General features: G+C 47.2%; 2 protein-coding genes and 1 long non-coding RNA gene across 4 annotated transcripts; 2 read left to right on the forward strand and 1 right to left on the reverse strand.

Moving 5' to 3' along the window:
* Positions 1–9,041: 9,041 nt before the first annotated feature.
* On the reverse strand, positions 9,042–113,598 carry LOC144145135 (uncharacterized). The gene is made up of 3 exons (XR_013317434.1): positions 113,468–113,598; positions 94,168–94,267; positions 9,042–9,161 (listed from the first exon to the last, which is right to left on the reverse strand). It is a non-coding gene; the product is annotated as an uncharacterized LOC144145135 (long non-coding RNA).
* Positions 27,725–72,160, forward strand: LOC144146996 (glutathione S-transferase 1-1-like). 2 transcript variants are annotated; one of them, XM_077678996.1, is made up of 6 exons: positions 27,725–27,866; positions 42,176–42,354; positions 47,923–47,981; positions 54,834–54,975; positions 69,780–69,947; positions 70,368–72,160. In XM_077678996.1, the coding sequence occupies exons 2-6, from the start codon at positions 42,214–42,216 to the stop codon at positions 70,536–70,538; spliced, it is 681 nt and encodes a 226-aa protein (XP_077535122.1). In that variant the 5' UTR covers positions 27,725–27,866; positions 42,176–42,213; the 3' UTR covers positions 70,539–72,160. The 2 variants fall into 2 exon arrangements, with proteins under 2 accessions (XP_077535122.1, XP_077535123.1); XM_077678997.1 differs by lacking the exon at positions 27,725–27,866 and adding an exon at positions 37,784–37,858.
* Positions 113,599–120,482: 6,884 nt separating the features above from the next.
* LOC144146997 (glutathione S-transferase 1-like) lies at positions 120,483–127,458 on the forward strand. The gene is made up of 5 exons (XM_077678998.1): positions 120,483–120,707; positions 124,503–124,561; positions 125,082–125,223; positions 126,095–126,268; positions 127,219–127,458. The coding sequence occupies exons 1-5, from the start codon at positions 120,567–120,569 to the stop codon at positions 127,354–127,356; spliced, it is 654 nt and encodes a 217-aa protein (XP_077535124.1). The 5' UTR covers positions 120,483–120,566; the 3' UTR covers positions 127,357–127,458.
* The last annotated feature ends 16,721 nt before the right edge of the window (positions 127,459–144,179 follow it).

A 144,179-nucleotide genomic window follows, 5' to 3' on the forward strand; every position in this document is an offset into this window, starting at 1 on the left:
ATCTCAAGCAGCTCTGAGAAAACCGAGAGCACTGCACCAGAAAGGGTGGTGGTGGCGTTATGTGCAAACCATGTATTAAAAGGACTCTGCCACATTTCCGGAAAACACTTTCACTCTTTCTTCCGCGACTGGAACCACTTCGAAAGCTATAGTTATCGCAAGCCCAGAGCTGCACTGCGTGATTCGCTCGTCGCAGTAGATACGCCTTCCGTTTCTGCTTTCATTTTATGGCTTTCTTTCTGAGGTGGTCATCGAATGCCTCCGTGACTGGAACCACTTCGAAAGCTATGGTTATCGCCAGCCCAGAGCTACACTGCGTGATTTGCTCGTCGCAGTAGATACGCCTTCCGTTTCTGCTTTCATTTTATGGCTTTCTTTCTGAGGTGGTCATCGAATGCGCTCATTGCTAAAGCTGAATTAAAGCGGGCCAATAATTACTACGCCGCTGTAATGACGTGATTCCAGCGGTGGAAGAACGCCAAGACCGGGAAAGAGAGAAAAATCTTTTGAGCAAGTTTCAAAGTTATCTAACAGGCACAGAGAAGTAATTTCTAGCTTAAGTACTTTGCGAGCCCCTAATCAAAGTACTGGATGTGTTGGTTTACCACGTTCTGAAAGCGTTTTAAGATTTCAAAAAAAAAAGTTGAAAGAAATACTGCAGGGTCTCTTTATTTGAGCGTCGCATCCTTTTAAGCTGGGACAGCTACCCAACGTGAACGCAAGGGCGGCTTTAATTCACGTTTTTCAGCAAAAAAATACGACAAAAAGCGTAACAAATACATTGTAAACCCGAAAAAGAAGTTTCGTATCCCAAATTAGCGTTACTCTGTTAAGCGGAGACAAATTACAAGCGCCAGACACCGGCTGCGCCCTAGGAACATATTATCTGACTGCGAAGTAGAACGCCGCCTACATTCGGTGCAGTGTTTATGAGCCCCACCTGCAGGCAGAGAAAAATGCAGTGTGTCCAGACGGGGCTTGTATTACGGACGCGTAGATAACAATGTAGGACGAGGAAGAAAAAGACAATTTCAATGCCCTAAGGAGGCGATAAGCTCGAGTAAATGGAGCTGTTCTACTTGTACGTGTGTGGCTCTGCAATAGAACATAAAATTAGCCAGATTGATCTCCATAAAAATGGCGAACTACGCGCCTTGATCTGAGACGCCTAATTTACCGGAGCGTTATTCAGCCCGGCGAACACGCGGCGTAACATCTTGGGGCCCTTGCTTTTGACTCACTTATTTACATTTCAACCATTGCTCTTTCAAAACACAACAAACGTATTGTTGTCCTGCAAGACCACGTGTATATACGGCACCGCAGCTGGCGCAGATTTTACACAGCACCCCTGTAGCCCGCCCTGCCAGCCCTGCTGGCTTTCCTTTGCCTGTTCAGGTCACGGTTGGTAAAATAACTATGCACGACTAGGTAGTTCTTTCCATTTTCTAAGTTCTACTACTAATACGAACGATTGTCGACTACTGTTCATGCGTTCAGAGGTTTCGGTCACTCTAAACAGATCACCTGATGTTAAGGCGCGGTCACAGACAAATTATGTGTAATTTCTTTTTGCAGGAATTGCGAAAGTGCTTCACATCGAAGCGGTGCTGAACGGGGGATTGTTTTTAAGCCATTTACACCACACAGCGCTGAGAAAAGAACACTGTACAACAGACGGCAGTAAAGTGTCGTCTACTCGGAGAAAATAACGAAAAAGACATTAGGAGCACCAACACATCATAAAAAAGGGTTAGCGGTACCTCTGTCAACCTACATTTAATAGTGTAGACAGTCGCAACAGCTGTAGTACCCAAAACGTGTTCTCAACGAACACCATGCAAAAGCGCCCAAGGGTTGAGTGCTGGCAATAAAAGTCGAAGCCAGTTTTGCGAACTGAGAACGACAAACCGCTTTTGGCTGCGGCGAGGCAATGCAGTGCTTAGATTACCCGTTTCGGGCGACTGGGCGTCGTGTCGAGGATTAATATCTACGTTCCTCGTTCTGTTGTCGAACTGGAACGCCAGTGGTCTTTCGCCGTTTTCCTAACGCCGACATAACGTGTTATTTCTGGAGATTTGCGACTCTCCTTACAGGGCGGCGCATTCCCAGCTCCTTCCGAGTACTACAGCCTCTATAACGTTTTGTTCAGGCTTATTTAACGTTTTTTTTTTTCAGGCCTAGAACTACATATTGTGATCTTGGCAGATCGACATATTACCGAAGAAAAAGGTCTTGTTTTCAGTTGCATCTGCTTTGTAGGCATTTCAAGCAGCTGAATGAAGCGTGTAGCAAACCGAAGCATGCGCTTCGTGAGCTTTTTCATTTTTTGTGTACTATTCTTTTGTGTTTTGCTTTCGTGGTTAAGTTTAGAACAAACTTATTTCGTATTCTTGCACTGTTAAGTCAGCTTCTTGTGGTAAATTTGATGAGCATAATAAAAAAGTAAGCAAAGAGAACTGCTGTGTTATGTTGTTCAGTTGCTTTTAGGAAGTCACCTAATTGCTTCCCAAAGTTGATGGAGAGAGAGAGAGAGAAGGCTCTTTAATGTAACCTGGTGAGGTCAGCCCTGCTAGGGACAAGGCTTGCTACACCAGATGGTGGGTGACTAAGTGGTGAATATTAGACATTAGGGTTACAGCAGGAAGAAGACAAACAAGAAGTTTTGAAAAAAAAGGAAAGTAAAAACAAGAGAAATCTGCCAGCAGAGTCTGGACATAAAAATACAATTGAAAAGAGAATCGTTAATGTAAACACTGAAACAAAACGAAAAGTAAACGACGCGAAAAAAAAAGAGTAACGCCAACCCAAGAAAAATAAATAGATGAACGCCAGTGACACCAACACAAGCAAAGTAAAGAGATGAACTCCACAGTGCGAAAGAGTAGATATCACGACACACTTGCTATGTCTGCTATCTAGAGAAACTTGTCTAGTTCAGTGTCTCGTAGGAACTGGAGTAGAACTTTTGTACCTAAGGTACTGTCAGCAGTATTGGCCGGGGGCCCAAGAAAATGACGAAGTTCCAGACTGCCTCCATGGCATACACGAGAGAGGGAGGTCGCTGCAGTTTTCCGCGCAGCAGCGAATCAAGGGCAGACACACAGCAAGTGATCGACAGTCTCACGCACAGCGCAAGTCCGGCACAGAGGGGAATCGTCCCAACCTATCTTGAACTTAAAACTCCGAGTAAATGCTACATAGTCGGTGCAACACTCCTTCACACCGCTTGTTGATGCCGCGTGGAAAGCGGAACTTGCAGTGCGGGTCAATAGCCTGCAGTGGTAAATAAATACCTGCGGTGAGGGTCCTGCCACTCCGACATTTGTGCATTTCATCAATTTTCGAGGATAAGGGCGTTGCTGTCCTCTCGGGAGAAGGGAAGCTGGGTCGTACTGCTCATAAAGTGGCCTGCGCTGGCGGCTGCATCAGATCTAATATTGCCTTGTATGCCCGAGTGACCAGGCAGCCACTGAAGATAGATGTCATGACCCTCGCGCACTGCCATTGTGTGAATTTCGCCAATTTCACATACAAGCTGACTGTGGTTGTTGTGAAGATTTCGGAGGGCTTGTAAGGCGCTGCGAGAGTCGAGGAATATTACCCATTGCTGGGCATGATGTCCGCTGATGTAGTGAAGAGCAGCTCTTACAGCTGCCAGTTCGGTAGCAGTCGAGGATGTTTCGTGGCTAAGTTTTCTTTGGATAGTGCACCGGGCAGCTGGGATCCACACGCCGATGGCGGATGAGCCCGGGCGAACCGAGCCATCCGCATAAACATGTGTGTAGCCTTTGTAGGTACTGTAGATATACTCGAGTGTGAAGAACTTGTGCGCGGCCGCCGTCATGGCAGACTTTTTGCTGATTCCGGGTATTGTTGTGCAAATTTTCCATGGCGCCAGTATCCACGGTGCTACTATCGACTTTTGAGGTCTTTGAAAATTCGCTGGAAGCAGGTGTCTAACATGATGTGCTGAGATGTCTGCCAAAGGATGCGTGTGACATCGAGTCAAATGGCGCAAAGACGTTCAAAGGACCTCTTGGCGTTGTAGCACTGTGGCGGAAAGCACCGAGCTTCGCACAGAGTTCTGCCTAATGTGCATTTAGGCAGACCGAGGCAGGTGCGCATTGCTTTTTCCAGCACTGAGTCTAGGACCTTCAGGCTTGTAGGCGATAGCTGGTGTACGGCCGGCAGGCGGTAACGCAGGAGGCCGACAAAAAGGGATTTATATAGCAAAAAATGGAGGATACAGGGCAGCCCCACGAATTTCCACCGAGCATACGCAGAATGCGCACACACAGAAGCCGCTCCTTCAGTCGCCGAATATGTGGGGCCCATGACATTGAGCGGTCAAACGTCACTCCGAGAAACTTGTGGGACTTGACAGAAGGTATTGTAGTACCTTGTATACGGTGAGTGTATAACGAGAAACATCGCGCCGCGTGAATGCCATAGCAGCACACCTCTCAGGGGAAAAAATGAGCCCACAGCATCTGAGATGTTTTCTCATCTTCACAATTGCCTTCTGGAGTGCGGCGCGAATGTTTCAACGGTTCCTGCCTGAAGCCCAGATGCAGATGTCGTCTGCGTAGAGTGAAATGTTAACGTCTTTGGGCAGGACTGTTGGGAGGCGTATGAGACATGCTAAAAAGCGTCGGGCTCAAGACGCCGCCCTGAGGAACTCCTTGTGTGACGGGATGTTTGGCCGTTTCGCCATCACTGGTGGCCATGTAGACGTACCGGTCTTGCAAGCAGTCACATAGCCACTGGAACATGCGTCCTCGAAGCCCTATGCATGTCATCTCTCTTCGGATGGCTTCGTGTGCGACGCTGTCGAATGCTGCTTTGATGTCAAAGACAGCTATAGTGATGTCTCCGGCTGATTCTTGCTGGGTAATATCTGACACCAAGAAAAAAATGTTGTCTACGCTACTACGTCCTCTCCTGAATCCAGACATTTGCAATAGATAAATGTCTCGATTCTCCAGGTCCCAAACAAGCCGTTCCAGCACCATCTTCTCCATTACCTTGCCAATACAACTTAGTAGTGCAATTGGCCGATAAGAGTCTATATCCGTTGCCGGTTTGCCTCGTTTCAGGATCGCCACGATCCGGCCAATCTTCCAGCAGGCCTCAAGACGCCCGATCTGCCAGGATTGGTTGTAGAGGGAGAGCAACTGCTGGAGAGCCTTGGGGCCCAAATGGCGTAAAGCCAAACACGTGATTCTTCATTCATTGTGCCTTGCAGCTTGATTTCTGTTTTATACGTGTCATTGTAAAGAAAATTATTTATGCGTGCGCATAAATATATTTTTGTATAATGGGATGTATAAAGCAGAAATCAGGCCGCGAGGCAACTCATAGAATAAGCACTGGCTATAACGACTGGCCGGAAAGCCTTAAATGTGCATGAATATAGCATGGGGTCCACGCATAGGCATTATCATGGGAATATGCTTTGCCACAAGCATGGTCCAACATTGGTCTTCCAGAGCTTGGCCGTTTGTTTGCCTGTAACCTTTCCCAAAAGCCAGCCAATAATGTCGGCCGAGGTATTGGCAAGCCCGGACACACTTGCCACTGATGATTTGTCATGCTTGTAGTTAGCACTTTCTGCTGCTTGGGCTTGTGCCTCAAAGAAACACCTGAAGGGAGGCAACGGTAAAATCAGGAGGCAACGGTGAAAGAGAAAGAATTATACAAAATATTATTTGTCACATTCCATAGCCAAGCGTGCTACCAGAAATCCCAACATCCGGCGAGACCTGCCCATGGCCATTTCCGAGGTGCTGACGCATTGTATCTCCTCCCATAGAAGTTTAGCAGCTTTGTCTGGGAGGTTAACCGGTTTAGTCAAGAAAGCAGCCTATTTTTTTACGCTACCAATTGAAGGTTTGACGCCTAAAACGTAATGCCGGACCATTTACTGAATAGAAGTTTCTTGCGCATTGTCATGAGTGATGTTGTCTTTTGCATTTTTTTTACGTTTGTGCCTCTTTGAGGAAATTTTGTTTTGTTGCACTGTACGTGAATTTTCGTGTGAGGTATTTTCATTTAACACGAAGGTTAGACGGATAAGGGGTCAGCCAAAAAAATGTGACTTATTTTGACATCGTCTTGCCCACTGCGTACCCTGACGCTTGTCGGTCAATGACTTATCAGTGGGCGTCGGATGGGAAGCTGCGAATTTTTCAGAGGGATATCCCGTGCTTCTAAACACGTACTCGTCACTGTCATTTATTGATTGCAGCCTCATCTCACTGTTGTGTTTACGTTTACTCCAATCTCGTTCTACGCAGTGGCCCAAGTGGTCCAAAGGCCAAGAGCCCAACGCAGAGGTGAAGGAGGCCTACGATAAGGCCCTAACCGCGGCTCTGACCTTTCTCGGCGGAAATAAGAGTCTTTGCGGAGACAATGTCGCCCTACCTGACACTAGACTCGATCGCTCGACTGGAGTGCCCATTGAGTTGAGTAGTCGGACGGCCGAGTGCGTTCGAATGTAGGGCACTGGAGCCGCTTCGAGGGATATGTTTTGAACGCATGCGGAGCTTGAGCTTTCGACGCATAGCCCGCCTACAACGACGTTATTCCGCTATTCCCAGAACGTAAATTTTATTTAATGTTATTGAGGCCGTACTCTGAACTCTGCATCAGCGGTGAAACGCTACAACGATGCGGAAAATAACTGAGAATATAATGGGGGTTTCACTCCATATTTGTGTTGTGTAAGTGAAGAGCACTACTTTTCACTGAGATATGTGGCTCAGTTCGGTGCTGCTTCTCGCTCTCGTATCTCCGGGTCGCTCTGCCCACTTCACTGCTTCACCGCTGTGCTCCCCGGGCTCTCTCTGCCATTCGCGTTGTTGTGGGCTTGGTGGGCATTGTTTCGCTGAGACAGGCCACTTCGCACTTTTCGCTGCGTTGCAGTGGTATTGAACTTGGTCCGCACTGAACTGCACCTCCGGCCACGCTTGGCTGCATCGCCCGAGGATGCAGACGCGAGAGATAGAACCCCCTTAGAGCAGCTAGCGCCGTCTAGTGAATCACCCGTGAGGGAGCGCCCAGCAGTGTCTCCTGGCGCGTCGCGGCCAATGGGAATTGTCTTTCCTTCTAGCGCGGCTCTCTCGCACAGTGAACCGATTTCGCCCGTCATTAAACATCTGAGGGACTACAACTTGAGCGGAATTTCAAAGTCCGCATAGTGATTTGCCAAACGATACCTGGCTGCCACAAGGCAGCTTCACACGGGTGAAGGGGCGGGGCCGGTGGAGGGGGGCGGAGATGTCGATGCGTGTTGTAATTGAGCCCCTAGATAAAAACTTTCAGCAGTATGTCACGTACTTCTTGTTTATTTATTTATTTATTTATTTATTTATTTATTTATTTATTGTAACCTCAGGGCATACAGCATTGGAGAAGGGAGTGTGTGTTTGGAGACAAATTAAATCATACACATGACAACCGAACCAAACTTTGTGCATACATTCTGCACTAAAAACAGCATATAAAACACAGTGCTTACAAAATAAAATAGGTATTAAAAAATAAACAAACAAAAAAGTACCGAGGCAATAATACCATAGCTGCAACCTAATGCGGCACTCAAAAACACGGTGATGCATTGAAACTAAATGGCATAAAATTACACACTAACACAAGTGAACACTAACACGAACAACACCAAAACAAAAAGGAGGGGATTGAGAAAATCAACGCATAAAATTTTCCAATCCTTTCGGAAAGCGTTCGCATCGAGGAATGATGATTAATGACGCAAGCAGGTGGGGGAATAAGAACGTAAAAATTGTGGTTCGAAATACTGCCTGCGTGGCTCTGAGATTCGTTGCCAATTTCTGGTTAATACAGGCGAAAAACTGAGCACTAGAACAACGTTAGAATCTCGCAGCCTGGCGCGCAAACTTTCCTGTCTGAAATAAAGAGAACTGCGGGTTTATATCTTATTTCCCTTATCATGAAAGCGCAGGTTATGCCAAGTATGCTACATCAAGTATTGGTTCAGAAGCTTCCCCAAACCAGTAAAAAGTCAAGAAAAGCTTTTTGTAGACCCTATTTCACAACTGAAATTAAACCTAGCGGAGGATGCAATTATAACGTTGTCTCCTGATTTCACTCTGCCTAAGGAATCGCCAGTTTCTGTGGGTTCTGCCAATCACGTTCGTTTCGACAAATTGAAAAAACATCGAATCAACTTTCTCTGCTACACCCACATCCGCTACACCAGTGTTGGAGCGTGCATTGGTATAGATAGCTAGCAAATGATAGTCGCCCGTGTTTCGTGTTACGCCGCGGAGTGAACACAGCTACCGCTGACAACAATATAAGCGAGACTTCATGAGTTGAACGAAATCGCTTTGGCAACGGTTCGTTGCCGCGTCGTGTACTCGTCCGTCTTTGTGACAATTGGAAACCTCTCACCAACTTTTTAATAACAATTATTCATTTGACCTATCTTTAATAAATAAGTTCTTTAAGGGATATCACAACATTACTCGTTTGACTCCCTTCTTTCAGTATCCCCTGTCCCCGGGGGAGTCGGCTCCAGCGGCCCCTTTGTTGTAGCGTACACGACCGCGACAACACATTTAGTGACGCTTTGAAAATAGGCCAATCCATGTTCCCACGCTAGGATATAGCAACTTAGTTCATATCACGTAACGCGGGAGTATGAAAAACCTACACGGAGAAAGGTCTGAGAAAGCATGCCGCCTATTCCCAACTCGCTAAGCCGGAAGGAGACAAACGTCTTATCACAGCTAAACAATACAACCGTATATTATTTCTCTCTTCCGCTCTTAAGGTGGTTCGGAAGAGCCTTGGTTCCACCTGCGGCGTACACTGAGAGTGCATGTGATCAACGGCGCCATTCCCGTAGCTCGTATCTTTGCGCAAGCTTTGCTCCCGTTATGCATTCCCTCGTGGGAACGCCTTCGTTCCAAAAAGGATGGAGATTTTATGAGAAACAACCTTTATTGAAAAGGCACGTTGTGCTGGAGGACTACCGGAGAAAGCTGCGATTCTTTGTTCGAGTGTACTTCTTGCTCCATGTGATGAAATTGGGTTTGTATTGTCGATGAGTTCTGTCTTGCGAGTGCTTGTCCACGAGTTGTATCTTGGCTAGATCATTCCCTTGCGTGGGTCGTCTAATAAAAGAGAGTTAGGATATATTTTAGGGAGTGAAAACGGATACCTAGGGACTCTAAAAAAGGTACGAAAAAAAATAACGTTATTATAAAAACGTGTCACTGCAACCATTCAGACTTGGCACTGTTGCGCCTCAGCTCAGCCGAGGCCGCTGGACACGACGTCGCCTTTCAGCCACGGAATATTCAGCCACGGAATATTCATTAATGAGGAGAGCAATGTACAAAAACTCACAAGCGGAGTATTATTGTAGTGTTGGTTAAAGCAGCCCAGGTGGTTTAGTAATCGCCTGGCTAAATGTGGGGCATCAACGTACGCCAGCTGTTTCTTGTGGCTGTTAAGGCGAATTCGTGCTGTGGGGCACGGGCGGAAGCCTTACACAGCGGACGATGTTATGAATACTTTTAATTATTTCCTAAGAAAAAAAACCAAACAGGTGTAATTGAAAAACTTTCCCGTTCACAAGATTTTCGAACACTTACAGCTCATATGGAGTCCCCAATTAGTCTACAGTTACCAAGGTGCCGAAATAAGTAAATTTTATGCACGTATTAACTCTTACTCAGTAGTTACGTAAGCAGAAGTCGTTGGGGTTAAATAAAATGCTTACGGCTTTTTTCCAGTGACATCTCACACGAATAACGTAAGTTAGCGGGCGGACATCGTACCCAGATATTTTCATTTTTATTGGTGTTCTCGCTCGAAATAATGTTCGCCTTCCCGGTAAAGTTATCTTCGTCATTGTATGAGACACATAACTGCTGGCGACACTTGACGCAGTGACGGCAATTTATGTTGGGATATTGAAGTTTTTTAAAGCGAAGCTTTCTCTGTCCCACTTGTGGCGGTGGTGGAGAAAACGTACTCCAGAAAAGCCAACTTTCTTCAATGGCTTTCCACAAAGCGCACATCAATAACACACCGCATAAACAACAGAATGTCTTTACATGTATAACGGGTTTGATAGTGGTAAGCGAATGCAGTTTAGCGTCATACGTTTGAGTGACGATGATGATGATGATGAAATTATTCTCTCACAGGCGCACAGATAGCACGTTGATCACGCCACACGTTTAGCCAATGGGACGCCCAAATCAATGAGAACGCTCAGCTAACCGAATAAGCACATTCACATGTCCCAATCATAAACTACTAGATACAGAATCATAATATCAGATTCGGTTAGCTTATCGTTGTCTTAGATTTGGGATTCGGCTGATTGCATTGTGTACCTTGAATGTGTACCGGAGAAAGCATTGCGTTTCAACCATCTTTCTGTCAGAAAGCAGCGTTAGATATTTTACTGGGCCACTGGCCCACAGCCGACACTCCTCGAGCCATCGTCCTAATGGTTTCTTTTTGATTACCTCATTCTCTGCAGATCCTCGTCGGATTCGTGGTGGAGAAGAGCATGTCGGTTCCACGTTGACGGAGTGGGGTGTCGTATCATCATTAGCATCAGCGGTTACCCCGACTGATTAGATATTAACTTCAGCTAGCCGGTGTTTTATTTCCGATAAACATTGGTTGCGTTTGTGCTCTTCCCAGAAACAATGCCAAATAACTTACTGGGGCTGAGCACATTATTTCTACTGACCTCAAACGGGGCAGTTCCTGCGATTGTCCCAATTCTTCGCACTACGGAATGTGGCCACGCGAAGAAAAAACTTTGGTTGATTCCTCTGTCATAAGAATGGGTAAAACACAAAAGTTAAATGTTAAGCGACTTCTGCAGCTGAGCATAATTTGCTGGTCGGCGGCTGTCTTATGGGTGGACGTGGCGAGCGACGTCCTGCTGGCGGGTCGCTTCAGAAAAGGTGTGCTGGCATCGGTTCCGTGACGAACATGGCGTCAGTGAAATATTGGTGTATCCCGGCATAAAACACTTTCGTGTTAAAATACAAAAGCCGAATACGAACAACCGTAAGTATAAGGTACTCTTCAGTACTAAAGGTTGCTTTCCCGTAAGAAGACCCTGTGTGCAGGGGTGCACCCTTTACAGGCCACTTGCTTTGTTGTGCTGGCGTCACTTCCATGACGGATAGGACGTAAGTGAATTCTTCGTGAATCCCGGAATAAAACACTTTCGTGTGAACAGAGACAGAGAGAGAATAAACGCATATTGGAACGAGCAGGAAGAAAATTGAGCGACGGATGATCTTCAAAGCTCTAGTTTTTTTGTGCCCGTTTGTTTCTGTTGTACTTGGAGCAGCCGAAGCTGGAAACTGTTCTTAACAGCAAAGTTGTTGTTACTAGCCGTAATTCCCGCATTTCAATAAACTCCCCGAGCACACACCCACTTAGGGAGATTGGCCAAGATTGGCCAAACAGAAAAACTCCAGCGTTCGCCGTAATTATGGAAACACTTGCTCGGAACAAGAAAGACACGTCATAACGTACGCCCCTCGTTCGTTCGTCCTCGTGTCGTCGTCCGCATGCGCTCGGTACCGTAGAAAAGCCCTCGCGCATGGCAACCTCGAAAAGACACCCTGCTCGGGAGAGGTCAACTCGGCCGCCGCATTCTCTACAAGGCATTATGGATAATTAGAGACGTGGCTATGTGCGTGCCACTCCTTGTCGAGACGACTTGCAGATCCCGCCCCCGCTGCGTCGCGTCGATGAAGATCTGGTAAAAGCCTATAATGGTGAGGATGACTTTGCATTCACTACAGGCCACGAAGAATATGACGACATTTTAGATGCATATGACGGCGATTAGTAGCACCGCAACTATTTGTGTTTACTTTTCTCTCACCGCTCTTCGACTCCGTTTTTAACCAGATGTTGCCTTTCTTTCTCTGCCGAAAGTACAACTAACGTGTATTCTTAATTAAAAGACTACGTATACTGTCGGTTTAAACGCATAAGCCATGCCAGCAGTTTAGTAGTTTGTAACTGCCTTGCCTGTAATAATTTGTGTTAAAGAATTCCTACACCGGTTATCCAGCCGGTCGAGAAGTGGTGGAATCCAGTGACAGACGGAGAGGGACCTGTAATTGCACGGATCAGGGAGTGGTTTATAATTTCTAAATCATAGAGATATCGAGGAGTACGTTTGCAAATATGAAAGCCATAGAATGCGCCCGTGGGTCATTGCTCTTGCTAGCACTTGGCATGAGGCTTGTTGGGCACCGAAATATTTGTTGTATATTCGAGTGATGAGATGCATCGTGGCATGCCAAGTTGTACGGAGATGCCTTATTTAACTGCGGGGGCTGTTACAGCTTCCAAGTTGCAGACCAAGCAGGCCTAAATTTTCATTTTTAGACGTGATGTCAGTATACTTGATGCAGAGAGTGGTGGTCTGGGATGTACCGTGTCTCGCCTGCCATTGATGCTGAGTTCTGGTTTACGAGGGAAGATTTCCAGGTTAAATGTACATAAAGACTGAGCCAAGCTAAGAATTGGATCAATTTTGTGGACAGCGTGGATGTTCCTGCACCAAACGTCCGTCAATTCTTTAGTTTAAGTGGTGATTACACACTGCACACCAGTTCCTGCCGCCATCGTGAGTTTGCATTAAGCAACAGAAACTTTCCCTGCTAAAGTGAGAAGTATCAGCATTGGTTGGGTGCCACGTTTCGTCATTTCTGTCACTGCCAATTGGTTTGGGAAAAACTACTGCTACCGAAAAGCTTCATGTCAGCCAGATATGAATCTAGAAGTTTTTCCGTGTGGTATTTTTTTCTTTCTGCACTCAATATCAATTCCTCGTCGTTTTACGTTGGGTTGTTTACGCGTGGCACCACCGTAGGCTACAGATATTTATTTCTTAACATGTGGAAGTCCAGGCCATGCCCTCACAAAATCGTGTGATATTACGGATGACAGTTGAAACGAGGCGTTTCTGCGGCTGCCATTATTGACTACCTGGTGGTACCCATAAACGTGCGGCTTTGGCTTCACAATAATCTAGCACAAATTCTAACGAAACATACACACGTCATTGCTACTTTATGGGTTTCGTATTCAAAAAGATATGTTCAATTCCAATGGGCGATGACTTAATCTTTCCCGTGACATAGTGAGGGCAATTCTTTTGAGAAAAGCCCCTTTCGAAGTATAAATTACTTTACAGGCTACGGTGCCACCAGTTGTTCCTTGCAGTTGTGATCCTGGTACTAGCCGCCTGGAGGTTTTAACTCTTTACATTTACCGCCCTAAGTTAAGGTACCCGCTGTAAAATTCCCAATAACATCACAAAAACCACGACACAAGAAGAGAAATGGGCATATCCAGGGTGCCGTTTTTTGGACTCTCCTCTTCTTGTGCCGGGTTTCGACGCCGCTTTAGGCGCAATGCTCCAACTCGATTAACTATTCTAGCTTGCGTTCTAGCTGCTGCAGAAGTTTGCAGCGAAAGCCCATGCGCTCAGTCAAACGACCGAGATCTGCCTTTAGACGAAAACAATCATACGTGTGTGGATGTAGTCGTTGACAGATACCCCGGCTTGCTTGTCATAAAGCACATCACAACGACCCCAAAGATACCACTACAACTACCACAAAACCGGCGCTGCAGTAACGAAAAATTAAAGCCGTTCCACTCAATGTGAAAGCTGTCAGAATTTCAGAGCAGTGATTCGCTATAATAGGCTGTAGCGCCGTTATCAGCTCACTGCAACCACCCAATCCAATTCAAATTTCCCCGCCATCGCAGTGCTTGCGTGCCCCATGCCTGAAACTGCGCCAGCGAGAGTTCTTTTTGTACTTCTTTTCCTCCCGCACTTGCCGGCGTTGCACTGCCACTTTTTTTCACTTACTATCGTAAAAACAAACCCAACGAGCGTTCCTACTAAATGAATGCGGGCACTGCCGGTTAATTACGTATATTTTGCCTCAAATGTGCCTACAGTTTTGTCTGCGCTAAACAACGGAGAGATGTATGAGAAGCGCCAGCGGTTCACGAGTTTCGAACGCTTATGACTATATAAACCGCTTAACTTTTGAAGCCTCTTGGTTACGCCACGACGACAGCGGCTACGGCGGAGCGCCGTGTGGCTCTTCTTGGGTCCAGCGAGTGAGCTACGTCGTCAGGGCGAGCCCCTAAAGTGCCCTGCACTTAAACTTGAGCCTCATGCCAGGATCTTGGGTCTGATCACGTTGCTCTTGTCTTTTTCTCTCGAACATTACGGGTTAATCACTGCCAGGGTTCGTTGTGGTGCATGCCTGTAACGTGTGAAACACGACATAATTACGGTAGTTCATGTACTTTCAACAGTTGGTTACTTCCGGATTCCCGTGACGTCGTACCATCGTCTACTTCAGACAATTTCATCCAAGCAAATTACGCGCTCATGCCACAGAATGCAGTGTGCCCTAGCAACCGCAGCGTCCGGAGCACCAAACGACGCGCACCCATAAACTGCAGCTGTACGCATGGCGTGCTCGATTAAAGATAAAGTTAAGAGGTCCCCAGATCGAAATCGCCCTCGGAAAGCGATTGCTTTTGTTTTATTGTTCCAATTATGTGCCAAATTTGGAGTTCGTCTACGTTATTAGGCCCGATAAAGCACATTTCATTTCGTTTCATTTAATATACCGTTACAGGCCCGGAGGCATTATATGAGGGAAGGGGGAGGGTCAGATAACAAGGTTTTCAAACGTACCATTGAACAGAACAGAAAAAACAATCTCGGAATAAATACACGAGAGCAAAAAAAAATACAGGCGACGGAAATCTTTAATTAAACTCGCGAGGAGCACGATCAAATGCAGAGCATTTCCGGGGGCGCACGACGTTAAGTAGTTTGCGTTACGTTAATGTTGTTGCACTTGTGGCAACTGCTGACGAGAGAGCGCTCGTCAGCAATAATTTGAATGAGTCGACGATATAAGGCGCGTCGTAGCGTCCCATTCTGTGTCGGCTTTGTGGCGCAGTGGATAGAGCACCATGTACATTGCGTTCCGCCCGCAGGGTCGAGGGATCGAAACCAGGTGCCGGATAGTATTTTTTTTATATAGTGTAGGGGGAGGGGTGCGGACTACGACTACGGACGTCAACGCGGGTGACATCGTGAGTTACTGAAATGCTCTGCATTTAAAATCCCCCCAAAATGTACAAACGTAACACTGAAGTCTAGGGAACAAAACTTTTGTACAAAAAGCAGTTGCAGCATCAATAGCACCATCAAGGGACATTAATTACCTGCGCTTTCACTCTGCTTGACCTGGTTTCCCTCTCCACCTCACCATCTGTGCAGCCGAGGACCCCGTACAGTCAGGATTAGTTTGAAGGTTATCGCTGGAGCACCGACCAAGCAAGACGACAGCGCCGTTCCGTGGCACTTTTTAAAGCAAAGCTTTTTACCTCTACCCCCCAAGGGTTCTTTCGCGACCGTTGGTGTCACCAGAAAACTCCAGCGAAAAAACAAAAGAATTTACTGGCACCACCGGGAACCGTACCTGGAACTAATAGACCAATAAAGTGAGAGCCCGTTGTCTTACCGATTCAGCTACGAGCCCACGCGAAGACTGGAGAGACAGGTGGTGTACTCACCAAGCACATCTACGGGTTTACCCCCTGCGTTCTCGCTGAATGCCACGTGAAAGCGTCACGCGACCACTCACGCCCGTCTAGCGGCCCTGTGCGAACCTTGCTCATGTGCTAAGAGTTACAAAAATTAAAGGAAGCTCACACTAATGCATGGCATCTCACTTCTAGTACGCCAATGTGCTAACGCCTGTGGCCTCCAGTGTTCACGTAAACAATCACAGCTCCTTGTCGGCCGCGCTCACGCCAAACCAAGGAATACATTCAAATACTCCTTGATGGCCAGGCCATCACTTCAAGCCCCAGCATCAAGATGCTGGGCCTACATCTCGAGGCTCGTCTCCTTGCAGCGCATCAAAAACAGCATTAATCAAATCATACACATGATCGGGCGAGTTGCCAGCAAGAAGCGAGGCCTAAAGGAATCCGGTTCCTTTCGAATTATTGAAGCTTTTGTCCTCTCGAGAGTTACTTACGTCAACACCCTGTCTTCTTCTCGACAAGGAAGACATAGAGATGCTTTATATAATGATTAGAAAGGCGGTCGAGCAGGCCATTGGTCTTCTCATGAGTGCGTCCACCCAGAGGCTGCTCTTCCACAACACGGTGGAAGAGCTGATAGAAGGCCATCTTTCTAACCAGAAGGTCCGACTCAGAACTGCGATGGGTAACAGCATGCTTCACCAGATTGGATGGGCAGCCCAGAATGTCACTACGTTTGACTTATTCCCAGACTCTTGGCGACTAAAACTAAAGATGCTATCTTTGCTTAGAAATATGAACCCCTCACTTGACGAGGGTCACCGAAAAGCACGGGCTCAAGCGCTAAACACCATTCTCGGTGGGGATCATGCAATTATCTGCACAGACGCCTCCAAACATCGAGGGCAGCAATACGCCATCATCGTGGCTACCTCCAGAACCAACCTCCATGCGTGTACCTCGCTTAGTACCCAATAAATGACGGCAGCAGAAGAGGCAGCCATCACCTTGGCTCTCGCTCAACCAGGGGTTCGGAGGGTAGTCATCGATTTCCAGCAAGCCTACTGGAATTACCAGTAGGGTTGGGTGTCCTGACCTACACTGCGCGTGCTAAAAAGCCACTTCCCAAACGGTTCCATTCAGCTCCTCTGGACACCCCCTCACGCTTCAATGGATCCAATACGCCCACCCAGCAAGCCTGCGCTTTTACCTCCCGTGCTATGGAGCTGCACGAGGACCGTCACCCGCTTGTCACGTTCAGGGAGATAACCCAGCATTATCGCCTTCTGAGACAGACCGTACCTTCGCCATCCCCTGACCTTTCCAGCGAACAACAAACTACCCTACGGCTCATACAATCCGGGCTCTTTCCCACAGCCTACGCGTCTTCACTTAATGTATCCGAATCACTACGACGCTGAATGTAAATTTTGCTCAGAAGTAGGAACACTCCCTCCCGTAATCGGGGTGTGCGACTTTAGCCCTGAGCACCCTCCTCTCTTTCCGTCAACTACCCAACAAGAGCAATGGGAGATGCTGCTGTCCAGGCCCTCTCTACCTACCCAGCTTCAGCGGGGGGACAGAACACAGGCCGCGCAGACTGCATATGGGCCTCACAGAAGAAGGAATCACTCCCCAGGGCTGAACTCCGGGCCGTTCAGAAATCTGAACAGAAGTATTTCTTCCTCCTCCTCCATTTCTGCCGCAAATCTCATCGCCTCCGTCCGCTGCGCAGAGACGGAGAAGACAGATCGTCTAACACCGGGTTGGAGCTTACTTTTATTTTATAAAAACAGTTTCCACTCTTGTGCTACACCAATACAACTCAACCAAACACCGTTCATGCTTCATGCATTGATTTAACCTTAACAAGAATATCTCTTTGAAGTCATAAATGGTGGGGTTAAGTGCATTTCACTTCTCTGTGGTTTTGCTATTTGTGGAGCGATGTGAGTGAATTTAAGTGACGTCGTATGGGTAATCGTTATGGGTTCCGTTTACAGCTTTGCTTTCCAACCACATTCACGGGGTGGATTGGCGCGATTTTTTTCACTGTTTTGTCTTTGTGCGTAGGTTTGCGTTTAAATAGCGATACACAGCCGTCATATCAGATTACAGGCGCTTCGATAGGACTAAAACGTTGTCATCAGCAATACTGCCTTCGCTATAAATTTAGCACGTTTGGCTCAGAGATACTGATCTGATGCATCTAATTTGTACTGATGTAGTCACGAGTAAGAACACCGCTCCATTTGTTATTCTTAAATGACAGTGTCTGTGCTCAAGCCATTTGATTTAATTTAGGCAGCCAACAATGCGCGTGTCAATTTAAACCATTAAGGAATGGTACTCTGCGGCTTTTCAGCATCCTTATTCTCCATTTACCTTGATGATGTGCCCTGTAAAGTGACCCATCTCCTTTATTGACACCAGAACGCTTTTTTCGTACTACTATTGGTTCCACTGTATGTCTACGTTTTGTAGAGGCAAAAAGGGACGTTTGGGTACCCCGGTACACTTTATACCTTAAGTGAAGATACTGGCAAGTGATAACATTAAAGCAACCTGCCCCAAATTGCACTTCAAGTTGTTCGTAAACGAGTTTTACGTAGGCTGTTTGCCTGTCTGGCTATACTGCAGATCTTTAGAGCACTGCAACGGAGCCAACTTAATATTTGCTGGCATGCAAGGAAGCCAGCCCTAAGTATACGTTATGCGGCGAAGGGGTTATTCAGCAATTTGCTGTAAACCTTGGCAGATAAAAAAAAAAACAGGGGAGGGGGGCTGGAGCCTCACAGAAGTTTTATGGAACCCCGAGGGTTGTTTGGGGACCAGTGAGCGAACGTTAGCTGGTAATAGCCAAATTGAAGTGTGCTAGGATAATAAATACCGCGTTTCTCCCATTTCGCTTCAATAATTTATTTTGTAGATTTTTTGTGGCACTTGGGAAGAGCCAAATTATATGTTGACATTACAGACTGTTGGATTTTTATGTCCATTCGTTTTTCTCTCGGCTCCTATCGTGAATATTAGGCGTACAGGTTCACAGTTGGTTTATTATGTACAACTAGAAAAGCAGCATGTATGATTGGTTGTGAACTGTCTATAAAAAGGTACCTGCCCATTTGCCAGCCTTTCAGTCTAGCCTTGAAGTAAGGTATTCAGCTGTAGCTATACACATACGATGTTTTACGTCAATACATTATATATCAGAACTATAAATGGTAAATATACCAGCCCCCAAAAGTAATTAGCAATGAAGGAACCCGTCGTAGACCATCTGACGCCATTTGTTACTTTCTAAATAAATTAATATATCAATCCTAATAAACTTCACAACAAGTGAATATAGCACAGCAAATCTACAGTTTAAAAAAATATGGACCACGAGATTAAAGCGAACTATATTAATTGCTTTCGAATAACAATCCGTGTGGCTCTCAATGCGTTCGTCACGTTAAAAATTGTTAGACCAGTTTGCCTTTTATTTTCGCAGCCTGGCACTTCTTCTCGTTGTCGGGTGACAACGGTGCATTTCGTTTAGCTTATTTCTCGGAAAGACAAAACAACAATGAAATCATGAACAAGGTCATTGTTGTCTGTTTCAACGCGATACGCCCACCCTAGCGACACGCGAGGTATTTCTCGGGGTCCACTCGCTCATCAAGTGGCGTTGGTGGAGGAAGTTTGTTTGCGCGATGATTATAACTCCAAAAGCAGCCGTCGTGGCAGATAACAGCCGCTACTCTCGTTCTAACTGAATAAACACACAGAGTGAGAAATGCAGGGATAAATTGGTCGCAGTTAGCACAGGTCAGGAGTAATTGGAGAATAATGGGAAAGGTCTTTACCTGCAGTGGGCGTACATAGGCTGGTGATGATGGTGGTGGTGATGATGATGATGTTAGGAATGCCTTGTGCTCGCTTGGAAACGATCTTTTGTTTTTACTGACCACCCACGTTCTCTGAATATGCTTATAAGCAGCACGTGCACTTGCTAGCACTCATAATGGATTAAAATCGAGCTAAGGTAAGGATCTCGCACGCGTATGCAATTTGCGCGACTGGCCCAATTACACGCCCTGCACCCCGTGAGCAACCCTCTCGGGAATATTCGCAATTTAATCTAGATGCTGCTGAAAAGGCAGTGCGGGCGACGTGGGTGGGAACTGGAATAAAGAGTTTCGCAAACGGCTTCATAAGACGACAATCTACGCATGCCTACACACTGCATCGAAGCGGTGGCTCTCGAACCCCTCATTAAACACTCCAATGAATTATAGCGGAAGCAGGAAAGTGTAATCAAATCTATGCCCCTCCCGGGCAGAAAAAAAATGCGCTTTAATGGCCCTGCCGCTGCTGGTACGGTAGCCGCTCTTCGGTGTCGCTGCAATACAAGTCGACCCCGGCGGGAGAACGTTCCGTCCGGGGGCGCTGTTCCACAAGGCCCGAGATTGAGCGTAACTCGGAAGACAGGAGCTATAGCGACGCCCACGTCACATGATAATATTTCGAGGTGGAGTCCAAAAGCTATAAAAGTGCGATTTATGCTACTTGCTGAATGCTGAGGGGGCGTAACCTGTCCAGGGCAGCGTGCTCCGAGAAGGCGGGACCAGGGCGTGGCGCATTTTTGTGTGGGTTCTTTCGGCGCACTGTTGCACTGGTGGCTACTACGGGCCAGCCAATTCAACTACTTCACTTCATTTTATTAATCCGTATTTCACTACGAAATTGATTTATTTCTTATTGCGGGCAGCCATACGACCTTTCTGTTTGATATTTGTCGTTCTAAGAAGCAGTTTTTGCCCATTTCTGCCATCGATGGCAGACAATGCAATCACGTGACTGAGGCCGACTAGCAAAAAAAGAAAGCGGGGGATGGAAACGCGCCACATAATGGCAGCTTGGTGTTACATTATCGAAACCCTCCGCCCGCTTTCTGATACCAAATTTTTTAGAGGGCACTTAGGTATGCTTACGGGCTTAGAAGGCGAAAGTCTGGCTATACTTATTAACAACGTCTTTAGTTATACATTGCAGTTACGTCTTTTTCCTCACTTTCATTTCTTTGTATTTTGGAACGAATTACTTCGACCGACTTCTTTCTTTCTATGCGGTGTTTGCGTCAGTTTCTTCTCTTTCATTACTCAATGAACTACGTCTGCAAGAAGACTCTGGCACACGCCAAAGCCTCCCTAGAGCCCGGGTTCTGCGCGGAGGTGTGCACCCGTCTTTCTCACGTGCCATCACGTCCAGATGTCACGCACTGTTCTACTCTTTCTTTTCCAATTCAGAGTTCTGTGCATTTTGAAAAAAAAATGTCCCATTGGCTCCCCAAAGCTCCCAATTGCGGGCAAATCGCCCGAGAGGGCATGTGTTACGAAGAAAGGAAAAGCAACAACCACAACTTTTCACATTTGTTTGCTTTATTTCGCTGTGCTCTTCCCCGCTCTTGTTCTACGAAGCTCGCCACGCTAGAGCAGCAGCTATCGTTGGCAAGCTTTGTCCAAAAGACCATAGGCACCCCCCCGCCTTCCCAGCTAGACCCCTGGAAGACCAACTAACGAGGAATTCCAGTGACCCCCTGGAATGAGGAGGCCTTAGCCTAAAGGGCAAATAAAAATTTTTCTCTCTCTCTCCGTTGCCCGCCTCCTTGAACCCCTGGCTGCCCGCCTAACCAACCTCGAGCACATCATTGCTGAACTAACACCAGCCACCCAGGAACAGGCCGAACGTATCGTACATTTGGAGAAAACCATGCCCGCTCCCCATAAAAAAGCCAAGGCGACTACTTCTCAGGTCACCCCACCATCCAGCCAGCCTGAGCCCCACATCTAACATGTCTACCAGGCCTCCAGCGTCCCACCCATCTCCCTCAGGACTGACTATTTGGCAGTGGAATTGTCGTACGTATAAAAACAAGCAGCCCTCCCTGACCCATCTAAGTCAACTTCACTCTCCCGATGTGATTGCTTTACAAGAAACGGAAACACCTCACGTATCACTTCGTAATTACATCACGTACACACATTCCCATCAACCTCGCACCGCCATACTCGTTCATAAATCACTCACTGCACAAGCACACACCCTTCCCATTAATTGGCAATATACCTTTATTGAACTCATCCCGCCTAAAAAAACTCTCACCAGTCTCTTTATTCTTAATATCTACAGTCCCCCGCAGCACTCCCTAGCTTCTATAAATTCCATCCTTCAGAAAGTTAAAGCTACGACGAAACATCACCGCCTAGTCCTTCTCGGCGACTTTAACGCCCCTCATACTGCATGGGGTTATCCCAAAACAAGTAAAAAAGGAGCGCAAATGCACGACGCCGCCCAACAAGCGCACCTCACGCTCTGGACCGACCCCTCATACCCCACCCGCATAGGCAACAGCGTGGCACGGGATTCCACCCCCGACCTCACATACACTCACAACATACCACGAGCCACTTGGACACGCCTCGACGAAACCTTAGGCAGTGATCATTATATCATTGAATTCACCATCAATCACACCCGCATTTCTCAAAAAATCGGCCATGCTAAACTCACAGACTGGAAATCTTTTCGTGACTCCCCTCTCCCCACCACAATTGAAGACATTGAAACCTGGACCCAAGATATCCTCAAAACTGTCGAAGCCCACACCCGTACCCTAACTATAACAGAAGATCACCCTTCTGTAGACATGCATCTTCTACATCTGTGGGATGCCCGCCGAGGGCTTATCCGCCGCTGGAAAAAACAAAAACACAACAAAAAACTCAAAACACGCATCGCCAACATCACACAACAGGCAGCCGACTACGCTCGCACCTTACACAAACAAAACTGGACACAATTTTGCAACCGCCTTCAAGGAACTCTCAGCATTAAGTCCACATGGAACATCCTCCGCTCCATGCTGGGTACTAAGCCCAGCAAAGCAGACACCGGTCACACCATCCGTCGCCTGATCCACAATCACCACCTCACTGAAACTCAGCTCCACGCGCAACTCCTCACACAATACGCAGACCACGCAACACAACCACCAAACATTCCACCTCGCAATTACCAAGGCAAAGACAATCCCGACCTTGACGCCCCCTTCACTCTCATTGAACTCACCTTCGCCATCAGCAACCTCACTCGTAACACCACACCAGGCAAAGACCGAATACACAACAAACTACTCCGTAACCTCAACCCCGAATGCACAGCCGCACTTCTCGACTACTTTAATCATTGCTGGACAACCAACTATCTGCCCCCTCAATGGAAACATGCCGAAATCACGCTCATACCGAAGCCCGGGAAGCCAGTCACCCTAGAAAATCTTCGTCCCATATCTTTAACATCTTGTGTAGGCAAGTTATACGAACACCTAGTTAATAATCGGCTGACAGCGTACCTCGAAAAAAACAGCTTACTTCCTCATACCATGTTTGGCTTCCGCGCACACCTATCCTCGCAAGACGTCCTGTTACAGCTAAAAGACGAAGTCCTTACACCGCTGAGCTCACAAACCAAACGCGCTATTCTAGCTCTGGACATTAAAGGCGCCTTTGACAATGTATCACATCAGGCTATACTCGAAGGACTCCAACTAACTAACTGCGGCACACGTACATACAATTACATACAAAATTTTCTTACCGATCGCACCGCCAACCTTAACCTCGGCCCCATCCGATCAGTCTGCTTTCGTGCCCGACCGCGTGGTACACCCCAGGGGTCAGTCATTTCCCCACTCCTCTTTAATCTTGGCCTGCTACAACTTCCGCCACTTCTACAACAAATTCCACACATACAACACGCACTTTATGCAGACGATCTGACTATTTGGACCACAGGGGGTTCGATTGGGGAACAGCAAGACGCCCTCCAAGAAGCCATTAACACGACCGACAACTACCTTACAGCCCGCGGCCTCAACTGTGCACCAGAAAAATCTGCCCTTCTCGTCCTCCAAAAACGCACGCAAGGCCGTAAACGACAGCCCCTCCCAGACCCACAATTGAGCCTACATGGCGCTCCAATCCTAACCACCCCTACAATTCGTGTTCTGGGACTTACTATCCAATCAGACGGCGCAGGCATTTCTACTATTCATAAATTACAAGGAACACTATTGCAAATCACGCACCTCATCAAACGCATTGCTAATCGTCGACAAGGACTGAAAGAAAATGACCTCGTGCGCCTAATTCAAGCCCTCCTAATTAGCCGCATCACATACGGAACTCCATATTTGGCTCTCAAAAATAGTGAAATACAAAAACTCGATATAATCATCCGGCAAGCCTATAAATTAGCACTAGGGCTACCACCGACAACTTCCACTGCCAAATTACTACAGATGGGACTTCATAATACCTGGGACGAACTTCGAGAGGCACATCATGTCAACCAGATCGAACGGCTCAAGCTTTCACACACTGGCTGTCACCTCCTCCGTCGCCTCGGCTACCCACTACCTGCCACCCATCACCCCCGCCAACGCATCCCTCTTGAAATACGCGATTGCATCTCCGTCGCCCCAATACCCAAGAATATGCACCCCCTTCATAACCAGGGTCGCCGACAAGCCCGGATTCGAATGCTTCGCAAGATGCTTCAAGTCAAGCCACGAGAAACCCGCTACGTTGACGCCGCCAAATATGCCGATAAACCAGCCTTCGCAATTTCAACAGTAGACCACCGAGGAATTGAATTGGCTTCCGCAACAGTAATTGGCAACGACTCCACAACTGCAGAAGAAATCGCAATAGCCCTCGCAGCCACTACATCTCAAGACATTATCACCATCGTCACAGATTCGCAAGCTGCCTGTCGCCATTACGCCGCCGGTCACATAGCTCCCTTAGCCCTCCGCATTCTACAGTCCATCCCTAACCCTCCTTACCTCTACATTCTCTGGACCCCGGGACATGAGTCTCTGGAGGGGAATGAGGCGGCTCATGCTGCCGCCCGCGCGCATATCTACCGGGCGTTCCCCTCCAACACTCCAGCATCACCGTCGGAAGTCCACCATTCTGTGCCTCAAAAATTCAACATCCTCGAACATTACCGCCTCGAACGCCGCATCTTTCCCCCACCCCACGACAAGTTGACTAAGGAAGAAGCCACCACGTACCGCCGCCTTCAAACCAACACCTACCCGCACGGCACCCTCCTCCACGCCATTCATCCCACCTCCTACTCCGCCACCTGCAAGTACTGTCCCCAACCCTGCACACTATACCATATGATTTGGGCGTGCTCCCACACACCATCCCTCCCCCCTACTCCCTCCCCCAACCATGAGCAGTGGGAAGGCATGCTAGCCAGCCCGGACCCCGGCGATCAGCTTCGGCTGGTTGAAAGGGCCCGCCTGGCAGCGACCGCCCAGGGACTTCTGGACTGAGAAGACCCCCCATTGCCACTACTACAAAGACTAATATTGAAATAAAGTTTATTCCTCCTCCTCCTCCTCCTCTCTCTCTCTCTCTACAGCGGTTGTTTTTTTTATAGAGTCCAATCCCCTCGCTCCCCTCTCTTCCTTCACCCTCTTTTCGCTCTCACTCACCCTCCTTCCTGCGACACGCTGTTACCTGTCCCTTCACATGCTTTGCATGCTCTGTGTCCCGCGAGACGACAAAGACGCGAGACAAAACCTGTTGAAGTGCGTAGAGATCGTCTCCGATAATAGACACATGCCATTGATTGTATACTGTACTGCCAGTAACGTTTTTGCCACACGCAACGCCTCAAGCGAAATTTTCTGTCGCGCTGACGATAGATGGAACGCACGGTCAATGAACGCCTCGTTCGAAAGTCTTGCGAGCAGACGATAACTGAAGCACACGCTGCGGCTGCAGACTGATTGACGCATGGTAGAACCTGCGGAACCCATGTCCGGCGAACCACCTAAACAAAGGCGAAAAACTTACCTGCAGGGACCGTATTCGCGCACATACCGGCAGACTGTCGCCTGGTGGCGGTCGCTGGTGATGTTGCTACCAACGCTTTCGTGGAAGGTGCCGGTCGGGTTAAATAGCAGCGCACCCAACCCATGCTCCACGGCGGTCATCTGGCGAAAGCTGCCTTGAAGCCGTCGCAAAGGGGTCGATCGCCAGAGGGGTCGATCGCAGCCAACGCACAGTACGTATGGAGAGACAAAAACGAGCTCGAAATTCCTCCTCCGCTAAAGAAAAAGATGTGTCGGGATAGAAATACAGTCGAACACGGATATATCGAACACGGGTATATCGAATTATTGTCTATATCGAACTCATAAATTATCCCCTTGAAAATTCTGTGTAAAAGTATAGGAATTCGTACGTTTATATCGAACCGTATTTTTGCCGACAGCGGGTATATCGAACGCCGCGGGAGCTGGTAGGTGCTCTTCGGCGGTTGCTGCACCCCCGATTGAGGTTGAGGAGGATGTGGAGGAATGCGCAGGCACGGCGAAGGTCGGGTACAGGATAATAGGCTTTTGATGAACCTCCGAGTAGGCACCGAGCTTAAGGTTGACCTGCTGGGAGCCATACATATGATGACAAGCGCTTGGAACGGCGTGAAGAAGGAGACCATGGCCAACTGCTTCCGGAGGGCAGGCTTTGTGACCGCCGAACTTTCCGAAGCTTGCGAAGACGGCGACGACGATGACGAGTGCATGGGCGACACGTTTCGTGAGTTGTCGTGCCTCTTCCCGGCTGCTGTTCCAGCCGGAGTGTCTGCCGACGGCTTCGTAAACACTGACACCAATGTTCAGGCTGTTTCGAGCCTCGGTGACGAGGATATTGTAGCTGCGGTCGTAGGAACCCAGGCCGATAGCTCGAGTGGTGAAGATCGTCCGGACGAGGAGGCGGCTACACGATCGTACTCCGCGGGTGAAGTGGCCGCTGCGTTCAGCTTGATTCGCTGTTGTTGCGGCGACATGGAAGGAACTGGGCTGTCGCACCTGGACGGCCTCGAGAAGATTGAGACCAACGTCTGTAATTTCATTTCCAGGACGAATTTTTTTTCACGGAAATAAAGCGTCCTGCTGCGTCGTGAGTGCGGAATGAGTTGTCATACTTGAATGCGCCCATCTGTAAGTGATCGTTCGCCATAGGTGAGGTCTCAGAGCACATATTTTTTATATCGAATTTTTCATATATCGAACTATTTTGCGATCCCCTTGGAGTTCGATATATCCGTGTTCGACTGTATGCCTGCTACGGTAACCGCGAACAATGAACCCCGCCGAAGCAGCCGCCATCACGAGCCTCACGAGTTCAACACGGCCGTGCATTACAAATCCCGACTTTCTTCCGAGTTCTCGTGTCAATCAAACACATCCAGCCCATTCGCGGGCGCGGTGCAGCGGCCGAAGCCCCACCCAAACATGGCGCCGACTTCGCCGGTGGCTTAGCGTCGCAGCCATGATGTCACTTGGATTTCACGCTCCAGTAACAAAGCTTGCAACCAAACAATGAATGAACGAAGTCCAAAGGCCACCGGCAGTTAAAGCTGCGGGGGTGTTCGGTCTGAACGAAGAGTTTGTTCTAGTCGGAACGATAGGAGCGGCCATGGCGACAAGATTTTCTTACGGCTGCCGTCTTCATACTCAGTGAGAACACAATCTATGACAGATAACACGACTTCAACATTCAAAACGCACCCGTCAATGTTAAAACACGCTCATGATACGCTGAAGTGGGACGATTACTGATGTACATGCAGTCCGCGCGTAAACAGAGTCAGCCACGTTCTAGAGCCGGGAGAAGGGCGCGGTCTTTCGCTACAGTGAACTCCTTCGCTTACATGGTTTGGGCTTGCGCTGAGCTGCACCGGAGCCACCCTCAAACCACGTAGCAAACACAATTCAGTGGAAGAACACAACACCAAGAAAATCGGAGCCGCCCTGCGTCGCTGTAGAGTGCGGAGCTTTGAAAAAAGTCTGGGGACAGGCCGGAGTTTCAAACGCAATAGCGGGGTTACCTGCTGTGCGCAACGGAGTGCATATGACAACTAGATTCTAGACGGCGCTGCACGCGCACGTTTGTTAGAGCGTTTGTACACGCCGTGCTTTTTTAAGGTGCGTGGCCTCAACTGGGCGCGCTAATAATACCTAGCGTGCTCCGCGCAATTCCGCCGGTTTCGCTCGAGGATTATCGGATGACTACTTTTTTCACTTGAGCAGCTGGAAACTCCGGAACGAGATAGCTCGGGCCTTCTCGAATAGCTCCCCGGGTGAACGACGACATCGTGTTGTAAGTACATTAGTGGCATGCGAAGGTATTCCGAAATATTGCATTTACCGCACGCATACCTTGCAGCCCGTTGAATTTTGGGCTATGATTAAGTTCACACATGCACGCGCGGATGTTTCCTGCACGTACAGCAATGTCTGTTTTGCCCGTGGATTGAATGAAAATGTCATTGAAAAGGATGAAAGAACATCGTACCAGCAGGATGCCACTTGGGAAACGATAGGGGTTTGCCAACCAGCTTGAACGTCAACAAAGTGTACTGTTGGGCGAGTTGGTAGTTCATTTTGAAAAATAGCTACAGCGCGGATAGAAACAAGGACACAATGCGGAAACCAAACTTCGCGAGAAATAATTGAAGCACACGAAATTGGGAGGCACGGCAGTAAATGTCTAAGTCGGGTGTCAATCGCGTTGTCCAAAAAAGAAATAGATTTCCTTTCGAACACGTGCTGTATTTCGGGCATGACTTAATGTGGTGTCTGTGTGTGTAGATTGTGCCGAATGCGTGGACACATGTTGATTTGGTGGTGTGATACCAGAGATTATACGTCTGTTTTCTGTTTTTTTTTATATATTTTACTGGTGTTGACATGAAGAGTACTTTTAAGGTGCAATGTTTCTCGTATTGAATTCCGTAGGGAGTCAGCGGTCGTCCAGTCGTCTTTCTGTGTCCTTGTTTCTATTCGCGCTGTAGCTACTTTTCAAAATTAAACGTCGAGCTTGTCGGAAAGAAAAACGTCAGAGATTTTTCCGTTTTATACCTTGATAAAAACCGGAATCCCGCACAGCGCATTTCATATCATGTTTCTTTTTCTGAAGGAGATAATTGCTCCGTTTCTCCATATCGGATGGTGAGAAATTGCGATTTTTTTTTGTTGTCGTTGTTACTGGGTGTTGTGGAGAGAGTCAAAAAGATCTTTTTTGCACGATCTCCGTCTGGTGGATAGTAGATCTTTCATAGTTAAAAACTTGGGATCGCCGACCAAAAAATTTAAAAAACATCCTCCTTCACTCAGGCTTTGGTCGCCGGTCACACGTTTTTAACCATGCATCCTGTTTGCACAACTTGAATATTGTTCATTGCTCTCAAGATTACCTTTAAAATGCAGAATAGGCATCATAATCACGCGCTGTCGCAGGTGGTGGAGCGTAGTGCCCGGTCGTAGTGAACACGAACTTGGCTACCCGCTCCCTACCCTTTTAGTTGGTTGATACACAAACAGCAGCACTCCATGCGCTTTGCGGTTTCGTTTTCTGCCCGCTACGCAGATAAACGCTGCGTCCGCTATAAAAAAATGTTGAATCTTTTCATGGCATTTTCTTGTCAGCTCCAGCGAGCACCCGTTAGATGTTTACTTGCTACCCAAGGCAACTGCGAGGTTGCGGGACGAACACGGATAAGCGCAGCTGCGGTAGATGGATTTACCGCTAGGCTACTCACACGGACAGGTGGCGACATCTGACGCGTAGCTCTTGAACTGCAAGCATGCAAGCGCTCTTCACTGGAATTCACCGCAAGCACGTGATTTTTTTTTCTCCGTGAAAAGACCGCATTTATTGCCAGCTACTCTATTGGCCCCCTGAATTTATGCATGTTATTTTGTTCACACGTCAGCAAAAATAACGCAATAACACGTTGCGCGGTGTTTTTCATAGTTGATATTGTTGACTTTCTAGGGTGTTGGTGCGAATGTGTTATAGATCGGTAATAAACGTGCCTGTTTTAAGCGGGTACTGATTCTGAATGCTGTTTCGGATTTCAAAACGTACGATGTCGTTCTCCTTGACTGTTGCGTCGCGACCGCACAACCAGTGTTACTACTTTAAGATCGGTTAACGATCTTCTCTGGTCTCCTGCGCTATGGTGAACAGGGCCCCAATAGATCTAGCGATGCCACGAGAAACAATTTGCTCTCTTCGTACTCATCCACAGACACCGCAAAACAAAATAGAATTCAGGTTCTGTGCACCGAAGCTACATTTTAGCTATGGTGCTCTTCTTCGTGGAAGCACCCTGACCAATTTAACCATGGTATCTTTAATCCGCCTCGAAATCCCCACCAATGGGCATTTTTTTTACGTAATGAACCGTCTGCGGCCGCCCATTAAAAAAAAAAAAAAAACATGTCGAGAACGAAATAGCCGTATGCAATAAACCAGCTGACAAATGTCGCTGCTGAGAAACCGATGCTCAAATGTGTGCCATTTTTGGGGAAAACCATACTTACGCAACAGCAACGATTTTTGGTGTGCATGCGGTGCATGCCATTGAACTAGCTTGAAAGAAGCTTCAACGCTTATTGGCTCACCGCCCCAACGGTTTCTCACGAATATCAACGTCAGGAATGATGAAACGCACAAAGGCAGAAAAGTCAATTCGCCTAATTCTTCACTATAGATTGTGAAACTCCTCAGAATCACCGTTATTCTGGCGCAAATAAAAATATATGTGAAAGCTCAAAAAATTGGTAACTCAGAAACTTGAGACACAACTACAACCGCATCTTGTCAGGGATTCCGGAGGGCGGCCGCCAATCGCATGAACACGTCCCTGAAAGAAACACACACAGCGCGCAAAAAAAAAAAAACAGGAGGAAAGACGGAGGGATGTACAACACAAGCGCTGGAGTCTCCCGAATGGGCCGGGAGACTCCTGCATTATTATGGCTTTTACGATCATACGACCGCAACGAAAATCTCTCGAATACGCACCCGTGTTTGGCCGAATGTTTCTCCTAGTCTGTCCACAGTGCGCCGGAGCTACCTGACAACCCAATCCAATCCTACACCAACTGACATTGTTGCAGCTTTTCAGTGAAGAGCTTAAAAAGTAGAGTCGGCCATGTGCGAAAGTTGAGTTTTCCACTAGTACCACAGAAATGCTGAATGCGAGGGGCAGTTCAGCAAGTGAAGAAAAATGTCACCCTGTTCCGAGCATCCATGTCAAACCCAACCCACAGCCGCGTTCTTTTGACGAAGTGTGGCGTAAACGAACATTGTTGCGCTCGACAGTATTCCCAGGATTTCTTGAAAAGTGCGGCGCCAGCCTCGTCGAAGATTTAGCAGCTGGTCGCTGGCTTACCAGTAGTTTTGAAGGAACAGTTCAGTTCCTGCTATGTTGTAACTAAATTAAAAATGTATGTAAATTATTCCGTTCGGTTGCTACACTTTCTTCTATCCCTTACACTCCCCCCGTCCCCAGCAGATCTCAGTAATGCCATCCATGTGAACCTGGCAGGTATGGAAGTCCATGTATAAAGAAACCCGTTAATTCCATCCCGAGTTGGCTCCGCCACGGATAATTCAAACTTCGCGCCCTTAACCTGACGCCTTAGCGTCAGGTTAGCGTCTGGGCACACGGCCAGAGTAGCGCGCCCTGTGCCTTCATACGAGGATGTTTAGAACGGAGAAGGCAAAATGTGGTAAAACTAATACAATTCCCCACACGGCGATGTCATGAAAGACACATTCTTTGCAAGTCGTGCGATGAGGGCGCGAGCGCATCGTTGTGTGTGCTGCGCGGACACATGTGGGCATCATATCACAGGTCAGAAGCGGCTAACATGTCGCTGCCAATCACCCCCAGGAGAACGAGCACGAAGCATAGTGCGGCCGTACGCTCAAAAGTCACGGCCGGATCAAATACCGTAGCCCGTCCTTGCCCCAGTTTTCAGGAAGGCGGAGAGAAAGTTTCCCTCTGTATTCATTTGTTAGAGCCAAAAGTGCTTACTGTCGCCTTTAGGGGAAAAAGGCCTGGCGGTTGCAATTACAGGCTTTTTCAAGCATCAACGTGTTGCCATGCTTTGTGGCTTCCAAGTTGCAGTGTCTCGTTATTCTTCACTTTCACTAGTTCGGACTTTCTTTGCTGCAAACTGAGACGCCGTTCCTTTTGGGTTCGAATAAACGAGTTTTTACTGTATTGGGTTAATGCAGTCTTTCTACTAACAAAACTTGGATTTTGCTTTCATAGCCCCTTTAAGACAAGCCACAAGTGACGATAGGTCTTCCATGCCAATGCGACTTACAGGATATCAGTCACCTTTTCAAGTTGTCCTATACCGGCAGCCTGTGTTATGAGGGCCTAAAGAAATGCGGGCATTGTACTAATTAAATAATGCAGTATTATCTACGTTGAACTTCACAGTTTCAAGCCTTTCCTTGTCGTTTGGCGGCACATTCTCAGGGGCAGACCCGCTTTTGGAAACTGTTCTGGCGGAGATCAGATGCCCCTCAATATTACAGGCAACTTCTGGCGGAGCACATGGTGTCCGAGAGTGAAGGATCAGTTTCCAGCCTCGTTTGCGCAGGCGCAGCCTGCCGCCGGGTCCAGCTTCGTATGTAGAGCTCTCGCTTCATTAGCGGATTCTTAACCCATAAACAGCTCAGGCCGTCCCGACGTCATTTTATAATTTCCACAAGCTTTGTTAAAAAGAGGTAAAGCTGACTTTTGAGACTACTACAAATTTTTTCCGAAGCTTGGCCTTCAAATTACGCAGCTTGATCTGAACAGTCAAACTTCTGAAAACGGCTTCCATTCCTTGAGAAATATATACTAAAGTTGTCATCTCCGGGAGAAGTACGCCGTGGTTGTAAATCTTTCCTTTTAGTGACAGAAATGTTGTTTTGTTCATTATTTTTGTATTCTCTTCATGTTCTCTAACGCATAATTATTCTACGCTTGCTCTCACTGTGGTCGTTTCGGTCAGCACTCACAACGCGCTCATCGAGGCCTCTACTAGAGCGCCATCTCCACGGAAAGGGGCCCTTTCTGCACGCCCTTTTAACATTATTTCGGTTTTTCCCATATGTATAACTTTATTTATAAGGCAATGCTGTCTGAGTACGGTACTTGAAGAATCTTTTGCAGCTCGTCTCCCGTAGCGCTCCACAAGACGATGTTGTCCGTGAATCCTAAGTGCCTCAAGTATTCTTTGTTTACTTGCATTTCTGACCTTTCTAGTGAAACTTCTTTACTACCACCTTTAAGCAAACTGGGTGTAATTTTGATGAGGTGGTGCCCCTTTTATGGAGCAGTTACTAAAATAAAATATCCTCCTTTTCTTCTGGGGCCTTATCATGCCCGTACATTCATTCTATATGTCCTTCAAGGGACCCACGAATGCCTCGTCTACTCTCTGCAAACAGAATAAAAGGCTTTTTTAGTAATATATTGACATATAAAGGAGCTTACTATACCATGCCCATTTCTCATTTGCCTGGTTTAGAAAGAAACACAGAGAGTTTGAGTTTGAGTTGATTTTGTTGAAATGGTACATAAACAGGCAAGAAAATGTTGGGCCAATAGCCGAAGCTAGTGGAGGCCCATATACAAATGCGTTTGCAGCAAAAAACATCAACACAAGATTTGCGCTAGTAAATTTAAAAAGAGTATATACACATCCGCACATACGTACACTTGAACTCTTTAATCTGGGCTGGAGAGGTGCGCTCTGCTAGCCTCAGTGTTTGCTTCGCAAGATGGGGATGATTACAATGCAGTGAGCTGAACGTGAGACATTGGGAAGCCAGCAGTTAGATAGACAAAACAACAGTTAAAAAATGACATGGCGTGAATGGGACTGGCGACTGACTGGCAAGTAGGGCGCGCACTTTGACAGCCGAAGCTGCACATGCGTCCGGCGCATTGGGCTTGTCTCACACGACAGTGGCTAACTGGCATAAGCGACATCGCCACTTACGTGACCCCGTTTGTCGAGCATACCCAAATTTTCACGAACGATTACTTTCAACTATAACATTAAAGCACGTGCAATCCGGTCTGAAACAGAGCAAATGTGGACAGCTGCCTCTTGACGGCATTCTTGCGCCATCTGTGAAAGGACACGGCAAACAAAAAGACGTTTCATCGCCCGCAGCAGCACTTAAGCATATTCCTGGCATCGCTGACGTCCCATATACACGATTATTAGGGAGAATTAAAATTGTGATTTAAAATGTTTAATTCCTTCTTGAATAAAACATTGTTTTCTGCCGGACAAGTGCAAAGGGCACTATTAAACACCAAATCTTTCGAATGGAACGAACTTGTATATTGTCTGCATGGCCCTTTAAACTCCCGCCTTCGGTTTCTTATGTGCTTCCACATAGTAGGCGCGCATGTCCGAGATCTCGCTTCTATTAATCAATGTTGGCTACTCAACCAACTCGATTCACTCTTTTCTGACACCACCTTTTTACTTCGGTTTTCAATGAGTCTCTTGGTTGTCTGAGGTAGTTTTTCCGTTTTTTTTTTTGTCCATATTCTCCCACTCCCACGTCTACTGCTAAATCTACGATCATGTTAGTCGGGTTTTCATTCGGTATACGTTCGCTTTCTTTCTATTTGGCCATGACCACAAATTTCTTCTGAAGCGTTTTTCCAAACTTCAGCGCACTTTGTCTTACTTATTTAGTAAGACAGATTTATTTTTCTTTTGCACTAGTTTCACGCTTTCTCACTTCTGAGCTGTACCCTAATTCTACAACTTACCAACCCACCATCCCTGCTATCGTCCTTGCCCAGCTCCTCGACAACTCGCAGAATGCTTAAATTTGCCTACAGAAGGAAGTCAATTTCCTTTTGGTATCCCCGTTTCGACATTTTAGTTCGTTTTTAACACCAGGGCTGTTTAAGCTTTTAGTCGCGCCGTAGGGAGTTACCAAAAAACACAAAGAAAAAATACCGAGCTCACGTGATCGTGCGCCTCGTGAGGAGCGCCTGGAGTTGGCGAGCTCGACCTTCGAGAACACTCTGGCCAGCGTTCGTGGCGGGATGTCTCGCCTGCTCTTCTACTTGCCAGTTCACGTGCGTTCGCGCCTGAAGTGAGAAGCACAGACGCCGAGTTCGCGCCGTAGACGCCGAGTTCGCGAAGCCAATTTTCACCGGTTCTAGCGCCTGCTAGCGCGGCCCACTTCGCGAGAGATGTGCATAGTGCATAGTACATAAGGGCAAAAGGGCGTAGCATCCACACCATCGCTTTATATTAATAACTAGGAGATTCTTGCTAGTGAACGCTCTTCATTCTTAGGCGCCCTATTCAACTGTAACGTAGAGTATACATCATCACATTGCTAACATAGAAAAATGGCTTATGGCATTCGCATTCTTATTAAAGCAACACCTTACTTCAGTCATTCAAAAAGCAAGTCACTATACTCCTCATTAATTCATTCGCAGATTACATACTGCATATCACGCTGGGGAAACACATAAGCCCCTCACCTTGCACGAATACCAACAATACAAAATCAAACTGTTGGAATAATCTCTAGTTCGCATACCGGAAATGCTTATTCAATGCTCCATGCAAATCATGTACTCGGTGTTTCCAACCGCGTCAATAAAAACCGAGGTATTTTTATGTGTGAAGCGCTTAATAATCAGATACCCAGTTTCTCTTTTTCGGCCACCACTCTTGTAATAACGCCACGAGATTTTACTTCAAAGAACAACTTCATTTGGCCGAGAGTGAAAAATAACTATGGCAAACAAACAGTGCATTTCTCGGCAACCTCTCTATAGAATTCTATGCCACCCTCAATTAAAGCTTCCAACAAATTAAACACACTCGAGAAAGAACTAAACTGCTCCCTCATTTCCCCACTTCATCCATATCCAAGAACGGTTCCAATCTTCTGCTATCACCGGTTTTCTAACGTGAATCTGTATAGTTACTGTCAACATGTACCATCACCTATGGACTGTTGTACATCTTTCATTTAGATATCCTGCTGGGTTATTTGTCCTCTGCCGCATTAATTCAATATAATCTACGTTATTGCGTACGGGAAGTCCCGCTACAGTCCCTGACGTTGGGAACTCTCTCGTATTGCTTGTATTCACTGGCGACGCGCACAAGCAGGCCACCGTGTGAGTGCGCCGCCACTGCAGGTTACGTCGGGCTCCGCGGGCTGTCCGTGCTAAGCACATTACTGTGTTGCACGTCACAAACTATACCTCACCAAACGCAAAGTACTGCCTCGAGTCCATTGTGAGTGCGATTAATAACATCTCTGGTGACGCCATCGTTGAGAATCGAGTTGAAACGGAGCAGACGACGCACGCCGGTGTTTTTTTTTTTTCTTTGGCATGCGGGCGCAGTGCCCAAGCTATGGTGGCTACCACCGTGTGGCTACCCAAGCCGCGCCATGTCCGTGGCGCATCGGCCATGATTTGATTGTGGGGTTTAACGCGCCGACGCAACGCAGGCGATGAGGCGCGCCGTAGTGGAGGGCTCCGGATTAATTTTGACCACCTGGGGATCTTTAACGTGCGCCGAAATCTCGTACACACGGGCGTTTTTGCTTTTAGCCTTCATCAGAAAAGCGGCCGCCGCGACCGGGAATGAACCCGCGACCTCGTGCTCAGCAGCGCAACGCCTTAGCCACTGAGCCAGCGCGGCGGGTGCATCGGCCATGTCTGTGTCCGTTTCCAGCGTTGCCAAGCGAAGGAATTGACAGCTAAACTTTTCAACGAATACCACCTATATAATAACCCATGTGTATAATTTTTAGAAAGAAATAAAATTGGTTGATTGATTGATTAATTCATTTATTTATTTATTTCAATCCAATTTCAAATCAATTTTTATTATGTGATGGATACATATTTACATATGGGTTGTAATGCAAACGGAGGTCCCAAGGCCTCCAAGGCGGGACCTCCGATGACGATACACAAAATATTACTTCATTGATTGATTGGATATTCCGCATGCATTTTTTTTTTTTTGCAAATTTCTTAGGGACGCCAGCACGAGAGGGAGGTGTTATATCCAGTGGGAGCACGTTTAGTAGACACGCTGTTGAGTGGGAACGGTTTCTCAGCTTGCTACTAGCGCCACACAGGTGTAGATACGCTCATGCAAGGATTGCCATAAACGAAATAATGTTTTCTTTACGACCGTCGCAGTAACCAGGCCCAATCGGGCTGAGGCGCTAACAGATGGTGCTTAGGAATCTACCTGATACGACTGATCAGAAAGAAGGTGTGTGTAGGCATAATTCATCCCCCATAATTCCTGTTACATGTGAAGCAATGTGATCGCACATATTTACTCGCAAACTTACACAAAGTTTCTCAAAATAGCTCGCAATAATTCAGAGAAACTTGTAGTACGTTGAAGCTTTTTTGTAGTTGCTTAGAATTATTGGAAATTCGAAATCACTGTGAACTAACGCCGCCAATGCGTAGTGGGGATGGGGTCGTCATAATTGTTATGAAGACGCAAATTTTCGTGTGCATGTGCGTACACGTACTAGTGCGTGCGTGTGCGTGCGTGCGTGTGCGTGTGTATGTGCGTGCATGTGTGCGCTCATGTGCATGTGTGTGTTCGTGTGCGTGTCCATTCGCGCGTGTGCGCTGCGTGCGTGTGTGTGCGTGCGTGTGCATGGGTGTGTGCGTGCGTGAGTGTGCGTGTGCGAGCGTGTGCGTGTGTCCATGTGTGTGCGTGCGTGTGCGTGTTTGCATGCGTGTGTGCGGGCTTCTGCGTGCGTGAGTACGTGTGCATACGTGTGCGCGTGTGCGTGCGTGAGTGCGTGTGTGTGTCCGTGAGCGTGCGTGCGTGTGTGTGTGTGTGTGTGTGTGCGTATGCGTGCGTGTGTTGGCACGCATTTCGACACTGGCACGCACCGAAATCGTGGTGTTGGAGGTAAAAAATTCTTCGTATAAGAACGTATCTCAGCGGCTGTACAGTCGGGCCCTGTTCGCGAACGGATATCCCGCGCACCAAGTCAAGGTTGTTGGGCGTCAACAGCTGTTTCGGATGCCAACTCATGCCGTGTTTCGTCGCAAACGTCGCTGCCAAAGCTTTTGCGATTTTTTACTGCTTTTTAGTGGGGCAGGATGAAGCCGGCACCGCCGGAAACCTGTATTATACAGATCACATTTGCGAACTCTCATAAAAATGTAGTAGTAGTGAAGTGCACATTTCTGCAGAACCTTTATTCTTTCGCACGACCGTGGTCTCGTCATTCAAGGGCCCCACATATAGGTACGTGGTACATTTTCTCAGCAGTTCGCAGCCTTAGTTTTTAGGCAACGAAAGTATACGGCTCGGAGATAAAATCGGTCAAATTATTTTTAAGCATTTCCAACAGATAAAGTTAAAGGGTCCATTGGCGCTGGTTATCAGGTTGGTGCGCTGTTTATTGACCTCTTTAAGCTTCCGGCTTTCTTTACCATAACGCTTTGAGGGAAAAGTAATGGCACTTCGTGTACCGTGTCGTGCTTGTGCCCTGATAGAAACCTATTTACCCGGCAGGCAGAAAGCAAACTGTGTGAATTTGTGCTACATATTCTGAACACAAAATAACTGATATAGGGGTAACGCAAAGATCATTTTTGACCCCTTTTATATTTGGTATTTTATCAATAATCTCCTACAATGTCACAACTTTCAAACTAGTCTATTTTATGCTGGCGATACCACTATATTGACAACTGATACGAAACTAGAACCGCTTGCAATGAAGCTTAACGCTGATGTGAATAGATTCGTTACTTGCTGCCGGGACATCTTAATCATTGATTCAGCGAAATCCACAGTTGTCATTTTAGATCTCAGCACCAAATAATCTAGAAAAACTCTGCCGTACGCCTAAATAAAAATCAAGTGCCTTTTTTGCATCGTACAACATTTTTAGGTGTTTAGTTCGATAAGTTTCAAAAACATCTTGCCTTGTTTACCAAAATTTGCATATGGAACGCGGGTATTTTCGTCTATATTTAAACTTTACAACTCAATCTCACTGAATTGTGCTTTCATTCGCAGTCGCAATAGTTTCTGCATATCGTCTTGCAGCAATACATACCTAACGCATCTGCCCAGCTTGCGGCATATCAAGAATTAAGCCACGAATCATTCCTTGTAGTCATTCTAATCGTAGTTTGCCACCGCTCCTTCGTGCAAGTTGGTTGTGTGTTATTACTGCTAAGGAATTTTCATTTCAAACCTGTACACGTTTCGCCTTACATAACAGCTCTTATTGCCAAATGCTAAAACTGTATTTACGGTATACACGCTGTGCTTTTAAAAATTTTAAAAAGAAGAACTACCCTACGCGTAATACTGGTGTTTGGAATGTCCCCCACAGACGCACCAATTACGGCTTCCAGATGTGGCGTCACCAGCTTCCTCAATTACTGAACACGTCAGGTGTTCAGTAACAAAGTTTAATAACATTTTTAAACAATTCCAGGTTCATAATCGTTTTCCTTTCTTCGTCATTCTTTTCTTTGTTTGCGCAAACTTACGCGCAGATTGAGTGTTGCTGACTGTTTATTTTTTGTATGATATAAAAGTGAATGTGCTGGTGTACTTCTGTGTATCTACATAGTACGCTTATTTGAACTGTTGTGTGAAATTTACTTAGTTGTGTGTAATTTGTATAGTTTTGCGAAATTTACACGCATTTATGTGACTCATGCGTTTGCTACTTTTTACTTAGTTGTGTGTTTTGCCACGTCTAGGGGGGCACTCTCCCAGTCAAGCCGAGCCACGGCTTTTTGATTGTGCCTCCAGCATCGGGAACTTTTGTAGTTGTTGATCTTGAAATAAAGATGATGATGATAATAATGATGCATTTTTCGTTGCTTACGAATGAAGGGGTTTCCCTCACTTGACGAAAGTGCGTCTAGCGCTGATTCTTCCTGGAATAGCTGACGTCTCCATGTTCAGCCAATTTAGTTTCGTTTTGTTTGCTTCGCCTTCTTTAGCGTTAAAGTGCAATCTGTGTTCCGCATTATATGCTTGACTGTAACTCATTTCAGAGTTTTACTAGAATCATTCTTTGGTATATGTACCATTTATTTGCTAATGGTAGTATTGTGGGACGTCACGCCGTGGTCTCCGACTTTGGGACCTCTTCCCGTATACAACACCGTACATTTTTTGTTCTGATTAATAGAACATCATCGAATTGAATTCAAATCAACTGAACAACCGTTCTGGCTGCTCAACATAATTTTTCAGGGAAAAAAGGGGTTCTTACAAATGACGCGTTTCACACAATCGAGTTCCTTGTTTCTTACCCAAATTCTTTTATTAGTTCACTAAATGAGTGTTCCCTTTCGTGTTGGTATACTATTAGCACATGGCTGGGTTGTCATGGAACTCGCTGATGCATTGTTTGGGTCCGGGCTAGCAGAACGCGCCAACAAGGAGATACACATGCTGTCTGTTCCAGTCCAATAAACCAGCTTTTGAAGGGATCGTTGCTCCTATATCGAACAGTGATCCACAACCTCTATAACGGTCTTTTGTATGACTATTCTAAACGACTGCTGTATACTACCTCAGACACCTAACCCTGTGTGGCCCCAGTCCTGTATAACCTCCTCAATATTACCCCCTCCTGTATATTTCTCAATTTAATTGCACACTTTTCATTCTGTATTGCTCTTACCCAGTAAAATTCCTATCCTATAAATATCCCATGTTTAAGGATCGTGGTTCATTGGAGTGACACACAGGGAGATTGGAATTTTCGCGTTTGGATATCCCAAAAAAGGTTTTCGTTTTTAAAGTATGTAATCTTACGAGTTTTGAGGCCCAGTCATAAGGAGAATGATGATGATAGAAATGCCAAATGTGGCTTCTGGTGGCACATGTCCCCCCCCCCCCCAAACATGCGACTGAATGCACATAGCTGTTAAATCACTGGGAATCCCCACGCGCGCTTCCACTGCTCGATTACTCAAATTAGGCATTCACAACACCGCATCAGCATTAATTGAAATACACCTCTCCAGCCAAAAATTGAGATTCGAACTCACACTTGCAGGAAGAAAACTCTTGATGAAACTTCAGCGGACGCCTCAAGGGCAGCTACAACTCCGAGCTCTTACGCAAGATATGAGGCAGCGCATACACATTAAGCCAATCCCCCGCAATATGCACCCAGAACTTCATGTGGGCAGAAGACAGGTCAGGGCCGAAGCTCTAGAAAAGATTTACGGTAAAGATGAAGGGACGGTTTACACCGACGCAGCAAGCAGTAACCATAAGGGAGCAATGGTGGCAGTAGTAACATCGAGAGACTAATGCCTCACCAGCGCAACCATCCCCAAAAGTAATCCTTAAGAAGCAGAAGAAGTGGCCATAGCGCTTGCCATAACCCAGACCAAGGCAACGACAATAATTTCTGACTCGCAGCAGGCCTGCAGAAGATTTACTTTTGGATCGGTGACCCCCGCAGCATACCGCATCCTGAGCACAAACCCCCCGAAACGGCACGTCACGATAGTCTGGGCGCCGGCACACTCCTCCCTCGCGGGCAACGAATTCGCCCACGCGACGGCCTGCGCACTCGCCCACCAGGCCCTGGAAGGAGAACCTGACCCCACCCCTGTTGGGACTTACCGTAACATTACCCAGCATTACCGGCTAGAACGGGGAGTGTATCCACCACCACACCCACAATTAAGTAAAAAACAAGGTTCGACACTTCGCTAACTTCAATGAAACGCGTTCCCTCACCCAGTCCGGCTCCATATGCAATTCCCCAATCAGCATCCACCTCAATCCAAGTTCTGTGGAAAATCAGGCTCCCTATACCACGTAGTCTGGGAATGTAGCCAAAACCCACACTTGCCACCACCTTTCCCTAGCTCCAACCTCGAGCAGTGGGATACAGCGCTGTCCAGCGCACACCTCGCCGACCAGATCATGCTGACGGAGAGGGCTGACCGTGCAAAGACGACGCTTGGACTTCTGGACTAAGAAGCTATCCCCACGCATATGACTGCTCAGTAAAAGTTTTGCTCTCTCTCTCTCTCTCTCTCTCTCTCTCTCTCTCTCTCTCTCTCTCTCTCTCTCTCTCTCTCTCTCTCTCTCTCTCTCTCTCTCTCTCTCTCCACTGACGAAAGGCGCGTGCAATGATGTGGAGCGCTATTGCATTTAGGGGTCAGCCATTGGAGGGGGCGGGGCACATAACTGCTCCAAACAGTTTGAGTTCAGCGAGGGTACTATCTTACTAAACTTTTTTGATATTTTCAGAATGAAGTTAAAGAATCCACTGTAGATTGTATTCCCTTTACAAACTTTACCCATGGTATGGGCTTGTGTAGGCGAGTAATTTTGGATTTCACTGGCATCCATTGTTGTAAACAACGCCCAAATTATACCGTACTTAGCTAATTTATTTATACCAGTTGGATCATAGTTGCAGAAAAACACTGAATTTCACAACCGCCTGACCGGGCAAATCTCAGGCGCATAGCGTTCAGGCTTCTCTCATAGCTTCCTTAAAATCGCGGTGCTACACTTACGTGCAACGCCCTGCGTATAACAAATCCCCTTTTTCTGCAGGCGCTGTCTGCTTCAACAATCGCCTTCAGGGGACAGATATGGTCGTCGAGCTGTACAACGCCGTTGGCAGCCCGCCCTGCACCTTCGTCAGGGTTGTGGCAAAGAAACTTGGCATCGAATTGACCTTGCGCAACATCGACTTGGCCGCTAAGGACCAGCTGAGCCCCGAATTTGGGAAGGTATATGCCTGTAGTGTGAAGTTCAGTCGTAAAGCACGACAGCAGTTACCACTCTTTCAATCTGTACGTCTGTTTGTATTTCTCTTCAAGGGAGACCAGTACCGATTTAGACAACAAGCTTACGTAGAAAACTCGTTTTTTTAGCTTACATTAGCTTAGTTCACTTACGCAGATACTCTAATTCAGAGAAGATAGTGTACTTGGGCGGGCCATGGAACGCTGAATGCCACAAAAACAGGGCAATCTGAGGGACCGAATGGCCACCGATGGATGGAACTCGAAGTATGCAGACAGATTAGTGGAGAAACAAAAAAAAGGGTTCGCAGAGAAAATAAAACCAGCTAGAAGTTGATGAAAGATTTGTTTTTAGATACAAGTGAAGTATGGCGCGAGGTGTTGCGTGAGGCGCTGCTGCTAGAGGCATCGTAAATTCTGGTGTGACTGAAGGTTTGTATAACGCCTTCGTAGCTATAACCCCGATTCCTCAACGTGTCGCATGCGCGCGTGCACTATAACTTTAAATTGCCACAGTAATTACGAAAAGGTGCCGTATATACCAACAGACACATGTCCCCTTTGATCTCTAATTCCTTGCGGACAGAGATTCATGCAGCCAGTTGCAACCAACAAATTATCCCCCCCTTCAGAAATAATATTGCGAAAACAATACTTGACTGAGCAGGCTGAAAAAAATTGAAGCAGTTTTACTCAACGTGAAAGCGGTCGGAAGTGCGGGGAAGTAATTTCTTATTGATTCCCTCGTGTTATTCTTGTCAGTACCTTGTGTTTATTTTCTTCCAATGTTCGTACATTTAGTAACGAACGCCGACTACTGAACATTACCTAATACAAGCGGCGTTGTTCCTACTCTCCCGCAAAGAGAAGCTGTGGCAACCTCCCGGGACTAGTGTAACTATCAGCCTGGAGTTGATAGTGAAAGTAGTCAAGAGAGGGTGCCGAAGTAGTTGAAAGGGCCTATGAAGAGACGCTGAATTGAGTTCTAATCAATTAGGGGTAGTTATTCGTTAATTAATTATGCTTTTCTTATTTTATATAATAGCGTACTTATTTGAGGCCTACGAACGGTAGCGTCCGTGGTAACGACGCAGCGCGACGACTCTGGGGCGCAGTGGGATAGACATTACAGCTTCGTAAAGCGAGGAACCCTGGTTCAATCCCGATCAGGAGAATCTGTTTTCGTTTTGAAGCCTTTATTTGGGTGTGTGACGCTGTCACCAAGAACGAGCTACGACGACAAGCCATGCCCCTAAAGTGTTCCGCGCGTAATACAATGCCCCGCATCGTAAGCCACATATGTGGCACGAACTGGCCGATGGTGCAATAAAAATGAATGTAAGGAAGTAAGAACTTTGAGTAACTTTTGGTCTCACTGCAACATCAAGCCCAGGGACTGCAGAACGGAAAGTAAGCCCGCATCCTAACCGCCCTTCAGCTCGATGGGTCTAGCTGACTGAAGCTAAATTTAGTGAATTCGTAGTGGCCTTCGACTAAGAACCGTCTGTTGGAGACATGTAAGAATGAAATCCGCTTCCTGGATTTGCAGCTTTCGTTCACAGGAGGCACACTATGTTGGCAGTACACTCCGAAAAGCACAGAAACAGCTTCTCCCCTTCAACAGTGCGCACTCAAAACTAGTAAAAAGGGGTGTGGCGATGACGTGTATTCAGGGAGCCTTGAAAAAATCGTGCATTCACAAAGTGGGGGCCAGTTTCCACGACCACATTTCGAGGGTAAGCCAGGCCCTGTTCCCTTCTTTTGTGATTCCGAGCGTGTGTGAAGCTCTTTTCCAGAGTATGAGGTGAAAAGAAAGTCCTGACGAACAAGAAAGGGCGAATGAGAAAAAGGCGCATGTCACACCGCATCTACACAGTGTCCCATAATGTAAAGAAAGTGGCGCAAAGGTACGGTGTGAATACCGTTTTCAGTGCCCCAGAAAAGCTATTAAAGTGCTGGATTAAAGAATACAGGAGGCGATGATTAAAGGCGAACGCTGCACTAGAAATTTATCAAGCGTGACAAGTACCCGCGCACGGGTGAGGGGAAGTTCGGCGTCACTGGTGGCACTCTCGTCGTGATCAGCGAGCGCAGCAAGATAACAGCGCCGCTGTGCGCCGCAGCAGCCGCTCCGGCTGCCTGAGCGGTGTTCCGTTTACTTTTTCGGCCGATAGTACATAGGACAAACTGGAAGGTGTTTCAATGAGAGGGAGAAGGAGCACAACTGGACAATTGTAAATAATGCTGGTGGCCGAGCCCTGCAAAACCTGCAAGTGTAGCCCCCTGCTCGATTGCACACAGTTTTTTGAGGAGAGAAAGCGCAAAGCTTGAGCGCGAAATTATTGAAGCTCATTTTATCAGACAGGCAGGGGATAACTGTGTTAGTACTCCGTCCATATCGCTGTCAGATAAAGCAGTAACCTTTATAGAAACGTGATGCACTTTGACGTCACTATGTTTTTAGTATTTTAGTTTTTTGAGTATACAAGCAGCGTCTTTTTTTTCAATAAAATCTAGTACGAAGTTCGGCACTGTGTTGTGTGTACGTGTTTCTTCTCCGACCCTGTTTTAGCACCGAGTAATTTTTAAACTTTTTACAGAATTCGGTGAAGTGGCTCCGTCGCAGCAAACTGGGTAATTCTAATTTCTTTCCAGCAACTTCATGAGAAGCCACCGCCCTAAATTTTCCTTGCCGCCATATTTGAATTATGGCATTTGAAGTCTTCTGCGGCTTGTTTAAAATTTTGTAGTTGTGGATTTACGGTCTGGGGTTTCAGCAAGCAAAAGTCTTCACCTACGAATGTCCATCGTCAACTGGAAACCATAAAGGAAGGTTTTACTCACATGACCTCTTTTCACTTTTTCAAGTTATCAAAACTACAAAAAATATTTTGCTTTAACCCAAGGAACAAAAACCTGACAAGCTTCGTTTCAATAGATCATTTCATTTATTCAAAAAAAAAAAAGCGCAGCTTGCACTAAGGGTGCAAGGCTGAAGATACAACGGAGCTGAGGGAATTCACCTAGTTTCTTCCGGTTTTGCTAAGTTTTGTTAGCTTTTCCGATGTTCTTGCTAGGCTAGGCTAAGTCTCGCGGGCTGAGGCCAAGTTTACCCGCCGTTTCTGTCGCTCCCCCGCACCGACAGCGAATTCCAGGAGATTGGATCGTAGCCGTCTCATATGTTTTCGAACAGCGACCCGGCGGAGTTCACGCTTTGCTGCTTGTTCCTGGGGAGTCACATCTACACTTATTCGGTCGACCCATGTTTTGCGGCAGTCTAAAATGTGCTCGCGGCGGAGTCACGAGGCGCTGTGGGTCGCCGACGCGACGACTGTCGCCGCGTCGGCGCAGTGACGTCATAGGTATAGGCGAAGCTTGGCTCCGCTTACGCAGCTGCGCGATGTTCTGCGAGGCTCGGCATGGCGTTCGTGCCGGGCGGCTCGCGTCGGAGTTTTTTTTTTTTTTAATGCAGAGGATTTCTTTAACTCACGATGTCACCCGGCGTTGTCGGCGTGCCTCGGCGTCCGCAACAACCGTTCCAGGTGCGCCCTCTCCCCCACTCCTCCTCTCCCGCATCACGCTGCCCTCCTCACTCTCAACAACAGGTCCGCACCCCTCCCCCTACACTATATAAAAAAATAATACTTACCGGCGCCTGGTTTCGATCCCACGACCCTGCGGGCGGAACGCAAGGTACATGGTGCTCTACCCACTGCGCCACAAAGCCGACACAGAATGGAAGGCTACGAACGCGCCTTATATCCTTGACTCATTCAAACTACGTCAAGAAGCTGCTGATACAACGCATTCACTACCACCAACTCCCCAAACACTAAACGTTAACGCAATACACCCACCCCCTATGCGACGCATTTACTCGAGTCCCCCTCGCGGGGAGATGGGCCCTTTTTTTCTTGGCATTTTTTGTGCTAATGCCACCGGACCAAGCTCTAGCTTCAACAGCTCCGCTTATAAAAACGCCTAACGCCCTCCACTGAATGTATTATGTGAAGGCAGTATGGGTGGTATACAACAGTGTGTAATTACAAGAAGCGTTGTGAAATTAGGAGAATAATAGACACCTAATTAAATTAATTGGTTGTAAGGTTTAACGCGCCGACACACCGCAGGCGATGAGGCGCGCCGTGGTAAAGAGCTCCGGATTAATTTTGACCACCGGGGGATCTTTAACGTGCGCCAAAATCTCGTACACACGGGCGTTTTTGCTTTTCGCCTCCATAAGAAAAGCGGCCGCCGCGGCCGGGAATCGAACCCGCGTCCTCGTGCTCAGCAGCACAACGCCTTAGCCACTGAGCCACCGCGGCGGGTACCAAATTAAAGCTACGAGCCAAGAGCGTAGATGACACAGAAGACTTAAACGTATACTAATACAATTAGCCGCAAACACGATACAAATATCAAAACAGCATTTCTACAACGCAATGCAATAGTGTCGGGGAAGGGGGGGGGGGGGGGGGGGGCACAACAAATTGGACAAATTGTGGTTGCAGGTGAATCGGTGTATTTGTAGGGCGGCCATGACAGCCCACGAGCAAATCTACGCGCTAGTCGATACACTCTGCTTCCTCTTCCTTTTCGCGGGTAATGTAGAAGCATGGCGCTCTGAACAATGGTTCACTCTTTCTTCTCGTATCAGCATGAATCCAACATATACAGCAAAGCCTGCTAGCCCTATCGACCCACGTAATTCAGAAACGAACATATTCACCCTCATCGCAATTTTTTCCGTTAAAAAAGGTCTAGCACGAGCAGTATATAGCGTGGGTCTACTCCTACGCCAGGTCCGGCCATCAACATCGCCTTTTTTGCCTCCTCGAGCTCCTTTCGCAAATCTCTGTGAAACCATCCTCCGGTCTCTAAAGCGACCACTGGCTGCAATGTTCCATACCACCTACTACCTCCTCCATCCGTAGCCTAAAGCCATTCTAGCCAATGAAAGCTGTAACAACAACAACAGAGCATACAAATCAGTACAAACTGCACGAAAATGTTTAAAAATTTAGCACACGGGATGCTCGGAGAAACATATTTATAATCTGGAATGAGTGACTCGTTGAAATTATGCACAGAGGAAAGCTAGCAGTATGCAACGCAAAGCAGACCACAGGGACACGGGAGAAGTGGTGTGACTCCCTGTTCGTATTCGGATGGTGAATGAACCATTAAACACCAGGGAATAAACACCAGTGAATTAACCATTCAGTGCTGAAAACACCTCCTGTAAAAGCACTCACGCTGCGCCTCCCGACAACCATTTACTCATGCCGTACAAACCCCTTGGATCCGTAGACCTTCCTTCGGCCCCCGTTCCAAGCTCCCTCGCATGGCCTCCTACCTTCCTTTTTGAATAAAAGATTTTACAACAACAATCGCAAAATATCCGGGGAGAAAAGATAAATATCCGTGCCGACTTGGATCCTATAACTTGCGTGAATGGTATGTACGTGGTGTAGCTATGAAGGGGTCAGAAAGGAATTGTCGGGAATCTTCGAACATTTTACGACTCATTTTCTTCTGGGTCTTCTCTTTTAGCTGAATCCGCAACGCACAGTGCCAACGATCAATGACAACGGCTTTATTCTGTGGGAAAGGTGAGTTCAAAGATTTTGTGTATCCAGCATTATTTATATTCACCCATTGTAGTCCTGCGTGGCAGAACATTCTCGTTAAAATGTGTCAAGCAAAGCAAATAACGTACGAGAATATTCGTGTAAACCGAGAAAACTATAACGTAATGCTGTGGTAAACCTGATCAGGTGAAATCGTTCAAAGAACAACCAACGAATGGGATGGAAAATCGCTTTGACGTTAGCCGGAAGCAATTCATCGCGAAGCCTCGACCAGTGGCAAGATCCTTGACAACACGCAAAGACTTCTTCGGGGGACGCAAACTACCTTCCGGGGAAAGGCTTAACCACTTGGTCTTGCCTAAGCCACATCGAAAACAACCCAATCGATTCGAATGGGAGAGGTTGTTGGCGTGTCGCAAAGGTACCCAAAAGACCGAATCCACAGTTAAGACAGAATATTATAGACGAGACGTGCACGAGGACGTGAAACGACTTCTTAGCTTTCGTGACATGAGGTTGAACCAGAACTGTTTTGCGCAATGCCAATAACTGGTGTATCATCAGTTTTTGCCCTGTCGGAATATTGCTCGTCGTATGTATACAACGATGCTAGGCTTGAGCCTTTTCTAGTCAGAACTGAGTGAATTCTGCGTTTTAAGTCTTACACTAGTAATGTGGATACGGACTACTGGAGCCACCTTCAATGAGGGCATGGAACGGTCCCGGTTCTAGAACTGTTGTTTGTCAGCATTTCTGTGTAATTTAAGTGTTTCTGTGCATTTTGAGTCATTCCTATGTAGTGTGATAGTGATCAAAGTGAGTGTCGAACGTGGAAGTGTAGTAGTGTTATTAGTGACTGCAAGTGAAGTGCGCGTCGGCCAACAGAACCGTACCACCAGGGACTGGTACCAGTCCACCAACTGCTCACCGGAAGTGTTTTCCCCCAAAACACTTCTTCCGATGAGGGCAACTGTGAGGAGGCGCTGCTCACCGGACAGGGGTCGGCAGGTAAAAGCGAAGACGACGAGGTGTGGGCGGAGGCCGAAGAAGGGCGCGGGAGAGAAAGAGGAAGAAAAAAGCCGGAGGATCGGGTCATGAGAGCGGGAGGAACGAGGTTCGAGGAGCGACCTGCCGGACGAGAACGTTCGGGGAACCTCCGTTACGAGCCCGAGACGTTCGGGGAACCTACGTTGCGAGCCGCATCTTCCCCGCGGACATCGAGGCAGCTTAGCCGAGACTGGCCACGGAGCACCCGGGCCGAAGCGCTCACAGTCGCAGCACCGGCATTGACAAGGGCACCGCGGCAGAGCCCCGAGGCTAGCGCACGGGACCCGACTTTGCGGCGGACAGCGCCAACGTCAAGGGGACAGCGCCTGCAGACATCACACCAGTCAAGTGTACCGCCACAGCTCCTTGCCACCAAGTACTGCCAGCCGTGAGCGGGAACTTTTTTTTAGTTAAGAACATTGTCTTGGCGGACATATATTCCTTGGATTAGATTAGCTCCTAGTTAATTTGTGTAGTTTTCTAATTTGTGTATTTTTCTAATTCTGTCCCGTGAATAGAGTCTGTCCTTGTCTGACGTCACGTGCCTCGCTTCTTCTTCGCCAGTGAAACTTTACCTCCTCATCCACACAACAACCCGCATCACAAAAATGGCCAGGTGTGAGGAGGCCCTGCTCACCGGACAGGGGTCCGCAGGTGGAAGGGAGGAAGACGAGGTGTGTGCGGAGGCGGAAGAAGGGGCGAGACAGAAGGAGGAGGAGGAAGAAGAGGTGGCGAGCGCTGGAGGCAGGAAGCAGGTGGTTCCAGAAGCTCTTGGCTGGGCGAGAACGCCTAGGGGGTCTTCGTCACGGAGCCGCACATTCCTCCTGGAAGCTCTCAGCTGGGCGTCAACGCCCAGGAGATCTTCAGACCGAGCAACACCTGGTCTCTTCCAGTCGAGTCTGCAGTGTCCACGGAACACCCGGGCCGAATACGACGTGTTGTTCATCGGGCACAGCACCGGCATCGACAAGGGCACCGAGCCCAGCGCACCGAGCCTTGCGCACCGAGTCAACTCACCAACTGTGACCTACACGTGAGCGCGAACAATTTGGAGTGGGACTTCTCGCAGGGGACTTTGCTACCATAGGACTGTTGTCCTTAGATTAGCTGGATTTCATTTATGCACGTTATTTTGTAATTTGTCCCGTCAATATAACTTGGTCCTTGTCCGTAGCCAAATCGTCTCTACTCTTGTCCGCCCGGTAAATTTTAACCTCCTCATTTACAAAAACAACCTGCATCACACCTTGTTACCAACAATTTTGCACAAAATGCGTGTAAGGAGCTTTGGCAATATAGGAGCTAAATCTCTTCTGAGTAGCGTTACAGATGAAACCATTATCACGTAGATGCAAGTGATCGCTTCCATCGCGACTATTTACCCCAAGACATCTAATTGAGTTTGTCGAGGGACATTTCAGAACACGTTGGAAATACAAGTTTCTGCAGCCACCACCAAAACGAGAACCGCAAAAATACAGGGTTGCTACCGCGTTAGAATGACAAGCGAAATGATTCTGAGCTGTGTCAAAATACTTCTGCTGACTGTAATACATCACGAAATCTTTGAAAGACGCCAAACTGTAGGGGTATTGTTACAGTGTGCCATACTACCACCTTCTGTGCTCACGCGTCGTGTTGTACCCGCTTCAAAGGTATGTGGTAAGGCGTTACAAAAAACCCCTGAAACACTCATTGAACATTACAAATGTACATGTGCTATCATTAAATTACTCTGCCAGGAACATCTCAGCAAAATAATACACATCTAAGCTCAGCGGAAAAGTAGTAAATTGCTGTAGACACTGCATTAAAACTCAAACCCTTTTTCTTCACTTGCTTTGAATTCACTGCTTTTTCAGGGCTCGAGGCCCTCGCCGATTTATAAGCTGTTACTAGGAATACCTTGTCGCGCTTCTCGGTACTACCGACAATCGTCGGGCCGCGAACAATTCCAAACATATTTTAAAACGCCCAACGCCAAATTATCACCGTTGCTCCCATTCCTAGAAATATGCGTTCCGCATTCAATGCGTACCGAAGAACAGCCAGAGTAATCACCAGAGACCGGAAATTTAGGCACAAAAAATGGTTTTAGGCACCTATAATAGGCAATGAAAAGTGCAATTTAGGCAAATATGGGCGTCAAAAACCTTAGTTTAGGCATATAAAGGCGCAATACGCATTTACTTCAGCAGCATATTTGTTGACGAATTGTTCACTAGCAAGGGAAACAGCGGGCAAATCATGTGCTATGAGAAGGTAATTTCATTTTATTCGTGAATATGCGCCATACAAAAGTGACCATTTTGACAGATGCGCGTGAAATTCGGTGATTCCGCTCTAAAAGAATGGCTTACAAGGCCTCACGAACCAGCCGTGATAATGTTTTACGGCATAAAGTTGTACCTCCTTTTAGTCGATATTTGTGTAAAAATAACACTGAACGCCCAGTGAAGCTGGTGGAGCGTTCTTGTACTTTGGCACGCTCTATCATCTAATTCCCCCTGGATATCATTGTTTGCCAATCAGAACTCTTCGAAGTTCTTTTAGCACAGCATGTCTAGGCCCTTTATAACATATCTCCGAGACATATTGGAGATTGGGAATGGCTCTGTCAGCAACCGGCCCTTCAGTGATGGCCGCGGACCTGCCCGTACGTTCGAAATGAGCTCGCCATTCTGATTTAAAGTGGTGCCCACATTTTCCGCTGTTGAAGGCTTTCTGCTGAGAATGTGAAACAAGCGCACGAATGTGCTGAGTTACGCTCAAGTTTAGCGTGGTATACAAAGGTCTGGGTGACGAAGCTCTTGTCTGTTGCAAAGCTGTGGATAAACACAAGTGTTTTAGAAAAAGTCTTGCCCCCTTAGCCGTGTTCTAAGGGGTAACAACCCGCTCTTTTGGAAGAGGCACAATGAGCAACTGCTCTTTGACGACAACACCAGTTAATCCCACGGATAGCGCCGTGAAGTGCAATAATTCCGGAGAAAAAATTGCGCCATCCTGCCCTGCAGAACTGGATGCCCAGTAAAGCTGATGGAAACAACACCACAACACCACTCAGTAGTTATGCTATTTATTCCGATGAACAAAATTAGTCAGCACGCCAGATTATTTTCAACGAGCCCTTCGAGCTGGATTGCAAACGATCTTGGAAGTTTTCACGCACGGCAGATGACGGCTGTTACGACCAGACTGAGGTGGTGAGATGTTCGTTCTATAACCTCTCTCTCTTGTTCCTCCTTCGGGCAACACGCGTTGAGTTTCGACGGCTGGCGATGTCCCCGTGATCGGCTGCTTGTTGTGCACGTTCTTGTGGCTTCACCTTGAAACTTTCGTGTGCCAGATGTTCACGCGGTTTTTCTTGGTCGGCATCTTTCACCTTGAGTGGCACATACGCTGTTGCGTCGTATTCATTACCTTCTTTGCATGTTTTTATTGTGTTAGCAATAGACAGGGCATGTAGGCAAAACGTTTGCACCATTGATTCCCGGACACAGCGCCGCGGAATAAAACAGAACGGAAAGGTTAGGCAGCACACGGCGGCGACGTTGGCTGCGGTGTCGATGCGTGCGGGCCTCCGGCGGCGTAGTTCGGTTGCTCGCCGTAACCTCAGGACGAGGTGGCGCCGGCGGCTCGAGCACGGGGTTCCGCGACTCGGCGTGTTTGGCACGCCCCGGCGATTCTAGTCGCAAACGGCATGGTGCAAATGCCGAGGACTTATAAAGTGAGAACAGTTCTATTGGAACATTGACGCGAAACCCCCCTCCCCACCAAAAAAAAAAGGGGAATATATAACCAAAAAAGGAAGTTGTAAGCGCTAAAAAGCCCATATAGGCGCAAACCTCAACCATGCTTATATGTCACATTGGCTGGATACGGAATCAAGAGAAAAATGGGCATTTTGCCTTAAGTTACGGTCCCTAGTCATCACCGCCAGAAAATCCTACGGAGGCAACAAACCAGCGGTCCGCTGCACAGATGGTGGCCGGTAGTCTCAAAAGTATACCCATGCCATCAGCGTTGTCAAGAACCATGGTGCAGAAATAATATCGGCCACAATCCCAATCCCGGACACAGAGTGTGCCGAGGAAGTCGTCACCACCCTTGGTGGCACCACGGGCTCAGATTACCTCGCAATCATTTCAGACTCCAAACCCGCCTGTCGCAATTACCGACTAGGTCGTGTTTCTACTCAAGCCATTCGCTTCCTGGACGCACTACAAATCCCGGGCTTTGTGGTGTGTCCGGGACGCGAATGGTTCGGGAGGAAGGGGGGGGGGGGCGAACTCCACATAGGCTGGACCCCAGTCCACGCATCTCTCGAGGAGGAGGAAGCGGCCCATGCCGCTGCCCGCGAGCATACCTTCCAGGACGTTCCCTCATTGGCAGACCAATCGATGACCTCCAGGGACGACATTCCAAGACGATACACCGATGTCGTCACACACTACCAACTGGAGCGCCGCATCTAGCCCCACCCCACCCCAAGATGACGAGAGAGGACGCCATTACCTACAGACAGCTGCAAACAAACACCAACCTCTACGGGACACTATTCCCTGCCATCTTCCCAACTACGTACGCATTGACTTGACAACACTGCCCACGCTCACCCCCACTAGCCCCCTACCAAACCCCGCCCCCCTGGTCCAGTGGGAGGACCAGCTGACCACCTTATACCCTCAAGACCAGCAACGACAGTTGGAGACAGGGCAGCAAAGGACCAAGTCTTCCTGGACTAAGAAGGCCTCCCACAAAGGAACGAATAAAGTTCAATAAACGTGCATGTCTCCTTCTCCTCCTCTTTGCTGAATGATATTTGTGGATATAGAGAGAGATTGAGAGACAAAAGTGATTTTATTTGCCCCCGTCAATTACATAACGGGGGTAGAATCTATTGCCTGAACCCCAATCATGATTCCTTATCGTCGGTTGGGATCGTTTGGGAAGCGGGGGCGGGCAGGGCAAGACCGATGAACTGACGGTAAGCATCTTCTTCCCGGTGTAGTAGCGAGGACTTCCAGGAATCTCTATATCTACGTGGCTCGTCAAAGCTAGAACATGTCCACGCCATGCCAGCTAAGTCCGCTACATCGTCGCAATGCTTACACTGAGGGCGATACACCTCGGGATGCCATTTGCTAAGCATTTGCGGGTTCGTATTGACCACCAGACATTCCAGGTGGTCGGTGAAGAGTTTAGCATGACCTCTTTGCGCGGAGAAGGCTCTCTATTGAAAAGGCAGAGAGTTCTGCCGGCGTTTACAACCGCCTACATGCTTGTCTGCTGTGGATTAGGGATGTAGAAAAAAAGGCCCTAGATGGAGATGGGCAAGAAGGTAAAAAATAAAAAAATAACTGGCGTGGCTTGACATGCTTAACGGATTTTGTTTTAGATTGCGCCGCAGAATTCACAATTTTGAAATGTGACCAATGTCCTCCAAACAAGAAAACAAACTTTTCAGAGCCTGGCGCTGCTTTTAGGGGCAAGTCCATGGCCCTAGAATAGCCTTTTGAGTTACCGGCCCTTGTTCTAGGCACTCACTGTCCTGAAAAGAAGTGCTATCTTGCTGCCATGCAGGCTGCACATTCTTATAAAAAGTGTTCAACTGTTTCTATAGAGCAACAATTGTCGCAGTAGGGGTTGGTCGTCAGTCCAAGGCGAAGGAACAACCGTTTGTGTCAGCTTAATTCAGTCGTAGGGTTGACATAATGTTTCCAGGCTCCGAGGAAGCTGTCTTCTCGCATGTCAGCTGGTTCACATGGCATTAGTGTTTTTCTGTTCTCCTCCTCCCTCATCTGCTGCTTCCTCCTTTCTGTCCAGCCGTGCAATCGCCGTCTACTTCGTGGAGAAGTACGCCCCAGAGAGCCCGCTGTACCCAAAGGATGTTGAAAAGCGGGCTACCGTCAACAGCCTACTTAACTTCGAGTCAGGCTTCCTCTACCCAGCGCATTTGGCGTACTCAGTAAGTACTCAAAAACATGTTAACCCTTTCAGACGCCGCTCGCTATTTCCCCTAACTTTTGTTTGGGTTGTTTTTATGCTGTGTATCTCACCAAATAAGAGAAATTTGCAGGTTACTGACCCCAGTACAATCTTTTTTTTTTTGCAGTCACGTACAGAATTGTGTACATAGCGTCATAGAGGTCAGGAGAGTCGAGTAGCGCTGAATATTTACACATACGTATATATTTGGGCGATATGCATTGTTTCTATATTTTTCTAGGTACGCAAGTCTTTTGAGAAAACGAGAAAAAAGAGTAAAAAAAGCTTAGCCGCTGAAGCCATAGCGCGCATCACCATTTTGTTTGTTTATGGTTGTAGTAGTTTTCCTAGCCGTCGTATGGCTCTACATTTTCAGTGTTGTATGAAAGATACAAAATTATGCTAAACTGGCAAAAACTTTCAGTTTTGGTATTCGTTTTTGTAAAAAAAAAAACGCAGGATTGAAATGTACACAGAGCATCTGAAAGGGTTAAAAGAGCTTTTAACAATTTGTAACACATACATCTTTTCTGTTTGCTTACGTAACTGAGAACATCAGCAACGACTGAGTTGTTTACACAAACAAACAGCATGATACGAAAGACCGTGCACACAGAAAATTTTGAGGCTACACAACGCAGTGACTACCGCCACAGCCACCCCGACCAAGAGCCCGCTGCTTCTCATTTCCGTATCGAAAGCCATTCTTAAAGAACTCCGTAACGCAACCGATAAACGTTAACCGATAAACGTAACGCTACCGATAAAACGCTACCGATACGTCTGGAAGCATTGTGGATGCTATAGTTATCACCAGCACGGAGAGGCACTGCGTGATTTGCTCGTCCCAGGAGATCCGCCTTCCGTTTCTGCTTGCTTTTGTGGCGATTTTGAAAGTGTGTACCAAATGCGTTTATTGCTGCAGCTGAACGGAAACCGGCCAATAGCCGCTACACCGCTCTAATGACGTCATTCGAGCGCTCGAACAACGCCAACACCCGGAAAGGGAGAAAAATCTTTTGAGCAAGTTTCTGAATTAACTGACGGGAATAGAGCAGTAATTTCTGGCTGAGGTAGCTTGTGACCCCCGATTCTGACCACTGGATGTGTTTGTTGAGCACGTTCTGCAAGCATTTAATATTTAGAAACGAATCGTATTTAGGGGAGTTTGTGGCCTCCGATGACTGGCAGCTCTGGTTCGGCTCAACACTGAAGCATGAACGAGTGGAAAGGAAAATTGTTTTTACCCTGCAAATGAGCTTTTCTGCACGTATATAATTTGGCTTTTAGCCCCATTTTTTTATTATTTTACGTTGGTTTTGAACGTGCCACACCATTACAGAGAAGCTTTAGTGCATCACCTTCTTTTTTTCTCATTTTAATGGGCAACACTGAATTTCTAAAAGGAGTTAAATGGTTAAAACGGCAATTTCGGGTATGCAATCCCGCCCTTATGAACGGTTAAAAATTCCAAGGGCGACGCCCGGGTACGCATCCTGTATTAAAAGCCACACGTTCTTTCGTTTTTCGGCGCCTCACACGCGCTTCGTATACAAGTTTGCAAAGAAGTTCGGATGGTTTTTATGTGGAGAAACATTCCACATCAATAAATGTGGGCCGTTGCAGCCAAAATATCTCCACATTAAACGCTAAACTTATTTAAGCACAATGGCTAATTATCGTTGCAACAGGTTCGCTTTCCTGCGAAGCGTTTTTAATCGGGAAGAGACGTTGCCAGCGTGAAAGCGAATCTCTGATTGCTTGAGTTACTGAATGGAAGTAAAACAAAACGAAAGAAAAACATAAAGTCTGCGCATTGAAATTCGGCGCGAGTGGCCGAGGGGGAGCTGTACGCGAATTCGGGAAAGGTTGTTTTGATTGAAGGTGGGGTATGCGGTCACATTCGGCGGAAACATGCTATAGGCTTTCTGCGATTCACAAACCAAGCATCGGGCCCGTGCAAGGCTCGAGAATTCGCACCGGTTTTCTGGTCCGCAGTGGTAGATATAACGCACAGCAGTCACACGAGCTTGCCTCCTGAATTGTAGGCGAGGTACACCTTCTGTTAAACTTTTCTACGCCAATTCTAAGCCTTCTGGACCACAAAAAATTCAAAGAATAAGGACTTTTTATTTTATGACAGGAAGAAAGGAGGATGATTTCTTTAGCCTCGCTCGGGACGTAAGCTTCTACATTGAGTTTTTTGCGGCCTGCGCACTTTCGCCTAGGCCTAGAAAATTTTGACAGACTGTACATATTCTGCCAGATTAGGGCAGGATGTCGGCGGATGTCATTCGGAATACGCCGCTGCACTTGGCCGGCGAGAATTGTGCGCTATCCAAGTAAACAGTCAAAAATTGCCCCTGTAATAGTTTGGCCAGTTCTTTCCTAGCCAGACTGGTGGAGCCCAAAATCGATTTGTAACATTGCTCGCAACGCCAATCGCGATAAATTAAGTTCGCCATCGTAAACTCAGACAGGCAGCCCCATAAATATCTCTATTATAAACGCATGCATAAGGCCACGCTGCTGCAGTGACATTTCTGTACGCGTTCCCTTGATGCGCCTGGCCGTTTAGTTACGCAATGCCCTCCAATGCGACTTGCGTTGATGAACCATTTATTTGCGACCGGCGCAAATAAATGGTTCTCTAAGTTTTGCTGAATTATCCGCATTACCTCAGCGGATCTTCGAATATCTTGTGCAAGGTACTAATTCTGATCTAGACAATGAAAAGAAAATAAACGCAGAATACATGCTGAGCAGTAAACTACCTCTGTCACTAAAAAAGCAGGGGTAGAGCCAACCAATGTGTACTTCCGGTACGACATACGGGCGAGACGTCGGGTTTCACTGAGCCGCTGGAAAGATAACTTCCATCTTCCCAGAGATCCATGGACAGAAGAATCCTAGGGTAGCACCTAAGAACAAAAAAGCAGCACGATAGATTAGCGAACAAAGTCGAGTGGAAGGCATTTTTGTTGAAATTAATCTAAGGGAGTGGGGTACGGTACGACGTGTCACGACGATGACGGACAACAGGTCGGCCTTCCCGTTAACGAAATAGCCACCCAGTGGGAGAGAAAAAGAATAGGGAGAAGCTAAGAAGTCGATGGTGGGATGAACTAAGATGATTCGGTGGAAAAGGATAGACGTGGTAAACTCGCGAAAGAGTTGGCTGGAAGCCTTTTGTAGAGGCTTTCGTCTTGCAGTACACCCAAACACGCTGAAGAAGAAGTTGATGATACCTGCAATATAGGTGCCCGCTTGGTGGTGGGCCGAAGTGCCAGCATGCCCGGGCTTGTTATGGATTTCTGATATTCACAATGGTCAACAAGCTCGAATAGATTGGTTAACAAAGCCTCTGGGCCAAGGCAACGGTTTGCATGCCGACAGGAGGGCCGACGGCGGATGGGGCACTTGATTGGAACTCGCGGGTTTTATGCATCAACAGACCGGCTGATCCAACCAGCCAACCATAGAAGGAAACGAAATAGACAATCCCACCCAATGTTGAAAGCAAGCATTCAGAAGGATCGTATAGTTTGACAAGGACGACGGCACACATTTTTTTCTCTAAAACAAACAGGGTCATAGCATAATCTGCTGCGTGCGCATGCGCCTATGATTCAAGGTTGTCAACCGACCAACCAACCAACCAGCCTTTTTTGGGCTCCAAAGAAAACGTTATATATGTATCTCATGGTGAACCTCGAATCCTGCTTATTGCAGTTAGATGGAAAAATAACTAAGCTGCTCCAGAAAATACAGGGGGTCTTCGGGGAAAACATCTTTCGAATAAAACGAAATTGTTTAAACAAAACGTGTTATTTAAAGCATTGTTGTTTAGACAGCGGACGAAGACTATTTCCTGTACTTATACCCAAAGGCGGTTGCGGGTCAGTAGTCAGGGAGACCGCGTAATGGAAAAGAAGCCATCCGCGCGAAACATCCCATAACAGATCATATATATACGACATCCTTATGCCGACGGAAATTATTCCTACAAATAAAATTAAAAAAACGCTGGTATGGCACAGAAAATGAGCTTATCTCCATAATCAGTACACGACTTCTGAAAGCCGCCTTAGCTTTGAGTGCGCCAAGGATGATCTCTATATGAAAGACCTCCGAAAAAGCGAGCAAGCGTAAAACATTGAGCCTGATCAAGTATGTATTAAAAATCAAGGCGAGTCCAGTGATCAAGGAAAAAGAAACGCATGACCAGTGGTGTGTGCTCCAAGCACCATTATTAAAACCACACAACTTAGGGCTCGTGATCGGGCTTAGTTGCAGTATTTTCCTTGCTCTAAAATAGAAGAGGATCTGCAATGGTCAACCGTATTCAGTGACACTAGGTCACTTCCGTTTCCTTCGTCAGGCAGCTCGAGGCTCGCGCCTTCCGCAAAAGGTAGCCTATGTACGTTTAGTCGTTTTCTTGCCTTGGCATTTCTTTCTGGCCCAATTTTTGTCAACATATGAAGACACATAAACTCAGCTCACACGTTCAACGAAAAAAGAAGGGGTAGGAAGGGAAAAAAAGAGGTTTTCCTCAAAAAGAACGCAATCAAAGGCGCCTACTTTAGAAAGAAGGCCTGTTCGTGCATTGAAGAAATCCCAGTCAAGTAACACAGCAAGACCTCTGCCGTTTAGTCTGTCCATGGCAAGCTTGGTGCGTCTGCATCAATTCTGGAGAAAAGCTGCTGAAGTATTCCGTGCTTTTAACCATTTTAAAGGTGCACTGAAGTGAGTTGTAAACAAAGCGTAATTACCAGAGTGGAATTTAAAGTATTTATGTATGGTTCAGAGTTCTTATGCCGAATTAGACGCATTTTCAACAATAAAAGTGGGCTCAGAATTAGCATTTTTATTGTATCATCCCAACTGACGATTCGTTGACGTCCCCCACAAAGACAGAGCGAGAAGTCTCCAAAGCTAAAGTAATAGTATTTCTAGTACGTTCAACATGCACAACCCGAGCGTGAATAAACTAAAGTTAGGTATTAGCCACGGATCGCTAAAAATCAATATTTTCAACTTTTCAACGCTTGGATAACAATTTAAACCGGTGGGTCGACCCCCGAAAATACCGGTTCGGTTATGGCTCGGGTTCGGCTGAAATAATTTCGTTCCAGTTCAGTTCCAGTTCCACTAAATTATACACCGAGCCGGTTTGCGAGCCGGTTCGCGAGCCCATTCGCCAGCCTGAGCCGGTTTGCGTACCGGTTCGGAAATATAAGTTATAACAAAGTGCGAAAAAAATTAACTCTGTAGTTTAGAGGGACCATGACCAAAAAGTGCAAGTTCGGTTCATTCAAAAGATGGCTTGATCTCAATAGGAATGCTATCGTTCGTAATGGCAACTTAAAACAATTAGGCTAGATGACTGGGTAAATAAATGAAGGCACTTTCTTGACCAGCTAGCCCTTGGGACATCACAGGGACATGTTTGTGTGATTGGAAGCCGCCAACCAAAGCCACCACTAAAAATCAGGTCTTTGAGATTTATTGGCGCCGGCAGTCTTGCATTACCGTACCTCTTGATTGCTAAAACGAAGACAACGCACTGATAAATCTGTTTTACGTTACGTCACCGCTGAAGTTGGGTAGAGTCACAATTTTATCTTTTTTTAGGTAAGAACAACGTCCTGAGGGGATGGAATACCGTAGAGCGAGTTACCAAAAGCTATTTCTCTCAAATAAATTAAGGTCACAGTTCATTTTGCTTTCATGGTTGCTAAAGAAACCAAGTGACGCAGCAGGGAAATAGCACCGACAACGAACCTAGGCGAATTCGTGATGGGAGTGCCATCATGCCCAGCAAAAGGGAATTATACCTGTGCACCTACAAAAAGCGGCGCAAATATGCTGACAGTTGTCTACTTATCCAGAAACTTTTTTGCATCCGCTCTCTTATGCAATGTACGTGACTCTGTAGAGTAGGCTGCACCTTAATACGAAAGTGAATTTGTGGGACGACAGTTTACATAGACTAATGTAAGCAGTTTTATATTGCAGTATGAAAGCACTATATATCCTTCTGCATCCCCAGGAGTTATAAAATGCAACATAATGGGACGTTTAGGGTGTGAATTGCTGTTGCGCGGTGCAGCAATCTTCCGGCCTGCCTGCCCTAGCATATTTTTTTATTACACAGGCTTTTTCGTCAACCGCGCAGTGAGCGACTTCTCCCTCAGATCGGCCAGGGAACGCATGAAAGCCTACACAAAACTAGTTATGCACTATGATGCATAACTATTTTGTGGTAGGTTTTGGAAATACATGTGATAGAGAGACATAGATATCCTCCACCTGATAAATCCTTTATCAATATTTAGCAGCCCACCTGGAGGCAGCTCCAAACTAATACAATCTATACTACCCGTAAATTATCATTGATTTATCCAGGAGCTTACCGACCCTAATGCTCTCCGTGTTAAGACGAAAGAGCAGATTGAGCTCATAAATTGTACGGCTACCTCTAGGATCCCCTCCTAGCAGTCTGCATTTACTTAAACAGAGCAGTGGCAGGGCGCGATGCTTAGCACTGTTATGAATCGGCCCGCCGCCGTACTTCCCGCATCACTCCTCGACTGTGCGCCGAAGCCACTGCGTGCGCCTTCCAAACACGACCCACCGTGTCGGTGACTCATACTTTCAAGTTTCGACAAGCTTGGGTCAGACGCCTCGCTTTCGGCGCGCTTCAAACTCCGGCGGTTGCCAGCGACACGTCGAGACCCGTCCCAAGTACACAGAGGCCCCGCGATCGCAGCGGAGTCCTCCTCTCTCCCCTCTCTCGGACTCAGCATACGCCGATACTATCGACTGCTCACGAACTCTGGAAAGAGGGTTGTGTGTGTCTTTGACGATCGTGGCGTGTGCAAAATCTAGAGGGAACGCTGTTTTGACCGTTGCGCTTTTAAATACGAGGCCCCGCTAGCGCTATAACTCATTCCTGTTTGAGCAGTGAATCATTGCTGTCACTCTGCTCGAGTCCTGTACTGTTACCTCGCCGTCGGGGCATTGTTCTTTGGCTTCGGCTCACCTCTCGCTATGAAGTAAACAGTTACGTTAGCCTACAGCTTCTGGACTTCTTCACGGCTGCAACAGCGGCTGGCCGCTCTTCACACCACGCTACCACACGTATGTCGGAGGTGACGGAGCTCGGCTCGGGTCGGCCCACCCGGTCGCAACAGCACCTACTCGTCGATGCAAGTTTAGGCCATGACAAAAGCACCGGGCTTGGCTGGAGACATGATCGTGTTGCCACGCCCCGTGACCACCAATCACCCACCATCCCTTGCCCCATTTTTGACGAAATGAATCCAAGTCATTGAGCGGCTTAATACATACACAAGTCGCCATTGTCCTGCAAACAAAGTTTAACGGGTTAACAAAAAAGGAATCTTAAAATCTCGTTGTTTGTGTTATGTGTAAAAGTAAGATATTAAGCAAGGCAATCACCAAAAATCCATTCTTTCGTCATTTAAAGTTCATTTTGCCCCGATATGCAAGGCTTTCATAGTCTCAACGAGACCTGTATCTTGAAGCGCCAAGTAAATATTGCATATCACCTGCCCGCAGCCTAGAGTGTCAAATTTCGTCTGCGTGTGACCAGAATCACCATACAATCCCATTATTGGTGCGCATTTCTTTCCTCTACTTGCGACCACGAATGTGGAGGGAGTTGATAGTGCTGTGATTAATCTAAGAGGTCATGGTCCGTGGACAAATACGCGTAAACTGGTACGTAAAAAAACTCCCTGAATGACACTGAACGCGCTATATCAACGGATGGTCAAACCGTTTCGTTGTGAACCGGTAACCGTTATTACTTCTTCGGTTCAGCGCCATTTCGGGCTCAGCGTTCTAAAAAATAAGGGTTCGGGTTCGGGTTCACTTCCGGCAAAAATATCGTTTTGGTTCCGGTTTTGGTTCAGTTCCGGTTCTACACACTGATTTAAACATATCACAATATAGCGTGTCATCACTAATATTCACGGCAGCCGCAAATACCTCGTCGTGTTTTTTTTTTTTTGTCTGCTGCCTATTACCAATAAACCAAAGCTCTTGGTTTCCACTAACTAAACAAATAAATGGCCCCAGCAATACCGACAATACAAGGTGATGAGTAGGAAACGGCTGTTTGACGCATCGCCACAAGGATTCAGTTCTACTCTCAATTGCCCGAATAAGCAAGCTGAAATCTTTGCTAATAAGGTCTACGCGAACTCTGCCTATACTCCGGATATCATCCGTAAATGGACTCATCCACATAGTTACACTCCCTCAAAATGTCCATTTTGTCAATAACACACTGACCCTAACCTTTTTCATTTAATATGGATACGCCCTCACTTTGTTCGGCGTCGAGACCAACTCCTCGCCTCCCATGCTCTCCCAAATGATGCGCTAGAACACTTACTAAGAGGTCGGAGTGACACCACCCTACTTAAAGGATTTGTACGGTTTTCACTACACAGTGGTCTCTATAAGGTTGTCTGATACGTGAACGACGATCCCTTTTCCAGTGTGCCCTTTGGAAGAACTTTTGTCCAGTTTGTGCACATTCACAGTAGTGCCCTTCAGTGTGTGCGTTTTGTTTCGTACAAACTCAATCGTCTACGTGAACGCCGGTCCCTTCTTCAGTGCATCCTCCGGAAAATCTGCAACTGTTGCCCAGTTTGTGCAGATTCACTGTACTGTCCTTCAATGTGTTTGTTTTTACTCAAGAGCACTACACAAGAACCGAATACTATCACCTTTCAATGTACGCCCTCTCCTTCACCCCCTCCCCTTATTCCCTTTTCCCCGCCAGGGCTTCTTGCCTCTTTCTCATTAACGCTTATCAATCAATCAATGAACTACACAAGACAAATGGCGCAGTGAAGATAAAATCTGACTTCGACAAACCTCCTATGTAACCCTTAAAGGGGCACTGAAATGAGTTTCTTGTTGGATGGTTGGTTGAACCCTTGTTCCTTCGTTTGGGGCTGCATTGTGTAAATTGGCCGATGTAAATCATAATGTTATTAGGAAGCAACTTATATTTTTACAAGGCTGTTCACAAAGTAGGAAAGGTGGCTGCCAGCGCAAGATATACGGCAGGTCACGGTAGCCTGGCAAGTCCACACTCGTCGTCATCTTCCACTTGTACAGTCTTTGTCAAAATTTTCTAGTCGAAGCCAAGAATGCATGGTCCAAAAACAAAATTCAAAGTACAAGCTTACCTTTAGACGAGGATAAAACACTTCATGGCAGGAAGATGGAAACAACACGTTTATTCCTTACAGTTACGAAAAATTTGGCCAAAGGTAAGCTTTTACTATGAATGCTTTTTATCCCAACACGATTGGCGTGGCCTAGAAAATTTTTGACAAGTCTGTACTTTCTAGAAGTTCCTCAGAGATGAGTCAGCTGCTTCACCTTGTAGGCGTCGATTCTCGGGTTGTATAACCAGGCACACCTACCAGTACACGTATGTCCGGTTCAGTACAGTCTTTTTGAAAAATTTTCTTTGGTCACGCCTAAGCTTTTTTTTACCACAAAGAATTCAGAGCAAAGGATTAGTGTTTAACTATGAACAACGTATTTTAATTCAGTAACAAAGAAAGGTATTTCTACAACTTTAAGGCATAATACGTGTCAGCCTCACTCAAAAGGAAACCTTGTACTTGGGTCCGTTGTTTCCTTTGCCCTCTTATTTATTTATTTATTTATTTATTTATTTATTTATTTATTTATTTATTTATTTATTTATTTATTTATTTGTTTGTTTGTTTGTTTATTTATTTGTTTATTTATTTACTCTCAAGGCACATGGGCATTACAGAGAGTAGTGGGGGTCAAACACTGTACAAGCAATGCAGCAGGAGTTTGGTTACACATAAGAAATATATTTACATATTTGAAATATACACATCAACTAGAAATATAAACAATAACAGGAAACGAAAAATTACTGGCAATGTCTTGAAAATTTTGACAAAGATTGTGCATAGCCCACCCACTTCGCTACATCCGGTAATTTCCTTCTTCAATGATTGTGCGATTGAGGGCACCTGAAATGAAGAAATAAATGCTGTTTAGCCGAAGCCTACGATCTCAGTTTCTCTGTAATCGGCGCCAGAATAGACAATCGTGCGCCGTTCACAACCGCCACGCCATCTATCGCAGTGATGTGACACTAGCTTCCGGCGCTTTTCCATGCAATCTCAGTCTTCAAAACATCTATTTTAACCTATTTCATAGTAACTTTAAACGTTTTGTTTATTTCATCCAAGCTTTTTAAACATGCACGGTATCCGCTAAATTGAGCGCTCGAGATTCGCTAGTGTGCCGTCACAGTTGACGTCAGCAAATCGGCGGGCATGATGGTCCGAGGGGAGCGGTAATTTCCAAACCCCTTTTCCTGTTAAAAATTGGTCGTAGTGTACGCATTCCAGACTTTATTTCGGTAAGGTAATTAGACAATGTTCACAACTTTTTTTAGTGGGCGTTTAAGAGGTGCGTCACCAAGAAGTAAAACCACAGGTCCCAAGAAATTTTTCCGGTGGAGCGCAAACCGTTAATTACTGGGGAATAAATATATATAAGAGCAAATGAGATTATTGTGCTTGAAAAATCCAGTATTAACCAATTAGACAAAATCGAACCACTTATAACAGGTGCCCATAATCAATTAGCCGCTGCATGAATGTCAACGGCAGAAAAGAAAGACTCGCGTCGCAGATGTGCTTCTTTTTAAAGCTGTCAGCCTGAGTTTCTTGCTGTCCACCTGAACTTTGTCAACCTGCTGTTAACCTGAGTTTCTGTCAACCGATGTTTCTTGTTGTATTGAGTATACATGCTGCTGTCTGATGTGGCTGTACTGTACTTGCTGCCATTCGAGTTCGTGTTATCTTGCGTTCTCTAGCGGTAATGCCATATTGGCGCTGTGAGTACCAAATGAACAAACAAAGGGCAAAAATGAGTTGCTTTACAGGCTCGACCTAAGAATCACGGGTGGAGAAGGGGAGGTCGCCAGCCTACTTTTCCTCCACCCTGCGGACGCATATGCACTGTGAACAAGTCAGTCTTGTTGGTTATGCGTGACAAACCTTTACAGCGCAGGACAACAAGGGTGAAAATGCAGAACAAAACAACACGAGCGCTGTCTTTCCGGCTGACGAAAGCAAGCGCTCGTGTTGCTCCGTTCTGCCTTTTCGTCCTTGGTGTCCTGCGATGTAGGCTTCTGTCACGCACACGCACGACGCCTATGCACTCTCAACAGAAAGTCTTGACAGTGCTAACACTCATAACCTAGAACAACATCAAGATGTCTTTCCTTCTTTTAAAGCGAAAGCTTTATCAGTGCGACTGGTGGCGTTCTGTCAAAAATCTAGCACATATCCCCATAGACAGGTTGGCCGACCGAAAAGCTCTGATAAGATCTCTTGACACACGGCGCGTGCGTGAAACAGGGATTCCATTGTGTCAAACGGTTTATTGAGAATCGCGAACTTCTAGTAGTAAGTAACGGTTATAGATAAGACAATACACTCATTGATCACAAGGAAGGAGTACAATTGTGTACCTTTATCTCGTAAACTACGTATCGGTACACATTCGTGCGTAGATGCGCTTACTTAGGCTGCATTCTAATTCGCTGAAGACAGCTTACGAAGCAGCGTAATTAGACATCTAAAGGAATAACAATTGGACCGGCGCAGTGGTCACGAACGCAACAGCAAAGCTCACTATAACCTCGTAGCAGACATGTTGAGAAACTCAAGCCGCAGGTTTCGTAAATAATATTACCGTTATTATTACAAACAGTACGTGATTTAAAAATTAAACAAAATCATCTTTACCACTATTAAATTATACTAAATATTTCAATAAAACAACAAGTTACTTTGTAAAAACATCAATACTGAAGAAGATGCCGCTGGCGTCGCTTGATATTTGGGACAGGAAGGTCGCCTGCATCGTTGCTGACTTCGAGGCTGTCTCCTCGAAGCTGTCTTCGTTAACCGCCTCGTTGGAATTGGAACGGGGCTTAACATGGCGGACTGCCCGCGAAGACAGCAACGAAGCCGTTTAAAAGGTGACTTGAAACGCACCCTTATTGCGGGAAAGATCTTCGCACGGGTTCGTTCTTCGTGGGCAATTTGGTTCTTGAAGGTGTGACGATCAACTGGACGCACTTTCAGTGAAAGTTGGACGTAGTTATAGCTTTCAAACTTCTCTCAACTTTGTTTAAGAAGGGATGGTAAACTTTTTTGCTAGTTTCGTCTTCCTCCTTTTCACTTCTAGCTTTGTTCTGCCCCCCACCAATCTGTGGTCATTTCTCTTGCCCACCTCAATTCCGTGGTTTGAACTTTGAATGAAGTCGATTCCGTGTTACGCTTCACCGTTCGGGGCTTTTTTTGTCCATCCTGTATTCTTTCGTTTGTGGAGGGTTGCAGTCATCATCTTAAGATTGCTTTGTTGTGAAAGGCCGGCCAGTGTACCCACTCGCCTATTTACGACTACCTGGTCCGGCATTTCCCACTGCACGTCCGCCATCTTGCTTCTTCCCTATTTTTGTTTAAGTCCATTACCATCGCGTACTTCTCTTGCACCTTAGTCGTTGCTGATTCACACTAGAAACAATCATCATCCTGATGATCGTAGCTAAAGTTTGACGCAAATGTGCGTATAAATTTTAAACCGTAGCTCTTGTTTACCTTGATCAGATCCTTACACTCGTGCTCTAGAATTTCTCCACATTCCCTGCTGCCTGCATGTGGAGCAAAAAACCCACCCAGTGCTTCTTCCTTTCTTCCCACCATCGGCAGCACAGAACGTGACCTCTGTTCAACACCTATAAACCCATCACCTGTTCTTCTAACCTCCCTAATTCCTCTGATATACCATTTAATTACTGAGAGCTCGTCTAGACGGCGTTGAATCCGAAGCTCTACACTACGGCAAGCGTCCTAGCCCAGACGTAGCTTCAGCGCGTGCAACAGCCATAATATAACATAATTTGTCGGCAATATTGGTAGAGTCAGCGTTGTGCAGTGTTATATGGAAAAGCGAAATGGTACCTAAATTCCGCGTGCCCCGAACAACGAATGGTCGCCATCCCGCCCCGTGAAAATGTATGTCCAGCGAAGCTGTCGTAAACGACTACAAATGCTGATGGCGCAGGGCATGAATTGTTTCTCGTCGTCTCGGCGGGCTTGTCGCTTGCGCTCGGCTTCCCTGATGGCAAATGCTGGGTCCTGCCTAGGCTGACGCATGCGCTCGGCGTCTTGGGCAAGAACTGCTCTATTTAGCCACACTAATCCTGCCTAGCCTTCAAAGATAATCTGCAAACATAATCTTTTTCAGGAAAACATGATGGGTTTTTTTATTTACGACACGAAATTTTCCGACCAACCAGAGGCTAACAGCTTCGCTGTAAAACACGAGTAATACCATCGCGCACCTCCTTTGAGGTGCAGTTTTCAGAGCTTGCACAGAGCTACCTGGGACAGCGTAGAGATGCTGGCGGCAGTTGCCGCTGTTCGGCTATCTCTCCCGCCGATAACACCTCTGGTTAAACAGGTGTAATTTGAGAGCGCATAGCGCCGTGCTTCGCACTCCGACCGGTATTCCGCCTCTCACTTAGTGCGCACAGTGGTCACCAGTGATTCAGGGCGCTCTGCGCCATTCAGAGCGCCCTGCGGCACTCAGTTAGACTGTAACGCGTTCGCATTCCCAACTCATAATAAATGCTCAATTTCCCTCTGAGGTTTGCAGCCGGTATAATATTTGCATTTTTTTTCTCGCAAGCATGAACTCTTGGAAGGCACGTTTCTAGCATTTTTGAGAAAGAAGTTAGAGGGACTCTGCGGCACCAATGGCAGCACTTCCGATAAACGTTTCACACCTTCCTTTGCTGTTCGAAAAACTGCGAAAGCTTTAGTTATCGCCATCATCGAACAGCACTGCATGCATTTCGCGCCGAAGCATATACGCCTTCCCTTTCTGCCTTGCTTTTGTGGCTTTCTGTTTAAAGTGGCTATCGACTGCGCTCATTGCTGCAGCTCAAGGAAAGCCCGGCCAATAGCCGCTACACTGCGGTAATGACGTATTTTCAATGACCCAAGAACACCAAGACCGGAAAAGAGAGAAAAATCTTTTCAGCAAGTTTCTAAGTTAACTGATAGGCATAGAGCAGTAATTTTTGGCCGAGATAGATTGTGACCCCCTAATATGAGCACTGGATGTGTTGTATGGCTACGTTCAGCAAGCAATTGAGATTTCGAAAAAACCTGAAAGAACTGTCACACGGTCATTTTAGGTGTCGAGTCGTAATCAAGAAGACACAAGGGTATAGCTACGCCACCGACCTGTTATTATGCAATGCCATGGTCGAACTTTACGACGGGCACGGCACGCACCGAGACAAGCTGTGCAGCCACTGCGTTGGCAGAGTGGCTAAGACGCCGTGCCGGTTTTCATCACCACGTGGACTCGATCCTGGACTTCGTGGACGATTTTGTGATGGAGGGGGAAACAAAAGCTCGCGCATTTTGACATCTTTGGCAACCGTTTACGTTCCACGGTGGTTTAATTATTCCATAGCCCTCGTATACGGCGCTCCTGAGTCATGATAGCCTATGGGTATCCGGGGAGGGAGACTTCAACATTATACATTTTATTTGGAGAGCGGACGTTTTCTGCTACACCGACGGTCGTGGCTGTCATTTAGAAGCATAGCGTTTTTTCTGACTGCCATAGTTACTTCTCTGTTATTTCCGGGGTTCGCAGCGGCCCAAGTTCTGCAGGGCGGAAGAGCCCGGCGTTGACCAGAAGGAGGCGTACGAGAAAGCCCTGGCCAGGGCCGTCGCTCTTATTGGAGACAAGAAATTTCTTTGTGGAGACAACCTAACCCTGCCCGACATCGGACTCGCTTGCTCGCTAGGACTTGCCATCGAGGTGAGGGGCCTGGTCACTCGGGAGTTTTAGAATATTAGGCACCCGGTCTTCCTGCGGTACAAGCTTCACTTTTCCAGTAATGGTGTACCCGCCAAATGGTTTGCGTAGCTATGGCGTTGCAAAGGTAGCATACACTGCTGCCTTTCGAATAACCGGCCCACTAGTACGTCTGGAACACAGTTTGGATCCTGGCAATATGCTGTCCTTCCTTCGTTTTTAACCTCGTTAAACCTCCTCCTTCGCCTTTTATTCTAACGCAACCATTCACCACTTTCGCGGTAAAGCTGTCGAAATAACAGCTGCATGCACTCTCATCTATCGTGGATGGTCGACTAACGGCCAATATGGAACTGGGTTTCACTTGATCCGGTCTCGCTGGGCAGCACACAAGCCGGTTTCCCTTTTTCACTGTGCACGCAGGCGGCCGAAGACGAACGTCTGGACAAATTCCCTCAGCTGCTGGAGTACTACAAGCGTGTGAAAGCCGCTTTGCCAGAGTACGAAGAAGTAGCCGCTGAGCCGCTGCGCATCAGCCACGACATGGTGCAGCGCGCCAAGAATGGACAGCCTCGCCACAGCCCGTCCAAGTAAACGGGACTGCTGAGAGATACCGTGCCACTTTATATATCGCCTCTTGGGTATGCTCAGAGCACGTGCCGAAATAAAAATTGAGCTTTTCTGTGCACTTTATTGATTCTATCAGTTCGAAGAAGTTAGTAGTCTTCGTGACATGAGCACCTTGCATTGTTAAGGAAATGGGAATGCTGATAAGCTGGGCTCATAGATCACGGATACCTGCGAAGTTATTTCTATTACAATACCAGCTATACGTGACTGCAGGGTACCTGCCAGCACTGCATGTTCAAAAATGAGATAACCAAGAGAGTAATCCACCGGAAAATTCAAAATGTGTAGTTGCGTCCGAGCACACCGTTTGAAGTTACATTCTTGTGGCGGTTTGCTTTGCTAACAATGCCTTTAATTTCTGCCTAAAGTTATGAATCAAACGCAACGAAATCTCCCTCTGTCGCCCTTTTCTCCGCACGAGCCTTTCGGAGTTACACCAATTAGTGCTAATAAAGTGTAGTACACGGGTGGTGCCGCACGGCGGAGACTCCACAACATTTCCTCTACACTTTAGCGAGACCAGCGACGTAAGCCGGGGGTCCAAAAAAGATTCCGCCTGGGGCTGCCCGATGCCGGTTTCCCGCATCAACCCAAGGACACCTTCACACTGCTGCAGTTTGAAATATAAAGATAACTGACATTGGTGCTTCAGGGTCCCTCGGGTTAGTGTCATGACGCAGCAAAACACTATAAAACAGCACATTAATTCTACCCTGACACTAATGGTTCCAATATAAGGAAGCGAAAATTTACTGTTAAATGGATAAAGATAACGCGTTTCAAGATTTTAACTCTAATTCACACTTAATTTATCGCGTTTATGAATCGTACATAACCTTCACGAAAGCATGTAACGAAACGTATTCGGAGTGCCGCAAAGCTTCCATGTGCTCTAAATAAAATATCGGCTAGTTTTGCGCTAAGTGGCATCTACTTATCTTCGTAGTGCCACACAGCCGAACTTTTGGTGCTTCTCGAACGGTAGCTTTCTTGAGGAACATTTGGGTTTTCATCTCTGCCTACTGTTTTATACCATATTTTATTCTGTGTAATGTTATTCACAGCATGTTTACAAGAGGTATTCAGAACATTGGATTGGGAACTGGTGGGCGTATGTGTTAATAGAGAATACTTTAGTAACCTCAGATTTGCTGATGCTGATACTCTCTTATTCTTCCCAGGAAAGAAGAAATCTCAAGAAATTTAATTATTATAGCTGGCTGACTAACGAAAAGTGTATTTTATGAAAGCGGCAACTATTATGGGCAGACGGGGTTGTTGTTACGCCATATTTAATTGTGGCGCATGCAGTCACTTTATATGCAGATGTCAGTAAAATGATATCCATTGAAGTATAAAGCTGAAATGTTGTCTTGAAGGAAATGGTTCGCACGCATTTTTTGTCCGGAAATTAAGAACATCCCAGGCTTTATGTTTTGCCTTCATAGAGTTCCATACTGAAGTACGTATGTTAGTGCCAAACTATATATTGGCGTACACGCTCTACAGAAAACACATAGGTGGGCACGCGGTAAATGGTAAAGCACAAAATAAACTTTGTATTAAAGTGCAGAGTTGTGTGGTGATCTTTTTATTTGTTTCTCTACTTGTCGGCAAGCCTGATGCGCCTTTCTGGAGGAAGCTGCTACAAGGCTGTCTGCCCCGGCTGGTGCTGCTAACACGCTGCGACGTGTGATGAAAAGTCGGGGGTTCTGCCGCCCCTCACTCTTGTACGGAACGGCGTTCCTGGAACTAGTTCCCTTTGGGAAGAACGGAGGTACGCTACCGTTCCACTAAGTACCGGTGGGACAGTAATGGTAACTCGTTAGGCTTACGAAGCAATAGCGAAGGAACAACGGCGTTCATTCTGTAAACGTGTCATAGCTATAGGATTCGGCTGCTTTTGACGCCAAGGCTTTAGGGCGCTGAAGCTAGTTCATATTAACAGCGCTACCGACACAGACAAAAGGAAGAGGACACAAACACGGCGCTGACTAACAACTGAGTTTTATTGCTTAGACCAGTGGTTTTTATACACACATGGGCAAAAACAACCAAAAGGAAAAAAGAGAAGGAAACACTAAATTAACATGTGAACATATGAGGGAGCGCGAGCGTGGCATCATACTGACTTTACGTTTATCCACACATTAATCTACTTACGGGGCAAGAAGTACAAACAACACAAAACACAAGGCAATTTTGTAATCAGTTTGGAAACAAGACAAAGATTACCAGGGTGGGCTTACTGCGCTAGGAATCTACACTCTTTTTCTGTGAGGGCGATAGATGGGGTGCCTATGCATTTATCACCTAACTTGTTAATTTCTGTGGCCTCTAAGATTTCTCGCACGATTTGGCCGCCATGCTCGCCTATCACTACGCTCTGGTTCAAAAGGGGCTGGCATTTGCTAACGCAATCACGGCAATGCTGGGTGAGGTGACCACTGAACGTTTTTCAAACATTGTAATGTTGTTCCCTCAGCCTATCATTCAGGCATCGGCCAGTTTGGCCGACGTATTTCTTGCCGCACGAGAGAGGCACAGAATAAACAGCTTTTTCTGCGCAGGCAACGATCTGTTTGTGATGCTTCGTTGTGCACTTGTTACGCAAAGTGAGGCGAGTGTTAACTTTACGACACATTTGCGACAGTTTCAGGGGAGCTGAAAATACAACTTTTACATTTCCGCCATCTCCTACTTTTTTCAGGCCATGAGCAATTCGATGCATGTACGGCACCACTGCAATGGGTTCCTTCTTTCGGGAGCTGGATTGAGGCTGTTCCTGCTCCTTTTCTTTCTTGTTTAGTTCATTCAACATGGACTCTACTACGGCTGCCTGCACACACGTTGGGTACCCCGCGGCCGATAGGCGCTGTGTTTGTGCCTCAAAACTGCTCTGGATGGCATGAGGGCAGGATGTCCTTAGCGCGTTGCCAAGACAAGTCTTGACAATTGCTCTTTTCACGAGTTTCGTGTGAGCCGACGCATAAGGAAGGAGCGGCTTGTTGCCACGCGGGTCGTACTGCCAGCATACGTGGTGGTCTAGCAGCCGGAGTCTCACATCCAGAAACTTGATGGAGCCATTTGATGGCTCTTCCTGCGTCAGAACCAGTGGCGACATACAAGCATCGAAATTGCCCCCGACCTGAGTCAGCACGGACGGGAAACTTCGCCCTCTATCGCCCTCACACAAAAAGAGTATAGATTCCTAGTGCAGTAAGCCCACCCTGGTAATCTTTGTCTTGTTTCCAAACTGATTACAAAATGGGCTTGTGTTTTGTGTTGTTTGTACTTCTTGCCCCGTAAGTAGAGTAACGTGTGAATAAACGTAACGTCAGTATGATGCCACGCTCGCGCTCCATCATATGTTCACGTGTTAATTCAGTGTTTCCTTCTCTTTTTTCCTTTTTGTTGTTTTTGCCCATGTGTGTATAAAAACCACTGGCCTAAGCAATAAAACTCAGTTGTTAGTCAGCGCCGTGTTGTTTGTGCCCTCTTCCTTTTGTCTGTGTCGGTAGCGCTGTTAATATGAACAAGTACCAACTCGCCCAGTCTTCCGTTTTCGCTGAAGCTGGAACAAAAAGCCACAGACCACTGCTGTGTTTCTCTTCCTATATGCTGCCAAATTTTCGCGCCCTTCCGCGGAACTCGCTTCCTCAAAGGCTGCACCAGGTGCAGCCGGCCGCACCTGTCGGCAGGCTGCACCTGGTGCGCATTGTCTTGTCGCAACGGCGGGTGCAGACGCCAATGAGACACGAGCATTGGTTCCCCTTTAAATCGTGCCATAGGCATGAAAAACGAATGCCGGATTGCGGCTGGGAAAAGACTGCGGTGAGTTCAGGAATGCCTGCGGTCTTGGCAATCGAAGGTTAGTTACCTAGAAGATGACCTGGGCAGAAACAGTTAAAAAAGGTCGATATTGCGTCCAGTGCATATAGAGCAACCGATGCAAGTATGGTGTGTTTTGTGAAATCAAATCAAGCCAATATGAACGGACCAGATATCTTCCTCTGTCATTATTTACTTTAGAACGCGTCGGCACGCGACACTTTATGGCCAAGGCGCGGTGCGAAAGTATCGGACGGGTGCGCACGACCACTTTGTCGGCGTGTTCATCTGCACGTCTCAGATTTACATGCCGCGCAGCCAGCGCCGCACACGGCATTCAAGTGGCACGCACGAACGCGGCGCGTAATATACAATTAGGATTGGCGACCACTCGAGGCGCAAAAAACTACTACCGCTTTCCTGTCACTTGACTATAGTGCGTTTTTTTTTCGTGAGTTCTCAGTTGTATTTTTTATGATTAGGCAACACAACAGGGAGCTGGGTAGGCTTCAAGCTTGTCCCGTAACGCTCCCTCCTGTAGTTTCCTTCCCGCGTGCCGGCATGCTGCATAGGAAGTTGCAGTCAGACATGTCTGGAGTATGTCGGGTGCTCTCTCAAAAAATTCGTGTGGGAGCGTTGATTTTGGTTCTTTTTGCCGCCAGATAATCTGCTTCCGTCGGTGGTCATAATCGTATGATATACGTAGTTCGATGTGAATTTTCAATCGCTCACTTCATTTCGCCCCCGGATTATCCTGCCACTATATTTTAATAAAGAAAAATCAAATTTAACGTTAATGTAGCGACAAGTTTCAATGTTCGAAATATGACTGGAGCGCGTTCATTTCGCAATGAACTCGCAACGGGAACTCGTTTCAAACTTTGGAAGGAACGAGGAAAGAGCTTTCGTTCCGGTTTGAGAGGAAGGTGTACGACCATTACTGCCTGGGAGGTGGTACGACACTTACGCCCCTCCCTTTTTATCGGTCGCCGACTGCCAGGTGCGGCGTCCTCTGCTCCTTTGGGATATTCCGGGTCGCCTAGCTATGTAGTATCCCGTACGGCCGATGTGCTCGTTTTAATTTGTATTTCGCATTTTAATTTTGTACTGTGAAATACCTGGCTAGGCCGGACGTAACTCAAATCATTCTCCTTGAAGTTACGTCGAATGTGACTAATTGGCAATTTTGGTTTCCGTCGAACGTAACTGTATACACTGGCTAAAAGTTCCGTATGAAAAAAAATTTGTCTTCAGTTTCTGGATCCCTCGGATGTAATTCTAGACACAGCGTAAAAAAAGGGAGAAAGAAGAAATAGAGCTTGCTGGTCAGCTGTTGTGACCGCGCATGACATAAATAAGGCGACGCTCATAAATTATGTACAAACACACGGAAAAAAACGACCAAGTACGGATGTACACAGTTGTTATCGTTTTTCGCTGTCTTACCGTTATACGGATTGCACAGAATATTTAATCATACTTCAAATCTGCATAGTATGCCCACATTTTGTTATCAATACCAATGATGCATTAAGAAACTCGTTCCTGCAATCACTATTGTCTCCTGGTAGCATATCATTGCCTCTTGTGACGCCAGTGCTGATGTTCATCGTGAACAAGTTGTCGAGAAACGCATTCTTTGGGTTTGAAACGCTTTAATTACATCAGTTGGTTATTAATAACACAAATATGAAAAATACTAGAGCAGCACATTTCTAGAGCAGCACATTTCTAGAGCAGCACATTTCTAGAGCAGCAACTAGAGCAGCACATTTCTTATTTTCGATCAAGAAAACTGTTCCATAATGTCATTAAAGTTTGTTTTTACAGTTTCTACTCTTTCCACACTCAGCAGAGCAACATAAGAAAGTCGGTCGTGGACCCTTGTGGCCCGCAAATAGGAAAGTATTAGTTATAGCTTGCTGAAGAACTTTTCACAGCCAGGGATATGGAAACGGCTATGGCTAACTTTATCTGAATCGCGACGCGAAGGTTGAGAAATACGTTGTCTTCCCCATACTGTATGATAAATTTCAGAAGTTCTTCAGGTTTTGATAAAGTCTCTTCATAGAGGTCCTGCGCGCTACCGTCGGAACGTCAAAGGTGTAACAATTTGTTCTTAGTTCGTTCTCGTCGTCACAGTATCACAGCTCGTTAAGTCCAGGAGAAAGCCAAACTTGGCATCGGTATCCTGCAGGTGAGTAAACCTCTCGTCCATTTCAGAATGAAGACGGTCGAATGTGGATTTCATGACCCTTTGTATTTTCTGCTTACCCGTTTACGCTTCCCCTTTCGACTTTTCACGACCCATCTGTTTTGTTTGTTTTTTTTTCGTCTCGAGCGCCTTTCAACATAGACATCCCATGACTCAGACACCAATCCCTTCATCGAGTGACTCACTCACCAGCGTTTCCCTTTCGTCACGAAACTGTTTTCTAAAAGCGTTAATGTCTAAACCAGCCTCGTAAAAGTTCATTGTTGAGTCTTGCAGCCTTTAAACAGAATCTATTCGAACCAGTACCTTGTTTCAAAAGCCGAGCGAAATAAAAACATCGTATCTTAACATCCGCTGGTGGAATAGCCAGTGTGCGATCACTTCTCGTTTCACTCGTTTCTTTGTCGTTATTTGCCATAACTTGGAAAACTTCAAGTATGTCTTCAAGGTGCCTACTCACTGGCTTTACCGCTTTGACCCTTGCACTCCGTATCCCACTCATGCTTGACAACAATAGGCACCGTGACTTTTAAATACCAGGATCTCTACGATTCCCTGAACGTTGTTCACCTCACCTTGCAAGAATACCTGCAAAGGGCTAATCGGAATATAAGGGCGCAAATTTTAAGCAGCCTCCCCCCCCCCCTCTCGCAGCTGCTGGAATACAAACGAGAATACATGAAAACACATGCGAACAGCGCGCACTCAAGCACACTGGATATCATCCCGTGTTGCCTCCCGAACTCCCTCATCCGGGCGTACCTAAGTAGTATTCATACATGAGTGCGGCACTGCCCGACAAGGATAACAGTTTAAATGCTTGAACAGCGGCATTGTAACACAACGATAGCAGCGCGGAATGCGAGGACGAATAGAGGGGGACACTCCCGGGGCGCTTTGCCGGGGGATGCGGGGGGGGGGGGGGGGGGGGCGCCGTCACCTCGTGTGTGTGCCCCTTCTCTTCGTCCTCGTCTTCCGCAGGGCTACCCTTGTGTTACAATTCCGTACCACTAACCCCACACAAGAACTCTCTCCAACAGTGACTTATGCAGATGCGCCGCCCTGCTATTGAAAGATAGGCCCGCTGCCATTTTTCCCCCTCGGCCACAAGTTGGACAGACTCGGCTCGGCGCCCCCTCCCAAGGGCATCCGGGGAACTTGTACCACCCTGCCCCCCCCCCCCCCTTAGTTACGCCACTGCAGTTAGCACAGGACTGGGATAATTGGAGATCTATGGGAGAAGAGGCCTTTGCCCTTCTGTGGGCGTAGGCGCGCTGACGATATGATGACGATGATATACTGTATAATGAATTCTAGTACTGATTTACATGAATAGCCTTTTGTATCCGCTCGGATCCCAACCCCGGATCCCAACCGGAGTTGTGACCCCGGATCCCAACCATGAGGCAGAGATAATTAGAAGGATCAGAATGGGATGGAGTGCGTACGCCAGACATTCTCAGATAATGAATAGCAGCCTACCATTGTCCCTGAAGAAGAAAGTGTATGACAGCTGCATCTTACCGGTACTCACATACGGGGCAGAAGCTTGGAGGCTCACTAAGAGGGTTCAATTTAAATTGAGAACGACTCAGCGGGCAATGGAGCGGAAAATTATAGGTGTGACATTAAGGGACAAGAAGAGAGCGGAGTGGGTCAGGGAACAAGCGCGTGTTAAGGACGTATTAGTAGAAATAAAGAAGAAGAAATGGACGTGGGCAGGGCATTTATTGTGAAGGCAAGATAACCGTTGGTCATTAAAGGAGCCATGAAGAGAAAACACAAGTTTGTTTCATTCAAAAGGTTGTCTCGTTAGAATCATACTGACACCACTTTTTACGTAAACTTCGCTCAAATAAGCTACATAATTAGGAAAAACGGGAATGGTCATGCGATCCACCAGCTCATTTCCCGCAACAGAACCTGTGATGTCACATGAGCTAAGCTCTGCGATTGGCGGAGGCTGGCAGAAGCAGACGCAAATTAGGTAGAGCTTACAAACCAGACGAACGAGCGATTTGCGCCTAAATTTAGGGCACATTCTTTACAAAGCAATAAGAATGATGGGACAAACAGTGGAAGTTACGAAAGCACATGTAAACATAGAAGTACTGATGTGTTCTGCTGTTCGTACTGCGCACAGCATGCTTTGGTTTAGCTGCACAGCACTACGGTGCTTGGGGTTGTCTCAGACGGCACTGGCCGATTGACGCAAGCAACGGTGTCTTACGTGACCCCATTTGTCGAGCGAGCACTGTTTCAGGGAACGAATATTTTCTCCCAGAACAAAAACAAGCCAGGTTTAAATGCGGGCGAAAACAAACCAAACGCTTGCCACGGTATGGTGGCGCCATCTAGGTAACGGAACGTAAAAAAACGCGGGAACAAACCAACACCGTTGTACAGGGTGGAGACAACCTTTGAACGGTCCCGTGCCGCCGCAATTGGGCCAACGGGCTCAACGCGTTATTCTTTTCGTTTCCCACGAAACCTAGCAACGCGAAACAGACAATATGATTCAAACTTCTTCAGTAAACCGCGTTGCGGCGATAATTTTAGCGCGGTTTTGACACAATGACTTGCTTCGGCGGCTAGCGAGCAACCGAACATGGCGGCGCCAGCGTTACGTGTCTCTACCCTGTACGGTGGATGCGTGAATGAAGGTATTCTAGGCTGCAGAGCGGTCGGTTCCTGTGATGTCACTTGTGACCACGAAAACGCACGATTGAGCGGGAAAATCAAAATTTTAACCGAAATTGTTTAATTTCTCAGTGAATAAAGCACCGTTTGTATCCGGACAAGCGCTGGGGGCACTATAAAACACGAAATCTTTCGAATAAAACCAACTTGCATTTTCTCTTCATGGCTCCTTTAAAGGGGTCCTGAAATACCTTCCGCCGATGCATGGATCTACATGTAACCAAATAAGACAATGTATTAGCAATCTGCTCCCGCAAGAATTTTGTTAAAGCGATGAGTATTAGCTGAGAAATCGTAAATCAAAAACCGCGCATTATCGTCGCGCCGCGTTTCCTCCTCTTTTCAACTGTTGACGGCGCGCGAGCACTGCCTCCCATGATTCTGCGCTAGTCAGCGGTGACGTACTTCCGCATTACGCTCCTCCGACTGCCGTCTGCTACGGGCAAGTTTTGTTGACACCATGAATTACGCACTCCGCTCAAGGATGGATAAGCGAACGAAAAATCTGGCCGCATGTGTGCGGTGGCCTGGCCTTGCCCTTTCGCGGTGTGCGTTGCTGCAGTGCAGCACGTGACTTTTAATCGGCGGCGAACTCGCAGCCGCTGGGGAGGATCTTGCGCTCGGTCCCTTTCATGCACAGCGCAGTGTTTATCCAAAAAGCGCCGTATCAGATGTGGCCCCGCTGGTGCCGGGTCTTATTTTGCGGTGGTGGTAATTCCTGCCGGCGCCATGTGAAAAAGACATTTTAAGCCGATACAGAACCCGTGCACAAAACGCTTCAATCATGTGACCAGTTCAGCTTGGGGCGACGCGTGGTGGAGAGCGGCAACGTTGGCTAAACATGCTCCGGCGCGGCTCTGAGCTTTCTAGCGCTGGAGCGAGCGCCTTTCTTTGACGATCTCAAACATCGGTTGCCTTGGCAACAAGGCACAAACCGCCCCAGAGGTCAGTTACGGTTGCGTGATCCCGGTTCAGCTTGGGGCCCCACCTCGCGGCATATGGGCACTGCAGGCATACTACTCACTCTCATTTGGAAGTGCGAGATGCGTTTGGCATTACAGGAGGCGATGGTGTGTGTGTTGTGGACGCCTTTGTTTCGCGATGAAATGCGACGTTGTGCTTCTGCGGGTGGATAGTGCTTCCCATGGCCTGGATTATCTTTCTCAAGCGACGTACGACTCAACCTCGCATGGGGTATGTGCAGTGTGCGTGGCTAAAAGCCATCTCGGCTTGCGCGCCAGAGTTAAGTGACTTGCTGTTCGTCCCCGCAAACCGCGCGCGAGGTGAGTGCCGAATTTACGAGGGGCAGGAGGAGGCAGCCCATCGTTTGTCAATCGCGGTTCAGACTTGCAACGCATGTTGTGACGTTGTGTTCGTTCGAAACGCATCTCTGGATTGTTTTGAAGTGGAAAAAAAAATGTACCCGTCAAACCTGGGCATTCGGCTCAGGGCGTTCTCTGCGATTGCACGAAAAAAGTGCCACGGGGCTTCAACGCTTTCTTTATGGAACGTACTCCGGTAAGATAATATCCATGTCGTGTTATGGCCGTGTTGCATTCAATACGAACGGTTAAGCGTTTGTTTACACTTGTTTCGTTTGTCGTAAAATGTCCAAGCACTCCGGCACTACGCTGGCAGATCAGCCGGCGAGTCGACGCTGAGCAGACGACTCATCTCTTTGCCGGAAGTGCGTGAAAAAGCCGCCCAATAGCAGGATGTCTAGCTCATGACGAACATCGGGGAATCGATGATGTAGACATGTGAAGATGGCGGCGTCCAAAAACACGAAGGAAAGGGTGAGAAAAAAACGACAAACTTTGCAACAAAAGTGTGAGCTTTCCGCTGCGCGTAAAAGAGTAATACTTGGCCCAGATGACCTTGACGACCCAATCTAACGATTGCGCTACTTCATTTAGTGTGCTCAAAATGCCTTTCAGGGCCCCTTTAAGGGTAACAGACTGGATCCCTACAGAAGGCAAGCGTTGCAGGAAGCGGCAGAAAGTTGGATGGGGAGATGAGATCAAGAAGTTTGCGGGGATAAATTGGTTGCAGTTAGCACAGGACTGGGATGATTGGAGATTAATAGGAGAGGCCTTTGCCCTGCAGGTGGCGTAGATAGGCATGATGATGATGATGATGATGATCCGCTAGTCACCAGTGCTTGTTGATGATTTGGCCACCAAGGTCGTATCTTTACCAACCGTGCTAAATATTCTGCGTGTGTTCTGTGACATTCCGGATTTGTTCGAACATTTTTTCTGTCTATACGCATACATTTGTTTTGCTATTTTCACTGCTTTTTGCACACCGACATTTGTATCCTCTCACCGCTCATGTAATGTCCCTTCCCGAGGACCCTTGGGGGAAATAAAATAAATAAATACTGTTTCTCTGTTTGTATGTATGTATGTATGTATGTAATGTATGAATGTATGTACGTATGTATGTATGTGTGAATGTATGTATGTATGTATCGATGGATGCATGTATACACTAGCCGTTGTACACTGCGATGGCCGGGTGTGCCAGTATAAGATCAAATATAACATTGAGTAAACCTTAAAGCACGTATTTCTCAAATTAAGATCCACCCGATAGCGTATTGTTTTGACAAACTCTGAAATGATTGAGTTTGTGTACCTTGGTAAACATTACACATATTAGCAAAAACTGGCTTGATATACGAAAGGGTTTGCAACATAATCAAAAATTTTCAAACGAAACACAGCCTTTTACTGCGACACTGCATACCTATACACCCCCGTGCCCCCTCCCCCTAAATGCCTCAATCTTGTGCGACGTTCGTAGACAGAAGTAGGCAACATACGCTATGCGGCAAGGCCAACTTCCTCTCAAATGCTTCGTAGCTTGCAATCTATTTGAAATTTTTAAAAAAATTATATGGTCTTTACTGAGCTCCGAAGTCACAATAGGACTCTACCCCAGAAATTTAAAGACTCTATATTCAGAACTTTGAGCGAGGCGTCAATGTCCCGCGTTACCCGTGTATTATTTTTAGGGCTGTAATGTGAACGATCCCACCTCGCCCTCTGGCAAATTTTCTTAACCCAAATTTCTGAAGGAAGCTGTTGCGGATCTGTACGGGTAACTTTCGCAAGAAAAAATGCATCGGATACATAAACAGGCTGATCACGTTTTGAGGAATCCGTCAAAACACATCATTTAGACAGGGTCCTGGTTCGCTCTATATGCAAGCTGGGTTGCTTAAGCGGAGCACTGTAAAAGAGTTGTTCGACATTCGTATTGCTTACCTATATCGGCAGTTCAAAATCTCAAAGGGCCAGTGATATAATGAGGAACTGCTGAAACAATGACCCTTCTTCTTATCACCAGTGTGTATTTCTTAAAACATCCAGCCGCGTTAAGCTCCTGCATCATAACGGAAATGTATTCCGGAACTTCGAGCCGCGGTGGCTAGCAGTTTGGATGGGAGGTCATATCATCCGTTAGACCATTTTACTCCGTTTAGGATGTAACTCCCAAAAAAAAATTCCTTCCCCGTTTTAGCGGCGCATTCGGGGCAAAATCTTTAAATTCGTTTTTGGTTATTTGAATGGGCAACGCTTGCCAGCAGGAAGCAATCCGATACATTAATGTACCGAATATAAACGGAGGAATCCGTAAAAACGTAAATATATGCAGATAAATTCATACAAAAACAAAATTAACTCCTAAATTTATATTGGCCCGTTAGATGTTGATTAGCGCGAAACCATGAAACTACCTTTTAGAGATTTGTACAAGCTGCATATTATCATCAGATGCATTTTCGCTATTTCAACAGCCCTGCGATTATGCAGAATTTCCGAAAACACCATTCCCCCATTGTACTATCTCGAAAGTGTAATTTACGAAGAACCAATCCCAGTGAACCACTACACCATGATAGAAATGCATCCCTGCCATAATTTCAAGTATCTGGGTCCAGCAGTTTCGGCTGCGCGTTGATGAATCAACCGGGTGCTCCTCTTAAAGATACACATGTATGTATGTATGTATGTATGTATGTATGTATGTATGTATGTATGTATGTATGCATGTATGTATGTATGTATGTATGCATGTATGCATGTATGCATGTATGCATGTATGCATGTATGTATGTATGTATGTATGTATGTATGTATGTATGTATGTATGTATGTATGTATGTGTGGCCAGTATAGTGCATGCGAACTTAGTGGGGCATTGAAAAAGGTACAGTTAAGCACGAAAACAATGTCATTCGAGCTCTCGCCATCACGCAAGCCAAAGCCGAAGTCATCACTACCGACTCACAGCAAGCGTGACGCAACTTCTCGTCGGGCAAATCCCCCGGATAGCACACCAAATCCCCTCCAAACACCCGCCAGAAAGACACGTGATGATCTTACGGGCACCTGTCCAATCAGCCGTCGCGGGCGACGCAACCTCCCACATGTTGGCCCGGGTATTATCCCCCAGGGCTGCGGGAAGAGAGCTGAATAGGCTCATCCCATCCCAGTGCTCATGCGTTCTGAATATGCTAATGGATGAATTCAAATTTGCATTGCACACCACTTTATGTTGGGTTATAATTCTTGTTCAAAATATTTTTCCAACAAGTATTTTTGGTACTAATCATGCCGTTTTATTTAACTAATTTACAACTATCGCAGACTTTTTATGTAACTGTGTCTTAACTCTCTTCATTCGAGGTCCTCCGGACACTTTTTGTAACTTGGGGACCTCCTCTGTGTTCACCGAACAATAAACTTTAAACCTGATAATATACCGTAAGATTCCACAACCTGATGGGTTAGTGTGTATGGCATACCCCACAGCCCATAAATAATACCCAAAAAGGAGAAACGGCAGCTCCGTACCATTCAGACGAACACTTTCCCCCGTCCCCCTAATGCCCCACGTTGCTCGACGACTCCTATTCCCCACAGTGCAACTACTACGGAGCCGTTAGAAGTTATTTCATGTGGTAGAGGGCTGCGACCACGCAGCATTACACTTACATAATCCCTGCCATTCTTCTTGAGTGGCTTAGGAGAGAACTCCGACCGGATCCGGCGTCGATGATCAGCGCCTGCCTGTGTTGCGGGCTGTTAAAGCGGGAACACGGGGTATCGTACTTGAGACTCCTTTCCATCATTTTCAGCAATACACATATTTATTCTCTGCCTCCCTCTTATAATAAACAAGCTACCGTAACAGGAACGCGGAGCCAAACACCCCCCACTTTTTTGTCGTTTTCAATTAGTTATTCCTGGGAAAAGAGCGGGGCGGAACGGGAGTATCAGGTATAAACATTCATGAACTTTAGTTAAAATTAACGTGGCACGAGTTCACAATCACTAAGTTAACTAAATGATTAAAAAGGCAACCAAGTGGTGCAGTTGTTCAGTTACAGCTAGTTTATATTGTTTCTACAGAGTTCCCCGCTTCTCAGAGAAAACGTTGAATAATCTCTGCAGGTTACACTCAGCTAATAGAGTGGTACTTCCAAACCAAGGATTTCTAATCGTTTGCCGAACTTGTTGCTTAGTTTCTTGAGCCTGCGTCACTGTCCATCTTGAAGTTTAATCACAGCATCTTGTCAAGAGGGAGTTCCTACCGACCGACCGAAGATAATTGTAGACAGGGAAGAGGCGTAGCCGCCACAACGGCGCAAACAAGTGCCACATGCACCGAGTCGTCTACAGTTAACATTGTTCCCGAGGGTGGCTAACCTCACTGCCCAAGCTGACGCAAGGAGCTATCCAAAGTCTACTATCGAAAGTCCCCACTATTGTTCATTCCCATTGTGATCCACCACATTCGCTTTTACGCCGTCTCCGATAACTGCGTCTGCAAAAGCCTCACTGCAAAAAGGAACAAGACTCGCTTCCTCCGACTCGGTTTATTTGAGCGCTTCAAAGGTCGCAACGCGGCTGGTCCTCACGTAGCCACTGTGTTCCGATACCGAGAACTGCAGCCGTCTGATACGGCTATCGGGCGCAAACACAGCACTTCTCCGAGGTGTCAAGCGAGGCATATTTTGGGCGCTGTTTACGAGTTGAATTTGCAAGTGTGGAGCGTCAAGAAGTCATGTGCTGCCGTTCTCGCGTGCTCTCCAAACAATGGTTTCCCCTAATAAGTGTTTTGCGTGCGAATTGCGTCACCCTGCCACGTGGTTAGGATGATGAACTCCGCCCCTCACACGAGTTTGTTCAGTGTTCGTGTTACGAAGAACGGGCTGATCAATCGGAGTATGGCCAATGTTTCAACTGAGAGGCGTAAATGTGCCGCTCATTGATATTGAGGCATTTCGTTAACCAACACTTTAGCGCGTGCTATTGCTAATGTTATAAAGTTTAACCTTCGCTGCTATTTATGCGCAATTACTTCAGAGGACCAGGTTTGTGTGTAACAGCGTGCTAAAAGGGACAGACCCTATTGGAGTGACGCTTTTGTTCCTTTTTTATTGGAGTATTTTGATATGCTTGCGTGCACACGAATTGAAAGGGAAGAGCAAAATATCTTCTTTTCTCCCACTGGGCTTCAAGTCGTAAAAACAAACTCGCACAATAGTAAGTGTTCTAGGGGTAATTAAAAAGCAGGTACCGACATACGGTATTCGTGACCTGCCAGTAAAAGCAAAGCATTGCCACCCTGGATTCAGCATCTTCATCATCAGCAGCAGCAGTGTGGTTGTGTTTACTGTAGGACGAAGGCCTCCCCCAAAGATCTTCAGCCACATCTATCGAGGGCTAGCTTACTGCACCCTTTCCCTACAAATTTTCATAGTTCATCTACCGCGTTACCATCTATAACGTGTTAGCATTACCGTTCTCAACAGAATGTCATGCACTTAGGATTGTCATATCTGCTTCTTAGTTTTGGGGTGTAAAGCTGGTGTAATTTGGACATTAATCACAATCCCGCCTAAAACAGTCACAAAAGCCCGTGCGCACGCATTAAGGTGAATCACTTTTTTTATCGGGACCGTAAGTATTTATGACTGAAATAAGAAAGCACCTTAGCGGGTGTTGTGCGACTAAATTTCTTGAACCTAAAAGAAAGTAGAGTCTACTATTCCTCGCGCAATAAAAAAAGTTCAATTTTAGTTGAATGAGGGCTAATTGAAAACGAAACGTAATTTTTGAAGACGTCTTTGTCAGAAGTCTTCTGAAGTTAATTGATGATTTTGTGTCTGTCTGTCTGTCCGTCTGTCTGTCTGTCTGTCTGTCTGTCTGTCTGTCTGTCTGTCTGTCTGTCTGTCTGTCTGTCTGTCTGTCTGTCTGTCTGTGCGTTCGCTTCTGTGTGTCCGTTCATGTCGGCACTTCGCCTTCTTTAGTTAGGTACTGATTTTATTTTTACAGTAGCATTTAAAGAGGCACTCACCTACGGGGCAGAAACTTGGAGGCTCACTAAGAGGGTTCAACTTAAATTGAGGATGACTCATCGAGCAATGGAACAGAAGATGATAGATAGGTGTAACATTAAAGACAAGAAGAGAGCGAAGTGGGTCAGGGAACAAACACGAGTTAAGGACATATTATTATTTATTATTTATTTAGTACCCACAGCGCCTTGGGGCATTTTTCTTAACTTCTTAACAGAAGTTAAGAAAAGAAGTTAAGATAACCGTTGGTCATTAAGGGTAACAGAGTGGATCCCTAGAGGAGGAAAGCGTGGCAAGGGACGGCAGAAAATTAGATGGGCAGATGAGGTCACGAAGTTTGCGGGGATAAATTGGTCGGAGTTAGCACAGGACCGGAATAATTGGAGATTAATGGGAGAGGCCTTTGCCCTGCAGTGGGCGTAGATAGGCTGGTGGTGGTGGTGATGATGATGACGATGATTTAAAGAGGGCGACCAGGTAGAGCTTCCATTTATAATGTTTCGTGCCTTGACGCACCAACTTTCTGTTCTGGCCAATACTTGTATTGATTGTGCTGGGGCATTAGAAATAATTACTTTTGTTTGTGTACAATGTGACTCAAAAAGGAAGACGTCGGTACGTTGGCATTTTTGAAAGAAACCCAGTATGGTGCACCAAAAGAAGATGCCCTACAGGTGTTGCCATTACCTGTAAAGCTTGACTGCAAACTCCGGCTAAAGACTGACAGGAACGAACTGCTCATTCTCATTAACCTACAATCCAAATCTGACAGTATGTGGCAGACGTAATTATGTTGTGAGAAAATAATACACATATTCAGCTTATTGCGGCCAGTTAAAACGTTTATCCCCCGGCTCAAAGTTGAATGCGTAGAAAAATAGCTCACCCTTGGGCAGCCCTAGAGAATTGTTCCTGCATTAACAACTACAGTTCTTGTAATTTCCCCACCGCCCATAGTGCGTACACCTTGAAGTGAAGACGCCACTGCGGACCACGGGATGCTAGAAATCTTGACGGCTTTGTAACAAAACACCGTTGCAACGTGATGTCACGAAGCCTGACTTCGCATCTTTTTTGTAATTAATGAACAAATTTTGATTCCCTCAAGTTATATACGGCCCCCAATGTGCTGCTTAACTGCATCTCATCCGCCAAGTTTTTCTTACATCTCGAAGTAGCCCATTCTTGCGTAAAAGTACCCGCCAGGATTGCGTGAAGAATCTGCAAACGAGTGGCTTCTTGCTCATGGTAGTGAACGCAACAATTGAGAACCACTGAAATTTAGTTAGCCCCCCTCGCTCTAGTTTAGACGGATTGTAGAACAGCTGTCTACGTACCAGGTGGCAATGCCATGCAGTGAAAATCCAGCAAGTAGGTTTCTTTCTGCCTTACGGTATCCCGCCGAGGTGGCTCAGCGGCTAAGGCGCTGTTCCGCCAAACCCAAGGACGCGGATTCGATCCCAGCCGCGGTGGCTGCTTTTCTGATGGAGGCGAAAAGCAAAAACACCGGTGTGTACGGGATTTCGGCGCACGTTAAACACCCCCAGGTGGTCAAAATTAGTCCGGAGCCCTCCACTACGGCGCGCCCCTGTATCGACCCACCCATGATAGACACAGGGGACGTTGGCTGAATTCCATACAACTTACACCGAGTTTTCACTGCCGGCGCGCTATATAGCTGTTGAGACCTTTTGTTACTGTTTTGACAGCTGATCGCGGAGGCCATGCTTGGCCTTCGAGCCTGAATCTCCAGGCTTATGCACGAGACCTTTTTGTATCTTGAGATTAAAATATTGTCTTAAGCTGTATAACTCCAACGTATTTTTTAATTAAAAGAACATTGCAAGTATCAGTTATGTATTTATGTTCATGAAATAGCATGAAGCACAAAAGGGTTTCATGCCATTTACGTCGGCGCACTCGAAGCTTGTAAAGCGAGGAGTTGCTACTTCAGCATTACAAAACTCTCTGTCAAGGTCCTGTCATCATCGAATCCAGAGCAGCCTTGATGCCCAAACAAGCCGTCTGTGGACGGCTGGCTTCCCTGATTCGCTGCTTTGTGGCGAGGGCTACAAAATCTTGAAAGGACTGAGAAAACCACCCAAGGAACAGGAGAATATAGCCGTGATCCCTTGCATCCACGGGGTGAGCCACAGGCTTAAGAAAATAGTAGGGCGGTCGGGTGTTGATCTCGTGTTTTCTGCTCCTGACAAATTAAGTAGCCTTTCCCGCAAAGTAAACAGTGAGAGACCAGCGACAAAAAAATGCGCGAAGAAACATTCGAAGCCCTATGTCTAATGCCAGGGGGAGGTTATCTACGAGATACCACTGTCTTGTAAGCGGTCATACGTGGGACAAACGTGGCGATGCCTCAACGATCGTCTTCAGGAGTACGCGTGCGACGTAAGAAACGCCAAGGGTACCACATTCGCTGTACACGTTGCCAATTGCCCAGGCTGTTCGCCTCTGTTTGAGAAAAGCCACGTGCTGGCGCGATACCGGAACCTGATGCGACGAGAGATTAGAGAAGCCTGAGAAATGCACACCCGGAAATATGATTGCGTCCGCGCTCCTTCTGTTGCTCTCTAGGGGAAAGAAATTCACTTTCTTGGTGATACTGTAGATAAGTAGGGCTTTGGTACAAGGCGTGCTAGTTTCTGCGATTGTGTTAGTAATGAAGATTACTGTACTTTTTGGAACTGGTTGCTTTTTTGTATTCTTTAGTTGTTATTTCTTTCTTCACGTGTCTTTCTTTTCGTATTTATTGCCCGTTCAGTGACAATAAACTCGGTTGTTAGTCAGCGCCCTGTCTGTGTGCCCTTTCTGTAGTCCTGTTTCCAGTGCTGTTTTATAGCTCAATTATGTACCAACTGGCCCGCCTTCAATCTGTGTTGTGCTAGCAGGTTTTGCATATATATATATACGTGTGGTTCATAAATTCTCTTAACTTTTGGCCGAACGGCTGAATCAAGAGAAAGACAGATAGAAAGAGCAAAACTTTCGCTCTTAAGTAGCCAAAGAAAAGCTCTCGTCTGTAAAATATATGCAGATAAAGTGAAGTTAGAACTAATGGCAGTACAGGTGGTTTGGCGGGACAGCCCGCAATACCGTCATCGCATGCATTGGCGAGCAAGCTCACATAATATACGTCGTCTGGAGCTTGATTTGGACAACGCCGACCGCTTGTCAAGTTCGCAACGAAGAGAACAATGGGTGTCGCGCCAACTCAGCGAGGAAGCAGTGAAGACACGCGACCTTCCACGTTGGGACGGCGATCAGTGGTGGGCGCGTAGCTGCGATCACAAAAAAAGAAACACCGGTTCCCAGAATAGCTCTTCTAGAGAACTCCGAGAGTGATAAGTCTTTCTTCGGACAAGGTCCGGTTAAACATAATTGTCCCGACCGCAGCTTCCCACACAGCACCAGTCGTCTCCTCTCAATGTCTTACAATTGTGCACGTCGGCGCTCACGCAGAACGCCAGAGGCTATGGCAGGTCTTCAGATGTGTATATTTCAACGCGATCGTTGACTGCCCGGCGTCACTCTGCAACAAGCAATGTGGGAAAGCTAGTTGACAAAAGCCATGGCTTACACCGATCTCTTTAATGTCGGCTTCACCTCAAAACACAAATAAATTGATGGGAAGACATTTCTCCAGGGGCAGTGTGTGCCGTCGTAAACCAAGAAATGCAGGTGACTAAAACAACAGAGTATCCCGAAGTGAGGAGGTGGGGAGTGGATTTTCTCGTCCTGCGGGCGCAAGAAACGTAGGTGTTAGCTTATAACAGCTCCATGTAAAAATTCGTTGTGCAGATAGACTTTTTGGGGGCATGCTGATTCATTCTTCATTTGTTGGGACTTGGGAGTTCATCCATCCATCGCAGTATTCAGAATATCGTGGTAGTCACAGGTCGCAGCCACGGTTAAAATGAAATTACTCGTTTGCTCGTTACTCGACATGAAAAGTTTATTTACTCGTTTTTTACAGAAGGCAAGGAAGTCGTCACATCGCTGTTGTAAAATAAGCACCCTTTTATTTTTTGAAAGCGGACCTGAGGAACGCAACTGAGATGACGTTCCCTGCGCAGTGCGAGGCACCACCAGCCAAAGAGACACGCGTTGGCTATTCCTAGTTTTATCCGTAGTCCTATATGTAGTCTAGTTGTATATGTAGTTTCATATTTCTAGCTTTATATTATATGTTCATATGTAGGGATGGGAGCGCGCTCCGACGAAGGACAGGTGGTGCGCTGAGAGGGTGCGCAGTGGCTGCCTTTAGCTGTATCGACGCTACGATGTTTTCTGGCCTACGCGCTCGTTCTACCCACGCGTGGATCTCCTGGAAGCAAGCCTGTAACATCTCCGCTCCAAAATGCTACTATACAATGGAAACCTGTCAAGCTCAAATTTGGTACGCGGCTACTCGCCCTTAGAGATGTGAGCGGTTAAAAAAAAGCAAAAAAGCAAGAAAACGGTGTTCTTTTTTTCTTTTTTTTTCAACTCGGATAATATTAGAAAAAAACCAACAGAGCTTCTAAGCAAAAATTTGTTGTGATGCAACCAATATGCAGAGCCTGGAACGCTTTTTGAAATCAATGCCTTGAGGTGAAGTCGTGCAGAGATTTCGAGAGCGGAAGCTCTGCTGGTACTTTCGTGATGCTACATGTAACAATTATATTCTTTTCGATGTTAACGGAAAAATTTATGCGGCACTTAAGTGTCTTAAGTGATTTGAAGGCGAAAGCCAGCGATTATCGAGCACTTCTTCACTGCTCCATCGTTTTTGCGGCGCTGTCACGTTCCGCACGCACACGGGTCATTCTTGTTCCATCCTGGCACGGTACAGGGCCCTCGTGTTTGCCGTGCCGTCACCTTCACCTGTCTTGCGGCACGCACCCGTATAATTCTTGTTCCAACTTCCATCCTGGCACGGTACAGGGTTAGCGCTGTAGTTATCACACTTGGCTGCGGCTCTTGACGACCCGGGTTCATATCGAACCCAAATAAGTGTTTATGTATATTTGTTTACTTATTTTCTTTTTACAGCGGCCGTAATTTCGCTTCGTTCGCGTAGTCGCCAGCAACTACGGCCCCTTTTCACGTTAAATGAGACATCTAAGAATTTCGCCTAACGAAGTGTGTCAAATTTCTGTAGACCTGTGCAGAATCGTCTTTTTTTTTCAATTTTTAATGTTTTTCTGAAAAAAAAAACATGAAGAAAACCTGTTTTTTTCTTACGCCTTTTGAAATTGCATGAAAACATACGTCTCTACTCGCACTACACTTGCCGTAAGTTTAAGACCTCTGTCCCTGCGTCATCGTACAGAGTAGGTGGACAAAATACTTTTCTACTGCGTGTAACTTCCGCCTGTAACTGCGCTGACTTCGGAGGCGCCTACATGACCGCAGATCGCGGGTCTCGCACTATCAAAGCGGGGAGGGTCCTCCGCACGCTCATACGGCCGCGGAGGTGCGTTACAGGATGCTCGCATATCTTCAGACAGGCCCCTCAAGGTCGTCGTACGTGCCGTGGGGGAACAAAAGAGAGATAAGGGGCACGAACCGTCCGCTCCCCTGGCACGCAGCGGCGCTGATCTCCGGCCCCGTTGTTCTTGCCTAAGAATGGCAGCTCTTCATACGCGCGGTAAACGGTCGGCGCGGCACGCGCGCAGAGCAGGGAGGGAGGCGCCGACACTTTCCCGCTATTTTTGCTCCTTCATCCGTGACATTGAACATGGCCGCCGTTGAGCCTGACACTGGAATGGTGGCAGGAACTGAGGGCTCGAGACAACAACAGAAATACCGCTGCAGGAACAACAATGTCAAGAACTAAACGCGTTCGCGTCGAATAATCAACACTTCCTCCTGTCGCGCTTCGACACATGAGATTTCGCGCCACTTGAGGAACTTTCGCCATGATTGCGTTACCTCAGCAAGGTATTCTAAATTATCATTCTCTAACGACGCATCATCACAACATAAACCGTTAAAACAAGCAACCCATCAACATACACGCGGATGCCCTATTGCTTTACTGACATGGACGGCAGACATCTGCTTCAGTGCGGAGACATTCGGGTATCCCACCACACTGAAATGCATGCAATAGCGGACGTCAGCGTTAGCTCCTCGAGCAGTCTACCGGGAGCGCGGTGTCTTCGCTTATATTTGACTCCCTTCTATAATGTAGACAAACGTCTTCCGCACACATGCACGAGAAGACCTCAAGAATAGTATTAGTAAAAATAGCGGAACTAGACCTGCATTATTCATTTTGTTGATATTATCCAGGTGCTCAGACGGGACTCGTTATTACAACGCGGAACGTTGGAATTTGTTGGGAAATTATATTCCTCGTTTTTTTTTGTTCTTTTTTTTTGCCAAAGCAGCGCCATGAAAGAATCGATTGCAACCAAACAATTGGCTTCTTGCAAACGGAGGGCAGTGGGCGCTGGCTCGAGGAGCTCCTCCATTGAAGAGCTGTTTCGTTGGTTACATAGAAGGTGGGGTGCCGAAATTTAGCGGTAACTGAAAGTCAGAAATTTTAAGGAACCCTACAACACCTATTTCCACTTTTTTTCTAAATCTTAATTGCTTGTAGAACGTAGTCACCCAATACACCAGGTACTTAGATTAAGGGGTCGGCAAAGTACCTCAGCCAAAAATTACTGCTCTGTGCCCAACAGATAACTTAGAAACTTGCCCTAAAAGTTTTTTTCTTTTTGCCGGTCTTGACGTTTTTCGACAGCTGGAATTGCGTCATTTCAGCGGTGTAGCGGCTATTGGCCGGCTTTCGCTCAGTTGCAGCAATGAACGCACTCGGTAGCCACTTGGAAAATAAAGTCACAAAAGCAAAGCAAGAACGGAAGGCGTACCTGCTGCGACGAGCAAATCACGCAGTGCCGCTCCGTGTTGGCGATAACTGTAGCTTTCACAGTGCATCCAGGTGCAAAGGAAAGAGTGGAAGCGTTTATCCGAACTGTTGAAGAGTCCATTCAATAAGGATGTGGTCAAGTCAAGACAGAAACCAAGACAGAAGGTTTACAATTAACTAAAGGTTCTTGAGGATAATCGCGGGGTAAATACCAAACTGGCGAACACAAGAAACGGAGGAAAAGCCAGCAAATTCTATAATGTGTCCCAATTTGATGTTGGCCACCATTTATGCAGCCCTGAAACTATTCAGAAACAAATTTTCTTGTCTTGAATCGCCGAATCTACGCACTCATTACTGAGGCGGAGTATGCAGGAGTATCACGCCTGTTCCGAAGGATAAGTGTCTCGAAGTGTTGTCGCATTTGTTCATGAGGCCGAGTATCTTTCACATTCCTTCTGGAGTGTCTTGATTATCTTGGCGCATCAGGCCCATTCTTAAGGCACAATATCTCGGATTGCCATATTCGTCCTTGAAGCACCGTATCTAGGTTATCATACTTGGTTGGAAACGCAATGCGTACTAGCACAACGCTTACCAGAACGGCTGTCGTTTTCGCATCTAAAAGACGAAAGTTATTTATTCCTGGACTTATCTCTTGATTCCGTGAACGATGGCGGGCACTTCATCTGGTGTAGCTGGTGAAAGTTAAAAGAAGGTTATATGGTTTAAAGGGCGCCAGAATTACGTAACAGGTATACTTAAGTTCAAAACCCTATTATCAGAGTGGTAATGGCTACCATAAATGCAGTGTGTATTATTCTTGTCAGTGAACTCGAATACCTGGCTGCTTAGCTGATGTACGGCAACAACAATATCAGCTCGTAAAAAAATGTGATGCAATAAAACATTTAAGGCTGGACGCCTTGCGCTGAGGCCAAAACTTTCAGAAATGCTCGGGCAGCAAGAGCAGATAACAATTCCATCAATGATGTGCTTGCGGGATGAAACACACTAAACCGATGCGTTATCAGTGACCGCGCTCTCTTTCCCGCCATTTTGGGCTTGTCTAGGCCTAAAAAGAAACACTCGTCCAGCTATGAATTTTCATAATTTGCAGTTAGTACGCGGTACGAAAAAAATTATGTACATTGCTTTATGATCAAGTGATAGCTACAACGAAACCCTTTGCGGCGTTTGACTTGGTCGTGGTTATACTGATATAGAAATCCAATTATTCTGATCATTTCGAATCCAATAGATGGCTTTTCACGTGCCATACACCTTAAACTTCTATTAAGTGCAAGACACTCAGATCCGACCACGCTCTGTTGTTGTGCCATAGCATTACGCCGATTCCATCACTTTTTTTTTTAATTTTATGCGCCTAAGCTACACCTGCTCTGTGAGGGGCGCCGAGGTGACGTTGTGCGGAATAATTCAGAGCACCTGGACAGAGAGAGAGAGAGAGAGCATGTTTTAAAGAATACTGAAGCAAGCCCCCCCGGATGTCGAGGCTTGCTACTTCAGATGGCGGTGACTGTAATGAAGTGAAAAAAAGAAAGGTGCAAAAAGAACGCACATTGAGACAATAAATAAGAGGGAGGATGAAATTAACTAAAGTAGGAAATAATTAACGGGCGATTTCGCTTTTCGCCTCCACCTGAAAAACAGCAGCTGCGGCAGTGATCGAACTCTGGTCCTGTGGATCACAAGGCCACACTTAAGCGACACCATAGCCAGTTACTGCTATTGCTCCTAAAGGTGCAACCGCGATGTAAGCGTCTACTGACGTCCCTTCATCTTTTCAAGTTCGCAAGATAAAAAGGAATTCCGAATGTGCCCGAGGCGTTTCTTGCTCTGCGATTCTTGTTTTTTCAATGAAGAAAAGTCTGTTTTATACGATACGCCGTCCTCTTACGAGATAAGCTGTTTTACGCCACCCTCCGTCAGCTATCTACATCGACGGACGCGAAGCATTCCCGCCGATGCAGCATTAACGGCTTCGCTGCACTATATAGTCGCGAATTGCTCGTTTCGTTTATTCTTTCCTCTAACTTTCGAGAGCTCCTTCTGCATTCAAGACGTTTTCTCAGCTGAAGCGGGAACTCATATTTGAAAGGGGTTTGCTTGGAACACGAAGCTTTCCCGCTGACAACGTGTTGGCCTTCTGAAGAGATTTTCTCACTGTTCCCTTCCAAGGCTTTGGGTACAGGCTGCTGCGCAGTACCTCCCGCGTACAGGCGCCTGGTTCCCTCGTACTCTCTCCTGGCTCTCCTATACATGATAAAGGGCGCTTTAGTTCCTTCCGCTTTTGCCTTTAGGCGATTGTGCCAAGTGTTTTAGGCACTGAACAGTTATTTAAGAGAAACGGGTGGCTTGGAGCATGAACATCAATCAAACAAAATTTCTTACGCGTCGAAAGAAAACAATTCCTGTTATTGTAAACTTTTGTTATGTGTGCACCCGGAAGCTTTTCACAAACATTGCTTGCTCACGTCACAATAACTTTACTCAATAAAATTAACCGTATGCGCACATAATCAAATAAAAATACGCGAAGCAAAATTTGAAGATAAATACTTGAGAAATCGTTCTCTTTGTAGTTTTCGGCATCCTAAATTTCAACGTTGTGCAGCTCGCACTAATTGTGGTTTTCAGACCTTAACTCTTTAAATACCCCTTCACGTTTAAATTCACACGGCCCTATCATATAAATTTTTTTATAAAAAACAAAATCAGAAATTACACGAACGTATCCATGAAATGCTAGACTACGAAGACAAAGAATGATCTTAATGAAATGTCTGAGAATTCATAGTGCTCCTGACTTTTATCGTTTTTTTTTTCTTATCTTGTCCTTCATTTTTAGATGAGCAATGCTTCGCTTTATACGTTTAGTTTCGTTACCACGTTTTTTAGCCCGTTTTGTACAGAAGTGTCTGTCCAATTGTCACTATTCTGGATTATTTCCAGTTTCTTCCCCTTTACTGTGAAGTGTTATCTTTTCTTGTCTATGCAAGGGATCTCTTAAACTAAATGTTGCCTTGTGTAGGGATAACACTTGGTAGTATTGTGCAATTTTTATTCTTTACACATGTCAGGTTAACTTTGTAACGGTCCTTGCGCTTTGTTTGTATTTCTCAGGTGCAACTTAATCAAAATTGTCCATTTTTAAGAGAGGCTTGGCTTCGACAGGTATTCAGATGCAGTTCGTCCTCCTTCTCTCAGTATTGCGTTTTTATGAAAAACTGTAAATAAACCAAGGAGGTAACCTCCTTGAAATAAACAAGATGAATTAATGAACTGTATAGGGTTTGTCTCCATAGAATAGAACATAAATAGCAGATCCGAGAAGGTATAGATATCCCGGCGTGTGGCTCCGACGACTGTCGGCAACCCATTAGCAAGGAATTCCCGCAGTTTATTTGGTGAAATGAGTTCACATTTGTCTCAATAGAACCCACGGTGCGAGAAAATGAATGTCAGCGGCCAAATTTTCACCCAATTGTGGGAGCGCTTCGTTGGTGCTAACTGCTAACAGCTATGCCTTAAGCAATGGGCAAGCACTCACAGACAAATTGTCTGCAGTTCGTTCATTCATTTATAGTCCGCTGAGTGCAATTCATTATTTGTCCTACTTTTATGCATATTTTGGAACGTTTCAGTGGCATGCCCTGGACATTAGTAGTAGTGATTAAAACAAGTTAGGTGACAGCTTAAAAGTCCCTCGGGTCTTCCATGGACCTAGCGAGAGAAATCTTCAACCATACCGGAACAAGGTTAGACGATGGTGGGTTTGATAAGTGGCACTCATTGTCGCCCAAATATTCCCTTTCCCGCACACATTTTTCACTTGTTCTTTGAATGTATGTCCAAATGAATGAATGAATGAATGAATGTATGTCCAAATGAATGAATGAATGAATGAATGAATGAATGAATGAATTTATTGTCAGGAGAATTGACAGCAAAGTCCACCATGCAGAAGGCGTAATTTTTCACACCCAGGGTTGGACCCCGGAACTCCTGCTGTTCTGCAAAAATAAATAGTTACTGTAAACTTGCTTTATCTGTTGTTTTTTTTCCCTCAGCTTTCGGCGTACAGTGGGCCTGAAATGAACACGGCCAACGGCGAGTCACCACGTCGCGCCACCAGCTTCCCCTCAGCCCTCCGCTTCGAGGCCACCGCGGATGGTCCCTGAATGAAGGATGGTGGGCGGGAACGAGCTGAAATGGTTGTCGGTCGGAAGCGGGCCGAGATGAGCCGCATCCGCTGTTCTTTTCGCCTGCACTCGTCGCAAGAGGGGCCCATAAACAGCGACCGGCCGCTGCTGTGCGGGAGCTCATCGCTTTCTTTTCAATCGCCCTATACCTCTCGGTGCTCTATCATCTGAGGGGACTTCGAGGCCTTTGTTTTGGAGAAGAAGTGGGTTGTGGTGGCAGCAATCTATGGGTCGTCCGTCGCTGTCCCTTCTATTACCGAATGGGTAACGAAAACTCGGTTAACGACGCACGCTGCAAAGGAGTCTCGCGGTTCTGGAAATAGCGCTAGCGCCTAAGCACCCCCTCAAATGGCTCATATTACCGACAATCTCTATTTCCTATAGTATGTGTCCTCGCGTAGACCGAGAAGCATAAACGGTTCAAGCGTAGCCATTCTCTTGCTGTACGCTGAAAGGTCGGCAGTGCGCATACAGTCGTTACAGCGTTCCTTGAGGCTATTAGGTTATGAAGACTGCTTTCAAGGAAGGACGAGAAAGCAGTCAGTGAGACCCGTGACCTGATTTCTTTGTCAACTCCAGTTCACCCCTCTACTTAAGCTGTACGTTTGAAGTACCTGGCATGAGATAAATCTCGGCGCGATGAATTGTTTTTTCTGGCAAGCTTTAGGTGTGAACTAATTGATTGATTGTAGGGTTAAACGCGCCGACGTAACGCAGGCGATGAGGTGCACCCTAGTGGAGGACTTTGAATTAATTTTGTCCACCTGGGGATCATTAACGTGCGCCAAAATCTCGTACGCATGGGCGTTTCTTGCTTTTCGCCTTCATCAGAAATGCGGCCGCCGCGGCCAAGAATCGAACCCGCGTCCTCGTGTTCAGAAGCACAACGCCTTAGCCACTGTGCCACCGCGGCGGGTTTGAGGTGTGAACTGCTGCGTGATCCGCGATAGATAAAGAACAGATGCAGCTGCTAATGAAACATTATAAGAAATTCCCTTGGGTGTTCTAGACGTGGCTTGGCTGCAAAACAAGAAATCCTGGCCACCCTAGTCTCACGCAATGCCAGTTCGCATTATTATTTGTACTCTGTAAACATTGTTCTTTGAAGGGGGAATTCGAAGTTTAGGCAAGAAATTTCAGGCGCGATCATGCACATTTGCAGTACCACTGGACAGGAAACTGGAGATATTGTGCACAAAGATTACTATAACTAAAAATTCCCACAGGCAGGAGTTATCGATTTTTTGTGAGCTGGTTTATGTAGCCTATGCAACGGAGCAAGAACAAGACAGGAGGGTAGACAACACTTCCTAAGACGGCCAGTTAATGTCACAAGCGCTTGACCTAGCAGCATCTGTCGCGATAGAAGAAAATATTTAGTGAAGCTTGCATCACGTGCAAGACTTGAATGGCGAAGCTGTTGTAGCTGATCACTGACGGACATAAAGTAGAGTATTACAATAGTTGTGGTGTCCTGGTTGACGCCGGCGGCATGGCATTTCAATGACCGTTCCTTGAGCAAGGCCAGAGTGAGCTCGTCGTTTTGGTCAACGTTTTCGTACGCCACTCTGCAATCGCGACCCATCGTCTCTAGCGGATGCTTTGCACCCCGAGCCTCTGGAACCGCGGCCTCTTCCTCGGCCATGCGAGCTATGTGCGGCCGGGCCATATGGAGTCAATGGTCACGCACAGCAGCTGCGACATTCAATTCGCGGCTTTTCTGCGGTACAGCACGCATGCGGACAACGACGAAACGAGCACGAACAAACGAGAGGCGTACGCTATGACGTGTCTTCCTAGTTCCGAGCAAGTGTTGCCACAGTACGGCTAACGCTGGAGTGTTTTAGTGGCCAATGTTGGCTAATCTCCCTAAGTGGGTACGCTCGGCTTGGCGAACGTGCGCTGGAGGCACGCGTGTACGAGCGCTCGGCATTTTCTTGGTATTTTTAACTACGGACTGCATACACGAACGATTTGCTCAACAGCTTCGCCGTTAAAACTCCGCAGCCGCCGCGATCAGCATACCGCTTATCAGCCCCAGAACTAATTGTGCCTGCCATCATTTCTTCCATCAGGTGCCGCTGCCCTCTCCTTTACCGTCGCACGTACGAAGCCTTGTAGACCGCGTTGGTTTTCATTGTGACATTATCAGGCCACTGGCTCACTTCCACCGCAATGGGCTGTTTCGACTCCGTATACTTGCTCTGCGGCCTATACCCACGATAAACACCATCATCATCATTATCATCATCACCAGCCTATCTACGACCACTGCAGGGCAAAGGCCTCTCATATGGATCTCCAATTATCCCGGTACTGCGCTAACTGCGACCAATGAATTCCCGCGAACTTCTTGATATCATCTGCCCATCTAACTTTCTGCCACCCCCTGCCGCGCTTGCCTTCTCTAGGGATCCACTGTGTTACCATTAATACCAATCGCATTACATGCCCTGCCCACACCCATTTCTTCTTCTTAATTTCTATTATTTTGTCCTCAACGCGCGTTTGTTCCCTGACCCACTCTGCTCCCTTCTTGTCCCTTAATGTTACACCTATCATCTTTCGTTCAGCTGGTCGTCAATTTAAGTTGAACCCTCTTAGTGAGCCTCCAAGTTTTTTTGTTTTTTTTTGCCCCGCAGGTGAGTACCGGTAAGTGCAGCTGTCATACACTTTCTTCTTCAGGGACAATGGTAGAGAAACACTGTCCAGTGATTCGGGAGTGTGAATAGAGTCATTGTCACCCCTTTCCCCAAGAGGAACAACGGCGAGTAATTTACTCGCTTTTAACGTGACAAGCCGGTTTGAAAAGCCCCGCGTGTATAAGAAATCTTGTGGTGCATCCACCACATGTCCAGTTACGTGTTGCAGATAATTCTGTAAAAAAGTAACGTGATATTCTTTTTTCCGTCGTTTTCTATCACGGTTTTATAGCCTGATGTCTTGCTTCGCATCTACTGAGGTTTCTCTTTTCTCTGTGATTCGTGTGCTGCTGTCTAGCTTAGTGAAACCCATGCCAGGAATACACCATGCCTCCAGGCGACTTTTGCTCCCATTCAATCGAAGTGTACTAGCTCTGCACTTTGTTATTCGGATAAAATCGTTCCTGCCATGAATTGATCGCATCAGTGTCGGGCAGCAGCAGCTTTTCTCCCAACCCCCGTATGCGTCATAACTTTTTGTTGTTGTATTGAAGCAGCTAGTGTACCACTCACGTTCTCTGATTAAGTGTAATTTCTATTAAAGTGAAATAATCAGCCACCCTAAGCACCACCTAATAGAAACTCCAACCCCCTTTCTGAATTATCCCTTAGTTGCTGCAATTACATCTGTCATTTTCTGACCGCTTGCGCTAGCCGGTACACGTTCAAAGTACGTGTGCGTCGCCACCCCTGTGAAAACTTGCTTTATCTAAAAATGGCGGCTAAAGACACAACAGAGGTCTGGGATCATATTTGCCTTAAGCTTTCATGAACACGTCGCAGTAAAGTCACCTTTCGGCGTACCCTAATAAGCCGCCTTAGAGTGGGCCAGGAGTCGTGTGGTATAGGTTTGTTTTTCAGGAGCACAGAACGCGCATATGCGCCTGTCATTATAGCAACCGCGGAGAAGCATTAAGCAAAGCTAAGCCCTCTGTTGTGTGGGCTTCGTGCCCGTGCGTATGTTTATTCTTCATTCACCACATACATCTGCAGGCGGTCAGTTTTAGTTTCAGTTTCAGTTTATTCTCATATTGAAAATACAGTGTGTAAAAAATAGATATACAGGAAGGGGTCCCGCAGTTTAAACTGTAATGGGACCCCTTAGTAACATATAACTTATGTCACTAGTAACATATGTTATATGTTACTGCTAAGTTACTTACTACTGTTAATTATATGTTACATACTACTAAGTTATTAGTAACATAGTTACTAAGTTACTAGCAACTTAATAACACAGTAATATATCCAGGGGCACAGAGTGATGAGGGATAAGAGAGATAAGAGTCTCTGCGGCAGGGGGAATTCAAGCCTTTGGTGATGCTGCCGGGTGCGAGGGAGATTCGGTGTGCACCGCCAGATTCGTTTGTACACTCATTGCGTACGGACGTGTTACTCGGTGTTACTCGGTGTTTTCAGAGTGTATGTGTGAATAAATTAATAACATTTATTACACAAGGGTAGAGACTCGGCCAAATTTGGGGAAGGGGCAGGGATGGTTGGGTGTATTTTCTGGCATGTTCACAAGCGCAGGCGGATTGCACTTGCAAGAGCAAAGTCCCTTATAGAGCAGAAAAATTTCTCGATTCCAACTGCTCGCAGGTATAGCGTCATTTACTTATCGCCTGCAATGGTTGTGTTCACCCCTCACCATTTGTTTGTTTGTTTGTTTGTTTGTTTGTTTGATTGATTGATTGATTGATTGATTGTTTGTTTGTTTGTTTGTTTGTTTGTTTGTTTGTTTGTCTGTTTGTTTGTTTGTTTGTTTGTTTGTTTGTTTGTTTGTTTGTTTGTTTGTTTGTTTGTTTGTTTGTTTGTTTGTTTGTTTGTTTGTTTGTTTGTTTGTTTGTTTGTTTGTTTGTTTGTTTGTTTGTTTGTTTGTTTGTTTGTGCAGTTCCGGAGAGGTTGTTCTGCTTTGGTTGGTTCTTTCTCCCCAGGTACACGTTATGAGTGTAATGGTTTCACCTGCAAATACCTCTATCGAGCCGTCGTCCGCATGGTGTGCTTGTCTTTCTTCTATACGTACGCTCTGCGCGTGCTCAGAATGTTTTCGTTATGTGCTGCCCCTATTCTAGCAGCCAGTATATGATACCTGGAAACCCCGGGGTAGATGGGGGGCTGCAAGGTAGCCGTTCCCTATTATGTACTTTTTAAACCTTTTCCGTGCTTTTCTTGTGCATAATACTCACCTCTTGTGGATATAAAGTGCCGTGAAGTCAGTTGCATCACCGAAGGTGTCCTGGCAACGTGGACTGCCGACGCTGTTTGTCAGTCACGGAGCTTCGGCATTGCTTCTGCTTTTTTTTTTTCTATTACCTGTACTAAAATAATACACACTGAAAAGGGTAAACAGTCTGTTTGCTTTCGTGCTCGTTCAAACTGTCGACGCTGTTTTCACAAGCAGAAAAATGGAGACACGATAGCCGATAAGGATTGCATATAGGGCATTAGCCAAGCGCTGAACAATGCCCGTAAGCGCCGATAAATGTGGCGTCTGCTGTCTAAAACAGAAATCACGAGGAATTGTGTACACAGGTGGCTGATTGATTGTGGGAGTTTAACAAGCCGACGCTACACCGTATACTGGATTGATTGATTTATTGTAGGGTTTAAAGTGCAGACGCAACGCAGGCGATGAGGAGCGCCGCAGTGAAGGGCTCCGAATTAATTTTGACCACATGGGGATCTTTAACGTGCGCCGAAATCTCATACATACGCGCGTTTTTGCTTTTCGCCTCCATCAGAAAAGCAGCCGCCGCGGCCAGGAATCGAGCCCGCGATCTAGTGCTCAGCAGCACAACGCCTTAGCCACTGAGCCACCGTGGCGGGTGCTCAGTAGTGGAGCGCTGCGCATTAATTTTGACCACCTGGGGACCTTTAAATAGAGCCTAAATCTCGAATACACGGGCGTTCTCGCTTTTCGCCTCCATTAGGAAAGCTGCCGCCGTGGTCGGGAATCGAAACCGCGACGTTGGTGCGTACATAGGTGCAAATGCTCTGATAGATGAGGAATTCACTACTTAATTTGAGAGACCGTTTCATTCTGTGCTGGCGCTGGGTAAGGCGCTGCCCCTACTAATATGTTTCATATCGAATAAATAAGGCGAAAAGCGAAACCGTCCATGAGTTCGAGATTGCGGCGAACGTAAAAATCCCCAGGTGGTCAAAATTAATCCGAAACCCACCACTACGGCGCGCCTCATCACCTGCGTAGCATCGCACGTTAAACCCCTAATCAATCAATCAATCAATCAATCAATCAATCAATCAATCAATCAATCAATCAATCAATCAATCAATCAATCAATCAATCAATCAATCAATCTCGAATAAGTAAAATGGCACGTCGTCTTAGCCCTTCAACACTCCGTACTCCATCGTTTAACTGCCTGCGGCATTCTACCTTGCCATTGTACATCTACGGCCGCTGGATGAAAGGTGCACTATCGCGCGCTCTTATCCAGCTGCCGTGGTACATCTTTCAAGTTTCTGGCCGGAAAGAACTAAGGGACCTTGTGTCGTCCGTTCTGTACAATGTGTTGTTTCTGGGTTGCCTGCAATATAGCCTCCATGTACTTTTCAGTTCCTGCAAGGCAATTTTACCGTGGAGATTCCCCCAATCCAGCCATAGACACTTTCAAAATCTCATGTGTTACGCCGGTAGCATTCCGACAGTGGCCACTTTAAAAGTAGCGAAACCACAAAATTTCAACCCATGTGGCTCTCGAAGCCCCGTGAGCTCCCTGTGCCAACGCCTCTCGAGCCTTCTTTCGGTAGATTGCGATGTTATGGACCGCGCCTTCAAGTCCCCGGCGCATTATTTACAGTGACTTTTAGCAGGTATTTCCATGGTAGCGTAATGTTTCTTTGAGGACAACTGTACGTTGGAAGCGTGAAGGATTTCGAGTCGCACAGAGCAGGGAACAACCCCGTTACGCGCAGTCGCATCATCGTTGGTCGCAAGTCACCGCCTCACCGTGCAACTTGCTTCGCGCGACGTAGCTGAGTTCCAAGAGGGAACGGAGGCTCAGGCCTGCGGAGGCTGTTTCCCAGGGGTCATTCGTACCTGCTTGTATTAATTCTACACTAGTACGAAAGAAGAAAAGAAGCAAGCTGCAAGGATTCCTTTCCCCCTTGGGTGCAGATGACAGTCCGGGTGGCTAAAGTCTGCAATCACGCCCCTCCCGCCTCTATAGAAACAAACGGCATGCTTTTCTCTTATTCACTGTGGGCATTTCCCGCAGTTAGCGTAACCTTTTACGCCCTTGTGTAGCCTGTGAGTCTGCGGTTTGCCAACACATTGAAAGTTTTGTCTCGCTGCGTCAACAATTCAGCTTCGGTGTGAAGGGTATCATTTTAGGGGCTGGGGCTGTCGGCGTCTCATGTCGGCGTCGTAAGCGTCGTCTCATGCAGTCACGGTACTCAAACACCGGGATACTCGTTTACGCCTCGCGCTAGAACGTTACGCGTACCATTAAAACACCGGGACACTCGTTTACGCCTCGCACTGGAACGCTTCGTAACGCGTACTAAAAAAAAAACACCGGGACGTCTCACGCTACCACGCTTCGTGCTTCAAAGACAAGAGACATTTACAGCAAAGTTGTATACCTATGCCTCCCAACGGTTTCGTCGCCGTTGGCGAAAACGCCAAGGCGCCAAGAATTCACCTATAGACTGCATGCTTCGCCCCTCCCCAGGTTTCACGTTAGTGCAGATGGCCCGGGTCTTTTTGGATATCTCCAAACATTCAAGCCACTTTTGGTGTTAGGATGCACACCGAAGGTTTCACGCCTTGTTTTTGTTTCGTTGTTTTTTTACCCCAGGTAATAAAGCAGACGCGACCCAGATGGAAACGGCAAACCAGCGCCTAGACTTAACCGCTCACACGCTGGTTATCCGGTGGACAACAGGCTCAGAAACGAACTTCCACGGAGCTGCTACATCTATCCACTCAATTATATTCTAGTTCACAGCAACTCAATGAACCACGCGAGTGCAGTCACGCTTCTATTTGCTTCCCCCGCCGTATAGAACGGAATTAATCTCGTTGAGCAGCGGTAAACGAGGTCGGTGTTGCAAGAATAGCCGGTGGCGGCAGTGCCGTTCCCACCGAAGGTTGTAGCGGAATTCGGGAAGGGATTGCGAAGAATAAGAGCAGAGTGGAGCGAGCATCTTCAAGGGCGCATCAAGGCGGCGAAGAATGGCCAAGGAGGAAGCGGACAAAGGAAGAAGCCTTTGCGCAACGGCAAGATTCGAGACGGCCGCTCAGACCTCTCTCCCTCTTTCGCTCTGTCTGAGACACCTCAAAAAGGCAGAGGAGTGCTTCAGGCGAAAACTTTGTAATAGGGTTCTTTCACTGCCCAGAGGGAGAGGGGACCTGCAGCGCGTCTGGAAGCGTTCCATGCGTCTGTTTTGGGCGCGCGCGAACGCCTTCGCTCGGGGCCTAAGCGGGGCGCCTCTATGACCGTGAATGTCGTGCTCGGAAGACACGCAATCGACCGCGAAGGAGAAAAAAAGGAAAAAGACGCAGCCAGCAACCCCTCCGCCGCTCCAGACGCTCTCTCGCTGCTCGGCCTCGGCGGTGCCAGACGGCTTGACCGCCAAGTGCCATCAACCGTCTGCCGAGATCCACGCCGCCGGTTCCGGGCACCGTCTCGGAAGCCTCCTGGCGCGTGGAATTCGCCGCCCGCTACTCCTGGTGGCATAAATTGCGCCTAAGTATAGCTCGCTTTATAGCGGCGACCTTAGGCCTTGCGGATAGCCCGTGGAACTGGCCGGTTCGAACCTTTTAGCTTGGAGGAAATAGAGTCACGCGCGCGTGTGAGCCCGTACAAGTGACTACGCTTACGCCTGTCTTGCCACACGCGATCTGGCCGGTCTGAGCGTAGCCGCCTCTTGGGATGCGCTGCACGGAACTGCGCAGGCGCGGACTTGGGCGAGAGACTGACGGGGCGTGACGCTCGGGTCAGACGGGGGTGGCATGATTCAGCTCACAATGGCGGGGAAATCGCTGACGAGGCCATGCTCCCAAGGGTCGTAGAGGGGCGAAGCTGTCCCGCGCAGTTTGCGCAGAGGTTAACTGGAGCCGTTATGTAACGATGCCGCAAGCCAACTAAGATCTGTACAAGTTGAGCAGTTAAAAATGTGATGGGGTGTCTGTAGCATTTTGACAGCCATCCATGAGTTTTACTCCAAGAAGGGACTGTTGTCTTTACTGGTGTAGTTTTGTATTGACCATTTGAAACACCTGCCTACCTCTAAACAATAAGGTGCATTATTTGCATGCGGTTTAGTCGGTAGGGTTTTTTTTTTTAGTATTTGATTTTTATTGCCTGGCAAAACCAAGGGTGGGCTGAGACTAAAGGCGGACGTGGCCTGACAGGGGCCTCAGCCACCCGATTTACAGCGTACATAATAACACGTCTCTTTGGTTCGGTTGACCGTTTGGTTAACACTTGGTTTGGTTGACCGTTTTCTTTATTTCTGTTACGTTTTTTTTTCTCCAGGACTCAATTATCCGCCTTTCTACGAGCGCGCACGAGCGTCTCCCGCACGTGGCATATCCGCCAACGTTTAGGCTCCTATCAACTAACGTTACACTCTTAGCACGTCACTCTGGGTGTTTGTTTCTTCGTACAAATTCCGACTTCTGTTTTGGAATTGTCGATTTCTACAGTCGTCTGAGTCAGAGGGCATTCATTCACAGCCCTGTGTTTCACGATTAAGCCACCCACGATACGTTTCTTTTTTTTAATTTTGTACTACCAACTCATCACATTCAAATAGCCATGCTGGTTTTCTACGTCAGTAACCCGGGTATTTTAAGAACTAATTGCAGTATAAGTAGCAATTATTATTTATTGAGCATACGGTGCTACATATTTACAGCTTTACCTCGATCAGGCGAGGCCAGCCATGATTTTTTTATGGCGAAGAATTGCGAATGGGCCATCGGGAAATGGTTCGTTGACAACAATGACTTTCGTTCGGCGTTGGAATATTCACAAAGTTATTAATTTTCTAGAAATGGCTAATCAAATCCCCCACGGGTGCACACATAGGCCGAGGCAACATCTGAATGCTGACGTACGTAATAATGGTACGCTTGTAGCTTCAAGATGCCTAACTGCACGGTACTTCGCTTTTGTTTTGTTTTGTTTTTCTTTGAAGGATAGTGCTTGCCATAAACAGAGAAACTTGGAAATTGCCGGCACTTGCACAAGCCAGCATGCAGTCCACAACTCTTCGCGTCAGAGCATTGCTACCTCTTAAGTCACATTAGAAAGGGTGCACAATTTTTTGTCTAAGCCAGCTGCTTGAGTCGGTGTGGGACACAAGCGGAGACGTACAAATGTCTCTAGCTTCGGCCTTTGCGCTCCGCCAAGGTCAGCTGCCGGGAACGCTGAACATAAAACACGATTCAGAGCTCCTAGGAACGACACTAAACCATTCGCAGAGTCCGTAAATGTTCAAGGGAATCCAAGCGAGTGAGCCCAACGTGCTCTTGGAAATACATACAGTTGGGCTGCGACTGCTGGACGGAAGATGCTACGCGGCGAAAACCCATATATCGTGGGCAACACAGCACGCAGCGAAAAATAAGCAGTGTTTATCCGTGCAAGGAAAAGGTCTAAGGCACACGCCATCGCGTTTGCATCTTGGTGAGAAGCAAGCAGACACAATATTAAGGTTATTAAGCCATTAGACGTGCGCTCGCCACAAGGCTCACCACTTAGCCCACTTTACTCGAATATCACCATAGCTGACTTACTAGGTAAAGAACTCCCATATTAAACCCACATCCAAGCTTTCGCAGATGATATAGTAGTCATCGTTCAGTTTAAATCAAGAAAAGATGCAGAAGAAAAAACAAGAGTATTAAAAATAACTGTAAGCTGTAAGCAAAGGAATAACAATAAATAGGGACAAATCACAAGCAATGAGAATAGGAAAACAGTATGGAACCCATCCACCTATACTCCAAATAGGTTCAAGCAGAATAAGAACAGTCAACGAAATGAAGTTACTCGGTGTAATAATAGATAATAAGTTAACTTTTTACCTAATCTAAAATATCTAGAAGAAAAAATAGCTAAGATAATATACAACCTGAACAGGGCGCTAAACGACGACAAGAGTTTAAAAAGAGAATTAGTGCGAGTTATGTATAAGAGAGGAATTGGAAGAATCCTTACCAACGCAGCACCGGTGTGGTACACTCAGAAGGTAACTATTTTAAGGAAATTACAGGCGATCCAAAGGTTACCGTTACTAATGATAACGAAAGCTTTTAAAACAACATCAAACCTGTCATTAAACATTATGGCAAAAATCCCGCCAGTGTATCTAACAATTGAAAAAGAAATACAACAATATGGAGTACTAAAAGAGGGCAAAACATTTTCATGTGACGACAGGCTATACACAAGTAATCAAATCATGAAAAAATACGATCTCTGGACAGATCACCCGGCAAATAAAAGCGGTATTATAATCACTCCCGCAGAAGAAATAGTAGACTACCGTATATATACGGATGGTTCAAAGACAGAAAAAGAAGTAGGAGCAGCGTTTGTAATATTTAACAATAACAACCAAATAGTAAGAACGGAAAAATTTAAGCTTCCAGAATACAGTTACAACTACGAAGCTTAACTAATAGCCATTAAAAAGGCAATAGAATTTATAATAACAAACAAAGCAAACAATAGACATCAACTATTTACCGATAGTTGGTCGGTACTCCAAGCACTAAAAAACCCACTTAACACAAATCCAATAATTAACGAATTAAAACTAGTCCTAAGAGAGAATGCAGCAGTACGTATAAAACTGAGTTATGTAAAAGCACACGGCTCCTCGATAGGCAATAACTTTGCAGATGAATTGGCGAAAGAAGCCGCAAGAAACGGAGAACCAACTTTTGTTCCAATAACAAATAAAGAGCTCTCTCTCTCGCTCTCTCTCTCTCTCTCTCTCTCTCTCTCTCTCTCTCTCTCTCTCTCTCTCTCTCTCTATCTCTCTTTCTCTCCCTCTCTCTCTCTCTCTCTCTCTCTCTCTCTCTCTCTCTCTTTCTCTCTCTCCCTCTCTCTCTCTCTCTCTCTCTCTCTCTCTCTCTCTCTCTCTCCAATAACAAAATCATTCATTTCGAAACATTTATATACCAAGTTAAACCAGGAGTGGAGTAAGGTGTGGAATAGAGATGGCAAAACAAGTTATACTTATAGGTGGAATAAGAACGTAAATCTTATTCCGGACCACTTTCCTACAAACTTCTACTTTTCCCAAGCCCTGACAGGGCATGGTAGATTCCCGTTTTATTTTTCAAGAATCAGAATAACACAGACATCTACATGCAAGTGTAGCAAGGATATAGAGAACTTTGATCATTATCTAACAGAATGCCCACTCTTAATAAATGAAAGGAAAAGACTCAATAAAAACTAGGAGAGCACTTAGAAAACAGAAGACCGGAAATAATTAAGAAAGAGGAAACAAGATTAATTTTAGAAGAGATGGTTTTAAAAATTAACGAATTCATTCTACAAGCATAAGAATAGACCAAACATAACAGAACACCAACACGATCAATCACGACAATATAAAAGATGGGATATGATACGGGGATGGAGCAGAAACGCCATGTTGGTGAGGCTTCCTCCGCCCACATCTCCAGTCATTCCCTTCTTTCACCATAACAACACAAGGAAACCAAGCAGAACACCAACAACACATAATCACAAACCTTCAGGCGTAACAGATCTATATACCCGGTCAAGTCAGGTCACGAACAAATCATGAAGAACAAGATCAACAAACCAAGATCAAAGAATCAAAAATCAAGAAAAGTTCAAGAACAAGAACAAACAAGACAAGACGTCTACCAAGGATCCAAGTCGACAGTGAAGATCAATTTTTAGAACGAAGTGTTCTTAAGGTTTAGTGTTTGTTATTTTTCTTTTAATACTTGTAGTTTTCTGATTTTTCGTTTCAAACAAGGAAATTTTCCTTTCATGTTCAAAAAAGAAGCCCGCTGATAGTTTTCCCGTTCCCGGGCGGTGGTCGCTGATCTGTCGTCTCTTCCCCATTACCCCTTCCTTTTCCTGCCCCAACCACCTTTGTACCACTACCTCAACCCATACTTCTACCCCCTCCCCTTCCCTTTCTCTCCCTGCGATACATATGTGGTGCAGGCTGGGAACCTCTTTCCCTCTCACAGTCACCTCACACCAGATCCCCTTCATTCCGAACTGGTTGATTTAAATGACAACCATACATTCGAGGACAATTGTTGGCGTGTCGTTTCCGCGGTATACACAGCGGAAATTACCAGTGTGATTTTCATGACGGCTCCGCTGCAAGTGTAAGCACCAACGCCTGAGGTTTGTAATTCGTAAAGACCAGTGACAGAATTCCCTGAGCAGTTTTCTCAAACGTTATCTCATGAGGCTTTGTGCTCTCGGTACCTACTGAAACGTAACCAAAATGTCCCTTGAACCAAGCCGCATAGCTTTTAAGCAAAATAACCATTCTTTCTGGCATTCCTGTTCTGCCGATTGTGAGCAAAACCTCGACCCACATCCTCAAAACTCCGACATATGTTGCTTTTTTTTGTATTCAGAAATTGTATTCAGTATTGTATTTTGTATTCAGAAATTGTATTCAGTATTGTATTCAGAAATAGCCACGTTTGTATTCAGTATTGTATTCAGAAATAGCCACGTTTGGTTAAAATCAAGTCGAAAAAGACGACAAAAAACATTTCAGTAGTTTGTCGTATTTTCGCGTGTCGTACTGCCGTTTTGTCGTATTCTTGTCGTGTCGTGATTCTGACGTTCTTACGGGTGTCGTATCCCTGTCCTGATTTTGATGTTCCGTCGTGCCGAATTCCTGTCTTGTCGTGCTCCTGATGTTCCATTAGTAGTTGCACATGATTTGAATGCCACTGCCCAATTTGAAGAGTTGCGGAAACGGTAGTTCTGTTGTGACTACAGGTATGTCCGCCGTTGAGAAAATTGACTTTGTCGTTACGACAGAAATGTGTGTCGTAACAACAGACGGCTTTGTCGTAACAACAGTACTTCTGTTGTAACAAAAAAGTTTTTGTCGTACGACAGAAATTCTTGTTAAGTTTTTGCGGTATTCCTGTTGTGCTTTTACACTGGGAAGGCGAAAAAAATGCCTCTTTTGTATTATTTTTCTCGTTTATTTTCAGCGTTCGGTTTCCTGCCGGCTTTTTTCCTGTCTGTGCACGATAGACGTAGATCTGCCGTGGAAGACGCGTTCATCCAAGCGAAGGAACTCGCACCCACAGGGAATGCTACGCATCGGAAAACATCTTTTCATGTGTGCCTTTTTAGTCACGTGATGGGTGAGGTATTTTCCGCCGCGCGGAACAGGCATCACTGCCCACGAGGAATGTGGCTGAAAGCAGCCGACTATTACAAAGGATCTCTTTTCTCGGGCCATTAACCACTCAGCTGAAGACAGAGTCACAACAGTAAACGCTTACCGTCGTGCACTTTTTAAAGAGGACCTGGCTCACTCTTTAAAAAAAAGCTCGTTAAAGGGCTGTATTTACTAACTCCTTACGAACTTTACTATCCCCCAGAACGGTACGTAGGTACTGCAACTAAGTGTGGAACCGTCACTAGTCTAGACCGTGCGCTTAATAACCGCTGCTTCTTTGATACTAAGATTCACTGACAGTAACAAAATTCTACGAAATATTGAACGTAACTACAGCACTTTCCCACTCCAAATCACGATTAAAAAGTTTTGCTAATCCGCATGCTGCCTTGTATATGCTCACATTAAAATGCATAATTCTAAATTTATTGCTAAAATATTTGATTCTTGCGACCAACTCTATCAAGCCCACCAACTCTATCAAATGACTTTCCGCTGCTGGCTATAAAAGCAAGAAGAGCAGATGTATTTCTGAAGTAACTAAGTTGTGCTCGCTCTCCTTGTGCATTCCTTTGGTTTTCTTGCTCAATTTATTTGTTGGTTGTCAAAGTGTGATATGTGCGTGTTGAATGTGGAAATGTCGCTACGCTCAGCCTATACACATTGTCCCGCGTAGCTTTCTACTAGGTTATGCATGGCCAGTTAGTAAAATCCACTAAGTACCTAGTTTATACTGGGACAAGTAACTAGTTAGTGTTGTGTAAGTAAGTGCCACGACCTTTTTTTAAGAGTGTTCACCTGCACATCTTCGTCAAATTCGTAGCGGACCCGAATGAAGCTCCCTGTACCTGTTGCTCGAAACCCTGCCCAAGATATTGGTGCAATCAAGGAAGTCCAAAAACTCCTTCACCCACCCGTTTTGGAGGAGTTGTTGAAAAAAAAATGTTTTCAAAGGTTCAATAAATCTGAGTCGCGAACACTGTCACCTTTGTGCTGAATAAGTGTTCGACACTGATTATCAAAACTTCCACGATTAAAATGACAAGAAGTCGTAGAGCGCTGTTCTTAACATATATACTACTAACGTGCGTGAATGGTATACGAGCTCGCTCTCTGTGTAGAAGATATTCTTAGGTGGCAAAATAGCACCACTTAACTGAAAATGTGGAGATGCCCGTCATTCACTACTTCAATCTGCATTTAGCAAGACTGCCAACAGCTCTTCCTGGGAAACGTTCCCTGGTTGTTTGTCTTGAACACAATTCCTCCCCTTTAAATGCCACTGCAGCTTTAAACATTTGAAAAGCACAGCCACCTTTAAAATAGAAGACGCTACGTCAAGCTTGTGACCCAAGACAAGAAATATTGCCCAAACAACACAAGCAAAGAAGTTATAGAGCACTAAAACTATTTGTATCGTTCAAGATTCCGGCACAAATAGGTTTAGTGATCGCTCACTTCTTCGCTTCCCTCGCTTGCTTCGCACAGCCAAGAAGCATGGCTGTGCGGTTGTAGTGCTGCTCCTACCACCATTGTATCGCACCATTTGAATACTTACATGGAGTGCAAAGCTCTACGACGACCGTTGCGACAGGCCCATTTATGTGGCTACGAAAAATGCTGAAACGAACCTCCATGGAAACACGTATCAAGGTAGTCGTTCACCAGAGCGCCCCTGCAGTATGTGCCATCCGTCACATTTGCCATTTGCCTCACTGGCATTATGAGGACCTTACCACATGGAGTCAACGCGTCTCTGAATGCCAATATATATATATATATATATATATATATATATATATATATATATATATATATATATATATATATATATATATATATATACAGAAAGAAATTCCGGCAGTCTACAAGGCCAAAGAGGGCATAGGGGACTGGTTAGACAATTTTTACCCTTTGTGACGTTACATTATTTTTTTTATTAATACGTGAGAAAGAAAGAAAGAAAAACACGCGCCCAGAGTGGGGACCGAACCCACGCCTTTCGATTAGATCTCGAATGCCTTACCAATTCGGCTATCTGGGCGACTGTGTTCTCCTTCACTTTCTGGGGTATTTATATTTACCACACCTGTATCTGACGCTCGAGGGCGGTAGCCAGCGCCACTCAGACTACACGGGGAGAAGGGGACCTTCTTTTCAACCCCCGGGGCGTGACTCAAACGTCTACAGCCTGTCATGAGCGGGTCAACTGGCGGGGAACCCTCTTATGCTACCTTGGCATCAAGGCTGCCAGAACCGAGGCCCTCGCTAAGCTTTCGCACGATAATAAGGTTTGGAAATGAGGGGCTCGTTAGGAAATACAGAAACAAATGCCGGCAGTCTACAAGGCCAAAAAGGGCATAGGGGAATGGTTAGACAATTTTTTACCGTTAGTGACGTTACATTATTTTTTTTTATTAATACGTGAGAAAGAAAGAAAGAAAAACACGCGCCCAGAGTGGGGACCGAACCCACGCCTTTCGATTAGATCTCGAATGCCTTACCAATTCGGCTATCTGGGCGACTGTGTTCTCCTTCACTTTCTGGGGTATTTTCTGGAGTATCCTTCACTTTCTGGGGTACCTGTATCTGACGCTCGAGGGCGGTAGCCAGCGCCACTCAGACTACACGGGGAGAAGGGGACCTTCTTTTCAACCCCCGGGGCGTGACTCAAACGTCTACAGCCTGTCATGAGCGGGTCAACTGGCGGGGAACCCGCTTATGCTACTTTGGCATCAAGGCTGCCAGAACCGAGGCCCTCGCTAAGCTTTCGCACGATAATAAGGTTTGGAAATGAGGAAATATATATATATGGAGCAGTTGAACTTTTGAAGATGGTAGAGAACACAAGAAAAGAAAACTTTGAACAAGGTAAAAGCATGATTGTTGCCAACGTTTCAGCAAAGAGACTTGCTTTCGTCAGGGCCCTGACGAAAGCAAGTCTCTTTGCTGACGAAAGCAAGTCTCTTTGCTGAAACGTTGGCAACAATCGTGCTTTTACCTTGTTCAAAGTTTTCTTATATATATATATATATATAAGGTTAGTGGAGACAGAGACAAACGAGAAAGACGTAGAAAATAGAAATAAGTTTACTGACGTTTCAGGGACTCCCTCCCTGAAACGTCAGTAAACTTATTTCTATTTTCTACGTCTTTCTCGTTTGTCTCTGTCTCTCTCTCTCTCTCTCTCTCTCTCTCTCTATATATATATATATATATATATATATATATATATATATATATATATATATATATATATATATATATATATATATATATATATATATGAGGAAGGAAGTTCTACTTCCGGAACTGTCGGACTAATTTATAATAAACAAGTTAACCGCAAAGTTGTTCTTATCTTTTACCTGACTATATATATATAGTCCTGATTATATATTTACCTGATTATATATATATATATATATATATAATCAGATACTCCAGACGAAACTGCTACAATCATCATTCCAAGCTGCCGAAAGCCATCCTGCACGAGTCACCTCACCTTAGGAACTGCTATTAGAACATCCCGCCTTAAAGTCATAGTAGTACAACCAATGCATTTATTAAGCAGAATACGTATCACTCGATCCTCACTGTACCCGGAAACCTGATTCCGTATCTTCCAAGCCACGGGTTCTTGGGAGTCGCTTCTGATTCATCAGCGTCACGAAGCACTCATATCCTGTGCCTGGAGCGGCCGCTTCAATCTTCCGTCCACTTTCTACAGATGCTGGCAGTAACTGGTTTGGTGTGCTCCGTCTCATAAAATCTGAGATCTTAGAAGCTCTTTTTCCCTAGTTGAACTGTTGCTGCTGTACGCCTGTTCCTAAAAATCCTGCGAACTGCTAGAGCCCGGACAAATCAAAACACTTCGGATATATATATATATATATATATATATATATAAGCCTGCCAAGTGTTCATTTCAAGACAATTAATAGCCAGAAGATGCCTTTTGGTTTCTTCTGTCTTGACTCGAAGGGAATGGCGAACCACTCTGTGTCATGACGTAGGGGCGCTCGACAGAGACCACTGCGCCCTGCGCAAACTTATCGAACACCCATCAACCAAAGCATGGCGGGCCACACCACAATTTGCATTGGTTGATGGGTGTTCGAGCAGTTCTAGGAGTTTGAGCGGGATTACTGGCAGTGTCATTTTTGCAGGACCCCGTAAAAGGAGCAAAATATGGAAAGGGTGCCCGGCTTAATCTTTTCCGTTTTTTTTTTGTCCGCCATAATTGACCTTCTTCAAGGACTGTAATTTACAATTTATGGTATTTACGGGCTGTAAAAAATTCCACAAAATGCCCGAGTGCGATTGTCGGATAAATGCGTAAGCCTCCCTGTGAGTTTTACAAACTAAGCGCCACATCACACGGCGTTTCGTTAAAGCTATACATGGACACGTCAGTGATTGGTAATGTTTCAGAAACGCAACAACAACAATAAAATGGTGAATTCACGTATAATTCACGGAGTGGAGGATGGTGGAGAATAGGATGGGATAATAGTGGCGAATAGGAATATAATATATAGGGCAGCCCCAGGGCTGCCCTATATATAGTCTGGCCCCTGACGCTTACGCAACTGCCGCTACCCTACAAAGCTGGCATTCCTCTGCCCGTTTATTGAGTGCGGTTGCTCGTCGGTCAAAATGCATTAACCAGGTCTGGGGACATATTTCAAGTCGTGGTCACACGTTGTAGAGTCTTAGCGAGTTGCAAAGCGGTATCCCTCAGAAAGTTTTGGTGTCATTTCATTCCAGCGCTAAAGAAAATGGTTCATGGATAAGCATGCACATACACCCCGGAGGGTTTAATCTGTTTTTCACGTGCGCAGTTATGTCGCTAGGGATTGAGCACATGACAGTGGCATCCGTGTTGTGCTATGATTTCTCGAAGCATTCCTACCTATTTGAAAGGCCTGGCCTAGTATTCTCCATTCACTAGTGTTCTCGAATACGTCGTAAAAGCTGCCGTTAGGGCAAAAATGGCTATACATCACACGCGTATACACACACTCCCGCATGGACAGTGAGGCTGCATTATTAACACTCGCACTGTGGGATCATTTCGTTGTAAGGTTGCAGGAACCTAAGGTGTGTAGGCCAGCGAGTTAATATCACTAAGTCCCCGAAGATAAAGTATCCTTCGCATTGAAAGAGAATTATAGTTGGTGACTCCTGCCTACTTTTCCTCGCTTCTACACCAACATGGTTCCACATTACCCGAAGAAGCTAAACAGCATAAACAACGCTCTATAAGGCGGCCTGTTATCTTTATACTCTTAATGTAACCTCGCTTTATACGGACATTTGCTTTATTTAAAAGTGCCGCAGTTTCATGGCGCCTTTTTTACACCAAGACAGCCCCGTGCCGCTGCCCTCCGTGCCGCTGCCTTTCACATCAGAAAAACCCAAATCGCAAAGGGCTCCATTGCAAGTGCGCGTGCCGTGAAGAGCGGTGTAGTCAGTACTACAATGAAACTGAGAGCATTTCGGTTCTTCGGCGCTTCTGTACAAGTTAAACTGAATCTCGGCGCACTTAGCCACCAGGCGTGGCTTCCAAGCCAAGAACAATAGGCGCATCTCAACGATCGCTGACACTGGATGTTTGGGGCTGCTCCTCGGCTTCATACACGGTGAAAATACAATCGACAATCGGCTGGCGCCAAGAATGCTGCCTTGCAAGTTCGTCGCACTCGCACAACACTTCAGCAGTTCTTGTAGCGTGGCTAACAATGAAGAATGAGCGCGCTTATCGCTTTAACCGCCTCTCGCCGTACAGTAAAGAGGAAAGGCGCCTGGCTGCACGCGAGTGAGCGGGATTGATAACGGCTCCGCCTGTAGCGTCATCGTTCTCGGAAAGACACTTTTCACTCTTCCCAAAGACCGAAAGTGCCGAACACCGTTGCACTGAGATAAAATTCGCGTATAACTTCCTCCAAAAGATCATAGTATAATGGGGAAATATTAGAGAGTTTTAGCTAACCGTTTTCGACGGTCCGTTCCAGCACCGGCGGCACGCTCTGTGCAACCGGAGCCAATGCTGTTCGCCGCCAAGCGCGCCACGCATGCGCAATGACGCTGCCGCTTGCTATCGGAGCGGAGCGGGCCGCGAACGGTCAACTAAAACTCGTTATTGTCGTCAAGTGCCGTTCCCGGCCGCGATTCTCGAGAAAACTGTTCATGACACTACTTTGGCTGCACGTTCAACCTATGCTACGACTTTATTTGTTTATTCAAGATACCTTTATCGCCTCAGGAGCATTATTGAGGGGAGTGGTGCATGAGCAAAAATATCAAGAACGCAAGAGAACGCAAGAGAGAAATTCCTCTTTCCGTTGGCGCCGCATGGAGAGACGGGGGTTGATTCGGAGCACCTGCGAAAGGCGAATACTCAGGCGCTCGTTATAGCGGCAATATTCTTTAGCCAGGCCGGTTGCCGGTCCTTTGACACCCACAGAAGCACCCTCGTTTGTTTTGCGTCCCACCAGTGTTTTCCGCCTTTGTCACATCAGGGCTGCTCGAAGTGCATAGCTGTGAACCGGGGGAAAAACGATAATTCTGCAGATGAATTCCGCTTTCGTGGAGGGCCAGATTTTCGAACATTTTTTTTTTAGTTCTGAAAGCATCACTGGGTTAGTAACAACTTTTAATGCCTTTTTGATATTACAGGCATGCCCGTGTGTCTTGCGTGCGTCGCGAGCTAGGGAACAGAGGAATAACTACCTACTACTACTCCCACCCATGACTGCAAAAAAGACGACCAAACCACCACGCCTTTCTGCCAAAACCTGTTGCGATGCTTTCTCAATTAGAACCATGAACAGACCCGGTCCATCGTCCGTTAATGATACGGCAGAACGCTGCCATAAAATAGCTAAGCTATCAGCGGAGGCAGCTGCACAAGCAACGTTAATCTACCGAACCCTCCGCTGTAGAGACGCGAGAGGCGGGCGGATAGGGGCCGCGATTTCCTCGCTTAGCTTTGACGAACCTTTCTTCCTTCCTTAGCCTTGCAACATCCTTGCCGCAGCATTGCTTAGCTTTGCCACAGAGTTGCTCAACTCTGCTGAACCGGTAGCAACCACGGCCACGGGTGGAATAACCCTCAATTTGTGTCGTGCATGGATGGTTTTGTTACTGCGTCTATGAATAACGACCTTCAACGCCATTACAACGCTGCTAGACCAACAAAAGTAACCAAGAATCGCCGAATTCGAAGTCACACGTGAAGCAGCGCCATTCTTTTTTCTCCTGGACTTCATTCTGACGTTCGAAAAACTAGAGGAATTTTCAAGTGCTTTTTTCTGTGCTGTATCTGCCGTTTTTAAAACATTCTCGCTCCATTAAGATCTCCTGCGATAAACCATATCGTAGAGGTTGGGTGTACTAACGTTCTATCTACAGCAGTCGGTGCCCATACTTTCGCGATCCCGTCAGCGCCGGAACTGCTCATTAGCATCCGGCAGCTGAGAATAAAGAGCACAACGTTGGGCCCATTACAAAATGCTACCGAGTTTATTTGTTGCCCCGAGTAATTTTGTTAAGCGCGTTATTTTAAATGCTACTTGTATACAAACGCGGGTCTTCCACCGTACCACACATGCAGTAACTGGATTTTGTGTTTATCTGAAAGCGCTGGCGTACTGTATTGTAAGCTGAAGCAAAATTGTAAAATAAAAAGCGCCCAAGCCGTCTAACTTTCGCACGCCACTCAATCATCCTTATGAAGCAAGGATGATACCTTGATGATACTCAATACCTTATGAGGCAAGCTTGTGTGGCAACAATTGAATCGTTAGACTGTCTCGCGATCATGCTTCTCTTCCAAAGACTGAAGGTTGACGTCACCAAACAGTAACATTTAAACGACGCACGAATGTATAAAACCTCCCGCTGCAGGCGGGTTCGATTCCCGGCCGCGGCGACCGCTTTTTTGATGAAGGCGAAAAGCAAAAACGCCCGTGTGTACGAGATTTCGGCGCACGTTAAAGAACCCCAGGTGGTCAAAACTAATCCGGAGCCCTCCACTACGGCGCGCCTCATCGCCTGCGTTGCGTCGCCGCGTTAAACCCTACAATCAATCAATCCTGCTGCAGGACTAGGAACAAAAAAGGCATTGCAACTTTTTGCTACAAGTCGCTCCCTCGGGCAATGTTTCTGCGAACGATCCGCCCCCCTCTATCAACGCTTTCTTCCAAGATATGAGAGTCAGCCACGGTGCCAAACTGCGGGGTCAACAAACAAACATATCTTCGTTGTCCGATTGTCTAGTTGTCTAGCACCCTGAGTTAAAATTTGACTGCTCAAAACGGCACGTTTCCGCCCCCCGGCACAATGAGCTGGCGCGTATTGCCCGTTCAGTCCGACGGATGTCGCGGAATGCACGCAACCGGCCGCCCTCTCCCACTCCCGCTTTGTACATTAGCGTGTGTATCAACGGACGAGAGCGATGCGCAGAGGTCGCTGGCATCGCCGGGCGGCGCAGGCCGTGCAAAACGCCCCTCGGCGGCGGTTCCTCCTCTCCCTCCAGGGGTCGCGAGGCGCCCTTGAAAAAGCACGCTCCGGAGGCCACTCACCGCTCAGTAGCGTCGCTGACTTGCGTGGTTGTAGAACTCCGTTCCCGCAGCCGTCTAGCCGCCGCCATGCCCGCCGTTCTGTACAACCTCATCGGCAGCCCGCCCTGCGGATTCGTCCGCTCCGTGGCCAAGCACATCGGCGTCGAGCTTGAGCTCAAGAACTTGGACTTGGCGAAGAAGGAGCATCTCACCGAGGATTTTCTGAAGGTGCGCCAGACACGCCCCCATTTTTGTTGTTCTTAGTTGCTCCATTGCAATGCTCCCGTGAGTGGTGCACTGCTTTTGAGGACGTTAGTTTTTCGCTGGGACGTGTTTTTGTAGTCTCTGCTCTCTGTGCGCACGGTTGGTAATTTCGGGATTATGACGTTTCGGCGAATAGAACGCGCTGAATTAGTTTCGCTAAACTTTGCCCAGCATCCGGCAGACCCACCTTTTTTTTTTTTTTTTTTTAAATGCAAGCGTAGACTTTCTGTGAATGACGGTCAACTTAGCGAGTTTCGCTGAACGCCGCACTTGCTGTTTCCGTTCGCTCCTACCCCACGTTCTCTCTTTTATTACTCCTTCTATTCTGGACTGCGGATATTCCTTCACGCGCAATAGTGTTGGAAATGTATTTGCGTTTTCGTTCCTACCCACTCATGTGGCCAGCAAAATCACCGGAAATCTCCACGTTCAGGGCACCTCTATGACAGACTAGCACATGCAGTATGACGTCCGGCGTTCCTTGTTAGACCCAAAGCGTCGCACTGTCCTGCACCACTTCTCGCTCTTTTTGTACTGACATAACAAAGCCTAATTTCTTCAAATTTGATTTTTTTTTTTTCGTTTACCAGGAGCGCTTTCAGTCTTGTCACTTTCGGTTTCCCCTTCCTACCAACGGTTTGCGCTTCTCCCGTGTTCTTTTTTTCCATGGGTTGCGAACTGTTCATGACGTGTTTTTGAAGACCGTGAGCGTGTTGTCATTGCTCGTGCGCTACGGTGACAAAGCTACCCACTCCCTAAATATTCGTCTACAGGCTGTATCATTGGCGGTCGCCATTTTGAGAGCTACGTCACGTTCTTTTGTTTCATAAGTCACAACTACTTAACGCGTTTGTCTTGTTTTTGTGGCTCTGCACTGCTCACGCGCACAAACGTTCGCACTGTTCCGTTCGGTCGTGGGTATTCTCCCGTTCGAAATTTTGCAATGCCCATTGCGCCAGTCGCTTCGGCAATAGGCAGAATGGCATTCCACTATTGGCGGTGAGCGCGAAAACGGGCGGCGCTGCGGAGCGCGCCTCCGTGACGTCAGCTTAGGGATTCTCGCATTTGTCGTCTGCTTCACTCAGGCTCGCTCTCCCTGCTGTTTCTTTGCGCTCGGTCAACGTCCCATGCTTGTTCGCACCAGAATTGGCGTGTGGGTAACTTTTTATCATAATAATAGCTTAAAGTGTGAGTTAAAGTATAGTTTTAGATACCGCTACGGAAGAAACATTGCCGGAGTCGCCCCCTTCCTTGCGAAGCCGGTCCTGTGCGGAGCGCGACGAGTCGGAGCTAGGCGTCAGCTTCTGTAGTAAGCAATCTTTCGAAAAGGGAACAGTCAGCTGCTATAATAATTGACAACAGCGAAAATGAAAGACCAAAACAAATTCTAGGGGGCTATCGGCTTTGGCAGAAGGCATTATGATTCCCGGTAATCATATGTAAGGTAAAACAGTTTTTGCGACCCTGCCGAGCGCTCGAAAGTATCACATCACATTGTATCACATCACTTTACGTTGTCATGGCGTGAAAGTTTGCCGACATGCTCTACAGGCTGAAAAACTTGGTTCAGTTCCAAATAACCCGCTGTGTGTGTAGGCGCGTGATGGTTTTGTACGAGGCTTCTAACCAGTAGGAGATTTATTGAGCAAAACGAGTCACGTCTGCGTTAAATATACAATAACACTTTGTTTGTTCAGCCTGGAGGGATATTTCGGTACATTTTCCACAGCCATATCCTCCCGATATTCGGATATGCGTTAGAGGAAAACTGCACTCAAGAGGGGGAGGAGTAAGAGGAGGAGGAGAAAACTTTATTTAACAATGAAATCGAGCTGGTTAGTGGGCCAGGTCCTCAGTCCAGGACAAGAGAGTAAAATCAATTTTCTTTAATTCATAGAACGCAACCCTGAGTAGAATAGGATTTGTTCTTTGCGCCTGGAATGGTTGGAAAACAATAAAGACCTGCCTAGAAATATTCATCGGTTTCGATTCTTGTGTTATTTGCAGTATACTATTTATTGCGTTCGTTAGAGAGTATATAATGCTTTCAACACCGTAATCATGTCATTGTTCGGGTTGATAGTCAGTTCGTTATGATAACAATGGTTACAATAGAAATTCGGGGCACAAAAGCCGCCTTCGAGTACTGTGGACAACGTTGTTTGGGGCGCGATCGCGGTGGCGCAACACAAACCTCCTCATTCTATTTGCATGCGAATAAACAAAGCGCGCTGCGGATATGCACCTTCTTGCACGCAGCCGTAGTGAAAGCGAATTTGTGAAGAAGGGAATGTATGCCATACAACCTGAACAAAATATCCACAATATCTTTGTGAGACTCCCAATCATCCCCAATCCTCGTCATAAGACGTTTGTGATGGTGCGGAAAAATTAATGCATTGGGCACAAAAAAAGAACAAGAAACATTCATCTGGTACAAGACAACAACAACAAAAGAAATAGAAGAAAGCCGTTTTATTTCCTGCTGTGCGATGCGCGTGTAGGGGCCTGCTGCTTGGCACGTAGCATTAGACGGTTGAGTCTTCATAAGAGCATCTCAAAAATACTGCAGGGAAGCCTTCGCATTTTGAATACTTATCGAGGAGCTCTGAGCGCTGATCCTCGCGAATAATCTAGAAAGGACGAGTTACACGCGATCTTCTAACCGATGCTCTGAAGAAAGCTGTTCTTTATCTCCTCGTGTGTTGCAAACTTGTGGGGGATACAGCGTCAAATTATTCAGATGCGTCAGAAGCTGGCAAAATAACTGAAGCACTAGAAATACGCTTTTTAATGCACCACAGCAAAAAGCGGGCGATTTCTAGCACAGACACTGCTGCCCCTCACAAGCGGAGTGTAGCAGACGACAGCGGCGCGAGTCCCTAAGCCGACGTCAGAGCCAGGGGGCGCCACTCAAACATCTCACCGCCAATAATCTCCGATCCGGCCGCTCGCTTAAATTCGTCCTTGCGTTTCATTCCGCCCTCGCTTCTCTTTTCCGTAATTATCAGCAGCACCTTATGTCTTCGCGTTCCCTGTATCGTGGGTGTCTTCGGAGTATGTCAAACTGCATTTAATACTGTTCGCAGTGGGTGTACGTTTCAGACCTTTCGAGGGAATTTCCATACACCCGTTCTACAGCCCCGTTCCTGTAGCGAATCTTCCGGCACCCGGCCGGCTGCATCGGTCGGTTTATTCCACACCCATGCGTGCGACTTCGATGCGGATTTCTTTTTGATTAGCACACCGTTCAGTTTAGTGCTTGCAGTGAAGCACTATTGAAGTGGCGGTTCTTAGGGCTGCTAGTAGAGCAAGCTAGTCGTCGCGGTTACAGCTGCTGCCCGCCCCTAGCACTCCGTGATGGCAAGAACGACTTCTCGCCCTTGGAAGAATTTGCGCCCGCGTGAAAATATTCACAAGGCATTCTGACGACCTCAGTCCCTTTTCTCGCAATAGGCTCAGATGACTGTGCCATCCTTAGCCTAGTGAACTGCTGCAACTCTCCTAAAAAAAAAAAACCGTACGTGAGGCCGCCTTTGGCATTCATTCTGCACACCACGCCTTCACATTTCGCCAATATCGGCACTTCTAACTGCATGTATCTCCGCACCGCACCAACCTTCCCCCATCTGTCGCGTTGTAGCGCTCTCCCTTCTTGCCCGGGCGTCCCGTCGCTCCCACCGTGATGCTGCGTCAGCCATACATTCAGGCTGTTCAGTTAAACTCGCTGACCAGACCTTAATGTCGTCTTCCTTGCAGATTAACCCATTCCACAAGGTGCCGACCCTGGACGATGACGGCTTCGTCGTCTACGAAAGGTGAGTCTACGGTGGTCTCGGTAATGCCCACCGGTTACGAGTACCTCACCGCCCACATTTCATCTCTGGACTAGCATTTCATGGTGTCCATGGCTTGCTCGCTGTCAACACTCTACTCTCTCCACGACATAGTTTGTGTGCTCACTTTTCGCACTTCTCCGTAACCCCGTGCTTAGTTCAGACCACGGTGTAAGAATAGTTTCTTACACCATGGTTCACACCACATGCCATTCAGTGTCCGTTGCATGCCCCGACATAATGTTTCCTCACTAGAAGGCGTAAAAGTGCAGCGCCGCGTTTGAGAGCACTCTAGCTGCGGCGTTCTCTCTGCCTTGAACTCTACCGGCCACCATTGCGCTGTGCACAAACCATCCCTCCTCGTAATCGCTCTCGCCCTGAGCTGTTAACAAGGTTTGCTAGGCTTCCGTTTTGTTCTTTCCTTCAGAGACTTTGCTGCCCATCCACTGTGCGTTCCGGCATGACATCTTCCTCTTTCGTTTTCCTGCCCTGCCCACCACAGCAATGCCATCGTTTACTACCTGCTGCGGAAACACGCCCCTGAGTCCGAGCTGTACCCGGCCTGCCCCAGGGGCCGCACCCGCGTCGACCAGGTCCTTGCGGCTGTCTCCAGCACGGTGCAGCCTCACCTGGTGGCATTTTTCGTGAGTGCTTACCGTTTCCTCGGTGCCAGCTCCTACTTAGCGGTGGAACAGTACCATTCGCGGAGGTCCTTGTGGTCTCCGCTCTACGAAGTTCCTTGCTGGTGGGCAGAGCTTTGTTGCGACGTTGTGCATCGATTCAGTTCACAAGTCCCTACTTCTGCATGTAGCTATCTTCTCAACTGTTACAATGTGTTCGCATTGTTTTTGTCTTGGTGCCATGTTCCTCTTCCCCCTTTCTTTTCGTTAAAAGTGTAATTCGTGTCATTAACTTGTAATTGTTGTATACAATGTGTTCTGTTCGACTTCAGGCCCATTTCTTCTCTTTATTGCCTGTACCCCCCTGCTTTGGATTCTTGCCACCAGTATTTTGTAAATCATAGATTCGCCGCCTTGCTAATCTCAATACCTCCAAAACAGCGCTTCGGTAAGACGGTAGTGTTGACAAGGCAGTAGCTTCCCCCGTTAGTGTAATTGGCCACCCATCGTACATCTTTCTTCTAATGCGCCACGGCGCAATCGTAAATTGGCCTGCAGGGCCCGCGGAGTGGTTCTCCGGCACCCTACTTTCATTCACCCTACCTCATCGCGGGCGACCATGATACTGCGGTTACTATCCAACGCTTGATGTGGCATTCTCTTTTTCAGCATCCTGTCGCATCCAACAAAGCAGGTCTGGCCACGCGCTTTTTCTCCAATATCCCTTCAGAGTTGCCGTTGTCTTGCTAACCTCGGAACTTAACAGCCAAATCACTCAGTGGAGTCACTTTGTTCCTTTCCAGTGATGCAGTCTGTATTGTTTGTGTTACGCGTGTGTCCATCTGCGCCGCTCCAGGTCATTTACATTTGCTGACGTCTCCCACTTTGCCTCTAGCGCCCCCGGTTCTGGCACAACACCAAGCCAACCGAAGAGGAGCTGAAAAACTTCGAAGAGAACGTGCTCAAGGGATTCGAGCACCTCATCGCCGACGACAAGAAGTTTGCCGTCGGGGACAAGCTGACCCTCGCTGACCTCACCATTGTGGCCAATCTGGTTCTCGCCCTCGAGGTAAGGCTCTCCTGTATTGTCTGTTAGTTTGGTGGTGACATAGCACCGGCTATCGGTAAAGGCTGTCATGCGCTACTGCATCCAATGCCAAGCGCACTCGTCACTTCCGTCACGCCTTCTCCGGCGTCATTAGTTCGTGTCGGCATTTAATCGACCGTCGGCCTTTTCTTTTTATTCATTTTGCTTTCTCGTCTGGCTATCGATTAAGGGAATTCGTTAGAGCACCTCGGCTATTCAATGGACGGTGCTTTCAATTTCCCCTTCTATTTGCTTCCCTGGCGTCGTTCCTCGTGCTTCTTGCACGGCTTCTGCCATCGTTTTGCTCAGTCGTCCTGCTTGTTCAAACTTGGTTAATTTCTTCGCCAGTAACTACTTAGAACCCACGCCTTCTGCTTCGCATTAGCGCCACATTTATGAGCGCACATTTAATTCGCGTTAACAGTCATGCACATCACCCGCAGACTAGTTCCCAGCAAGGCACCGATTTGCCCTTTTTTATGCCTTTCTTCGCATGCCTGATGTCCCCCTTTACCAGTTAACTTTTCGGCGAGATCTCTCCCTCATCGTTTTCCCCTGAGCTGCAGTTCCTTTGCAGTGTCCAATTGACAATACTACAGCCATAGCCCACCATCTCCTCTAAGTGTTCGCCTTGTGCCCCCACACCAAGGGGTACGCTTTTCCTACCCGGTTTTATTTCTGCCATAATTCCGCCATCGGTATTTACCGGCACTGGCACCGCGTCTCGTTCCCGACTTCTGCTCGGGCAGTGTCGCCACACTTCCTCTTGCCTCCCTATCTCAGGTTCTATTACCTAGCACTTCCATTTTTCGCCTGCTAATTACCCAACACGGCGCACTTCGGAAGGGTTGACATTCAGTTTCGGCTTGGGGACTTCTACCTTTTCCCCAGTACCACATCTCAACTTTTCACCCGTCTGTTCTCGATTCCAGTGCGGCTCCACCGACCTCTCGAAGTTCCCCAAGTTGGCTGCCTACTACGAGCGTGTCAAGCCGGAGGTTCCGTACTTCGAGGAGATCTACAGGCCCGCCATCGCTCACATTCAGCAACGCTGGTCGGAGCTGAAGTAGGCGTTCACTCCCAGAGGTCTACACAAAAAAAAAAGGAATGTGCCCCGCTTAGTAACCTTCTAAATATACATTAAACTTTTCTTCCTGGCTTGCTTTTGCAAACGGTGTTTGGTGTTCCTCATTCCCATCAGTGCGTACCAAGCTTAGCAGTTTAATATGCAAGTGGTGCATCCCTGCGCCCGGCGCACAAGACTTCTTTATTGTGACGCGGTCGCCATTATGGAGGACTGTCTCATTCTACGGCAAACTTCTTCCTTCGGGTGCGACAATTAGATAAGTGGTCTGGCGACAAATCCTATCCGTTCCGGAGTGCTCCGACGCGACGGGTGGCACTACTACTCTGCCCGCCTCCATAACCATGTACGTGCAACTCGCTTTCCTGCTTAAATGTCGAACATTGTGCGATACGACGATATTGCTTTGGCTAAATTTTGATTGACTTCGGAACTAGCTACAGATGGCAAACCTAAGGTAGTCCGAGCCAAATCAATCTTAGACTTCATAGTAACAAACAGGATTGCAAACTGGAAGCACACCAGCTCTTCGTGTTGCATCGATTTAAGTCTAAGTCCCCGGCGCCTATTAATATCACCCCCCTCAGACCTTCAAAGCAGAACTACCTTACGTCTCCATTACGAATTTGCAAAGATGCAGAATTGCCTCGTCGTCCAGGCACGCGGTCCAGAGGTATTCTGCTTCAATGCAGCTAGAGTTTTCTTTTTTTTTCGCTTACCTGTACGTTGTGAGGGAAGCAACATTCCAATTGGAGATTTAATTATTTCTGCAAGAAAGGTAAAAGCTGCAGGTGTTACAGCGCGCTTGTTCTAGAAAATCGTTCCGTGCTTGACAATATATTGATCCATTACGCCGTGTATGTGTCAATGTAAATGAAAAGCACGTGAAGCAGTCGTGCCTGGTTTGACTTAATCTTACGCGAGCGAAAGCGACGTGCAAAGGTACCTGTAGCCTATTAGTGGGGAAAGTTGGGCAAGCTGGTACTGGGGTAAGTGAGGCATGTTCCTAGCTCAAAAAGACGCGAACATAGGAGGACGGGACAGACGCTAGACGTCAACTAAAATTGCAAAACATTCAATCTCGTCGCAGTCTACAGGCGTTGCGGCCAGCGCGGCAGTTAGGTTACGTAAAATGCATCCTGTGGTGGTCCCTTTTGTGCACCAGTCGTCGCACCGCCTCAAGAAGGTGACTGGGAAATGTGGTGTCACGGTCGTTTTTTTCTGCATTCGGCCGCTTCTCCTCCCACAGGCTTACAGCCCGCCCTACCTCTAATAAAGGCTTTTCTCTCTCTCTCCCTTAAAAAAATTAAGGGCAGTACCATGCAGGCTTAAAGACGGCGGTATCTTTTTCATCTTTGCATCATCTTCTGCAGTAGAGATTCTGTGGGCAGGCAAGTGATACGACTGCCTGAACCTCGCTAGCGCAGGATTTCCTACTACAGTAAGAAATTTCACGAGTTTAGGAAGCCACTAGAAAACCTTTACTGACTCTCACGGAGGGTTGTCAGGCACTAAGTAGAATGGTTTTGAAGCGTTTGAAACCTCGGCTAAGAGGATCACTCGCTGGAACTCTATAACACCAGCAGTGTTTATGCCACCCCACCGTCTTCTTATATAGGCATGTAAAATCCTAAGATGCTCGAACGTGTAAGAGAAGGCAGAACGTCTCTAAGAGCATTGCACCTATTTTATGTACGTTTTATGTACCTTTTTATGTACATTTCATTGAATTATGAGTAGTTTTGCTCGGTGACAGCACCTTTCCCGGCCGATCCTTCTGAGTGGGCATGAGCCACTCTTCTGGCCCCACCACAGCCCTCTATTCAATGTCATCTCTCCCCGCACATTGGCCAATCCCCTTATAGGAAGCGGCGGGATTATGAAGATGACGAAGTGTGACGAATGAGGAACAAATGAGCAGCTCAACTGACGACGAGTTCGCGTCGCACTCTCAGCTAGCGTACCACGTCGAGAAAGGGGACGGCGAAGCGAAAGTATTCTCCTCCAAGGCTGACGGCCGCGAGGCACTATGTCCCGCAACACAGGTGAGTACACGGCACTGGAAAAATCGTCCTGGTGTGTTGCGCCCTCCAGAAATTCGTGGTAATAGAAGCCGTGCGGCTTGTTTTCTTCCCTCAGTTGGTGACACCTTTCACTGATCTGCCCCCACGCTAACAAAAACCAGCAACAAAACTTGTGTGTGACCCTGTGACAAAACTGCGGGGCTCGGTTCTGTAACCAAACAATATTTAAGTTTGTGTACGTGCGACCATTATGCGCTAGAATGAAGAGGTGTTGAGATGGCGAGATGCAAGCCAGTGAGTGCTCGTTTTGTTAACCAAATGGCATTTTCTTGCTTAAGTAAAAAAAAAAGTAAACATTTCGGCTTTAGTGCCCTCCGGTCAACCAGCAGCTTGGTTGGCCGTGCCCCTTGCAATAAAGCCTAGAGCGCTCTGTTATGTGTATTCGTATTCTAGTCCTTTGTGTTAGCTAAGAGATGTGCACATTTCAGCTCACGTACTGAAGTCGCCGCGAGTCAGGCGCTCACGAGCGCTCGGCATTTTCCTGGTATTTTTAACGCGTTACGAGTTGTACGCGCCACACATTACGGCCAGCCACAACAGTCCCAAGTAACCTCACTATAGGTCATTCTTCTTATACCCCTGTCAAACGTGCCTAGTGTACTCGGGTTTCCCAAGTGACCGGCTGCGCGCTACTAAACGACGAAATAAAGTGCCCATGGCCGTGATGTCAGTGACGATAGCCGGCATTAATATTACGCAAAATTACTTGAAATTCCCCCTCTTTATCACACGAGGAATAATGTAAACATTTTGTTGTGTTTGCATTGTTTAAAATCGCAATCGGCGCCTCGCACAAGACCACAAAAACAGAGCCGGGACGGCGACTGAACACCGGCGCTGATATCTTCAATCTTCACTGTTATTCACTGCGCCGTGAATGACAGCAGCATTATTGTTTGGGGGAAATTATCTGAAAGCGTTGAATACAATGAAAATAGGCTGAAGCAGGAACACAATCACAGGGCCACAAGAAACCACCTACGAGAACGCCGCAGAGAACGGCTGCCATGGAGCTAAACACCCACCAGGAACCAGGTGGCGCTGGCACGTTGTTGAGAGAGAGGTTATTTTCTTATTTTTCGACGTTGCTTCAATTTTTGTAAAAGTAAATAAGCAATATATCTATAATTAACTTTAACGTTACTTATTGTCATCTAAATGCTCGCGGTTTTAGGTTAATTTTTCCTATTTTCGGACTTCTGTTCACGAGATTACTCACTCGGCGAGCTGGCCCCGGTAAAGTGTGTTTGGGGACCACACTCAGCTTAAAGTGCGTTCCTTGTAAAGTGTCATTCGCGTTTGCTGTTTAGCTGCTCCCGAATGACATTTTAGCCGAGTGCACTCCGGGTAAGTGCGCTTAAATAGGCACATTTGACAAGGGTATTACTCTCCCTAATCTACTGCCTCTCCCTCATATTTTATCTTTACAGTCAAATCCCATTATTGCGAACCTCAGATTAACGATTTTTTTTCAGATTAACGAACATTTTGAAAATACCCTACCAAATCCCCAATACTTTCTATTTAAAACTATTTCACTACTACGAATTTCAGAACACCGATTATTTCAGAATAACGTATCGTATAACGTATTTCAGAATAACGTATCCCAGTGTACAAAATTACTCGTGTTGGTGTGAACGACGACTAATGGTGGGCATGTTCAACTATCACCATCAGCATACAAAATGCGCGTTAGCTCTATCGCCATCGCCTGCGCTTGGGGGGTCTCGCCGCCATGCTAGCCAGTGGGGGCGAGAAGACAGTGTAGAATGTGATGCATGGGATGAAGTCGCAGAAAAGCTCGCCGTGGACGCTGTAGTCACCTTTGAAGCTTACGCGCAGTGCGACGCTGAAGCACGCAGGTCTGCTGAACTGACGACTGAAGACATCGTCAACACCGTTCGTCGCGATGACGGAACCAGCGACGAGGACGACGCTGAGACAGCGCCCGCAAGCCAAGGCGAAAGCCGTGTCTAACGCAGATGTTTTGCAGTGCGTAGCCCAAATGCGCACTTTTCTTAGCAGGTGCACCAATGCCACCGAGGCAGTGCACAACAACGTGGACAGCTTCAAATCGTTCGCCTTGCAGCAGTTGAGTGGCACACGTCAGGCAAAGATCACCAATTTCTTCAAATAAACGTGCATCCAGACTCGCGTTAGAGGCTAACGCGATTGTGCACGTGTTCCCAGTAAAGGTAGCTGGAAGCTTTTGTTGCGTTCACAATTTTTACCGCGCATGTTTTATTTGTTCAATATAACGATTATTCAAAATAACGAACTATTTTGAGCGGTCCCTTGAAATTCGTTGTATCGAAATTTGACCGTATTCAGTTACGGCTGAAATTTGGGCTAGTTGGTGTTGACTTGGAACCATTTTACGAGCGAAAAACGGACAGGGACCTAAAAGAAGTAGACGTAACAGTAGAATTAAAGGAGTAGTGTCCCGTATGCTTCTTTCTAGGTCCTTGTCTGTTTTTCGCTGGTAAAATGGTTCTATCTTCATTCATTTTATTCTCTTGGACCCCTATTTCACGTCTCCCCTTCCCAACTACTTCTGCTACACTTCTTGTGCCCCATACTCCCTCTCTCGATCCCTTTCTCGCTCCTCCCTCCCTTTTCAACTTCCGCCGCTCTCCTCTTCCCCTATCCCTCTTGTTGTTCCCCTCACCATAGCCCCTTCTCCTTCGCCTATATCGCCTCGTATGCCCCTCTCTCCGCTTTATCCTTCCCTTCCAACTACCCCGCTCCCAATCGAACGCCATTCTTCCCCGTCACATTCCTATTTCCTTCGGTTTTCGCATCGTACTTTTCATCTTTCCTTTCCTCCTCTACGTGCCCCTTCCCCAATTAATCACGTTGTAGCGACACCATCGCCATCGTCATCATGATCGCCAGGATCATCATCAGCGGTGCCTGGCCAGCGTCAGCAGTGCCTCGCGAGAGATCGAACACGGCTGTGCAGCCGGGCGGTTGCTCGTCTTCGCCTCTCCCACTTCTGGCCGGGCCTACGCTCTCCAAATAAATGTAGGAAACCGCATCAGCCACACCAACTGAGTCTGGTTTCCTACAATGTCACGAAAAATTCACACTGAGCCACCGAGAGAGAGAGAGAGAGAGAGAGAAAGAGGAGGCTATTTCTTGAAAAAGCAGAGTCTTGCAGGCTTTTGCAATCCCCTATGGATGCTTCTCGCCTGAGGATTGGGGATATAGGGAAAAAAGGCCCTAGAAGGAGAGGGGCGGGAAAGAAAAGCTGAGCTTGGCGTACGAGGACGGACATTTGTTTTTAGCATGCGTCCCCAAATTCACAATTTCAAAATGAGGCCGAAGTCACCCAAATAGGAAAACAAACTTTTCAGAGGCTGGAGCTCCTTCGATGGCCAAGTTCATGGCCGAAGAGTTATCTTTAGGGTTACTGGTCCTTGTTCGAGGCACTCAGTGTCCTGAAGAAAGGGAAGTGAGCAGGCTCAGCACTAAAACAGCCAGACCAAGCTTTTTTCGTTTGCGCTTTCTATGAAGACTAGCGTCTCTAAATATTTTACAATGCCTTCCGAAAGAAAGCTGAGAGAAGCGCGAAAAATGAAAATGCGTTCAAACCTCCCCCGAACGTGCGTCAGTATATCGTCAAACCTTCAAATACCCAAACGTCAAACGAAGAACAAACGCATGCGACGATTTTTCGTGCACTAAGTAAACGCATCTAGGAACAATCTAATTGTATACCGATACGTAGTTTATGATATAAAGGTGTGCTATTGGTCTCCTTCTTTATGATCTACGCATTTATAGTCTTGTCTAGAACCGTCCCATTAATCGAATCTCGCGGAGTTAAGGTGTAATTTCGAAGCACTAGGAGAGAGAGAAAAGACCTTTATTCGGCCGAAGTTACAGGCCGAGCATGTCCACCGCCTGGGCGACCAGTCTGCGCTGTTCTTCTTCTCCTTCAGAGCCGAGCCAGTCGGTCCAGGTGGTGATGGAAAGGGATGGAGAGGGATAGGAGTCAGATAGCTGAGCCACCGGGCAGTAGAATAAGCAATGAGGTAGATCAGCGTAGGCAGTGGGGCAGTTGGGACAAGAGGGGTCAGACCTATAGCGATAGAGGAAAAGGCGGGAGGGAGTGATCAGGGCATTCATTTGGATGTGCCGGAGCAGTCGAGCCTCCGCCACGGTGAGTGATGGGTGAGGAGGCGGGTAGAGGCATTTGTCAAGACGGAGCTGAAGGTAGACCTCTTTGATGGTACGGCGAAGGGAGAGCCTCGCACCGTCCTCCGAGGGCCCGGGCCAGGGGATCAACGGTGCCCGGTGAAGAGTTTCGCGGGCGAGTTGATGCGCCAACTCATTGCCGTCAATCCCGGAATGTCCAGGGACCCAACGGAGGAAAACGATGGATGGCTGTAGAGCGGAGACCGCTCGTTCGACCTCCTGTTGAAGGATAGAAGGTAGGGAGCGATTTTGTATGTGTATAATAGCGGCGTGAGAGTCAGAAAAGACTGTGTATTCGGGGACGGGGGGGAAGAGAAGCAAAGGACTGAAGGGCATGGGCAATGGCGAGAACCTCAAGAGACATTGCTTCCGGAGGGTGAAGGTACGGGCCGCTAGTGTGGGTTTCTGCTTCAGCAAGGTGAGGGTGGTACAGAATGTAACCGCACGAGCCTCGAGGCGCCACAAAGGAGGCATCTGTGTAAGCAATTCCCTGGGTCGCGAAAAGAGGAGAATGATGCTGCGCGGCCGCATGACGACGACCTGCATGAAGGACAGGGGACATGTTTGACGGGAGAGGGAGAATACGAAGGTTGGGCGCCGAAATTGCGTCAGGAGGGGTAATGGGGGAGACGGGAATCGGAGATATACCCGCCTGAACCAGTAACCATTGACCTTGACGGGTAAGGGAGAGCCGAGAAATCTGGGAATCTCGATGGAGATTGAGGAGAGAGCGAAGGGAATGAAAGAGGCCCGTGGCAAAAAGCTTATCTGTAGAAGTGTTGATAGGGAGGTTCAGTGCTGCTTTGTAGAGTCCCACCAAGGCGGTCTCAAGGGTATTGAGTTGAGTGTTGGTGAAGGAGATGTAAGGGATAAAGTATAAGAACTTGTTGAGCGCGAGGGCGTGAGCAACCCTGCAGGCATTAGCTTCGTGAAGACCCGCCCGTCGAGTGACCACACGACGTAGAAGGTGGGTTACCGAGTGGCAGGTCGCGACGGCGCTGTGTAGGGCTTGTATGTTCTTGGCTGCATGCAAAGGAAAACCAAGAACCTTGCATTTGGTGACAACAGGAATGGGAGAACCAGAAATATGGAGAGAGATGAGGGAATTGTGGGCACGCTGGTAAGAGGAACGGTTGAGAAGGAGAAGCTCGGACTTTTCTGGAGCAGGGGAAAAACCAACAGCGGTGAGAAAAGAGTCGATGAGATCCAAGCCACGTTGCAGGGTGCTCTGCACATGGCCCGGAGAGCCAGATGAACACCAAAGGGTGATGTCGTCGGCGTAAAAAATGTGATGAAGATCAGGGATTTCAGATAGTTGTGAAGCCAGAGGAGTCATAGCAATATTGAAAAGGGTGGGGGAAAGAACAGCACCCTGAGGAGTGCCTCGAGTAATGTGGTGGGGGTCGGACAGATGAGAGTCGACTTGAAAGCGAGCCACCCGGTGAGAGAGGAAGGAGCGGAGATAGGAGTACATGCGGGAGCCGCAGGACATTGCGGCAAGCTGTGCCAGGATATGGTCATGGCACACACCGTCAAAAGCTTTACGGACATCGACGGTCACCAGAGCGTGGATTTGGGTGGGGGGTGGAAGAGAGAAAGGTGTGCTGGAGAAGCAAAAACATATCCTGAGCACCGACACGGCGACGGAATCCGATGAGAGTATGAGGGAAGAAGTCCCTCTTTTCGAGAAATTCAGAGAGGCGAGTCAGAGCCATACGCTCAAGGGTCTTACCAACGCATGACGTTAAGGATATAGGCCGAAGGTTAGCGATGGAAGGAGGTTTTCCAGGTTTGGGAATCATGGTAATAAGGGAAGACGTCCAGGAGCTAGGTAGGCTGCCACTTTCCCAAGCTTGATTAAAAATCTGGAGGAGGAACTCTTTCGCATTGTCGGGGAGGTTGCGGAGAGCCGTGTATGTGATGGCGTCTTCTCCAGGAGCAGAACGCTTAGCATTTCCAACCAGGGCCGCCTCGAGCTCCCGCAGAGTGAAAGGGCGGTCCAGATCAGAATTAGGTTCACCTGAGTAGTCCATATAGCTAGGAGTAAGAGGGGGCGGGAGATAAAGAGAGGCTAGTTGGTTGAAGAGATCGGAGGCTGTTCCTTGAGCAAGAGCTTTAGCTAAAGTGGGAGCAAGCGTGGGCTTAGTGCCTAGGAGAGATTTAAAAAGAGACCATGTCGATCGTGAGTGCAAAGCAGAGTCAAGATTGTCGCAGAGAGCACTCCATCGAGAATGTTCGAGGGAAGCGCAGTGGGCAACAATCTCGTCTCGTAGAGCAGCGATTCTGGAAGCGAGCTGAGTATTTTGGGGTTGGCAGCGGAAGGAGCGCTGCAGTCGTTTACGCCGGCGCCATAAACGGAGAAAGTGAGGGTCAGGGTCTTGGATTGGATGACGGATGCGAGCACGACGACTGCTGCTCGAAAGCGCAGCGGCAATGCCCGACGTCCAGTTCTCATACGACTCAAAAGAGTGGGAGGCCAGAGCCGTGCGGAAGGCGTCCCAGTCAATGTGAGTGACGAGGCGACGTCGCGGGATGTGGGAAACGGATATGGAAAGATGAATCAGAAAATGGTCGCTGAGGAGGTTTTCCGCTGTGACCCGCCACTGAACTGAAAGGGGCCCCGAGAGAAAGTAAGGTCGGGTGTCGTGGGCCGCTGTGAGGTAGTGCCGGCTCTGGTAGGGGAGCCCGGAGTATTAAGAAGGGTGAGGTGACGTTCCTGTACAAGACAGTGGAGAAGGCGGCCAGGTTTGAGGGTCTGCGGGTAGCCCCAAAGAGTGTGAGGTGCATTGAAGTCACCCCAAGGATTAGATTGGTGGTGGACGGAAGTGAGTGAAGGAACTTGCCTAGCGCACTGAATAAAGAGGAAGTTACAGGCGGGTTGTAGAAAGAGAGAAGGGCCAGTGAGATTTTAGAAGAAGGATCATAATAGACCACGCCGACTAAATATTTGAGAAGGCTACAGGGTATGTCCAGTGGTTCCACGAGCATGTCGCCACGCACATAAATGGATGCCAGCGGCGTGCTTGTAGCGGCATGATGGGCGCTGTAACCTGGGATGGCACTAGTGGCACGGGCCTCTTGTATCAAAAGAAAATGAGGGAGAAAATGGCGGTTGAGGAGGTACTGATGGAGAGGCGTCTTATTATTGCGTAAGTTTCGGCAGTTCCACTGCACCACCTCCAAACCCTCAGCACTGGACATCTAGGTAGCGGTGGATGTAGAAGGACGGTCTTTTTTCTTAGCCGGGGGGAGTGATTCTTGTAAAGAAATAGCAATGGAACCAAAGGACTTAAGTTGCTCGGATTGGGCATTCAGCGCGGTAAGAACTTTGAGGATGGAGGTTTCGAGCTGAACCAATCGAGTGTGCTGGGCGGTGGACGTGCTTTCGACTAAGTCTGCCAAAGGCATGAGTTGGGTTGCAGAGGGAGCTGTGGTGAACGTGGCAAGGTGCTGATTGAGCTGCGCAAGTTGGGAGGTAAGACAGGTGGTGGTTGCTTGGAGTGTTTCGGTGAGAGATTGAATCTGCTGTTGCAATTCCTGGGAAACGCGCTGCTGCTCACGGAGCTGGCGTTCGAGCATCGCGAGTCGGAGGTCGAAAGAGTGACGGTTTTCCTCATTTAAGGACGGTGAGGGTGGAGCATTGGAGGAAGCGGGCGGTGGCACCGACGGTCCTTTCAGTTTAGCAGCGTACGAGCCCGGTTGGGATGTGACCGGTGAGTCAGATGCAGGTTTAGAGGACGGAAGGCAAGGGGTGTCCTGCGTGACCCGGCGCAAAGCTATGCGGCGTTCAAACGCAGCTTTAGCACATGCGCGTTGCTTTTCGAGGAGGAAGGGGCAGGTAGGGTCAAGAGAGGGGTGAGTGTTCACCTTGCAATGAATGCACCAGGGCTGAGAGCATACGTGGGTGCTAGGGTCAGGTGGTAGAGGGGCAGCACAACGGCGGCACTTGGCCGGAGCACAATGCTGCAGGCACTGGTGAGCCCGGTGTCCCAGAGCGAGACAGCGGGTGCATGTGGGAGGTTTAGGCTTGTGGGGGCGACACCGAAAAGCAACACGTTTGAAATATACGAAGCGGGGGATTACGGTTCCAGCAAAAGTAATGAGAACTGATTGGGTGCTACCCATCATGCGTGCAGCAAGAATATCGGTGGTATACGACTCTAGTTCCTGCATAATCTGAGGAGGAGTGAAATGGCCGCCGACGTTATGGATGACACCAAGGCAGGAGATGGGAGGGCTGCGAGCATAAGGTTTGATGCTGATGGTCTTACCATGAAGCCGAACGTGAGAGAGAGAGAGTAGATGAGCGGTAAGGGGGGAGTGAGTTTTCAGAAACACAAGGCTCTGAGTGGGCTTCGCCTGTAGGGTGATTTCTTCACTTGTCTGGGAGGAAAGTTGTGCAGCTGAGGCAATAGCGGTGAGCAAGTCGTACAGAGGTAGCTTGGGAGTAAGGGTGCCTGGAGGAAGTTGGATGCCGACAGTGATCAGTTCGGTGCGGGATCGGGCGGTGGAAGCGGGTTTACGGGCGGAGCCAACAGTGGTCCAGGCGTTTTCCGAAGATTGCGTTGTAGCGTCATCTCCTGGCGGCTGTGTGAGATCCATTTCGGCCGACGCGTCTTCAGTCGGAGGCACGGCGGGCTTAATGGAATGTTCTTGTCTATCATTGGAGGAGGCAGCACTACTTAAGAACTGGTAACGCAACACACGGTAGAAGGTGTAGCTATGAAAGGTCCAGTACCGGCGGCAGCGTCCAGCGGCGACGCGGTTGGTGGGGGAGGAGGGCTCTTGACTTGTTCTGCGGCCAAGGTCATCGTCGGAGACGCTATGGCGGCGCAATCTGCGGTGAGGAACGCAGACGCCCGCAACGGGGCCGTCGGCCCTGCGCTGTCGGCGCCACTCACAGCGTTCGGAGCAGGCATCGCGGCGTTTGCAGAGACGACTTCAAGATTTTGGCTTGCGGGGTCGGCCATAGCACTGAGTGTGATGGGAGAAGGTGCAGCAGCATCGGAGGCAGGAGGTTGGAAGAACGGCGAAGCGTCGGTGGTGATCGGCTGTAGGGGCCTGGTGCTGTCTTGCATTCCCGGAGTGCCAGGGCGACGCTGTAGTCTTAGCGAGGCGACGCGGTGCTTCGGACTTTTGAATGGGCCTGGGGGGCCACCCCGTCGTCGGACCGGGACCCCGATGGTGGCTGGATGATCCTGAAGGCTTCGTGGAACGAAGGGTAATAACTGCGCGGGCGGGCAAGGCCCTCAGCAAAAGCAGGGGCAAAGAAAAACGGAGCACGATATGCGGCTATGAAACCTGGACTGCGCCACCTGGCGGCCTCAAGCACTAGGACAACACAAATAGGTTTGCGCAACTGCGTTTCTAATTTGTCTATCTGAGTACGGGTCAGCCGCGTGTAAGGGTCTGCGTACATGATGCGGGGAATGATGAACGCCTCGAAAATTCGTAGAATTCCACGTCATTTTGCCCCATGTCCCTTCCTGTAAATCCATATCATCATGTGCTTGATGTAATTTATTATAGTCGCGATTTTTTTTAACCCAGGTGTCCGCTTTGACTTTTTGGTTCAGCCAAGGGACGAACATTCGGCTCTCTTCTTTACTTGATATGGGGGTTCCGTTTAATTTGATCAAATTGCGACTCTGGTCGGTGCGGGCGGCTGGACCATCCTCCACGACGATGAATTCGGTCTTAGAGGGGAAGTAGCTGAGACCAACGCCTTTTATGTATGCAATAGCGACATCAATTGCTTCCTGTAGTTGGGGCTCCTGGTGCCCGGGGGAGCCCTGACAACGCCACAAAGTCAGATCATAGGCATAAATGTCGAAGTGAACGTCGGCGATGGAGTCTACGTCGAAGAAATAAAAGCCAGACACCAAAAGTTGGTTCAGCTGTGCACAGTTCAAGACACACACTGCGTCCACCCCCATCTCTTCGCCCCGATGGAGGACAAGTTGCACCCGCCGAGCTCAAGCAGGTGTCCTATGCACCCTGCATATCGTCCACTATACATAGAAAATAAACATGGCACCCTAGCTGCCCACGCTGCGGTCACAGGTACCCTAACAATCGAAACTACGTGTGGGACTGCGCAGATTATACAGACGAGGAACATATACACTTGCTTCCTTTCTCCTTCTCCTGGCACTTGGGCAGAGGGGCTCGACCCCCCAGAGGACCCCAAAAAACGGCTTAAACTCGCTTTCCGCAAGCGCGCCAAGAGCACGGGCCGATACCCATCCTCACTCAGACACTTGGCCACCTCAACATTAAGCTTGACAGAAGAGGAGCACTGGTGGACCCTTCACCAACACATTGAGGCAGTCCTTGGGCGCGACTGCTAACAAGCAGCTCCACCCCATCTCTCTCTCTCTCTCTCTCTCTCTCTCTCTCTCCTCTCTCTCTCTCTCTCTCTCTCTCTCTCTCTCTCTCTCTCTCTCTCTCTCTCTCTCTCTCGCTCTCTCTTTCTCTCGCTCTCTTCCTTTTTCGCTATTTTCAAGTGACCGTGTTGAAACAATGGAATACCGCTTTCACACACGGGCCGCGTGTCGGGAGCTCTTATCACAACTTTTCGGTCGACCAACGTGATCGTTCCTACTAAAAAACCTTTCTCTAATAATACCGTTTTTCGCTTGCAACAAGGGGTGCTTTTTGTGCTGGCGCAGGTTCCTCCGGAGTGCATCCGACCGGTTCCCCACTTCTGCGTGCTTCGCGTCGTCACCGTCGTTGGGGTCGCCCTCACGGCCATCGCGGCGGCGCTGATGATCTGCGCCCTCTGGTTCTACATATACCGACTCGCGACCAGCGTTTCCCACTTGCTCCGAACTATGCTTAGCCGGTGGACGCCTGAGAGTGCGCCTGCTGCAGCGTCCGTTGTTCCGACGGTCGCCGCCTCGCGAACTCTGGTTCCCGCGGGATAGTATGAAATGTGCCGGCCAACGATCCAGGATTGCGAAATTGCCTTCCCTCCGAAACATTCACTGTACCCGTGACGTTCGTTAGGGCGGCGCAGCCTTATTTAAAAGGGTACCATTCTGGGTTATTTAAAAGAATGAAATACACAGAAATTTCGAAAAGCTGAATTTTATGGTAAGGCTTTTGGCGCCAACTTTGCTTCAACCTCTCACTGCTGGGTATGGTGGAATTTGTCTCTCTCGACCATCAAGGACGCAACGCTTTTTTTTTTGTTGCCGATTGCCAAAAAATCACTCCATATAAAAAAACTGGTGCTTTGTGCGGTCACTTCGCCATTTTTTATTGACCATCAGATTCACAGAACCCCGCTGCAGCTACCCCGTGTCGGTGTAATTGCAAGAAGCTTCGGAGTTGTTCATTGTTCATGTCGTGTTTTACATTTCCCTCCCTATATTTCAGGTCATTTTTTGTTCAGGGATCACCATGATGGAGCCACCTTTTCGGCCCTAATTCTGCTATCCAAGAGCGCTCACACTTTCGTACTAATTTCTATGTCGCTGTTGTTACAAAAGTGATTTTGAACATTCCACTCTGCGCTTTTACCACCTTTCCTCTCGTCCTGCAATAAAGCCACCTGCTGGTCGCTGCATTTCTGCACCCACTCCTTGCTTCGGATGTATTGGCACTGCACCAAAATAAACGCATCAGAACTGCGAGAACTGTTTCGAACACAAAAATATTGATCAACTAGTAAGCAGTGCTGGGCTACTCCAGAGGGAGCTCACGGGTCGGGCAGCCAGTCGCCGAAGTACACGGTATTCGGCCACCAAGCTGCAGTAACTTTGCTGAATAAATCTCTCTCTCTCTCTCTCTCTCTCTTCTCTCTCTCTCTCTCTCTCTCTCTCTCTCTCTCTCTCTCTCTCTCTCTCTCTCAGTTTTTTAAGTTAAGGATCTTAATTTTTTTTTACTTTTTCAAACCATAATCTAAATCTTTGAGCCTCAGTCCTCAGTCTTAGAGATGTTCCTTGCCGTTCCATAAACTGCGATATAATTGCTTTCTAGACTGGGTAATGCTCGCGCTGTAGTACCAGATTGGTCGGAACTTTTAATTTCGCGCACACATTGCGGGATTTATCTTGCACCGTATTCACGCTTCAGACTTACTTATCGCGATGTCAGAGAGAGTGGGAGGGACATTTATTCAAAAGAAAAACAGGTCTTGAGATTGTGCTAGTGATGGTGCCCTCCTTCCAGGGCCCCAGACTCTTCCGATCCTCTACGGGTTCAAGAAGCAGGTTCCCCGGAATCCCAGGCTCTGAGCTTGTCAGAGCTACCTCCCATAGCACGAAGGTATCTGCGGTGTTGTGTTCCGAGAACCAGGTGATAGGACAGCCCCATAGCTGTTCCGGGGGGAGAGACGGTATTTTAACGCAAAATCCTTACATAACTATATGTTGGTCGAAAATCCATCTTCCGTGGCATTCAAAGTGGCCGGCCGATGGCAGACAAGATAGCTGACTGCTTAAAGGAGCAGTGACACGACATTTCAAAGATTAGATAACTATGCAAATACATTCCTCTGTATGTGGAGGTCTCTTCCAGCAAGTTTCAACAGTAACGACTCAGTATAACACATTTTAAATCAATTTTAGTATTTGCATGCACGAGAAAACTCAGAATGGATACTGTTTCAGCATCGGCATCAGAATGACGTCATGTGGGCTCCCGAAACTGCCGACGTCAGGGCTCCAGTGACGTAGCCAAAGCGCTGGCTGCTGTTAGCATGCGCTGCTTCGCCTTGTAGTCATCATCATCATCATCATCGCCACCAGCTTATCTACGCCCACTGCAGGGCAAAGGCCTCTCCCATTAATCTCCAATTACGCCTTGTGCATCACGTCAAAGTTTTAGGACTGACATCATGCTTCCTGGGCGCGTACGACCACGGCCGGTCTGGACGCACTCCTGGCGTCACTGTTCTGTTCGCACCGTATCTGTGGTGCGACGAGATCTGTGACGTCAGGGGCGCCCTCCTGTCATGGCGGCCGCCTCGGTGTTCGTTGCGTAGAAACCGAAACTGAAACAACTAAACGAGGGTGTAAACAATAATTTACGCTGCGATCGACGATCTAAAGCTCCTTTCTATGATTAATGAGCTGATAGGCACCCATGGCCCCGAAAAAAAAACATCACGTGAAAATTTTGTGTGGGTACAGGGCCCCTATAAAGTATAAAAAAACAAACTGATAAACGCTCAGAATGACACCACATTTTTCAGAACAGCTCCTATAAACAAAGTAACTCATTCAGTTGAAAAAAATGGGGTCAATTTTGCTCTGTGTTTAATGAAATGGGACCAGGTTCCTTTAGAATGCGAGCCGAGCAGGGAATCCCTGGACCACCACAGCTCTGCCATTCCAGCGGATAAGGCTGAACACAGTGAATGCGTTGTCGCCATCGAATTAGAAGTGTATGTCGGAGACATGTATTAATCGATACGAGACCCGCCGCGATGGCTCAGTGGCTAAGGCGGCGTTGTGCTGCTGAGCCCGAGGACGCGGGTTCAATCCCGGCTGCTGCGGTGGCTGCTTTTCTGATTGGAGCGGAACAGCGAAAACGCCCGCGGGTCGAGATTCCAGCGCGCGTTAAAGATCCCCAGGTGGTGGAAACTATTTCAAACCCCCTCCCCCTCCCCCCCCCCCCCCCCCCCGGCACGCCTCCTCCGCAGGAGGAGGCGGTGGTATTCCGCCAGCTACAGACTAATTCCGTGATAACCCCAGTGTTAGCAAAGCACCTGTGGCCGGAGGTGTACGTAACAGACTTGTGCAGACTGTGCGGGAGGGAGAGGGCCACGTTGACCCACATCCTGAAAGTCTGCGAATGCGCGAACGCTGACTACAACAGTGCAGACGTTCTCCCGCCCCTCATGGAGGAGGCGAAGAGATCCGAAGACTACGGCGTCCAACACACGACCATCCAGCAGATCCTAGCGGCGCTCGAGAAGCAGCGATCGGACGGCATGGAAGCAGAAAGGGTTAACCCGAGTACGCTGAAGCCCGCCGCGAGCGCCTCTCCCCGCTAAGAAGACCTCCGGCCACGTCGCCCCAAGAACCCGCCTAAGAGGGTGGGATGATAGGAGTTACTGCAGGAGACCCATTAAAGTTTCTCTCTCTCTCTCTCTCTCTCTCTCTCTCTCTCTGTCTCTCTCTCTCTCTCAAAATTTGAAAACAGTAATGCGCGGGAAATTTCAGCGCCGTAGTTACGAAGTACCAACTTGTTGAGTAGGAAAGTGCTGGTGCCCCAGAAATGAAACGGAGCACGGGTTGGAGATTTTGAGGGTATTTCTCCGCCATGTGCCCAACCAGCAACCTCTGAGTGACTTTTCAAGATAGTCATTCTCGAAATAAATTCGTGCCGCACATATTCTCTTTATGCTGGCAGCCGCATACAATAGAAATTTCACGAAACCGCGCTCCTTTTACTTTTGGGGGCACCTGTACGTTCGCGCTAATAGCGTGTGTGCGGGGCATCGGCTGCAAACGTGGACTTAAACCTTCATGATGATCGTGAAGGTTTCGTACAGCTCCGCTACCCTCAAGTC

This window comes from Haemaphysalis longicornis, unplaced genomic scaffold (assembly GCF_048455015.1).
Source record: "Haemaphysalis longicornis isolate Haplotype H1 unplaced genomic scaffold, Haemaphysalis longicornis Haplotype H1 scaffold_7, whole genome shotgun sequence".
In the NCBI taxonomy this organism is placed as follows: domain Eukaryota; kingdom Metazoa; phylum Arthropoda; class Arachnida; order Ixodida; family Ixodidae; genus Haemaphysalis; species Haemaphysalis longicornis.

Bases quoted from the DNA above. Each gene is read 5' to 3' on its own strand.
- LOC144146996 (XM_077678996.1), top strand. From the start codon at position 42,214: ATGGTCGTCGAGCTGTACAACGCCGTTGGCAGCCCGCCCTGCACCTTC. The intron at 47,982-54,833 runs GTGAGTTCAAAG...CTTTCTGTCCAG, and splicing joins GGCTTTATTCTGTGGGAAAG to CCGTGCAATCGCCGTCTACT. The intron at 69,948-70,367 runs GTGAGGGGCCTG...CTGTGCACGCAG, and splicing joins CGCTAGGACTTGCCATCGAG to GCGGCCGAAGACGAACGTCT.
- LOC144146997 (XM_077678998.1), top strand. From the start codon at position 120,567: ATGCCCGCCGTTCTGTACAACCTCATCGGCAGCCCGCCCTGCGGATTC. The intron at 125,224-126,094 runs GTGAGTGCTTAC...CTTTGCCTCTAG, and splicing joins CTCACCTGGTGGCATTTTTC to CGCCCCCGGTTCTGGCACAA. The intron at 126,269-127,218 runs GTAAGGCTCTCC...TCTCGATTCCAG, and splicing joins ATCTGGTTCTCGCCCTCGAG to TGCGGCTCCACCGACCTCTC.